The sequence below is a fragment of the Chionomys nivalis genome, chromosome 17 (assembly GCF_950005125.1).
Source record: "Chionomys nivalis chromosome 17, mChiNiv1.1, whole genome shotgun sequence".
NCBI lineage: Eukaryota > Metazoa > Chordata > Mammalia > Rodentia > Cricetidae > Chionomys > Chionomys nivalis.
This window is the reverse complement of record NC_080102.1, coordinates 39,063,301-39,200,820: the sequence shown is the minus strand read 5'-3', so window position 1 is coordinate 39,200,820 and position 137,520 is coordinate 39,063,301. Positions and strand designations below refer to the sequence as shown.

Sequence of the window (137,520 nt, the reverse complement as noted above, 5' to 3'; positions counted from 1 at the left end):
GCATGTAGAAAAAAAGTTGTTGCTTTGATTTGTTTTTCGAGACAGCCCTGACTGTCCTGGAACTCGCTCTGTACACCAGACTGGACTCGAGCTCACAGCCGCCTGTCTCTGCCCCTCGAGTGCTGGGATTAAAGGCCGTGCGCCACCACCACCACCCGGCCATGTGTAGAATTTTTATCCAAGAACAAATATCGGATTATACGTTCAAATCAGGAGAAAAAAAAATATTATCTAAGTCTTTGATGCCATTGCTATGTATGGCAAGGCGAGATCCCGCCGTGGAAACTCGCGAGATCTAGCGGGATTTGGTGCAATGGTGGGTAAACGCTGATGGACATCTTAACCACCAATCATGGAGAAGTGGGCGTAGGAACGGTTAGGTGTAGGTTAAAGGTCGAGCGGAAATTCACTAAGCTTCCGGCCGCCGGCTGGGGAAAGAGTTATGGCTAAACATCATCCAGACTTGATTTTCTGCCGTAAGCAGGCTGGTGTCGGTGAGTTGGTTCCCTGCTCCTTTCTGTTTGAGTGGGATGATATGAGAAACTGGGGGCTGGGAGGATTCACCTCCTCTTCCGGGCTTTGGTTTGGGGGCTCCACGTTTCGCGCCTTACGGTCTCTGTAAGCGCGCTCCGGTTTGTAGTATCTGATGAGAGGGTGGGAGGGCGCTTGTGGGTCTAAAACTGGCGGGAGCATGAGGGCCGTCCCAGGTTGCTTTGGACTTGGTAGGATTCAGGACAACTTTCGGGACAGGGCTTTGGTGCGAAGCAAAATTTAGGAGCATAGGCCGGGCGTGGTAGGTCAAGAAAGTAATCCCATCATCTGGGAGTCTGAAGGCAGGAAGATTGATGTGAGTTCGAGGCAGGCTGGCCTAAACAACATAAGTAGTTCCAGGTTACACAACGGAAATTTACCTCAGAAGGGGGCGGAGGGAGAGGGAGAAAAAGGAGAGTAAGACAGCTATCGTGCATAGCTCATTGTAGCCATTGCTACATGCCCCATCCTCAGCTTGAGGAACAACGTCGTTGATAAATAACAATTCATAAATAGCGATTTTAATTTAACTCTAATTTTACCATCTTTGATCTTGCAGCTATCGGAAGATTGTGTGAAAAATGTAAGCAGAACATGCCCACTCACCCTTTGCCTTCCTTCTTTGCTCTTTGAAGCTCCAACAAGTCATTAGTTCCAGAGGAACAGCAAAGAAACATTGAATAGCTATGCCAAGCTACTGCAAACACTGAATGTCTGACTGCCACCAGAAGCCTCCCCACGACCCTCCCAATTTAGCTTGCACGTTTTTGTTTTTAATATTTATTTATTTATTATGTATACAATGTTCTGTATGTGTGTATGCCTGCAGGCCAGAAGAGGGCACCAGACCTCATTACAGATGGTTGTGAGCCACCATGTGGTTGCTGGCAATTGAACTCAGGACCTTTGGAAGAACAGGCAATGCTCTTAACCGCTGAGCCATCTCTCCAGCCCCTGGCTTGCACGTTTTTAGTACTTCGTGTTTAGGTTTTGAAAAAAGATGTCTACTTTTTGACAGTAAGAACTGTCGGAGTGATGTCAGCCTTCCCAGGCCAGTGTGTGTACAGGATGCATGTAATCAGTTGACGGTAACTACAAAGACTTAGAGCTCCAAATTCTTTCCTTATATGAATTAGCATTTGTTCATGCTGAAGGAAAGTAAGGTCGGTACAGGATAAGATTTGTGCTGTCAAGATAGAGGTCTAAAGTCACTGTCGAAAGGAGACTAGTTATTTCCTCTTAGAACCTAGGAAAGCTCTGTGGGAAGTAATCGCTTGTGCATATAACTCCAATCTCCTTTCTTTGCAGGCGATGGCAAGTGTGTGATTTGTGATTCCTACGTGCGACCCTGCACCCTGGTTCGCATATGTGATGAGTGTAACTATGGGTCTTACCAGGGCCGGTGTGTGATCTGTGGAGGTCCCGGAGTCTCCGATGCCTACTACTGTAAAGAGTGCACCATCCAGGAGAAGGATGTGAGTGTGGATTGAGCTTCCCACCTGGCCTTTCTTCCTTTTACTTTGGACTATTTTGCCATCCATGGCCGTCTCTTTTGGTCTATGGAGATTGCAATATTCAGCTAGTCGTGTAGGTAATTTCTTCAAGCCTGTGCGCCAAACTGGGTGTGGTCTAATAAAGAGCATTTTTTTTGTGTATCAAGGACAGAGTGCAAGAGAAGCAAGTTGGTGTCAGTTTCAGCAGTCTGGAGACCCTTTTCTCTGCTCCTTTGGTGTCTCCCTTGCATGGGCGAATGGGCATGTGTAGAGATCCAAGGACAACCTGTGGAGTCAGTTCTTCCTTTAAAGTCTGGTCCCGCGGGTTGAACTCAAATTGTTGCTCTTGGCAAGTGCATTTACCTGCTGTCTTAGGTGTTTATTGCTGTGGGGAAACACCATGACCAAAAGCAGATTGAGGAGGAAAGGGCTCATTTCTCCTGCCCCTCCAGCTAACAGTCCATCATTGACGGAATTCAAAGCAAGAACCTGCAGACAGGAACTGATGCAAAAACCGTGGAGGATCACTGCTCACTGGCTTGTTCTCTTATGGATTGCTGGGCCTGCTTTCTCAGAGCATCCAGATCACCAGCCCAGAGTAGCGCTGCCCACATAGACTGGGCTCTCTCATATCAGTCATCAATTGAGAAAATGCACCACTGGTCAATTGAGTGGGTTTTCTCAGTTGCGGTGTCCTCTTTCCAAAAGATGCTTGTTTCTGTCAGGTTGACATAAAATTACTCAGCATCCCCACTGAGCCATTTGTCAGCTCATTATTATTCTTTATTTTTTTTTTCCCATACATTGCCTACAGACTGTCTTGTTATTCTTACCCACAATAGCATCCTATGTTTATGAGTAACCGGGAGCGCATAGGTAATGTTTAGTAACACTCAGTACTTCTGTCTCCCTCTTTTTCATGCTAGACATAGGGTTAAGTGTGTGTCCCTAGCTAGCCTGTAACTGAAGATTCTGCTTCCTCAGCTTCCTGACTGTAGAGGTTACAGATTTGTACCCGCACACCCGATCAGTTGTTCTCTTTGCCAGCAGTGGGGGCAGATAGTACTGAGGTGGTCTTGTTCCGTGTCCTAGGCTGGTCTCGTACTCATTACATAGTCCAGATATCCTCAAACTCACAGCAGTCCTTCTGCCTCCGCCTCCTAGGTGCTAGGATTACATGCCCAACTCAGTTCTCTTGAATCTACTGTGATAAAGGGCAGTTTGGGTGACAAATTGAATTAGGGATAGTTCTAGTTGATACCAGCTTAAAGTAAAAACATTGGTGTTGTATAACGGATTGATTGCTGGTCTTCCTTATGTTTTTGTTTCTTGAAGGTGTGTAGTATGGGAAGGAAATGTGTAGTAGCCTTCAGTTCTCTGAGCAAGACTCAGGGTCTTGTAGATCAGGCTACAGGCATGCTTAACCTTATTCTTAGTATAGTAGAAGGTACTAGCAATGAGACATTGTTTCTCTTGTGAAAAAAATGAAAGGAGGTAGGATACAGTCTCACTGAACTATTAGAGGGTGCTAGAGTATCTATAATTAAGGCAAAATGTGTGTCACTCTTTGTAGTGGCATGAGCAAAGTGTAGGTGGTTTGTGGATGTAATCTCTTCCTTATTCCTCACACCACATGACCGTGTAAGTAGAGGTTATCCTTGTCTCTCTACTCTGTCCCAAGCTGTCTGACTAAGCCTTGTGTCCACATGACACCATGTTGTGCTTTTCTACGTTATTTTTGGTGTATACTCATGAAGAGAACCAGCCAAGCCGCCTCAGCACTCCACATTTGGGGGCGGGGTGGGGGGTTCTAGATGGTACGGAAAATGATCTGTGCTAGCTGAGCTTTCAGCTTTGAATGACTTCATGAAGTACATAATTCACAAACGTCAGAGGATAAATATGGAGTAGCAGGTAGACATCAAATCAGGTCTTACCACATGCAGAAGTTGATTGGGAAAGCCACATTTAGGCATTTAGCTCAAGTTCCCAATTGAGAGCTTAGGCACTCTCCGTGGATTAGCTTCAGGCTCTTCGTGCTCCCTGTATGCATGCTAACATCACAGGATAAATGAGTGACTCTTGTGGTATAGTCTGCTCACCGTCCTCACGGCTGCAGGGCTTGCTTTGGTTCGTTTGACTTTCTTTGTTATGTCAGTTTGTCTGTGTGGCCATGTGGTGTTAAGAAGACAGCTTCTCAGAGTTGCTTTTCCCCTCTGGTGAGTGCTTTTGCCCACTGAGCCATCTTTGAAGTCCAAAGCCACAGTAATAATTTTATCTGCTTGCTGTTTTCCCTGTCTTTGTTAGAGAACAGAAGGGCAGCCTGGCCCAAGATGGAGGTTTAGAACAGCTGAAAAGTATTATTTACTCTGTTGAGTCCACTGTTGTTTGGGGAAAGGAGAAAGTTGATGGTGAAGAGTGAAATCATCATTTCACTCGATGATTTGAACACTCTCCTGCCCTAAACTACCGTCTTCTGTCTTCTACAGCTGTAGGTCTTTCCTTTTCTCGGGTCTTGGTAACAGTGCCTAATCTGTAATACAAGAATGATACTCTGCTTCTGGTATTGCGCCTGTGAAGTATTCCTGGGAGACACCCCCACCCTCCGGACATTTGAGTCTTAGGAATTGGGAAGTACTTAATGTAACGGAAAGAGGAGGTACACACAGTTCTTAAGCTAAAGGGCTCATGTAGAGACAACAGTTTGTTGGACTTCAGTTGCAGCTAGAGTCTGTATCTGACTTCATCTTGGAACTAGAGAATGCTTACTAAACGGTAATCACCGTCTCACTTGTCTGTGTGCGCCCTGTGATCTGATACCTGTGGATCTCTGTCCCTCATTCTGCCCCTGAGAATTATTTTAGACGTCACTTCACCTACTTCGCATTATACAGGGCCATTCTGCGGACACTTGAGCTCAAGCTCACATCACCCAGCATTAGTTTCCAAGGAATACAAAGCAGTTCCGTGATATGATCCAGCCTCTCATCCTTACAGACAGATGACCATGTAGATGCAGTGCCTGGGCTTTTTCCTGAGCAGAAATCTTCCTGCATCAGAAGCCACCCCCTTATTGTTCCTCTCTTCCTGCAGCTTCTATAATTTATGAGGTAGCTAATTAGGTCAGTAAGCTGAGCCGAGTATCCTCATTGCTAATTTTTCAAAACCTCAAAAATAACCAAGAATCAGGAGCTGAGCATGGTGGTGCATGCTTTTATTTTATTTTATTTTATTTTATTTTATTTTGATTTTTCGAGACAGGGTTTCTCTGTGGTTTTGGAGCCTGTCCTGGAACTAGCTCTGTAGACCAGGCTAGTCTCGAACTCACAGAGATCCGCCTGCCTCTGCCTCCGAGTGCTGAGATTAAAGGCATGCGCCACCACCGCCCGGCTGGTACATGCTTTTAATCCTAGTACTTGGGAGGCAGAGGCAGGTAAATCTCTGAGTTTGAGGCCAGCCTGGTCTATAAAGAGTTCCAGGTTGGCCAGGGCTACACAAAGAAACCCTGTCTCAAAAAACCAAACATAAACATGAAAACAGTCTGGGATACCTGTCTTACAGAACAGAAACTCCACCAGGATGCACCAGTATCTTCCTACCGTGGTACCAGAGGACTCATTTATATGTTCTCATGATGTGATAGCAAACAAATCCCTTGGCCCCGATCCCAACCAGAGACTAAGAAAAATAATTAACAGTTGTGGAGTTTAAAATATATTTTCATTTATTTACTATTTTGCACATCACAGATTCACTTAGTAACAGCCGCTTCACTGAGACATCTCCTCGGCAGTCGCAGTTTTCTGACGTGGAGTTAGATGTTGACTAGGAAGTTGCGAGTCATTATTCTGTTGGAGATGGAAGACAGTGTGAATTGTCCTGACGCAATGCTTGATCTAATCCATGCACTTCCTCCAACCACCTCACTGTCATTTCTGAGAAATGACAAGCTGAGAAACATTTTTCTTACTTTGTTGTCTTGCTATTTCTACCATTCTTACCTACTTCGTTTTATTTAGGAAAACTGGAAAGGTGACTAGACAGTTGACCCTGAAGCTATAGAATGGTCTTCTAGAGGCTGACAAGTGCTGTGAGACCCCGTGTCCTAGCTGTGCTCGCTCACAGCATGACATGCATATGTACACATACTAAATCCATTTAAAATTTTCTTTAATTTTTGTTTTTCAAGACAGGGTTTCTCTGGCTTTGGAGCCTGTCCTGGAACTAGCTCTTGTAGACCAGACTGGCCTCGAACTCACAGAGATCCATCCGCCTGCCTCTGCCTCCCAAGTGCCGGGATTAAAGGCATGCGCCACCACTGCTTGGCCTTTATTTTAAATTTAAAAGTGGTCTTTAAACTCATAAAAGCTAGGGGAGAGACAGTACTGACTGATCTGAGGGAAGCTCCCCTAGTTCAGTAAATAAAGGTGTCTGTCGCGTTTATGGGCGAAAACACATTGATTATGTGGTTCTTTTTTGGTTTTGAAGATGGGGTTTCTCTGTGTAACAGCCCTGGGTATCCTGGAACTCACTTTGTAGACCACACTGACCTCAAACTTGCAGAAATCCACCTGCCTCTGTCCGAGGACTGAGAGCTCTTGGGGCTGAGGTGAAGACTGATACTTTTCCTATTCCTGGGCTAAATTTGACCTTAAATCTCTTGAGTCAGTTTCAAGGACTTAACAACTCTGTTCTGTTTTTCAGAGAGACGGTTGCCCCAAGATTGTCAATTTGGGGAGCTCTAAGACAGACCTGTTCTATGAACGCAAAAAATACGGCTTCAAGAAGAGGTGATGGGTGGGCGGCTCGTTCCTCCCCCATCAAGCTGCTGCAGCTACCAGAAAAGACGCCTACTACCACCAGCAGAAGGGACCAGAGCCAGTGTGTCGCCAGAACAGCCTGCTAGAGCTAATGTCCTGCCACCTCCCGCCCCCCACCCCTCCTCCCGTCTTTCCCTCATGGTGCTGGTGGGATGGAAGAGGGCTCTTCGCAGAGCACTCTAGCAGACTGTTAGTTTGTAGTTTGTTTTGTTCTAGTTGGAGAAGCAAGGCTCTGCTCTCTATACTGATAGATTCTCTCCACACGAGTCTTCCGTCTGCACCCTTGACAACGAAGCCACCACAGGCGAAAGCATGGCCTTGCAGCAGCTATGCTGGTGGTGGTCTTCCGTGACCCTCGGTGTGGCCGAGATCCATCACAACAGTGATGTGATGTGACACTTCCCTGGTGGCGCTGGTTCGTGTTGTTTTCCTTCTTAGAAATTGGAACGTCTGTTCTAATAAAGGTGGTGTGTATTTTCTGGTAGTTGGTTGCTTCCCCACTAACTTTTGAGTCTACCTCCTAGTCACCCAGGTTTTGGTGAGGGAAACTATAATAGAGGCTGTGGGTTGGTGAAGTGCCTTGTCCTCTTCCTGCCACTGGAAACAGCTTGGGGGATTCTCTCAAGACATACTGTCTTAAAAGACAAAACAGAAACATCTGTTCTAAGCCATAGGGCACACAGGAAGGATCCTTGAGCCATCTTGGAAGGTACCTCCCAAAAGCAGACAAGGTCTTTACCACAGGGATAAAGCTAATCCTGCAGGCTTCCAGGTGCTGTCTTCCTGTGTCACCTGTCCCTTTTGCCCTCTTTGTGCTGTGGCCACTGGGCTCTTCCTCAGTGCCTGAACTTGTGCTTTTGCCTCTGTCTCAGTGTACCTTATTTTTTAACCTGTTGCTCTCCCTCTTGTGTTCCTGCTTCGCTAACTCCTCCTACTCATCACTCAGACCTGTGCCAGATACATCCTCATGTATCTCCCAACCTGCCATCTAATTTCCCCTTGTACTCCTACGTAGCATTTTCTCTGTTCCTGAAGCATTTGGTGATTATTAACTGTTACCTTGTAAGCTATGTTCTTCCCAGTAGAAGACATGTTCAGCGTTGACTAATAATAAGTAACCTTGAAGGCAAACAAAGGTAGGGTATGCTAGGTGTGTTTGTGCTGGGAAACTGGAAAGGTAATCGGTCTGAAACCTAGGGTTGTGTTCACAGAACCTGGGGCAGTTCTACAGTACCAGAAGAAACAGAAAACAATCATTTTCAGATTAGGAGTTGTAATTGATATTTTTGTTGTTGCTGTTTGCCCGTTCCAGAGGCAGGCTCTTGCTCTACCTCTAGCTGGGCTGTGTTCCCCAGGCCTTGGAAATTCTGCCCCATCCTCCCCAATTACTGAGATTAGGCTGCCGCTCCCAGCTTGTAACTTAATCTTTTTTTGTTTTTTTTTTTTTGGTTTTTTTTTTTTTTTGGTTTTTCGAGACAGGGTTTCTCTGTGGTTTTGGAGGCTGTCCTGGTACTAGCTCTTGTAGACCAGGCTGGTCTCGAACTCACAGAGATCTGCCTGCCTCTGCCTCCCAAGTGCTGGGATTAAAGGCGTGCGCCACCACCGCCCGGCTTTTTGTTTGTTTTTTAAGACAGCTTTTCTTTGTAGCTTTGGGTCCTGTCTTAGAACTCGCTTGTAGACTAGGCTGACCTCAAATTTACAGAGGTCCACCTGCCTCTGCCTCCCGAGTGCTGGGATAAAGGCATGTGCCACCACTACTGGACCAAACTTCCTTTTCTCTCTCTCTCTCTCTCTTTCTTTTAATTTTATTATGTATACAGTCTTCTGTCTGCATGTATGCCTGCAGGCCAGAAGAGGGCACCATATATCATTACAGATGGTTGTGAGCCACCATGTGGTTGCTGGGAATTGAACTCTGCACCTCTGGAAGAGCAGTGTTCTTAAGTGCTGAGCCATCTCTTCAGCCCCCAAACTTATTCTTTAGTAACTTTAAAAATATTTACTTTGTTAATCCCAGCACTTGGGAGGCAGAGGCAGGCGGATCTCTGTGAGTTCGAGACCAACCTGGTCTACAAGAGCTAGTTCCAGGACAGGTTCCAAAAACCACAGAGAAACCCTGTCTCGAAAAACCAAAAAAAAAAAAAAAAAATATTTACTTTGGATAGTAAATGGTGTATGTGTGAGAGTGGGTGTTACCTTTGCTTATTTTTCTGTCTGGTGATGTTGGGGATCAAACTAAAGACCTGTGCGTGTGTGCTCTTGCCACTGCGGCATATCCTTGGCCTTTATTGACCATGTGGTTTAGAGCTTTAGTTTGAAGGAAATGTGATCTAAGCCACACTATTCTGCCTCAATGGAACGCCACTGACAGACCATTTGGGAAGCTTACATTCATGTTCAGAAGTATCTCAGAGGGCATGCTCCCTTCACGATGAAGTTCAACTCAGCAACTGAATTTCTCTGTCAGCTAATATTCTAATCCTGATCCCAGTGTTGCTATGTTTTCTTTCTGGTTGATCAGAGACAAAAAAGAAAAAAGGATGCCTTCAGTGTGGTCAGTTAGGGGTAGAGTGCTCTTTGGCATAAGGTTCCTGGGTTCAAACCCAGGCCAGCAAGTGACTAGCAACCTGAGTGACCGGCAACTGGATAAAGTGAAATCGCTTGAAACTTTTTTTTTTTTTTTTAATAGTCATTGGTGTTTTGCCTGCATGTCTGTCTGTGTGAGGTTGTCAGATCTTGGAGTAATGACAGTTCTTGGCTGCCATGTGGGTGATGATAATTGAACCCGGGGCCTCTGGAAGAGCAGTCAGTGCTCTTAGCCACTGAGCCATCTCTCCAAACCCCCCCTTCTTTTTGGGGGGGGGGGCGTCTATCTTGGGTATTAGAGTAATTTCTTTTGGACCAACTGGTGGTAACATACCTTGAATCCCAGCACTTGGGAGGTAGAAGCAGGCAGATCTATCTCTGAGTTCTAGGCCAGCCTGGTCCACAGAGATAGACAACCAAGGATACACAGAGAAACCCTGCCAAAAAAAAAAAAAAAAAAAAAAAAACAGGGAGTACTTAATCTTGTAGAAAATCTGAGTTCATTTCCTAGCATTACAATCAGGCCACTCCCAACCTCCCAGAACTCCAGTTCCAGGGTAACTCACTCCTTTCTCTGGTCTCCATGGGCACCTGTTGGCTGCTCTTTCAGATCAGGGGTCATTTCCTAGCACCTACATAGTGGATCATGACCGTCTGTAAATCCAGTTCCCAGGGGATCTGATGTGCTCTTCTAGCCCCCATGGGCACTGGTTCCGCACCGCACACCTGGACATAAGTTCATACAAAACACAATACACACATAAAAATGAGTAAATTAAAAAGACAACAGGAGACCAGGGCAGGTGACATGGCTCCAGTAAATAAAGCTCTGATCACCACCTGTGGACTATGACAAGTGACCACAAATGTGCACACACAAATATTTGTAATAAAAATGTGTACAAATTTACTGCTATATATGTATATACAGACATGGAGGAAGACATGTATCAACATAAAGCTACAGTACAGTGTGTTAATATATATCAGAAATACACCCACCAGATGTTGGCCTTGACCTTCCAATTAGCGACTTCTTTCAATTTTTTTTTTTTTTTTTTTTTACTTTTTTGAGCGTTTCACACATGTATAGACTATATTTTGATCATATTGCAGCCTTTTAGGGGGCCATGAGGTTCTGGAATTCACTATGAGACCAGGCTGTTCTACATCTTGCAGCAATCCCACCTTTACCTTGTGAGTGCTGGGATGACAACAGGAATGGGCTGTTACCACCACACCCCACGGAGCCATTTGTAAAGTAAAATTCCCAGGGAACCAAATGGAACTGGCTAAATTTCAGACAGGCTAAGTGCTACTGTTTTGGCCTGCAGCTTTTTAATAAGTGTCATGCTAGATGTAAATATGAAAGATTATTTGCCTTGGAGTAACTTTTATGTGTCTCCCAAAAAAAAAAATTAAAAACTCAAATTATTTCCATCTTTTCCTGGATCCGTGATTCCTTATGAATGCTATCCGCAAGTGGCCACCACACCACCAAAGCTAAAACTATTTGTTCCTTTGGAGACCACCTTTTGATGTTTTTACAAAACCGTGGTTTGCGCTCTTCTTTACCAGTTTTCGTCATGGCTGTCCTCGCTTCTGCCCAGCAGCAGTAGATGTTAAGAGTCAGAGGAACTCTTCCTGGGTGACTTCAAAGAAACAAAAAAAATCACCTGTGTGTGTACAAAATTGTGACTCACCTTGGGTTGATTGAGCCAATTACGAGCAGCTTTGCCTGTCGCTAGTAATAGTTACTGGCATGATTTGCTTTGCTCTCAGCAGAGGGGTTCCCACCCTCTGCAGGCCCCAGAGCTGACCCTTGTGAAAGCACAGTGCCTGTCTTTCAACATATGGTGATTTCAATGGGAGGGGACTCCCAAATGCTCCAGCAGTAATTCAGTTTACAATTAAGCCCTGGCAGGGCTGGAGAGATGGCTCAAAGGTTAAGAGCATTGCCTGTTCTACCAAAGGTCCTGAGTTCAATTCCCAGCAACCACATGGTGGCTCACAACCATCTGTAATGGGGTCTGGTGCCCTCTTCTGGCCTACAGAATATTGCATACATAATAAAAATTTAAAAAACAAAAAACAATAAGCAAGCCCTGGCAAGATGAAATTACACATTGGGAAAGTGAAAAATTCCCCCTTACCAAAAAACTTGAGGCAGCAGCAAGTCACAAGGGTCATTACCTCTCTCCCTCCATTTTATCCTTCCTATTTATATGCTCAAACCTTTACTCAAAACTCCCATTTACCAAGGAGACAGGATTTCTCAGGGATTTTTGTTGTGGGCAACGCTGCCCAGGGCTGATTCAAATAAAAGCGCAGAGGCTCAAGGTCCTCTGCCTCTAACTGCTGTTTATCTGCTTAAGCAAATTCTCGAGATATCCTTCGACCGTTCTAACCAGCTCATCCTAAACTTTCTCGTCATTCGGTCTTGGAAGGTTTCTCAGGGGGAAATGCACACCAACTAGTGTTTATAGGCTGCAATTTGGCCAATTTATCATGATGAAAAAACTTTCGCGGATTCAGACATTTTTTGGGAGACAGACCTGTTTGAATAAGGCTTTACATACAGTGTTGTTTAAATCACAAGATCTCCATGTTTTCAGGGATGAAGAAACAAATTTGTCGCTTTAAGGATAATTTAAGTATAGCTTAACGTGGCACACACGTTTAATCCCAGCAACGGGAGGCAGAGGCAGGTGGATCTCTGTGAGTTCAAGGACGCCTAGTCTACAGAGGGAGATGCAGGACAGCCAGAACTGTTACACAGAGAAACCCCGTCTCAAAAAACAAAAAAAAGGAAAGACGCATTAAACCTAGAATACATATTAGATGGCATAACCGGGATATAAACACACCTATTACCATGGTTGCTTTTAGTTACCGACTACAAATACCAGCATCCCTTGCGATATCTTAAACCGATACACGCTTCCCAGAAGCTGTATCCATAACCCAATCAGACGCTGCTTCTCTCTGCTTGGGAGCCAATGGGAGGGCTGTTGCTAACTTGCCTGTGGTATTTTTAGCTTTCATCCTGGTGGGCGGTCTCCCAGCATAGCTGGAACACTCCAGCGGGCAGGGGTGCAGAAAGGGAAGGGTAAAGTGGAGAGGGGCGTATAATGACGCTCTCTGACGCACGAGACAAGTAGTCCCAGGAGGAGTCCCCGGGCCGGCCAGCTGGGGGGGGGGGGATGGTACACATGCGCATAGATTGCCTCCCACCTCCCTGGCACGGCAGTTTGCCCTCCCTCCCGGCGTTTCTCTCCTGTTCAGGATAGAGTATTTAAATCTCGATGCCTCTTGTTGTTCTCTGCCTTTACCAAACTGATCAAGGAAAATAAAATGCACACGATTCACAGTCTGTAACTTCCCGATCTCACCGCCCCACGTGGGTTCGGAAGCTGTAGTTGTACCAGAACTCTCAGTAAAGTGAATAAAGAAACGGGTTGAAGAATTGGAAAACAGGCGACCTAAAGCGGAGAGGGGGGTTGGGGCGGAAGGCTGAACATAAGGCCACCGGTCCTCCGGGCTCGTGTTCTGACTGTCCAGTCCTGTGACTTCAAGCCACCACAGATCCCACCACCCCCATCTCTGAGCGGCTACTGTCACAAAAAAGCAGAGTGGAGTGAGTGACCAAAGTCCGGGCCGGGGGCCCAGGGGCGCCACGCTTCGCTGCCCAGTGCTGTCGGGCTGAACATTCTGCTCACCTTGCCAGGGCTGGCACTTCTACGACTAGTCTATTGCTAGAAGGAACGTGGCTCTCGTGTTCTCCCGTGTGGGAGTAGCCTGCCCGTAAGAGAAAGAGGGCCGCAGCAGAGGGGTCGCGGTCGCGCGTGGCCAAGCGGTATTATCTGGCGTTTGGAGCCCAAATTTCAAGGCTGAGAGTGCATTGGTTAACTGGTGCTCCGCTCCTTTTTCTGGTCTTTGCTCTTCTCGTCCCCCTCCCCTCCCTTCCCTTCGATTTTCCCCGTCCCCATCAGGAAGGCGACTCTAGTAAACCCAGGGCAGCCCTGGTTCAGATCCAGAACCATCTAGAGTTGGCGTCGTGCCCCCATCTCCCCAAATTTAGAACAGATCGGAACCGGGCACGGCGAGCCACAGGGACCGTCAGAGCTGGAGCTTCGCGCCGTAATGGTCTCAGGGGACCGTGGGAGGTGGGGTTGGTGCGGGGCTGACTCGTGCGAGAGTCCTCGGGGGCCCAGTGACGCAGTCTCTCCCCGGGACATCCACTGTATCCCAGACTAGTCCCTGATGGCCTGCTGTGTCCCGGGCTCGTCCCCACCCTCCCTGAGCTTGGTCGACACCGGTAAAAACCGTACATGGCGAGTTCAGACTGCTATGGAGCCTTAAGAGAAGAAATCGCGCGGCGAGGCGATTGGACCACGAGGACGAGGAGCCCCGCTGAGGACATGGCAGGGCAGCCTGCGTCTAGAGGATCCGCCATGAGAAGATCGCTGCTGCACTAAGCGCGCTATCTGGACCCCAACCCACAAATGGGCTGGGAGGGGTTAAGGGCGCCACGGAAAGAAAAGTAGTCCCGGCCTCACGGAAGGAAAAGTAGTCCCCGCCCCGCCCCGGCTGGGCGGAGGGACGCATCACTCAGGGGTGGGGAAAACAGATTCATGCGCAGGGTTGCTGAGGGTGAAACTTTTCATTGACTTTGCTCACTTCGGGCCCGGGCGCGGGAAGGTGCTGGTCGTCTGCGCCCAGTGTCGTGGGAGCCGAGAAGCCAGACGTACAGGACTTGCCCGCCGGCCACGTCCCGGGCCGGCCTCCATCCACTGCGTGACGGGTGCTATCCTCGGGCCCGCCATCCCTGCACCGTCGCCGGCGAGCTCAACCTCCAGAAACAGCGGCAAGAATCACATGAACTCGGTCCTCGTCCCTCTCAACGACGTAAAAGGACACCGTGGCCCTCAGCCTCGCGGCGCCGGGGAGGCTGGGCGAGAGACCTTCGTCCCGCGGCCTGCAGAGCGCCCCTTCGCGGAGACCCGAGTGAGTGCGCGGGTGAGCGGGCGGGGGGCGCCCACACTGGTCCACTCCCCTGCCGCCTCTCTGGAGCGGCCCGTGGGGCTCTCCCTGATATCACTCTTTGATAGTAGGGTACCTAGTTCCGAGTGTGGCCCTCTCCTGGGCGGAGTGCGTTTCCTCCTTGACCTCCTTCCCCATTTCTTTACGCCTCACTCTCTAGGTTTTCCTTGTTCCCCGCAAAGAAACCAAACTCCGGTCTGCGTTAAATATATTAGGGGAAGGAAGGAGATTCGATCCTCGTTTTTTTCTGCCTCCTTCCCATGTGAGGGGAAGCGGGGCGGTGATTATTAACACAGTTGGTTTCTCGCTCTTTGGGACCTCTGAGATGGGAGATTGGACACCCCCTTTGTGGTGACTGGGCCGGTTAGTGAGACTGCCCTTTCGTTGCTGAACAATTTATTGCAGGTTAATCTCTTTATAATCTTGTGTGGGCGGAAAAAAGTACCCAAAGAGCTTGTCCGATAGTGTATTAATTTTGTTGATCTCTCCCTATTTTTAAAACTTCCCCTTCTGTTCAGAGAGGATATACACTGCGCCCTTAGCCAAAATCTAAGGAGGGAAATGGGAGAATGGACTACAAGCTGTCCCCTCCTCTCCCCTCCCCTGGGAGCAACCAGAACCTTACACAGCAGGCAGGCTTAAGGATCAGCAGACAGGGTTTCCTGTGCCAGTTCAGCGCCTAACCCTTTTCTCTCCTCTCCATCCACCCTACTCTGTCTGGGAGTGGGTTTCTCTTTGATTTTCTGACAACAATAAAAACCCGGTTGCTTGCCTGGGCTCCTACCCCCATCCCTCACTTAAGCACTGGGGCAAACAGCTGGTGTGGGAGGAAGGATTAGGGAGCTTTAACACCCTGCAGGGGAGGTTTGTCAAGGAGCTGGTAAGTCTGGTCCTAGGGTAGGCCTTGCTGTGGGAGGAGACTCGCAATTTCTGAGTATTAGAAGATGCCCAGGTTTCAGATGTAGGGGTTTTGCTTGCTTGCCTGGGAACCTCTTCCCATTTCCTTTACCTGGGTCTGGTTTCTCAGACTTGTATTAGAAGTGGGGTGAGGCTTAGACCCCACTGGCGTCAGGCCTTATTGTTGACCGGGCGCTTCCCCATAGCTTAACTAGGAATTCCTTTGGCCGACAGGATTGGAGAATTGGATCTAATTCCAGCCATTCCTTCCTGGCTGTGGGGATGCTGGAGCCGTGCCTACTGGGTATTAAGTGAAAATGGCTCGTTTCTCCTTGAATACACGGTTCCTACAGCTACCCCAGACAGCGACAGTCCATTGAGATCAAGAGGCCGGAGTCAGTGGGGCGGCCTTCTCTATCCCAGCCCACCTGCTTCACCCAGGAAAAGCCCCCTTAGTCGCAGAGCCCTAATTTAGTAGGCTTGGGAGGTCATGAAGGGAAAGCGGAGTTATTGGAGTCTAGCCTGGACATGGACGTGGGGAGAAAGGATAGCCGGTGAATGGCCTTATGGGCAGATCTATGCCAAACGTCTTCGGCGATGGGAGGGGGAGCGCCCACTCCCCGCAGCGCGCATGTGCATCGGAAACTTTTCCTCCGCTTCGGACCCTTGGCCTGGTCCTGGTGCCGGGCATGCGCGGTCTAGCCGGCTGGGCGCTCGCGTAGTGCGCAGGGAAGTGTAGTGTGCTCAAAAAGTAGGTCACGAGTCCCTACCCGCGCCCGGAGGCCTGAGGACTACGGCTCCCACAGTGCTGAGCGTGGCGCCGTCCTGGGTGAGGCGAGCCTTGGGCCCCTGAGCTCCCCAGAGAGCCTTTCCCTAGACAGGACACTTGTGCTATGGCCCAGGTGGACCTGACTGCCCCAGAGGTGGTGTTAGGGTCTAAGTCCGTTGCACCCGGCACATATCCTGGAAGTCCTGCTACCTGTATCGTCGATTGGGCTGAGAGCGGAGGACTGATCCCGGGGGAGCTGCCTGTGCCTGGTTCTCTGTCCACGGTGGCTGTTCTCTGGACCGTGTTAAAGCGCTCTTCTACGCATTAACCTCAATCTTGGGAATTGATTGATTTAGGATGGTGGGCATTTGAGATACCTGAATTTTGGGGAGCGGGCGAGCTAGAGATTCTTCACCATTACCTCTCCCTTTCTAAAATGTGAGTGTCTCTCTCATTATTTAAGTCTTGTTTTTCATTTTCACTCGTTTCTCTGGAATCAGTATTGATGAAACCTTTGTGTAACTCCACAGCTCTTTCCTTGTTCCATTTTGTCTTTCTCCTGAACACTAAAATACACATCAGCACAAGGGTTCTGAGTCGACGTTTAACCCGTGGCTGAAGTAAAAAAAAGGAAGAAAAAAGAATTAGGACAAAAAAAACTTTTTTCATATATCTTGTGGATATAGCACAGGCCGACCTTGAACTTCTGACTCTCCTGTCTCAGCCTCCTAGCTGCTGGAATTACAAGCACTGCACACCTTAGGTTGCTTGCAACTTTATAGTACATTGTCAAAATGAGATTTTACTATTAAACATTTTCTGTTCTTGAGACAGTTTCTCCCTATGTAGCCCTGGCTAGCCTTTTACTTGCTATGTAGGCTGGCCTTCAACTCACAGAGATCCGCCTCTGCCTCCCGACTGACACCACGCTAGGCTACTCAACGTTTCCTTTTTTTATTTTATTTTTTTTTAATTACCTTTCTAGTGTTTTGAAAAAGGTCTGAATCCTCTGCATCTGCTCAACAAATCTGCTTGTTCCTTTTTTGAAGGGTGGTTATTTCTGAGCTTTCTAATCTCATTCTACTTCCATAAATATTTTATAGATAAGCACTAAAACTTGTCCATCGCTTCCTAAGAAACAAACTCAGCCAAATGGTCACTCCTGTCTTTAGCTGAAGACAAGATTGTTCCTGGGCTTTAATCCTCTGCTCCATAAGCTTCTTGAAGTCAAAATTAGAGTCTGGGCTAGTCGAGCAGAGACTGTCCGTCCTCACCTGGCCTTTCTGTAAGGCTCCACACCATCGCCCTCTGGCTGAGGGTGTGTTGTGCTTCCTTGTTTGTGCAGCAGCCCCACCGAGGTGTGAACGGGTGTGTAGCCTTAGTTGCTTGCATTGCAAGTACTGGTTCTCTGGGCAAGGACGATGACAGTGGCTCTGTTGTATTTTGGGGCGAGAGGCTTATTTCTCAACGACTTTGGCCTACATTTAGAACGTTCCCATTTTGAGGCTGTACTGTTCAGGGGTTATAACTTGGAAGGCCATTATACAGCAAAATTTGAGAATGTCTGGAAAGGCATAGAAGCCCTTCTGGGTAGGATAACTAAGAGGCTCTACAGTGCCTTGAGGAAAAATGTCATGCTGACATTGAGTCCGTTTTACTTTCCCAAAAATTCTTTGGAAGCATGACCTTCAACTGTAGGCATCTTCTTGAGACCTGATGCCCTCTTTCTTCACAGATTTAGTCTCCTCATACTATAGTAGACCACCATAGTCTTTTCAGACCTCCACTCTTTTTTTATTAACTTACTGTTTTCAATTACACATAGAGATGTGTATCTTCATGTGGGTATGTGCGTGTAAATGCAGAAGCTTCAGGGACCAGAGGCATCAGATTCCCTGGAGCTAGAGTTACAGAGTATTGTGAGCCATCTGGCATGAGCCCTGGGAGCCAAACTCAGGTCCTCTGGAAGAGCAGCACGTCCTCTTAACTACAGAGTCATTCCTCCAGCCCCTGGAACCTTCTTTCGGAGGCTACCAACTCAGAAGGCAGGAGTTGCGTGAACATAGGAGTTCTTGGTTTAGTTTAGTTGGCCTGCTTTCCCATATGGGAGAAGCCCACAGTATAGGAACTAGCTTTGAACTTCGCATCTGGTAATGGCCCTAATCCTCATCAACTGGGCCCCCTTTATTCTTTTTTGTTTGTTTTTGACAGTGTCTTTCTTTCTATGTAGCTCTGGCTGTCCTGGAACTCATTGTAGACCAGGCTGGCCTCAAACTCAGAGATATACCTGCCTCTGTCTCCCAAATGCTGAGATTAAAGGGATCTAACATCCCCTATTCTAACTAGTCTTTCTTTAAACTGAAAAGGACCCTAGAACCCATCTATCTTAACTATCTTGGTCATGACTATATGAAGAAACCAGGGTACCCTGACTTGTGAGCAGCAGCTCCCTACTTTTTCTCAGTCCTGTACTGAGGGTACTTAGGTGCTGCTGCGGATGGACTCTGGGTGCCTTCTTGGTGTACGCACCCCACAAGTCTTCTGAAGATTTGGTTCTCAGCATGCCCCATAAGAGCCCTGGGCCCAGGCCTGATAATTAATATGAAAACTCAAGATTCTCAAACCTAGAGTTAGACCAAAACCAGGAAGAACATTAATCAAAATCCAGCCCTAAGTTCCACACAGGACAGAAGATGCCCTTGGCGGGTCATTGGTCAACCTTGCCTCTGCTGCGTTCAACAGCCATGGCTTTGCCCAAAGGTCTAGCTAGAGATATGCTCTGCCTTTGCCTGAGGAGGCCAGCCATCAGAGGGGGTCTTTTCACTTCAGCTTCTCCCCAAGCAGGAGTCCAGAAGCCATCCTTTGGGGGGAAATGAGATTAAGAAGGTGGGTCACCTTCCTGAAATGTGAGGCTTGCTCAGATCTAGAGAATAAAACTTTTGACCTCAGTGAATCTGGCTATGAAGGAGTCCCAAAATAACAATCCGAGTGTTTATCCTGGGCTGCCTCCTCGGCGGGATTCTCCACTTGATAAATCTGATCTGGTGCCGAGGACAGGTGGTCAGACAGTCCTCAGGAGGCTGAGTGATGATGGGTCCCCAGCTGGAAGCTGTAGGGTGATGGGAAATTTCCTCCCGCTGCCATCACTCGCAACCTTGCCAGAAACTGTGGAAATTCCCTCAGGCCACACTGCAGCTTCTCTTAATGCCCTGCCAGCCACCAAGGCCCTGCTTCTTGCATGTCCCCTAGGCAGCCCTGGTCCAACAGTTCCCTTGTGAGATGACAGATTGTGCTTTTGACAGATTTTGCCTTTTTCTGGAGGATTGTGGCTTTGTCCCCGTTACCGAGGCTGAGTGGAAATGTAAACTTTGGTCGCACTACCAAGTTTTTAAATTGTTTCTGTAAACTCAGACTGAGCCCAAAGCATACACACCTATGGGGTCCAGGGTGACAGGCGGATGCAACTGAAGCTGAGCCCCAGTGAAAAGTTGGCAGTGCCCTTCATATTCAGTGACCTGTATCGCATTCAGTTTAAGGAGGGCAGCTAAAATTTTGACTTATGCCTTCAAGCATTTGACAGTTTTGGGACACTACTTGATGGAGACGCTGCAGAGACAGCAAGAGCCTTCTTAGATCCAGCTGGATTGGGGGCCTGGTTTTATTCCTTAGTTATTTGAGGCCATTCTGAGAGTGTCCTGAATTCTCAAAACGGAGGAAAGCACAGTGCACTCCCATTTTAAGTGCCTACTAAGTACTTAGTGTAGGGGAGAGCTTTATCCTTGAACCTCAGGTTACTGATGAGGAATCTAAGGTTTAGAGAAATAGGATTTGTCCAAAACCAGGAGTGATCATACGTGCCTGTAATCCCAGCACTTGGGAAACAGAAGCACTCTAAGTTCAAGGCTAGCCTGGTCTATCACAGGTGAGTTGTAAGCCAACCAGAGCTGTATAGACTCAGAAAGGAGTGTAACACTAGATGTGTGTGATCAAAAGCTGGTGTTTTTCAGCCTGTGCTTTGTCATTGGTTACCGCGCTGTCACGGCTTGGGTAGCGTATGCTGGGTGCCTTTCTGCATATGTATTCACCATGATCCTCTCCTTCTCTCTCCTCCCAGAACCCTCTGGATCATCTTCTGCTCCCACTGCTGCTCTTGGCCTGTGCACGTGTCCTGTGCTGATTCTCTGCCCAAGAGAGGATCATGCAGTTGGAGATCAAAGTGGCCCTAAACTTCATCATCTCCTATTTATACAACAAGCTGCCACGGCGCCGGGCAGACCTGTTTGGGGAGGAGCTAGAACGGCTCTTGAAAAAGAAGTATGAAGGCCACTGGTACCCTGAGAAGCCATTGAAGGGTTCTGGCTTCCGCTGTGTCCACATTGGGGAGATGGTAGACCCTGTGGTGGAGCTGGCTGCCAAGCGGAGTGGTCTAGCAGTGGAGGATGTGCGTGCCAACGTGCCCGAAGAGCTGAGTGTCTGGATTGACCCTTTCGAGGTATCCTACCAGATTGGAGAGAAGGGAACTGTGAAAGTCCTGTACCTGGATGACAGTGAGGGTGGTGGTGCCCCAGAGCTGGACAAAGAGATCAAAAGCAGCTTCAACCCTGATGCCCAGGTGTTTGTGCCCATCGGCAGCCAGGACAGTTCCCTGTCCAACTCTCCATCGCCATCCTTTGGCCAGTCACCCAGCCCCACCTTTATTCCCCGGTCTGCCCAGCCTATCACCTTCACTACTGCCTCCTTTGCTGCCACCAAATTTGGCTCCACAAAGATGAAGAAGGGTGGTGGGGCATCGAATGGTGTAAGTGTGGCTGGCAGTGGGGCAAGTGGCCAGCAGCCACCGCAGCAGCAGCCTCGCATGGCCCGCTCGCCCACAAATAACCTGCTGAAGCACAAGAGCCTCTCTTTGTCTCTGCATTCACTGAACCTCATGACAGCCAGTCCGGCCTCTCAGTCCCAGCTCTCACCCAATGCCAAGGAGTTTGTGTACAACGGCGGTGGCTCATCCAGCCTCTTCTTTGATGGGGGGGATGGCCCAGGCAGCAGCACGTCAGTCCCCTTCGGGAGTAGTGGGGCTACCACTTGCAACCACAGCAGCTTTGATGTGTCCCAGGTGTTCGGAGGTGGCACTAACAGCCTCTTCCTGGAGAAAACACCCTTTGTGGAAGGCCTCAGCTACAACCTGAACACCATGCAGTACCCCAGCCAGCCCTTCCAGCCTGTCGTGCTGGCCAACTGACCGTCTTCCTGTCTGCCAGGCCAGGAGCACCCACGACCACAGAAAAGAGAACTGTACAAAAAGATTCCAGTCTTCTCGTTCTCACACTTAGGAAAACGATCCGCCCAGGCACAGAGTAGGAGGGGGCTCCCAAAGCACAAAGTTGTGTCTAACTCAGCCCCTGGCTGTTTTCCTGCCTGCCTCTAATTTCATTTGGTTTGAGTTTTGTAAATTTTTTTTGTTACATGTAGTTTTCTATATGACATCTTTAATTAGTGGTTTCCTACGCTAAGAATGGTCCAGATGTGAACTGCTGCTCCCCACTCCCTCCTTCGTGCTCTTTTGGGATTGGTGTGTGCGAGCTCACAGGGAAGGAAGAGCAGCAGCTGGAACCAGACATACCCTGGAGCAGGGAGAGGCTGGCCCCGTGTCCATGGCCTGTACACTATCTTCTCAGGCCCTGCCACCAAATATGTCTGGCCCTAGGCTCAACTCCCCCTCAGGCTGGGCCACAAGAGCTGTTGACTGACCACTTGACACCCTCCCCCTAAAGCTAAATTCTGTGACTATAGGGAGGTTAGCACTTTTTCTAGTTGGAATCCTTCTCTGTCCTGTGGCCCCATCCCTCACCCCTTCTTGGCCTGGACAAGATATATGTAGCCCCTCTCTCAGGTTCAGCCTTTCCCTGAGGAGGGTGGGGTAGAGTATAGAGGTAGGAGTAAGTGTATGTGTTTTTGTTTGTACATTCATGCCTGTGGGTGTGTGTGGCTTGCTGTTGTGTTCTAGAGGATTCCAAGCCACGTGGACCTTCCCTCTCTGGATGTGATTCTGGGTTGCAACAAGTACTTATTAATGTACAAGGCTGGAGGATGGGCCCAGGGTGGGGTGGTAGTCCATTTGTAAGGTTGTAGGGCAGTGTATGTGGTGGGCTCATGTGGTTAAGCCTAAAAAACTCCAGGGAAAGCACTGTATAAGGGGCTCGTTTCCAGGCTGCAGAGGGGTCTACACTTCTGTTTGTTTCTGACCAAAAAAAAAAATTCTCAGCAGGGTGGGAGGAATACCCAAGCCTGATACCTAAGAGGAGTCCCTAGACTTCAGCAACTGTTGTGTGACCTTAGCCCAGTGTAGGGACAGGGAGAGAATTTAGTCACAGCCTGTGGTGGGCAGTACTGAGCCTTGAATTTGAAACTTTGTGATTTTTGGTTGTAGGTGTAAATGCATTTGCACCCGTCTGAGAACTTGTTGGTTCCTGTCTCTTGCCAGCCTGTGTCTGCCCTCACCTGGCACTACTTGACCTTGATGCTGTGAGATATGGTCTCCTGGGCAGGCAAGAGAAGCCCCTGGTTCCCCGCCTACTGCACTCTCCCCAGGGACTCCACGTGGGAACTGCTGTGGCAGCCAGTTGAGCCCAGACCGACACTGCCGACCCCATCTCCTTGCATTGGGCACTAGCTCTACCTCCCCCTGCAGGCAAGGCCCTGAGTTCTCAGCCCAGCACCATCTGTCCCTAGCCAGCCCATTCTGGGCCCCTGTCCCTTCCTTCATCCTCAGCGCCCATACAGGTGACAGTCCTGGGTGGATAACTTCTCTGGGACAAGTTGGGTGTTGCCTTATCCCCATTTCCAGCCTCCTCCCACGTGCACACAGATACCACCTGCACCTAAGCCAGCTTGTTTTTCACACATGGGGAGACCAGAGCCCAGCCCCTTGTGTCTTTGAAGTAGGAAGAAAAATGAGTGTTCAGGAACATGACTACTGGACTGGGCTTTTGGGCCCAGTTCAGTGTCTCATCGCAAATCTAGGCATTTTTGCTTCAATTTTATTTTTTTTAAGAAAAAATAAAACTCTGCACTAATTTACCTGGTTTCGTAGAAAAACTTTTTTTTATTTTTTACATTTTTTGGTGTCTGTTTGTATTGAATAATTTGCTACATTTGTAAAATGTGAGAGGTATATAATATATGTATATTTCTAATGTAAGAAACATAATTTTTTTCTTTTCAAGATTTTTTCTTAAAAAGAGGAGAGAAACCAATATTTTTTCAGGAAAAACAAACTTTAAAAAATAGGAACATGAAACCTTTTTCCTCCCCTTTCCCATCCTCTCTATCCCTATCATCCAGGAGCAAAACTGAAGGTGGATTGTCTTGTTAAGAATGTCAGCTGTCAGTCCAGAATGCTGTCTTTCTCGATGCTGTAGCATCTCCCCCGGGGTGGAAATAGGCATCGAGGAAGCCATAGAGAGGAACCCGGGAGCAGGGCAATGACCTTTTTTTCTCTAGTGAAGGAAAAATGCAATCAAGACATTTTGTATTCAGAACGTTGTGCAATATTTTGGAATGAGACATTGGTGTGTTTAGAGATTTAGTTTCAAAACAAAGATTGATCAAATCTGTACAGTTTATATTGTTCCAGATTTTTTTAAGTTTGTATTAAAAGCATGATATATAATAGCCTCCTGCTTACTCTTGGCTTGATTTGTTTCTGGGGTCCCTTTGGAATGGAGAGGTGGCCACTGCTGTGGGCCTCAGGAGACTGTTAGTCACCGACACAGTGACTCACCTCTGGTAGACACAGTTGACCTCATGTCCCTGTGGTGTGCCCACTACCACAGTCCTTTCCACACTGCAAACCGCCACCCCACCCTGCCTCCCCTTGTTCCTCAGCCTTGAGTGCCATACAGCCAGGGCTGGGAGGATTTCTTAGGAGCCACCTTGGAGGAAGAAGATAAGGATGGCCCCCACCCTGCTTGCATCTGACGTTTATACTCTCCCCTTCCCTGTGCCACTTGGTCTTTAGTATGGGTCTTTCTAAACAGGCCTACTGCTTGGGTTCTCAGTGCCGCACCCCCACCCCCACCCCCAGCTGGAGTGCTGGCGGAGCTGCCTCAGAGGTGAGGTCGTGTTCATAAGCCAGGGGCTCAAAAGCAGCCACGTCCTTGTCCTGGGACACAGGCTGGCCTGGGCAGGGATCTGTGAAGTTGTCATTGAGTCATTTCATCCTCATGGCAGCTCAGTGGTAAAGACATTCTGTCCATTTTAGAGCCTAGACGTGGGTTCCAAGTTAGGTGGCGTCCCTAAATTCACAAAATTAGTAAGTGGTCAGCCAGGGTTTTGAGTCTGTTCTGACTCTGTTCATCAGAGTGGGCAGTGTCAGGCCCTGTGAAGGAAGAACCGTGGCGTTGAGTACCAGGGAAGAAAAGCTTGGGGCAAGGTGAGCAAGTTCTGTATTGACTCTGTAGCCAAGCCAATACTGCCCTCCCCACCCAAACATGAACCATAGCTAGGAGACGCAAAGCCAGCTGGGTGGTGGTGGTGCACCCAGCATTCAGGAAGCAGAGGCCGACAAATCTCTGAGTTCAAGGCCAACCTGGTCTACAAAGCTCCAAGACAACCAGGACTACACAGAAAAGCCCTGTCTCGAAAAACCAAAAGAAAAAACTCTGAAGCCAAGTATCCACTTCTAAACAAGAGTCCCAGCACCCCTGACATCAGGGCCTCTCTGTTGGTCATTTTCTTTCCACAGAGCCTGTGTAGCAAAAGGAGATCCTGACAGAAGGCCAGCCTATCTCTATGCCCGTGTCCAGATTGCCTGTCAACAGGGGGTCCAGGGCAGGGGTGAGGTGGCCCCTCAGCCACTCATGTTCACACTACTGTAAACACAGGTCCTAACTCAGCAGGTACCATGAGCTGCTCAACTCCCTGACACATGCTTGACAGGAAGGGTGGGCAAGGCCCAGCCCAGGGGCTAAAATCTGGAATAACAAACCATTCCAGTTCAAGGCAGATTTGAATAATCTGCCCCAGCCAACCCCCCATAGCATCCTCACACATTCAGACGGCCATTTAGTCACAGCCAGCTCAGTGGCTCTGAAGAGGTGTGAGGGAAGAGATCTGGAGGGGCCAGAGACTGATGACTCATAGGGTAAGGTCACTTGCCACCAAGCTTATTTATAAAAAAAAATAATAAATAAAAATAAATGTTCTTGGCTGGGCGGTGGTGGCTCACGCCTTTAATCCCAGCACTCGGGAGGCGGAGGCAGGTGGATCTCTGTGAGTTCGAGGCCAGCCTGGTCTACAACAGCTAGTTCCAGGACAGGCTCCAAAGCTACAGAGAAACCCTGTCTTGGAAAAAAAAAAAAATAAGTGTTCTTGTAGATGCAAAGGATCCTTCCTTCCCAAAAGGACCCAATTGTGCACGAGATCCTGTCCTGTCCTGCGCAGGTAGCGGAGCAGGGTCGAGGCATATAAGCACAAGGCTGTGGGGAGCACACCAACCGACACAGGAGGCTTCCTGGGAGCAGTGGAGACAGTACAGGTAAGCTCCAAAAGAGAAAGACAAGGCTCCAGGAGCCGGTCAGGAAGAGTAAACCCTGCCCCTCCACACGGGGTCTGGTCCCACCCTGTCACTCGCCAGCTGGGAGACCATGAGCAAACCACTCCACTGCTTCTGTGCCTCACTCCCTCCTCTCAAAGATGGAGTTACTAACTGCACCTCCTCTGAAGATGAAATGAAGTAATGGGTGGGAAAATGCTGAGCACACTGGCTGGTCCGGATCAAATAGGGCCAGTATCAATTTCGTATGGCTTTATTGTCCATCTTCAGGTGCTCTGGCCAGCCCAGTCCAGTTCTACCTCCCTGCATCAGCAAACAGGCCGAAACCCAAGCTGGGGAGGAAAAGGAAAACTTCTCGGAGCAGAGTTGAGTTGCCTCTGCCCTGCCCTTTACCTAGATGGGAGGCTGCTTGGCTCAGCAAGAGGTGAAGTGTGTTAAGCTTTCCTCTTCTCTTGGGGCCCAGCCTCTTGCCTCAGGATAGGACGAGTCTTTAACGTGTCCCTGAAACCTCCTGGGAGTTTCTCCCTTGAGAGGCAGATAGAAAAATAGGAGTGACTCACAGTGAACCCTGCTCCCTTGTCATGGCCTGCCTGAGTCAGTGTCCTTAGGCCACAGGGATGACATTCTGTGTCCTCTATCATTGCCTTCTCCCTGTGAAGGAGCCACCAAAGAGAGCTGCACCCCTCCTCCTGATCAGCCATGAGAGCCTGATCAGTCTGGCCAAGTCTTGTCAGGTCCTAGCCAGAAAGTCTCCAAGCCCCTGGGTGATATGACTTTGAACCTAGGGAACTTCATTGCCAGTAAGAGAAGTAGGTTCTAGGTCCCGAAAGCTGCCGGTTCACTGTGTGACCTTGAAATTTTCTTGACATTCCTCCCATTTGTACAAAAGCAACAGTAGGGTCAGGCCTCTCTTTAGCTAGGTCATTTGAGCTGTTCCTGGCCAGTGCCTTTCCCTGCTCTAGTGCGGTGCCTGTGACGTCACTCCTGGGTGGAAAGGCTGAAATGATGGCCACGTGCCAAGGCAGGACATGGGACTGCTAAGACACCCACCATACACAAGACCTAACCAAGCTACTTCTGGGCTACCATAGAGCTGAGGAAGGCTGAAAAGGAGGAAAGGGCTGGCCTGCAGCCTGGTCTCTGGGTTCTTCTAGCTCTGCCCTGACCTAATCCATTATATTCCATGCACAATATTCAGCCTTCAACATGGAGCCAGGACTGTAGTTCAGTGGCAGAGCACCTGCCTAACCTAGCATGCCATAGCACCATTGAAAGCAAAAGGCCATGGAGCCTTCGACAGATAACTGCTGATGTTTCTGTAGGCAGGAGGAAAGTACGGGATGAATTGCAGACAAGACTCCTGTCTCCTGAAGTGAGGTCCGCCGGGCTACACGCAAACAAAGAAATGCAGAGATGTAACTCAGTGGGTGGAGTGTTGCCTGGCATTCATGAAGCCCTGAGTGCTAACCCTGGCACTAGTAAACTGGGGCAGCTGGTACAGGCCTCTAGTCCCAGTACCTGAGTACCTGGGGCAGCTGGTACAGGCCTCTAGTCCCAGTACCTGAGTACCTGGGGCAGCTGGTACAGGCCTCTAGTCCCAGTACCTGAGTACCTGGGGCAGCTGGTACAGGCCTCTAGTCCCAGTACCTGAGTACCTGGGGCAGCTGGTACAGGCCTCTAGTCCCAGTACCTGGGGCAGCTGGTACAGGCCTCTAGTCCCAGTACCTAGGAGGTGGAGTTTAAGGTCAGCTAACGTGAGACTTTGTCTGGGGTGAAACAAACAAACAAAAAAGGCTACTACTTTAATATTTATTTATTTATTTATTTAATTTATTTATTTATTTATTTATTTATTTGAGGCAGGGTATATGTAGTCTTAGCTGTCTTGGAATAAAACTCACAGAGATCCACCTGCCTCTGCCTCCCAAGTGCTGGTATTAAAGGCATGTGCCACCACTACCCACGCTTGATAATTTTTTTTCCCCCGAAACAAGTTCCCTCTGTAGCCTTTGGAGCCTGTCCTGGAACTTGCTCTGTAGCCCAGGTTGTCCTCGAACTCACAGCGTCGCACCTGTCTCTGCTTCCCAGTGCCATCACCACTCGTTAACTTTTTTTAAAAAAAGATTTATTTATTTATTATGTATACAACATTCTGCCTCCATGTATGCCTGCACGCCAGAGGAGGATGCTAGATCTCAGTACAGATGGTTGTGAGCCACCATGTGGTTGCTGGGAACTGAACTCAGGACCTCTGGAGGAGCAGCCAGTGCTCCTCAGCAAGCTCAGAGCCTATCATAAAGGAGGGTTCTGGAAAGGTTTGTCAGTTGAATATGTGAAAGAAAAGTTCAGTTATAAAAGAGGCAAGCTGTAGCAGGTCAGTGGTGGTGCACACCTTTAATCCCAGCACTCAGGAGGCAAAGGCAGGTGAAGCTCTGACTTTGAGGCCAGCCTGGTCTACGGAATGAGTTCCAGGACAGCAGAGCTACATAGTGAGATCCTGTCTCAAAAAGATAAATAAATGAAATAAAAAACTCCAAAGCAGAGCCGGGCGATGGTGGCGCACGCCTTTAATCCCAGCACTTGGGAGGCAGAGGCAGGCGGATCTCTGTGAGTTCGAGACCAGCCTGGTCTACAGAGCTAGTTCCAGGACAGGCTCCAAAGCCACAGAGAAACCCTGTCTCGAAAAACCAAAAAAAAAAAAAAAAAAAAAAAACTCCATGCTAGGAACTATTATTCTGTGGTTAAAATATGGATGAATCTCAAAATAAGAACAAAATTGTCAACCAGACTGAATAGGGAAAAACGCATACTGTTTGGTTCCATTTAGGGAAAAAAATTATAGAAAATGTCAACTAATCTAAAAGCAGCAGATTAGTGGGTCCCTGGGGATGGAGCAGGGGCAGCCATAAAAGGGAGATTAAAAGGGACAAGGAAACCTTGACGGCTAACACACAGCTCTGTTACTTTGGTTGTGAGAGGTGATGGATTCATGGGTATGTGTCCAAATGTGTCCAATTAAAGTCAGGCATGGTGGTACACTCCGGCAATCCCAGACTCAGGACAGCAAGAGGACAGCAGGTCAAGGCCCCCTAGGCTACATATTGAGTTTGAGGCCAGTCTGGATTACGTGAGATGGATAGTGTCTCAAAGAGGCAGGCAAACAAACAATAATGAAGTTACAGACTTAAGTATGGGTAACAATTGTCCTGAGGGCCATGCTCCTCAGCCACCATCCTCCTCGACACTGTGGGATCCGTTTGCTGTGTGGCTTTCATAAAGATGGTCTCTCAGCGTTCAACTTTCTTATCTTTCAGTGGAGGGACAAGACCACGCCCATCTCACAGGGCACAGGGCCACACACATACACAGTTGGGTCTCTGTCTAAGAGGGCCTCTCACCTTGAATCAACTGACTGGCATATTGAAACAGGCAAAAAAAAAAAAAAAAGAAAAAAAGAAAAAAGAAAAATCATAAGGCAGAAAAACAGACATCTCAGCAGCCAGCTGGTTTGTCCTGAGAGGCACCCTGGGAGCCTGTTCCATGAGACTGGTCAGGGGTTGGCCTCCAGGGCATGAACAGGGTACCTCTCTTAGGAAAGACTGGAAGCAGAGTAGGCAGAAGGCTAGCTGAACTTCAGTCTCTGGGAGGGCAGCACAGGCCTCCTGTTCATGTCAGGGCTGGGGACAGGCCAGGTTGGCCCAAGGCCCAGAGAGGCGGGCCAGTTCAGCACCATAGGGCTCAGAGGTAGGGAGCCTGCTGGGACCTTTCTCTGGACACAATGTCCTAGACCGCTTCACAGTTTGGCTGACTGACAGGGAACAGTGGCTGGCAGAGGGTATGGGCAGTTGGCCGACTGGGTGGGGGGCAGCCAGCCTGAGCAAAGGGCTTGTTCTTACAACCTGGCCTGCCACCTTGGCCAAGAAGAGGGCCAGCTCTTTGGAGGAAGGAGCCGGACACCCTGTGGGGACCTCAGCAATTCCTCTCTACCTCATGTCTCTGTTTCCCCGTATCACTGACTGCTATCATTTGAGCACAATTCTTTTTGAACAGAACTCCGAAACGCTGGCCTGGATCCCTTACCTTACTTCCTTACTAGCTGTGTGACTCGATTAAGTTACAACCCCTCTAAGACTCTGCTCTTTCCTTTTAAGTTTCAAGAAAGAGTATCACTATACAACATCACAGAGATTCGCCTGCCTCTGCCCCCTGAGTGCTGAGATTAAAGGTGTGCACTGCCATATCTGGCTTAGAAATATAGCTCTTGAGCTGAAAAGTGGCCTCTGCTACTTCAGGTGTGAGTACATGGCAGGCCTTGAGATGGCGACTCTCACAAAGAAAGTACTTAATGGAATAAGCTTCACCATTGTGACCGCATCCATGAACAACAATGACATTTGTTTATTAAAGGCTCCTGTGTGCCAGGGACTTTATGTTCATTGTTGAAAACGCCACAGTCGGCTCTTCACTCTCCTTTTATACATGAGGGACACACAGCAGACAGCAGAGGGAGGAGTGGCTCTGGCTCTCTAGTGGCCTTCCCTGTGGGCCAAAGAGTCAAGGCCGAGTGGACCCTAGAGGGTTCTCAAAGGTGGGGACTGGATCAGAGAAGGGCTAAGGGGCTCCTCGGGACACAACAGATGACCCCAGATGCCTGCCCTTGTTATGAACATTGTTGGGCAGAGTCCCAGGCACATGAGCCAAGGACTCAGGAAAGCTGGGCTGTCGGGGGCAGGGGGTCACAGGCATTCCTTCACTCGTTTGGCAAGCATTCACCAAGGGAAGCAGAGTTTGGTGCTGCCACCTGCGGTGCTGGAGCCCTTGGTGTCCTGCACCTGGCAGTGTCACTTACAAAGTTAGAGCGTCACAAGAAGATGACTGACAGTTTTCCCAGTCTTTTTATTTTTTTAAGATTTTTTAAATTTATGTGTTAAAGTGTGTGTGTACATGTGGCTATATGCATATGTGTGCAGAGGCCCGAAAAGCATGTCAGGTCCTCTGGAGCTGAAGTTATAAGCAGTTGTGAGCTGTCTGGTATGGGTTCTGGGAATGGAACTTGAGTCATCTGTAAGGGTACCAAGCATTTTGAACAGTTGAGCCACCTTTCTGCTCCCTTGAAAAACTTCTCTATTTTCTTCTCCAGTGCTGGGCTACAGACCAGAGGCTGTGATAAGAAAATGCAAGCCAGGATGTCACATGGTGTTGCTTCATCCCTTGGTTTCCTCAACTATAAAAGGACGCTGCTGTCCTCCCTCCCCTTTGTCATTTGAAGGTAAGATGAGCATAAAACCCTGGCTCATATTCCAGGCCACTAAGTGGAGCAGGGACAAAGGTTCTCATCCTGTCTGTCGTGAGCCAGGCTTAGGAGAGAGAAGCAGAAGTGACTGTCTCCGCTTTGTAAATGAGACAAAGCTGCCAGCATCAGAGAAAGCCCAGATGTCTCCCCATCCTGGAAAAAAAAATGACTCTTGGGCTGGAGAGATGGCTCAGTGGTTAAGAGCACTGACTGTTCTTCCAGAAGACCCGGGTTCAATTCCCAGCACCCACATGGCAGCTCACAACTGTCTGAAGATCCAGTTGCAGGGGATCTGACACTTCACACCCATGCACATAAAATAAAGTTAAGTAAACCATAAAATTTTTTTTAAAAAAATGACTCTTATTAGGTGCTCCAAGCAAGTGGAGGAGCCATCTGGGACTGGTTCAATTCTGAGGCCAGTCTGGGCTGCACAGTGAGTCCCAGGCAGCCTTTAATCCTCCTAGCTCCTAGCGATTGGGAGGCTGAGGCAGGAAGATCTTTGCCACTTCCAGATAGATAGGCCTGGTCTTTGTAGTAAACTGTAGTAAATACCAGGACAGCTACAGCTGCAGATGCGCACGCACGCACTTCAGACAAACAATTTACCACACATAGTGGTCCACTGAGGTGGGGTGTGAAGAAGGGGCTGCAGTGACTGTTATATGTTCTGTTCCTGGGGGTCCTATTGGCACTGGACACCAGGTCATGGGCTCCAGCTCCACCTGTGGCCTAGAGCAGACACAAGGTCCACAAGGAATTGACTATCCCAGGTACTCAGGGCCGAGTCCTTGCCCTGTACTATGCCAGGTTCCCTGAGAGGTCATCAGGGGCCACTAAGTTCCCCAGTCATTGGCTGTGTTCACCAGGTGACAAGGCTTTTTTTTTTTTCTTACTATGCTAGAAAGAAAAGGCCATTTTGTAGGTAGGCATACTGAGACTCAGAGGCACAGTCGGCCCAAGGTCATTGAAAAGAGACAAGGCCCAGGCACAGCACCTTTCCCTGACTGGGTGGAACCTTCTTGAGCGGGGGGGGGGGGGGGTGGGGGGTGGGGGGTGGGGAGGAACGGAACACGGGGGTGGCGGGACGGGACCGATCTCCCCCTGCAAGAGAACCGTGGCCCCAGGTGGGGCTGAGCTGTTCACTAACCTCTGCAGACCTAGGCAGCCACGCCCATAAGCACTGGGTGTGCCCAGCCTGGGCGAGCCCTCAGTTTCCCTGTGGGCAGTAAGGGGAAATAGGAGGCTGGACTCCACGAGGCTGCTTACCGCCCCCCCCCCCCTCCCCGTAGAGTACACAGGAGGAAGAAGGAAAGGAAGGTTATGTAAGGCGAGTCGAGGGCCGGGCAGGCGGGGACGTCCTCCTATGAATAGCCTGCTGTTCCCTGCGCGTGACTGCACGGCCCCCACGGCGCCCGCCGTGCTGGCCTCCGCGTCCGGGGCCTGGGGAGGGAGGAGTGTGAGCCGGGATGCAGGGAGGGAGTAGGAGAGTTGGGACCCAGGGAAGGAAGAGCGGAGCCCGGGTGTCAGGAGTACCAACGCAATGGAGCTGAGGCCTCCGCTTCCCGGGGGCAGTTCGGTTCCAGCAGCCGGCTCGCGCTGACACCGTCTTCCGCCTTGGCGATATTTATTTATGTGGGCTCCGCGGCCCAGAACTGATTCTGCAGGTGCCGGGGCTGGTACAGCCCCTCACTCCTGAGAAAAGAGGAAGGGGCACAGGGCCGCTGCATTACCTCTCCTGATCAGGGAATCACCGTCCTCCACTTCGCTGCTGGTGTAGGGAAGCGCCCCTAAAGCAGGGTCACAGTCACTGAGAGGCTGCTTAGCATTGCAGGACCAGGTTTCCACATCAGGGCCCCCCTGCTCTTACACATGGGTCACCTTGGCAATAATTGAACCTCTGCATCCCCAGGGTTTGATTCGAGTTTGCTTTATTTTTCTGTCCCAGAGTCACTATGTATTCCCTGGCTGGCCTCTAAACCCAGAGGGGTCGGTCTGCCTCTACCTCCCCAGTGCCAGGCCCCTCCCCAGCGTTTCTAAGGTTTGGAAACCAAGTAGGGTAAGTAGGAGGGGCAGGCAGGGACTGAGGCCTGCATTGATCTCATGAGCTGGGTGGAAAGTCGGGGCAGCGAGCATGTGACAGCCTCCCTGGAGGATAGATGGGGCCAAGCAGGAACTGCCAAACTTGACCTTGGGTGTCCTCACCCCTTAATGCCTAATAGGAGATACAGCCAACCCCAGCCTCTGTAAACTCCAAAACGTGGACCTTGCCCCCACCTTACGAGGTTTGGAGAGGACATAAGACATGGACAAAGTCCATTCTAGAAAGGGGCAGACTCAAGACCCGACTTAATTCCTTCATCCAGGCATTTGTTAGACACTGGGATTGGAGAAGGTCCCAGCCAGGCGGTGGTGGCACACTCCTTTAATGCCAATACTAGGGGGGCAAAAGCAGGCAGATCTCTGGGAGTTAGGGGGCCAGCCAGGGCTACACAGTGAAACTCTGTCTCGAAAACAAACAAAAAACGATCCAACCATTAAAAATATATTGGTCCAGGGCTGGAGAGATGGCTCAGAGGTTAAGAGCACTAGCTGGTCTTCCAGAGGTCCTGAGTTCAATTCCCAGCAACCACATGGCAGCTCACAACCATCCCTAATGAGATCTGGTACCCTCTTCTGACCTGCAGGGGTAGGTGCAGGCAGAACACTGTGTACATAATAAATAAATCAATCTTTAAAACATATATTGGCCCACGAAGAGGAAAACAGCAACCACAGTTATCATTATGAGATGGTCTGATGGTGCAGTAGACACGAGAAGCACTAGAAGGTTCCTAGGCAGAGACAGATGGGGTCAATCCACACAGCTGGAACAGCTTGTTCAACTACTTAGAGGCCTGAGATAGCAATCACTTTAGGGGTCCGTGAACACCTGGGTGAGGCTGAGGCTTACAGGTTGCAGATTCAAGAGAGAGAAGGCTGCCCCAAGGAGAATCTTGACCTGGCGAAGGGTTGAACTTTACTCTGAGCACAGTAGGGGGAAGAGAGGAGGAGTAAGAGATGAACCCCAGCCTCCCTCCTCAAGCTCCATCTTAGCTCTGCAAGCGGTTCCTTCAAGAGCTACAGAAGGAGACAGGAGGCCGGATCCCATCCTAGCTGACATGCTGTGCTTGGGCATCTGGCTTGGAGCAGGCCACTTTGTCCACCTTGGGTCTCAGTGTCATCTGAAAAATGACAATGCTACTCCCTACCTAGTCCCTCCTGGTGCTGGGAGTGCCGAGCAGAGTCTGGAGCAGAAGCTCTCTCTGACAGCCCCCCCCCCCCCCCCGCCAGCCCTCCTCTGAGAGGAAAGGAGTCTGTCCACCAAATAATGCTCCTCCCACCCATGCCCAGCAGACTTCCAGACAAGCGCTAAACTGGCACTGCTTGCTTGTGTCTAGAGCCCCCCAAATCTCTCAAACTGGGGTCTCAGGAACAAGCTCCCTGATCCCCACATTTTCAGATGCAGACTGAGATCCGTGAGGAAATGTGACTGATGATCCTAGCTTCCAGGTACAAAAAGGGGTAGATTAGGAGCCCCTCTGCCCCTCCCCCTGCCATGTCCCCTCTGCTATTCCCAGCCTCTGCCAGGGACATCCTGTGCCCCTGTGATGTCACTAAGCCTCGGGAGCCCAGGCTGTAGCTGACAGATGTATTTTTAAACCGTCAGGCCTTGGCCAGCTCCCCACCCTCACTCAGCTTACCCCACCTCACAGTCTCGGCTCTCCTTCTCACATCTTAAATTAGTCCTCATGCCTGAGAGGCATCCTTCAGGCTTCCTTCCGAGAGGCCACGGGGAACCCAGGCCAGTGCTAGTGTTTACGGTCAGAACAAAATCCAGCCTGCCCAGGTAAACAGATAGGTCTCTTGAGAAGGCACTGCTTGCACCTCCAGGGGGACCCTAAAACCCAGAGACTACAGAGGGTCCAGGATCCACACCAAGGCTAGCAGTCATCAGGTAGACTCCCTACACAACTGAACGTCCGGGCTGAGTCTCAGAGCAGCCACTAAGGCTAGGTCTGATTTTCTTTTTGTCTTTTAAGGACCTTGCTGTGTAGACCAGGCTGGTCTCGAACTCACAGAGATCCACCTGCCTCTGCCTCCCCAGTGCTCGGATTAAAGGTGTGTGCCAACAGGCCTGACTGGAATCTCCATCTCCGGACAGTTCAGTTAGGAGCGGCAAGAGGGTGAGGTGTAGACTCTGGACCTAGACAGACCACAGTTGGAATCCTTCCCATGGCATTTCTCAGCTGCACTGCTTTGGGCAGATTACTTCACCTCTCTGTGCCTGTTTGCTTACTTGTACGATAGAGTTAACAATACGAAACTCCTGAGAAGGCTGGGAAAGAGTGCTTGGGAACACACCTGCAAAGCACCGAGCGCAAAGCTTGTTATCTAGGAGAGTCCAGCCAGGAGCAACATTGTCGTCCCTCAGAAACGCTGCTGGGACTCTTTAACAGTCCAGCTGTGACTCCAACGTGGTCCTTGTCCCCAGGGCTCATAAGTCTAGAGGTCCAGGGGAGGATGAAGGAGAGCATAGCTCTGACAGGGTCTCCAGGAGATGTCTGGGATGGGGAAGCGTCCGAAGCTAGGCAGGAAGGATGGGATCCTCAACCTTTGCCTATGCCTTAGGACTCCCTTCTGGCAAACAGCTCAGAACTCTTAGAGAACTGCAAAGCCCAATATTTGCTTAGGGTCCCCAAAACTTTGGCAGCCTTTTTATGTTCTGCTAACAGCTCTCTCCTTTTCATCTCCCCAGAGGACATATTGTCCCTTGCACCAAAATAGTGCAAGCGGACAGGCAGACATATACGTTTCCTACCAGGTGGGTAGAAACCAAAGGAGAAGACTCCTAGGCCCCTTCCCTGTCTCCACACTGCAGGGTCAGCAGAAGGCCCCAGAGCTAGGGTTTAAGTTCAGCTCACTGTGTGAGCTCAGCTAAGCCACTAATCTTTCAGATCCTGTTCTTTCTTCATAAAATGTTTAATTAATTAACTAGTTTGTTTGTTTGTTTGTTTGTTTTTCAAGACAGGGTTTCCCTGTGGAGCCCTGGCTGTCCTGGAACTCACTCTGTAGACCAGGCTGACTTCGAACGCACAAAGATCCAGCTGCCTCTGCTTCCCAAGTACTGAAATTAAAGATGTACACCACCACCACCTAGCCAGATGTTTATTACTATTATATTATTATTATTATTATTATTATTATTATTTTGAGACAGGGTTTCTCTGTGTAGCTTTGGAGCCTGTCCTGGAACTTGCTCTGTAGACCATGCTTTTCTCAAACTCACAGAGATCCACCTGGCTCTGCCTCCCAGAGTGCCCCTGGCTAGAGTTACAGGCAATTGTGAGGTGCCTGATATGGATGCTGGGAACCAAATTCAGATCTTCTGCAAGAGCAGTTTGTGCTTTTTTTTTTTTTAATATTTATTTATTTATTATGTATACAATAATCTGTCTGTGTGTATGTCTGCAGGCCAGAAGAGGGCACCAGACCCCATTACAGATAGTTGTGAGCCACCATGTGGTTGCTGGGAATTGAACTCAGGACCTTTGGAAGAGCAGGCAATGCTCTTAACCTCTGAGCCATCTCTCTAGCCCCTGTGCTTTTAACTACTAAGCCATTTCTCTAGCACGGAATTCTCAGTTTTCTTATCTGTAAAACGGGCATAAAGTTCTTTAAAACGGGTTGAATGTGTAGAACACATGCCTATCATGTTCAAAGCCTTGAATTCAATCTCCAGCATGTGCGTGCGCACACACACACACACCTATACCTTAAAGGGTTGTTCGAAGAAGGAAATAAAGGGATATATAAAAATGTACACATGTACACATAAACGTTCAGTGAGTGACTCTAAGCACAGGATAGTTACTTCCCTAAGCCCCCCATCCCCCTTCCACACCCCTACTCCTGCCATCAGGGGCAGGGTTGAGAATCAGATGCTCACTGAGGAGGAAAACCCAGCAAGGGTCTGAATGTAAATGCATGTAAATATCTTGCAAATAAGGAAGAACTGTGGCAAGGAGAGAGATTATCCACCTATCAGGGATGGGGTTGGGGCATTAGAAGTGGGCTGTGTGCCCTCCCTGAGGGTACTGTCATACTGCTGACTGAGCTGGTCCCTAGGCTCTTGGACTCTTGGCATGATCATAAAAGTCCTTCAGTTCCTGCTTCCTGGCCGTCTGCCAAAATGAGAAGGCTCCTGGATGTGGGTATACACTTATTTCTAGGCCTTGATACACATGTGTGCGTACGCGCGCACGTGCACACACACACACACACACACTGAAGACATGTATAGTTCAGGTCACAGGCCTCAGGTCAAGGGAGGCCCCTGAGACATCCTATTTGACAGCAGGACATGAAGGCCCCTGGTTTCTTGTCTTTCTCCTTCTTCCCAAGTCCACATACTGCTTGCCTGCACACAGTACTCACCTGAGCAAGCCCCTCAGCCTCAGTTATAACTTAGCTGGTCAGTTCAACTCCCCAGAGTTTCAATCTTTGTTCATGTAATTCCTTTTGACAGACAGGAAAATCCAGGCTCCAGGCCAGTCTGTCAGTTGTATCCAAAGGACTAGGGAGAGAGGGTTCAGCCCCAGGTGGAATCTCTCATCCTATACCCTGTGCTCTGGCTGCGCTCAGTTCCCCAACCTCACTCTTTGGAGCCTAAGGTCCAGCCCCTCCCTAGAGCCTAGAAGTCCCATTTGTGGCGGTTGGTCCTCCCTCTCTCCAGGGTCCGTGGACATCCTAGACCTTACACTAGAGCCATCGGAAGGCCAGTAGTGCAGAGAGTTAGTCAGCTGGTGTTCCGCAGCTCCATCTGGCAGAAGGTGAGGGAGGCTTTGCTCTAAGGACAACCTCAGAAGCAGGCCCCTAGGTCACTGCCCTGGATGTGCCTGAATCGCCACCTAGTGGTGGCATGGCCATACCACAACAAGGCCTTGTGCCCATGTGGATCCGGCAGGGTTGTCAGAGTCTAAAGAGGTGTGCAGACAGAGCAGGTGACACTGTGACATGGGAGGCATTTGGTCAAAGAACTAGACCTGAGTACCAGGTGGAGCCTGGGAGACAGGAGGCTGGCCATTGTGGGCCTTTGGATGTGAGCTCAGACTTGGCTCCGAGGGTACTGGGAGTCATAGGACATGCTGGGTGGATGCAAGGCTGCTTTGGGAACAGACATCTAGGATGACGAGGATGCTGCAACTCAGGCAGAAAGATGATGCTGGCAGGGGAGGGTGGTGAGATGGCAGGCACTGGCTGGATCTGAGAACTGGGAGGGCTGTTGGACAGGATGGGACTGTGACCGAAATCAGGGTGTCAACAGTGACTCTGTGAAGGGAAATGCGAGGGAAGGCACAGTGCCTGCACATATATGTAGTCCTAGTTGCTGCTTAGGAGGCTGAGGCTGGGGGATTGTTTGAGTCTAGGAGTTCAGGACCAGCCTTAACAAAACAGAAAGACCCTGTCTCAAAACAAAAATGAAAATGACAAAAGAAAGAGAGAGAGGAAGAGAGACAGAGAAAAATATTTTCAAAGTTGGGGAGGCAGAGCGATGGCCTAGTTGGGCGGAGGCTTACTACTAAGCCTGAGAGCCTGAGCTCAGTTCCGGGGACCCACACGGTGGAGGAAGTGGTCTTCTGACCACATGTGCACTGTGATGTGCATGTGTGGGTATGACATGCACACATGCTCACATATACAGAGAGACCATATCAATGTAATGAAAATTTAAGGAAGGAAATGAATGAGCCAGGTAGGGCGGCACACTCCTCTGATCCAATAGGAGGTAGAGGCAGGTGGATGGCTGTAAATTCAAGGCCGGTCTGGTCTACATACAGTTAGTTACAGGCCAGACAGGGTTACACAGTGAGACTCTGTCTCAAAGACATGCATGCGCGCACGTGTGTGTGCGCGTGTGTGTATGTTAAAACAAACAGCTAATCACCAAAAAGTCCCACCCCAGGGATACTGATTTCCATACAGTTGTATAGGTGCCCACTTAGTTAACTGCCCACGTTTATATATTAGCAACTCCCAGGAGATACTAGCCTAATAAGAACGGTTTACTAGAGAGTGAGCCCCAGAACCTGGATTATGGAGCCCAAGTGAGGCGAGCAGGATAGGATCAAGGAGGAGGTTGAATGCAGTGGCATTTCAATTATATTTTAATAAATTTTGCGTGAAGATCAGAGAGTAAAACAGTTTCACTGGTCAGCCTTACAGACCAGGTAATGGCGACAGGCACCTTTAATCCTTTATAAGCCATAGAAACCAGGTGGTGCATGCCTTTAATCCCAGCCCTAGAGAGAATGATAAAATGGGAGGAAACAGCTCTCAACACACAGTCTCATTCTGAGATTCCTGGAGGCAGGATCGCCATTTCAGACTGAGGTCGAGGTCGAGGCAAGAGTCAGTAGTTGGCTGTTTTGCTTTTCAGATCTTCAGGTTGAACCCCTGAGTTTTTATTAATTCGTGCTTCAGTTGAGGGTGAATTGTTTTGCTCTCACGGGATTCATTTTCCTTTTTGGACCTCAGTCCTGTTTGTAAACAATGTCACTGTGACTATCCTGTCCCTTGTGTGGCTAAGGTAGATTTACAACTGGGAGAGGGCACAGGTGCGAGTGGCTGGAACCTCAGGTCTAATGTCCCTCTTCATACCCTCCCAGAAGGGAACATTAAGCCAGAACTTGGTTGAGTGTGGTGGCACAGGTGGATCTCTGGGAGTTCGAGGCTAGCTTGGTCTACATAGTTCCAGGACAGCCGTGCCCCTATCTCAAAAATAAAACAAACTAAAAAAAAAGCTTATCTTGTTTAGTTTTTTATATTTACTGGGGAAGCAATAAATGCAGGTGTGCAGAGGTCCGAGGACAACGCTCAGGAATGCTTTTTTGAATCTTCCACCATGTGTGTCCTGGGGGGGATGGAACTCAGGTTGTCAGATTTAGCAGACATTGCTAGCCCCTTCATTGTCATTTTTTTTATTAGACCAGGCTCCTAGCCCATGAGAAGGTGCTGCCCCCAGCTGAGTCTTCCCATGTCACTCTAATTTAGATTCGCCCTCAAGGCAGGCCCAGGTGCTAACCTAGTCTAGAGGATTGCTCACAGGGGTGCCAGGTTTGCCTTCTAGATCCTGTCAAGTCGGTGGCCCATCTCAGCCGTCATAGTGGAAGAGCCTAGGTTTTGGGGAACAATCTGCGCAGGTGTGGGAAAGGATCAGGCAGTGCCTTCTTGTGTAGACCATAGTTTCTTCCTCGCCACTCCTGCCAGGTAGAGCAGGGCTCTTGCCGTCCATCGGGAAACACCAGATCTGGTCTGGCCACTGTGGCTGACTTCTGCTGGCCAAAGGGAGTGGAGGGGGAGGGCCAGACACTGGCACCTTGGGTAGGAGAGAACACTAGGGAAAGCAGGGAGGGTTTGGAAGCTGACAGGACTCAAGGGATCTGAGGCTGCTTATCTATCCTACGCTGGTTACGATCTCAGCTCTGATAGTATATCGGAGAGACCGTGAGCAATTCTGATTTTCAGTTTCTTCTGTAATGTTTATTTCAGCACCGGGGATTGTTTGAACTCATAGCTTCAAGCACATTAGGCAAGCTCTACCCCCCCCTTTTTTTTTGAGACAGGGTTTCTCTATAGCTTTGGAGTCTGTCCTGAAACTAGTTTTTTTTTTTTTTTAAATATTTATTTATTTATTATATATACAATATTCTGTCTGTGTGTATGCCTGAAGGCCAGAAGAGGGCGCCAGACCTCTTTACAGATGGTTGTGACCCACCATGTGGTTGCTGGGAATTGAACTCAGGACCTTTGGAAGAGCAGGCAATGCTCTTAACCACTGAGCCATCTCTCCAGCCCCTGAAACTAGTTCTTGTAGACCAGGCTGACCTCGAACTCACAGAGCTCCACCTGCCTCTGCCTCCTAAGTGCTGGGATTAAAGGCATGCACCACCATCGCCCCAACCTTTTTTGGGGGGCGGGAGAGACAGGTCTCTATAGTCCTGACTGTCCTGTAGCTCACTCTGTAGACCAGGTTGGTGTCAAACTCAGAGCTAAACCTGTCTCTGCTTCTCAAGTGCTAGGATGAAAGGTGTGGGCCACCATGTAATGCTCGGCTTTTTTCCTCTTTAAACACCAATTCCGTTTTGGAGACTTTTGAGGGTAGAATAGGGCAGTGAGGTACTTGATGTGTTGAGAGGCAGCACACTGGAAGCAGCAGACCAAGGCCTAAAGACTTTTCCCTCTACTAGCCGGGACCCCTGGAAGTCAGCCTGCAGCATACCCACTGGTGGAAGGTAAGCAGAGGCTCACAGGGTGCCCCAGTGCCTGCTGCCTGGATCACAAGTTTTTTAAAAAGGCTCCTGACTGTGATGTTACAAACCTGTAGCTGTGGGGTGGTGGCCAGCCTGAGTTAGACAGTAACACCTGGAGGTTGAAGAGACGCTTCGGTGGTGGTTAGGAGCTCCTACTGTTCTTACAGAACACCCGAGCTCCTTTCCCAGCACCCAGGTCAGGCAGCTCACAACCAACCGTAACTGCAGCTCCAAAGGATCCAATGCCTCTGGTTTCCACAGGCCCATGCACTCAGGCACACATACCCACATACATATATAACTAAAAGTTTTATATTAAAAAAAAAAAACACCAGCACCTATTTTTTTTTTGTTTTGTTTTTTTTTTTTTTTTCGAGACAGGGTTTCTCTGTGGTTTTGGAGCCTGTCCTGGAACTAGCTCTTGTAGACCAGGCTGGCCCCGAACTCACAGAGATCCGCCTGCCTCTGCCTCCCGAGTGCTGGGATTAAAGGCGTGCGCCACCATCGCCCAGCTACACCAGCACCTATTAATTCCAGTATGCAGGAGGATGAGGCAGGGGAACTATGAGTTTCTTAGTATTTATTTGCAGAATGGCCACTTTTTTCCTTTTTTTTTTTTTTTTTTTTATTTTTCAGGACAGGGTTTCTCTGTAGCATTGGAGCCTGTCCTGGAACTTGTTCTGTAGACCAGGTTGGTCTTGAACTCACAGAGATCCGCCTGCCTCTGTCTCCCAAGTGCTAGGACTAAAGGTATGCACTACCACTGCCTGGCTTTTTCAATTTGTTTTTTTGAAACAGGGTTGCTCTGTATAGACCTATCTGACGTGGAATTCACTAGGCCTTGTACATGCAGATCAGCCTGCCTCTGTCTCTTAAGTGTTTGGATTAAAGGTATTTACCATTACCTCCAGGCCAGAATGGCTATTTTAAAAAGCCTATCTGGACAACCATTATCCAATCCTCAGTTTTTTCTTTGACAAATAAAATTAAAAATGGTTTCTGGTCCCCGAAACCACAGGAATCCCAAGTATGAACAACTTTGACTATATAAACGAAGTTGAGGTGGTGGGGTGCACAGGCCTTGCTGAGGAAGCAGGAGCTGCTAAGAATGGAGATAGGGAAGGATTCAGATGGGGCAGAGTGTCTTCCTCTCTTAAGATAAACAGGGTAGAAATTACTTTTTTAAAAAATATTTATTATGTATAAATATTCTGTCTGCGTGTATGCCTGCAGGCCAGAAAAGGGCACCAGACCTCATTACAGATGGTTGTGAGCCACCATGTGGTTGCTGGGAATTGAACTCAGGACCTTTGGAAGAGCAGGCAATGTTCTTAACCTCTGAGCCATCTCTCCAGCCCCTAGAAATTACTTTCATTTGATAGGTGAAGAAACTGAGGCACAGAGAAGTTGGGTGATTAGGTCAAGGATATCTAGCTGGTATTGACAGAGGCACTGCCTGGGACTCCAAAGAGATAAAGTTTTCTGGCTTGGTGCTCATGCTAACATACAGAGAAAGGAGAGAAAGGAGGCAAAGGAGGGGATAACATAAAAGACCATCGCCAAATTCTCATCTCAAAATATTTAATTTTGTTTGAAAAGGATACATTCCCAACTTCCCTCCCTACCACATCACTCCGGCCCACCAGCAGTGACACACTCGCACAGGCACACACACACATAAGGCCAATGGGCTGCTGTCTGCTTCTACCTCTGCAGCTGGGACAAAGGGGTTTTCTCCTGGCCTCTTTCCCCCAACAAAGGTAGGGAGAGGGGCCGCTAGAATGCGGCTCCCGGGGAGGATGCAGAGCCCCACACATTCTACCAATCACATGCACTTAGAAAAATAAAACCAAGTGGTGTTCTGGCATCCTAATACCAAAAGACAGCAATCTCTACCTGGAAATCATCTTTGCCTTTTTCTAGAAAAATTTTATTGCACTTAATTAACAGATGTTAAAGAAGCTGTGGTTGGGGCTTAGCCCTGGAAACCAGGAGCTCCACGCCCCTCCTTACAAGGAGCACACTTCTCAGAGCCACTGGAGAGCTTCACGCGTGTCCCCAGGCTAGAGGACTGGAGGAGCTGCCTGAGTGGAAAGCAGACCACAGCACCCTCTCAGCAGGGAGTGTGGACCAGGGGTCAGGTTCACTGCCTAGTACCATCTCCAACCAAGGGAGTCAGACCCACAAAACTCAGCCTTTGGGCCAAAGATAAGGTGACTCAGGCAGGTACTCCACAGGGCGGAGTTTTCTCCAAACGTGTGTAGTTCTCTTATAAAGACATTTCTTGTATGTACATTCCTGCAGCATTCTAGCTCATTCATGCATCTTTTCTGAGGTCGCAATAGAACAGGACACTTAGGAACTGACAGCACTTCTCATCCAAGGCGAACCCATGGAGAGCCAATAGAAGTTGGCTTCTCAAGCCTGCTACTCTACAAGATGTCAAAGATCTGAGTGCAGGAGACTCAGGCTTCAGTCGTCAGCTCCTAGAGTGAAGCAGGAGACTTTCTTGGCAAGATAAACAGCAGAGATCAACTCTTTCTGCACAGTCTTGGGTCCTAAAGCCAACAGAGGAGCCGAGCTTATGTGAACACTTTTTTCTCCAAGATGTCAGCTTCCAGGCATGCTTGTTCCCGTACCACTGCTTTTCATTCAAAGGCTTCTCCAAGAAGCGAGCGCCATACCATTTCCAAGTAAGCACTTTAGGAGGAGCCAGACCCCCCTGACTTCTGGAAGGAAAGGAGGGCACCACAAGGCAGAAGGTAGGACCAAGGGAGACACATTAAGCCCCAACCCACCCACTGGGGTCAGAACACAGATGGCATCCAGAGCTAAGTATCCATTCCTTAAAAACTAAAACTTAAAAAACACAAACCTTACATTTTCTAGCCAAAGTGAACGAAAAGCCTTTTAGCTCAAGGCTTGTCCACCAGTAAGGAAGTGAGAACTGCCTCTGGGTGAACAGCCGGCTCAGAGTGCCGGGTGGGTGGGAGGCAGGCAGCCAGGGCAGGACACTGACATGCTGGGTGTAACTGCCCTTTGTGGTTACAACAGAGTGACAAGTGTGCACATGGTTCCTACAGAACCACAAAGTCAAAGTCACGGACCTAGTAGAAGGGAGACCTCCCTTGGCCTCAGGGACCTTTGTCAGAGGTGATGTGCAGGTCCCAGGAGGAGCAGGGCATCTCCTGGCTGCAGTCCATGGCCAGTAGACGGTTTGCCCTGGTCTTAAAATTATGAAAAGTCTTGAAAGATTGGGGCCCCAAACAAAGCCACTGTTTAAAATAAAGCCAGTGTTAAGAATAATAAAGCACCCTCGTCACCTCTGTCTCCTTCACACAGGCTGCCCACCCTGAGCAAATAAACACACCCTCCTAGAGGGTGCCCTAACTGACCCACATGAGCAGAGGGTTCCACGATTTCCTTAGCCAATCCTCTGGGCAGAGCAAGAGGACAAGTTCAGTCAAACGTAAGAGAAGGGTGCAGCTGTGAGGCAGAGGAAGCCAAAGCTGCAAGAATCGCTCCAGCCCATGGCCAGACCTGTGTGGTCAGCCCCTGACTCCTGAGACCAAGACTGAGGGACTCCAGGCCAGTGTAAATGTCTCCAGAGCTGCTGTCCTTTGAGATCTGTACTGTGACCTCGGCAAATGCACTTCTATGAGGCTGCACCCTGACACTCACGGAGAGGATTCTGTCTGCGAAGTGAAAGGCCCTCTTCTGCCTTTAGGGAGACTGGATTCTGGCCTGGGACACATCAGTGAGTCAGAGCAAGGAACCGATGGAGCATCACAAGAGATAGTCCCTCACTCTGGTGCCCACAACAAGAGGCTGTGGAGGCCAGTTTCCTAAATATCATGTAGAATTAATTGGTACCCTGGACCAGGAAGCTTAAGTTTCCTAGGTGATGGGGTTTCTTTCTAAATCTAAGTTCTGAGAATGGTTACTGGGTGAGAATAACCAGATGCCAGGCAAGCAGAAGTCAGGAGCCTCCAGACTGGCCTGGAGGTACAAAAGCCTCCATAGGTGCTGGCAACTGGAGCCCAGAGAGCAGCCACCCTGGGAATGTCTCTTCTGTAGCAAGTGGGATGTAGAGGGAGCTGATTCCAGGGCTGCTTCAGGTCTGAGAGCCACAAGTTAAAAGGGATGTGGGAGCTAAGAAGGGTAGGATGCACTTCTGCTGGTAGCCCCAAACTCCACTCCAATTCCAGGCTATGCAGAGACCCCACTCTCGTGGCCCACCACCCTCCACACACTAACAGAGTATTATATTAGTGAGTCCTGGCTCTGAGACAGATGGGAATGATGTTTCTCTCAAAGAATTTTTGGGGACAGTGAGGTGCATGACAGACACACCCCAAGTGGAAATGCACCTGCTACCTGAGACAACATGAGGGTGACAACAATCATGACTCATTCTGTAGACAGCCCTTGTCAGTTCAGACTGAAGACTGAGAGAAGGCTAGGAAAGCCTGAGCACTGTGGAGAGCTCTGAACTCCAGAGGTCCCTTCTGATTCAGCTGGGACATCCAAGAAGAGAAACTTGGGCCGTTTACCCGTCTACGTAGATTCACTCATGTTCCCCCTCAGAGAGGAGCCCGATCCCCTGGGGAAGTCACCACGTGTGCTGGCCATGTTGTAATGAAGCTGAGACGTGAACGCTCCTAGAACAGACCATGTGCCCATGAAGAGTCCTAAGTCTCCACACGAGTGTGGGGTCCTGGGAGCCCCAGGCAGAGGTCTGAAGTGCAGGCAGCGCCCTGCAGGGCAAGGGGCACAGGTTACAAGGGCCCGTACTTGGTCTCATACTTGGACACGATGGTCTTGCACTTGCCCACCTCCTTGCGAAGTTCAGCGACCTCCGTCCGCAGGGCTGTGTTCTCCTTCTCCAGGAAGGCGGCCCGGATGGTGATCTGGTTCTCCTTCAGGCGCCTGGCATCCCGGGAGCGTTTGGCTGCCACATTGTTCTTCTTCCGCCTTGTCCAATACTTTTCATCCTGTGGGAAAGCACCCTTTATGGGTGGTCTGGTGCTCCCCCTGAGGGAACCTCATCTTCCCACCCCCAGAGTTCAGTGCTGTGGTAAGAAGGAATACTGTGGACACTGCCCTGTCTTCAGAGGGGCAGGCTGCAGCGTGTGTCAAGAGTCTGCCTTGACAGGCAGTGTGCTGCTGTGTGCTCTGCCCTTGTCTCCTTCAGGCATACTGGTTAACATCTCTCTCTGAGACAAGGTCTCCGTTATATAGCTCTCGTTGTCTAAGAAATCACTATGTAGACCTCCTGGCCTTGAACTCCCACCAATCTGCCTGCCTCTGCCTTCCAAATGCTGGGATGAAGGACTTGTGCTATTATACCATGCTTAGTGGTGGTAAAGCCATCAAACTAAGTGCAGTCCCCTGAGATCAAACCTGACTCTACAAAACCATGCAAGAAAGAAAGAGTGGGAAGGAAGAGAGGAGGTGCACACCCATGTTCCATGTGTGGATGTTAGAGGAAAACTTTTGGGTGCCAGTCCTCATTGTCTATCATTGTTGTGTTTGGCAAGATAGGTGGCCCAGAGTTTCCAGCAATTCTCCTACCCGCTTCTCTTCTCCCAAAAGGAACACTGGGATTACAGACACACACTGTTAAATCTTTCACATGGGTTCTTATGGCTTTTTTTTTTTTTTTTTGGTGGCAAATGCTTTACCCACTAAGCCAGTGGTTCTCAATCCATGGGTTGCAACTCCTTTTGGGGGGTGGGCAAACAACCCTTACACAGGGGTTGCCTAAGGCCATGGGAAAACACAGATATTTACATTATGATTCATAACAGTAGCAAAATTATTTATAAAGTAGCAATGAAATAATTTAATGGTTGGGGGGGTCACCACACATGAGGAACTGTATTTAAGGGTCACAGCATTAGGAAGGATGAGAACTAAGCCAGCTCCCCAGCCATACAAGGTGTCTTTTGTCCTTTAACTGTTCAACCTTGCTTTCTGTGGTCTAGTGACTTCTCTTCCCCATGGCTGGACTAATGCCAGGGAAGTGGAACACTAACCAGAGGCTCTGGGAAGAAGGGAACTATCTGAGTCATTGGGGCCAAACCTTGCCTAACTCTCTCTTTCTATCAAACTGCTGCTGCTGTGGCTCCAAGCACAGAACTCCTACAGTATCTATGGTAGGAAGAGTTCTCCATATAAAAATCAGGTATGAGGCCAGGCAGTGGTGGCACATGCCTTTAATCCCAGCACTCGGGAGGCAGAGGCAGGTGGATCTCTGTGAGTTTGAGGCCAGCCTGGGCTACAGAGAGAGTTCCAGGACAGGTCCCAAAGCTACAAAGAGAAACCCTGTCTTGAAAAACCAATAAAAATTTAAAAAAAACAAAAAATAAAACCAAAAACCCATCAGTCCCTACTCTAGTTCTCTCTCTCCTCTTTGGTCTTCCAAGACAGGGTTTCTGTATATAACAGTTCTAGCTGTCATGGAACTTACTCTGGAGGCCAGGACAGACTAGCATTCAGAGATCCGCCTGCCTCTGCCTCCTGAGTGCTAGGAGTAAAGGTGTGTGCTGCCACCTTTACTTCTCTTTGAAGTGCTAAAGATGGAGCTCAGGGCCTCTCCTCCCCAGCAAGCGCTGCACTCACTGTACTGCTGAGCTATGCCACAGCTTACCCTACACTCTGAAATCACTGCTGTGCCTTTAATAAAGGATTTTTTTTTTTTTTACCTTCTGTTCATCAGGAACAAAGACTTTCTTGGCTTTTTTGATCATGGGCTGTGGCTTCAGGTCTTCCTCTGCAAATTTGTGCTTCCGGGGGTTGAAAAGCTCCCCACCTGGCACACTGGAGAGGACCAGGTCGGCAGGGTCAGGATTGAAGTTCACATCAACCTCCACACAATTGGGGTCAATGGGACTTGGAGTCTCCCTCTCCTTTTCCAAGGACGATTCTGAAAGACAGAGCCAGAAGATCTAGAAGCATCTCACTGGACAGAGAAAATACACATCACCCACCAGACAACCTCCATAAACTACTGCCATTAAGAAAACCACATCGGGCCGGGCGGTGGTGGCGCACGCCTTTAATCCCAGCACTCGGGAGGCAGAGACAGGCGGATCTTTGTGAGTTAGAGGCCAGCCTGGTCTACAAGAGCTAGTTCCAGGACAGGCTCCAAAGCTACAGAGTAACCCTGTCTCAAAAAACAAAAACAAACAAGCAAACAGAAACCTGTGTGGCTGGGTGGTGGTGGAACACACTTTTAATCCCAGCACTCGGGAGGCAGAGACAGGTGGATCTTTGTGAGTTCGAGGCCAGCTTGGTCTACAAGAGCTAGTTCCAGGCCAGGCTCTGTAGCTACAGAGAAACCCTGTCTCGAAAAGCCAAAAAAAAAAAAAAAAAAAAAAAGAAAACCACATCGGCAGCCCTAAAGGTAGACAGGCACATGTGGTTCAATTCCTGAGATGACCCTGCCCTGTTCTGTGTGCTATGGATCAAAGCCAGGGCTCCACACAGGCTAAGTACGTGCTCAACCACTGGTTACTCCAGCCCAGGAATTCTTCCCCTTTAGGAACAGAACACACCAAAGGACAGGATTTTTTTTTTTTTTTTTTTTTTTTTTTGGTTTTTCGAGGCAGGGTTTCTCTGTAGCTTTGGTGCCTGTCCCGGAACTAGCTCTTGTAGACCAGGCTGGCCTCGAACTCAGAGATCCGCCTGCCTCTGCCTCCCAAGTGCTGGGATTAAAGGCGTGCGCCACCACCGCCCGGCTAAAGGACAGGATTTTTAAATGTTTTGTTTCCCCGAGAAATGGTAAGCAAAACACTAAATCATTACACCCCTCAACCTCCTATGTCTCAGGTTCTCCAAGAATGAAAACCAACTGAATCTCTCCTTGAGCAACATGGGATAAGGACACAGGCTGAGAACCGGCATGGGTTCTGCTTCTGAGTCCACTACGTCAGTTGCTGTGCTCATTCATTTAGCCTTACAATACTGAAAGGAAACAAATGCTAACTGTTATTTTACAGAAAAGGATACCAACGCTCAGATAAATCCAACGGCTTTCCAGAATCTCACAGGTAAATAACTGAAGTAAAATCTGACTCTTGGCCTGGCTGCTTCTGACTCCTTGTTCCTCCTGTTCCATATGGCTAATTGCTTTATAGGTAAACATTGAATTAATGTCAATTTTAGAGGTCAAAGGTTGTGTGTTGAGATAAGAGTGTGTGAGAAGAAAACTGAAGCCCTGGCCTATGTGCTCAATGCTTCCAACAGGACCACACCAAATACTCAGCCAACAGATAGTTGCTAAATGCCAGCTATATCCCTGGTAGTGTCCTGGCAGAGACAGCACAGTATAACATAGAAGTTAAAGCCATCTGTGTAGCCATGGCTGTCTGGGAACTCGCTCTGTAGAACAGACTACCCTTGGAAGTCAGAGATTCACCTGCCTTTGTCTCCCAAATGCTGGGATTAAAGGCGTGCGCCATCACTGCCCTGCAAAGCTATGGTTCTTAACAGGGGACAATTTTGCCCTGCAGGAAAAGATCTGGCCTCATCAAGTCTCCAGGGTGCAACCAGCATGTGTGTAGCAGCCTATGCTGCCAGACACCCTACAACACAAAAGATAACAAAATAGGGCTGGAGAGATGTCTCAGAGGTTAAGAGCACTGACTGTTCTTTCAGAGGTCCTGAGTTCAATTCCCAGAACCCACATGGTGGTTCACTACCATCTGTAGTGACATCTGGGAGCCTTTTTCTAGCCTGCAGGGATACATGCAGGTGGGACACAGTATACATAATAAAATAAATAAAAATCTTTTAAAAAAGGTATCAAAATTAAAACCAAAAAAATCTTTCTACAATTCCCCCACCCCCAATTATCTGGCTTAAATGTCCATGTTGCTAATACAGACATTTCCCTTGAAATGAGGAAGTCACTGGGATATTCATAGCACAAATGCGGCATGGTCAAGTTTAGGTTTCAACTGGATAAGGTTGAATGTGGTGAATTGGAAGCTCTAGGTTATCACTTGCTATATACATAAGCACTCCCCCCATACACACACAAATGTGTGTGTGTGTATGTATGTTATATTTGTCTCTGTGAGTCCTGGAGTTCAGTGGTTAAGAGCACTTACTGCTTTGTTTTATTTAAATAATGTATTTGGTTTTATTTTATGTGCATTGGTGTTTTGTCTACATGTCAGATCTTGGAGTTACAGACAATTGTTAGCTGCTACGGGAGTTCTGGAGATTGAACCCCAGTCCTCTAGAAGAGCAGTCAGTGCTCTTAACCGTTGAGCCATCTCTCTAGCCCACACTTACTGCTCTTGTAGAGGACCTGGGTTCAGTTCTTATCATCTACGATGATAGCTCAACTGCCTGTAACTCAAGTTCTAGGGGATCCAACACCCTCCTTTGACCTCTGTGGACACTTTATATACATGGTACACACACATACAAACAGGCAAACACTCATATACGCAAAATAAATAATGCTGGACATGGTGGCGCATGCCTTTAATCTTAGCACCTAGGAGGCAGAGGCAGATGGATCTCTGTGAGTTTGAGGCCAGCCTATCTATATGGTGAGTTCCAGGACAGCCAGGGATTACCTCTGAGAAGACAACTGCCCAGAGTCATGGATACCAGCATAATTCCGTATCCTGATTTGGGTGGTGCTGAAATGGGTGGGTCACTCTGTGAGAATCCACTGAACTGTACACTTGCAAGCACATACTTCACTGAAACTCCTTTTTAGGGACTGGAGAGATGGCTCAGTGGTTAAGAGCACTGACTGCTCTTTCAGAGGACCTGGGTTCAATTCCCAGCACCCACATGCCAGCTCATAACTACCTGTAACTGCAACTCTAGGAATTCTGACACCTTCACACAGACACACATGCAAGCAAAAACACCAATGCACGTAAAGAAAAAAAATCCTTCCTTAGGGTGGGCATGGTGGCATCATGACAAAGAGGCAGGCAGGTCTGTGATTTACTTGCATGCATGTTATTTACACCATGTGCATGCTTGCTGGGTCCCTTGGAACTGCTCTTATGGATAGCTGCAAGCCATAATGTTGGTGTTGGGAACAAAGCTCATGTCTTCTGCATGAACAATAAGTAAGTGCTCTTAATGGCTGTCACTTCTCCAACCCATTTCCCTATCTTTTTTTTTTTTTTTTTTTTTGGTTTTTCGAGACAGGGTTTCTCTGTGGTTTTGGAGCCTGTCCTGGAACTAGCTCTTGTAGACCAGGCTGGTCTCGAACTCACAGAGATCCGCCTGCCTCTGCCTCCCGAGTGCTGGGATTAAAGGCGTGCGCCACCACCGCCCGGCCTCATTTCCCTATCTTTAATTGACACAATTTATGGGTCAATTCCACATGTAAAATATTTTTAAAAATTTTACTGTGATGTACATACGTGTGACTCTAAGTGTATATGTGTGAATGTACAAGGCCAGAAGTTCATGTTGAGTGGTCTCCATCACTCCACCTTTTTAATTTAACTTTTCAATTGTTTTATTTGTAAGTGTGTGCATCTACATGTCTATCACACTGCATGTTGTGCAGGTCAGAGGACAACTTCCAGGAGTTGATTGTCTCCTTCCACTATATGGATCCTGGGCTCTGTTGTCCTCTGATCTCTACACATTTGGTGAACACAAGTTTGAGTCCCAGCATTCCATTCTGTGCTGAGCCATCTTACCAATCCACTCTATCTTATTTTTGGTGGACAGGGTCTTTCCCTGAACTTGGAGCTTACTGATTTGGCTAGGCAGGTTGGCTGACTGGCCAGTATCTAATTCCCCAGCACTGCAGTGTCCACATTGTGCTAAGAAGCTCATGATTGTGAAACAGACATTTTTACTCTATGTGTAAAAATGCTCTGCTTGCATAAATGTATGTACACCAACATGCCTGTTGGATCCCTTGGAACTGGTGTTATAGATGGTTACGAGCCACGATGTGTGTGACGGGAAGCAAATTCAGGTCCTCTGCATGAACAGTAAGTGTCTTCGGTTTTTTTTTGAGACAAGGTTTCTTTCTCTGTGTAGCTTTGGAGCCTGTTCTGGAACTCACTCTGCAGACCAGGCTGGCCTCGAACTCACAGAGATCCACCAGCCTCTGCTTCCCAAGTGCTGGGACTAAAGGCATGCTCCACCAACCGCCCAGCACAATAAGTCCTCTTAGTGGCTGAGCCATCTTTCCCACCCATTTCCTCTATCTTTAATTTTTATTTAATTAATTAAATTTATTTTGCAATGATGGGAAAGAAACTCAAGGCTCTTAAAAAAATATTTTATGTGGCCGGGCGGTGGTGGCGCGCGCCTTTAATCCCAGCACTTGGGAGGCAGAGGCAAGCGGATCTCTGTGAGTTCGAGACCAGCCTGGTCTAAAGAGCTAGTTCCAGGACAGGCTCCAAAACCACAGAGAAACCCTGTCTCGAAAAACCAAAAAAAAAAAAAAAAAAAAAAAAAAAAAAAATATTTTATGTGTATGCATATTTGTCTACATACAACATTTATACCTGGTATCCACAGACACCAGAAAAGGGTGTCAGATCTCCTGGGACTGGAGTTACAGACAGCTATGAACTGCCATGTGGATGCTGGGAATTAAACCTGAATCCTCTGGAAGAATAGCCAGCACTTTTAACCACTGAACCATCTCTCCAGTCCAGAACCCAAGGTTTCTGCATGCTAAACAAGCACTCCTACTCTGCCGCTATCTTTGGTCAAAGCATCTTTGGCCCCTCTTTTTTATTTTTTAAAATGGGGGGTCTCAGTATGTTATCCAGACTGGTTTTGAACTTGTGATCCTCCTGCTTCAGCCTTCTGAGGAACAAGGATTGCAGGTCTATGACAATGAATCTGATTTTTTCTTTTTGACTCTTGCATTGGGGCCGCAGAGATACAGTGCCTATGACCATGTGCTGCTTTGGAAGCTGACCTGAGCTCAGTTCCCATCATATCAACACAACATACAACATCCTGTAATTCAAGCTCCAAGAAATGCAATGCTCTTTCCTAAGGCCCCACAAGCACTGCACTCATGTGCACATACCTGCCTCCCATAACTAAAGTAATAAATCTAAAAAGAGGACATTAATACTTCAGGTATACAATAAAAGGCTCTAACAGTGATATATATACTCCAACCTCTTACTTTTTAAATTTTATTTGAAAAAAAATTCTTTTTTTTGAAAAGTTAAACAGAAACATACCATGAGAATTTCATGGTGTGGGTCCCAGGAGACATGTGCCATCATGTCTCTGAGGCTACAGGAACTCTGGGTAGCTTCTGAAACAGGACACATCTTTCCTGGTGGATTTATGTTCACACATAAAAACACAAACCAAAAAAATCAACCTCCAGGCCAAAACAGTAAAAGATGTCTTAGATCCTGAAGATAATCGTGGAGCAGCGGGAATGGCGTTTGTGCTAATGCCTATGCAGACAAGCATCCTGGGCTCAAGCGCTACTACTTCAGTCCTATCAGCTTGGTGACTTGGGCAAGTTTCTTACTTTCCCTGTGCCTCAGTTTCCTCATCTACAAAACAGGGATGATAGCACAAATAATCTCATAAGATCATCTCGATGACTTTTGTTAATGTCTGGCATAGAATTAATCCTAGTGCATGTCCGCACTTACAGTCAGAATGTCAATGACAGTGGTGTTTAAAAACACTGCCTAAACTTTGCAAGAATCTGTGCCCAAAACCCCGCTGCCATAAAAGAACTGTATCAAATGCAGAGCAGAATTTCTCTTCTGCAAGTTGCAGCCTGGGAGCTCATTCCACCATCCTGCGCATGTGCAGTGCCCCAGCAGAGGAAGACCAACTCGTCAGGCCTAACTGTTTTATCCCCAGCCTTATAGACAGTACTGAAGACTCTGGAACAGAGGGTCCCTCTAATCTGTAGCCCATCAGGACCTGCTTCAGAAAGAAAGAGCACACAGGGAATGTAGACATAGCAGATCTCAGTGGAAGGGGGCTCCTTAGATGAGACTGTCACCAACCTGTGCTGGACACGGTTTCCGAGGGCTGAAAGACGGCAGTAGAGGAGGACGGTGGAGATGCTGTGGAAGAGCTGGCAGACTCCTTCCCTTCAAGCTCTGCCACAGGCAGCAGCAGGTTCTGGGCCAGATGGGTTGGGCTGGCAGGGATGCCATTCTCCAGGAGGAACTCATCCAGGTCCATGTACTCCAGGTGGAAAGACTCGCCATCATAGGGGATGGTCTTGTCCCAGATGGGCGGCATGAGGGAGGCAGAGACGGCCATGGTACTGGCTGCTGCCGACTCGTCCTCCTCCAGTTTTTCCTTCCCCTTTTCCTTATCTGCAAACAAAGTCTATGATGAGACACACACAAGAGAGTAACTACCTCATCCCAGGAGGGGGCAGTGAGCCTCAGAGAAGCCCCATCTCTCTCAGAGGCCTGTTTAAATCCCCACCCCATATACATGTTTCAAGAGCACGTCCTGTCTTCCCATTATAACCTGGTGTGTGAACCAGGCAGGCTGGTCTCCTTTGGGGGTGGCCTTTCTGGAATGCTAGTGGCATACTCCAGGGCTTGAGGTGGTCTCAGAGTTACTGCAGAGTAGGCTGTGGGCAAGGCATCTGTAGGAGAGGCTACATGGAAGGAAGTGGTGTTTCTGACCTTTCCTGATATCTTAGTGTGGAAAGGGCTGAAGGCCGTCTAGCCAATAACTTCTGGGTTCTCCTGTCCCATACGCTCTAGTTATGTCTCCTGTGTGACATGCGACCTGATCCATGTTATTTAACCTGAGCCTCAGTGTTTTTCACTGTCAATAAATATAAAGCACCTCTTTTTCGAAGATCAGTGGTAACATACAAAGATGATTTCTATTGAGTATGTAGTACCCAGTACACATTGCAGGGAGCTCACCGAGGGTGGAGACTATGTCTGATTCAGCTGTTGATTTCAGGGGCCAACGAAAAGGCTAAGCACACAGTGGCTATGGGAACCTATATAATGACTGGAGAGTACTGGATTTTTAGACACATGGGCTTCAGGTATAGTCACTGAGAGCAACCAGTTCAAAAGGCCTTTACCCCTGAATAGTAGAAAGAGTGGAGGCAGGATTCCTGGGAGGATGGAGAGGGGTGGAGATGGAGAAGGAAAACTGTTCCTATTTAAAGTGACGCTAATCAATTAGTGAAGATCAAATCCCACCTGTCTTAGTCAGAGGTTATGCACATGGATATCCAAGAGAGCTCAATCAAGAAAAAAAGACCAGAGAAACGTGATGAGAAGGAAATCAAAGTGACAAGGAGGGGAATCAGAGATGTGGGGGATAAAATCCTGACAAATTCATGCTGGGTTCTCAAAATTGAGGGAGACAACTTTGAACTCTGGATTCAGAGAGAGAGAGAGAGAGAGAGAGAGAGAGAGAGAGAGAGAGAGAGAGAGAGAGAGAGAGATCAAATATTATTATACTGGAAATAAAGCAGTCATGCTTGGGCCCCATGACCAGACAGCTAGAAGGCAGTCTATTAGCCTATCAGTCCAATAAAAATGACCAGACTCAGTGAGGTGGAGGTTCTCACAAACAGAACTTGTTTGTAGCTTCTAATATGGTTTAACTTGAATTCCTACAACTGCTTTTTTTTTTTAAAAAAAAAAAACAAAACAAAACAGGCTTTGATTTAAAAACAACTGGGAAGCAATAAAATTCCCAGCCTGTGTGCTGGGTGGGCCAGATGGCTTCACTGATTGTCTCTGACTCCACATTCTGTTCAAAAATGACTGGACCAGTTGGGTGGGGTCACCGGGGATTAAAAGAGGTAAAAGAAGGGAGGAGATAAAAAAGTAGCCTTACAGAAGGACAAGCAACAGGAAGTTCCACATTTTGCCCGACCAAAGAATTGAAACTATTTTTTTTTTTTTCCTGGCTTTTCTCAGACAGGGTCCCATGAAACCCAGGGTGACTTCAAAACTGATGTGCGGCAGAGGATGACCTTGAACCAGTGACCCCCACCTCTACTTCTCCAGTGCTGGGATTACAAAGCAGGCACCACTACAATCAGTCAGGCTATTTTAATCAGTGTTTGTAAGGTGAAATTTTAAATTAACTGTAAAAGGTAATGCCTGACGTGCCCAGCGCTTAAATCACAGGGACTGACACCAGTGTTTGTCAGCTTGAGATGGCAGAAAGAGCACCAAATCAAGAGCCAAAGGCCCACCCACGTGACCTTGAGGAAGCAGAGCCACCTCTCAAGAGCCTCAACTTCTTCGCCTGCAAAGTGTAGATAATAAGCTAAACAAGACAAGACTGTGTCAAGATGTTTGCGAGCATGTGCAAATGTCAGGTAAAATCACTAGAAGGACTGCTCATCACTGTAACCTTAACAAGAGCTGCCAGATGTGAGCACCAGCCTGCCCTTAGTCTTCCTCTCAGATCTGGAGCAGAGCATCTCTTCAAACAAACAAAAAGGTTTGCGCACTTGAGGTCCTGAAGCAGGAGGCAAGAACCCAGCCTCACCTGATGAGCGGAAGCTATTTATAACCCAACAGTGACAACCAGAAGCACAGCAGCCCCGGAACACACCCAGGAAAAGAGAAATGGCATTTCAGGAGGGGAAATGAGTTTGTCAGTGCAGGCAATCCATACACCGCCTATCTCTTCCCATATACCCTAATTACACTCAGATCTCGAGAATTCGAAGGTCTCGGCCGGAAAGCATACCTGAAGGCACCCAAAACCCTACAATAGGTTGCAGTCCTACTGCTCTTCCAGGCCAAATACCAGGTCAAGCCTGCCTTCCACACAAAGCCCCAGGGACCCTTGTGGCCTGGGTAATACTATGAAGCCGGTCCTGCCATTGCTAACTAGGTGAAGCACCCTCAGTGGCGGCATTCTAATACTCATCATCCCCTTAAAAACACTGCAGACCGTCACTCCACACCACCTCCTCCGTCTGTACCTCAGCAGCCGCCCAGGGACACATTTCCAGTAAAGCAGCACAGTGGACTTGCTCAATGTCCACTCCCGGAGAGGAAGAATCATTCTCCTCCAGGACGGGCCGAAGACATAAAAGGCCATCTGCTACACTGATCGGTGCTTCTCCAACTTTGGTAGTGGGCTCTGCACCCACTGTGGTGCAGTGGGGTGCTTCTTAAAATACAAGCTTCTGTCCCGGGATCCGCAGGCTGGGAGAGGCCCAGGAACCGGCATTTTAGGAAAGTGGCTCCCTAGGATCTGGATGCAGGCAGCCCCGCTGCAGCCCCAGCTAAGTGGCTGCTTCCTTGCAAAGTTCCATTGACCTGTCCTTTCCAGAGAGCCCCCTGACTTCCTCTCACGTCCACAGGCCTAGCCCGGCAGGTCCCTAGTCATCTCCCGGCCCGCATTAACCCCCCTACACTGGACCACTTCACCCTGACCTCTGACCGGACCCGCCCCGCCCCCACAAGGCCCCGCCCTTGCAGAAACCCCGCCCCCAGACACGCGCGAGCCGCCCCCCCTCACCGAGGCGCGTCTCGCGCGGGGGGTTCTCCATCAGCTTCTTCAGGACCAGCGGGAAGGAGCCCGACAGGCCCCGTTCCCCAGCAGCACGCCCCGGGCCCGGCCCCGCCTGCGGCTCCACAGGCGGCTTCTTCCCGCCGCCCGCGTCGGACATCGTGCCCTGAGCCCCGCTCCTGCGCCTCGCCTCCCCCGCCCGCACCCCGAGATGGGCCGGAGCGGCTCGACCCGCCGCAGCTGCTGACACGGGCAGCACTGCGCAGACGCGCCACCTCACCCCCGCCTCCCTCCGTCCCCGCCCGGCCGGCGGACGGGTCCCGTCTCATTCATTATTCATGAGACCAGGACGGCGGTCCCGGAGCGTGGCTTCCGATTGGTGTGCTCTGCGCGAGGGCGGGCGCAGCTCCTCGAGCCGGGATTGGCTGGGGTAGCCAAACGCGCTCGACACGTGCGGGGCCAGGTGAGGAGCGTCCCCCTCGCCCGCCTGGGAACATTTTGGCCTTCCATGGAGTGCCTCGCTTTGTTTTGGTCAGTCGTGTCCTCTTAGCCACCACTTTCGTGACTCCCAAGTTTCCTCCCAGTCCATCGAGGCTGCCTCTTCCTCCTTCCCTCGGAGAAGCCTCTCCGGAGGGAGGCGGGACTGGGCGCCAAGGCCCAACCCCTAGGGTCACGTGGAGCGGCAGCCGAGGCGTGCGGCGAGGGAAGGCGCACGTCAGCCAATGGGCCGAGGGGGCGGGGCCGAAGCGGTTGCACGAGGCTGTGCACGTGCGGCTGCGGCGCGGAGGGGCGGGGCGGGGCCGGGCCTGGCCTTGCTTGGCCTGGCCTGTTCTGGTCTGTTGTTCGGTGGACTCTGCCCGGGTCCGGGGACTGGGACGTGGGTACCCCGCCAGCTCTCCTCCCACGCGCCCCCGAGGTTGGCGGAGAGCAGGCTGGTTCCAGGCCCGGCCGCTTAAGCGGGTGTCAAGTTCCCGCTGATTTGGGGATTGGGAGCAGGCGTGGCTGCGGGATAAACACTAACGTGGAGAGCGCCTTCTTGAGACCTAGCCACGAACAAGGGTCGGGGCGTACTTCCGTACTGCTAGCTGCTCGCTTGCGACCTTGGGAATACCACTTTTTCCACCTCAGTCTTAACATTCAACATTGAACTAGACAGTCAACACAGTTTCGGACACCCCCAAATTCTCTTTTACAGCTAGGATTTCCCTTTCTTAGCATTAAATTTTAACTTTCTCAGAATCAAAACAAACCAGAAACTACCTGTCTTGCATTTTGTGGGAGACCCACTTCTTAAAAAAAATATCGAGGCTTTCTGGGTTCCTTAGGAACCCTGTAAGTCGGAAAGGGTGAACAGACCTTCAAGGCGGCTCGCGGAACTTTGTGCCTCTTTGCTGTACAAGTCACGCTCGGCTTCAAGCCCAGACAATACTAGACGCTCTGGGATTAAGGTCCCAGAGGGGCAGGGACTTGGCCTGTTTATACTGTGTCCCTCCCGTGGCTCCCTGCCTCTGAGGGAGGAGCCGGCGTCTGGCAGAAAGGCCGCCTGTGGTTCCTGCGGTAGGTGCAGAACCAAAACGCAGCAGCAGACAGCTGAAAGCGCCTGGAATTAGAATTTTGCTGGAACTTGAGGAAAAGGAAATTGAGTAGCTGAGTAGGCCTGAAGGAAAAGACCTGAAGGACTTCAAATCCCAAATTCAAGTTTTTGCTGCCACTCTAGTTAGAGGTCTGATGCCTCCAGACCATTGTTTCGTTTCTCTCCCTATGCCAGAGGGGGATAAGGCAGGATCTGGCCTGTAGTATAAATACTTTGCCTAACTTAATTAAAATTGATGGATATAAATCCAGCGTGGAAAAAGGGAACTGCACAGTAAAGCTATGTTTCGCAGAATTATTAGCGGGAATTATATGTGTGTCTAGATCTTTAGGAGAAACTGACCTAAAAACAAATTTAAAAGAGCAGCTCCACGAAAACGGAACAACATAGGACACACTGGAAAAGAAAAACTCGGGGAGTAAGATGGCTCATGCGGTAAAGGTGATTGCTGCCGAGTGTGACAGCCAGAGTTCACTCCCTGGTGCCGTAACTCTCCCAGACTGTCTTCTGACCTCCCTGAGCACAGTTCCCGTGTGCACACACACAGCAAAATATAGCATAAGATTTGTAAAAAGAAAAACGATCCTCCAGCTCGTTTGGTTATAGAGGAGCTTGCTAGACTAGACTTAAATGTATATTTTCATGACTAAATATTATATTATTGAGAGGGGAAAAATAACAATCCCTAATGTGGTAGAGTGGCAAGTTATCTGTTTATAACAAAGATGACAGGTCGGGAGAAGGAAATATTTCCATTCCTCTTTCTGTCCTCTCTCCCTCCCCCTCCTTTTCCTTATCCACCCCATCTCTTTTTAGCTATGGTTACCCCCCCCCCCACACACCAGATGGATGATGACTGTTGCACCCATCAGCCAGCCAGCCTGGAGCAGCTCACCTAATAGGCCCGTGACTAGAATGCATGAAAGTAACAGGCGGAAGCTTCAGAAACTGATCTAGCATTCAGTCTTCTCTCTACTGACACTTCAGGGAGGCGTTTCCCCCAGATAACCAACTCAGGAACCTTAAGGGCCCTGCAGCGCCTTCTCACAAGCTGTGGGGATTGCAGCAGTCAACACTGTCCTGAAGGCAGAGACATTACTTTGTCTTCCTTCTCCAGCTGACCTCAAGCACCCCAGCTGCATTTCTCTCCTGCCCTCTCCTGTCATTGCTATGGCCGTAACTGTGACCTTGCCTCTTCTCACAGAAGAGGAATAGTGTTGTGCAAAGTAATTTGCTAATTGCCATAGTGTGTGAGCCTTCTAAAGAAATAGACTACCTAAGAAGAACATGTCAGTGCCTGGTTAAACTTTAAAAGTATGTGGCAGCTGGGTGTGGTGGTGCACACCTTTAATCCCAGAATTTGGGAGGCAGAGGCAGGTGGACCTCTGTGAATTCCAAAACAGCCTGGTCTACAGAGTGAGTTTCAGGACAGCCAGAGCTTCATAGTGAGAGTCTTGTCTTAAGAAAGGAAGGAAGAAGGAAGGAAAGAAGGAGGAAGAAAAGAGAGAGAGAGGTATGATGTGTGGCATCACAGTCTCCTGTATCGATAAATGTTTGAGATAGGGTCTCAGGTACTCTAGGCTAACTTCAAACTTGATGTGTAGATGAGGATGACCTTGAATTTATGGTTCTCCTGCCATCACCTCCTGTATCGTGCTACCACCTTTGTGTGGTGTGTGGGATTGTAGGCATGCGCCATCACCAACATTTTATAGAGTATAGGAGATCAAACCCAGGCTGTGTGCATGCTAGGCAAGTATGCTCTAATAATAGCTTATTAATTAGTTAATCACCTATTTATTGTGTCTGTATGTGTGTGTGCACACAAGTGCTATGGCACAGGTTTGGAGGTTAGAGAACAACCTTTGGGAGTTGGTTCTCTCCTTTACTATGGGTTCCAGGGAATAAAAGTCTGGTTGTTAATCCTGGTGGGAAGTGCCTTTTCCCACTGAGCCATCTTGCTGGTCAATTATAGGTTTGTGTTTGAGACAAGATCTTATTGTGTATCTCTGCTCTGGTCTGGAATTCACTATTTGTAGACCAGGCTATCCTCAGACTCACAGATATCCACCTACCTCTGCCTCCCAAGTTCTGGGATTAAAGGTATTTTCCACCACATCTGGCCATCAGTAGGTTTCCAGTCCAGTCCACCTTAGGGTGTCTGGAGCAGCTGTGACTTTGGGCTTGAGAGTCAGACCAGAGGAGACTCTCCTATGAGCCAGTATGACCTGCTTACAGCACTGTGCAAAGGACTTGTAAACCCCAGTGGTTTACTTCCTCTGGGAGTAGGGGGTGGTGTTGATTATTTGTGATAAGCATTGGCAGGTACTCGCTACAAGAGTAGTGTGTGTGATGGGTGCGTGAGCGGAGCCTAGCCCCTTGCCTTCCATTCAGGATGTGTTGGTTCAGGAGTGCTTTGTGTGTGATGATGAGGCTGTGATCATAAGGATAGGTTACAGAGTCTAAACCAGCCCCAGAACAGGATGAGAAATGCTATTTGCCAGGATGGAAATAGTTTTTTTAGATCTGTTCTTTTCAGCCAGAAATCTGCTGACCAACCCAAGTTCTATTGAGTGAAGCATATGCCAAGCATGTGATTTTCATTAGCCTGGACCCCACAGTGGTCTTGACCACTTAGCATCTAGGACTGACAGATGGCACAGGAACCAGGAACGAGCAAAAGCAGACTGATAGTAAGACTTTCACCTAGTTCTAGAAAGTCAAAACTCACTGTCCCAATACTAACTGCTGGCAAGCACAATGCTTTGTTCAGAGTAGTAAGAAATACTTATTGGCTTGCTTTCCTTGCTTGGAGTTGGTAAGAAGGTTAAAACTTCTTAGAGCCAAATCTTATACATTTGTGGTGTGTTATTAATATGAGCTAACAGTCATGTATTTGACTTCCGCTGGAATCTGGAAGAACGAGCATGAGCCATGCTTTCAGCAAGTCCCCAGGATTAGTCCTGCCAGCAACTCTTTTGTAGCCCACATACCTGTGGCCGGGAAAATGTGGGTATGTGCTTTGTACTTTGGTCTCAATGTGCTCTAGGGTAGAAGTGGAGGGTGGGGCCTCTTTGTAAATTCTTGCCTCTCCCCTTCAGTACTCCCAAGAGTCCTAGTTTCCTATTTGGTTTGTGTTTTGCACACTCCCAGGGTTTGGATAACAGATGAGCTGTCCCAAGAGTACCATGACCATGGAGAAGACCTCCTCCCACCACAACTAGCCCATGCAGTGTCTGACCCACCACCGCCTGACAGTCTGCTTTTCCTAGCTGAAGTCCTGTTGCTGATGCAGAAGCCGGTGCGGGCTTCATGGCCCAGCATCTGAAGTGTTGTCCTTGGGATCTTTCCAACCTCACTCGTGTTTCTCTCCCCCGTGGCCCACCTTCTGTGGCTGGCACCAGTGCCCTTTCATTGTGCAAATGGGGGGCCTTTGTGGTGCTTTCCCCACAGCCTGAAAGCTCTTCACATAGTTAGCTCCACCTCACTTTCCAGGTCTTAGCTGAGGTGTTACCCTTGGCAAGGGCAACTGGACCCATGATTGCTGTATTTCCTCACTGGGTTGGCAGCTGGAGTTGGGCAAGGACAATGTTTGTCTCATCTACGCCTGAGCCAAAGCATCGCAAATACTCACTAAGCTAGTAATGAATAACAGAATGACCAAGAAACACCACATGGTTTCAGAGATCGGGGAATTCTATGGCCAGGCATGAGCCTGGAACAGAAGATGAGTGACCTCACTGACAACTGTGTGACCCTCCCATCCTGGATATTCAGTGTTCTCATTGGTAGAATGGAAAACCGGACCCCCTTGCAATGCTGCTGCACACAGTGATGCAGGAGTGGGTGGCACATGCACCAGTCAGTCCTTTAGCAGCCTCACTTGGGGTTGACCAGACTCAAAGCCACCTGGAAAGGGCACCTTATGACACTGCCACCAGTAGCTGAGACTTGATGAAAATGAGTTTTTCATGTTTGTAATGGTGGTAGGAGAACAAGACCCTGGGATTCTCAGGAGGAAGGAAAGGGCCACTCACCTATTTGCCCTGAGGTGGCCAAGCTCTCTGAGTTCATGCTTCACTAAAAGAATGAGAAGATGCATCACTGAGCAGGCTGAAATGAGGAATGATGTCAGAATATATCTAGCACCTAGACAGCCCTGTGCCATCTTCTCCATCCTGAGCGAACACCACACTTTTTCTGGTTCCCCAAGCTGTGTGAGTCCCCATAAAGACCTCTACTAAGACCAAGTTTGGGTCAGTCCAGGCTGCATGTAGTCCACCTGCAGCCTGTTTACTTCAGTTCACCAAGAGGACTGGAGTAAGTCCCTTCCACTGTACCCTTTTGTTGTACTCCAGCAAGTATCTCTAAGATTTCTACCTATTGTCCTGTCCTGTAGGGTGGATGGTATCATGCCTCAGGAGTCTCACCACACACTTCCAAGGAAACAGTTCTGTGTATGCACAATCTCATAACATCCAGTTCTTCAAAGGAAGGTAAAAACAAGGAAATGAGGGTCAGATTGCCAATGTAGGAAGGAAGGGAAGAAGAGTCAGATTATAGGTGGAAAGAGCAAACACCAAGTCAGCCATACTGCTTTTGGCCCTTCAGAGAAAACAGCACGGTGTGTCACAGTTTGAAACACTTCCATGTGGGACAGCACTTTTAGTCCTGGCAACGAGCCTGTGGAATAGGTATTCCTCATCCTTTCTTAAGGCTAGGCTCTTCTGGGCAGCAGAGCCAAGGATCACATCCTGACCCTGATTTCAAGGCTTTGCCTTTTGCTGCCATGTCCAGGAGTATCCCTTCCTGCCCAGCTCAAAGTGAAGAGCTAGTTTGACTTTAAAGCAGGCCAGGCCCCTGTAAATGGAGAAGACAGAAGGTGGGCAAGGGTGCCAGTGAGCACAGCCTAGGCCCTGTGGGTGAGGAAAGGTATGTAGTCAAAAGCTAGCTGGATGATTTAGACTCAGGATCTTTCAAGAGACTGAAGAAGAAAGTAGCAGGAGATGGGGAGAGCCCTGAAAGAGAATCTTTGGGGACAGTACAAGAGCAGAGACAGAAAACATGGTTTTTATAGATTCAGAGGTGAGAAACTGAGTCAGAACTTGGAGAATGGATCCATCCTTTGATCATGGATTTCCTAGTCTGTAGGGAAGCTGGTTGAATTGTGGCTCAGAGTAAGGATCACCAGGCAACCAAGGGAGTCTCAAGTCTGGTCAGTACCGATCAGGAAAGCTTACCTACTTGGGGACCAGGGAGAGGCAGAAGTTTGTGCAGGCTGCAACAGGTCCTGGGGCTGCCAGTGGGGCTCCATGTGAATTTGGGGAGTGTCTTTGAACTAGAAAATTGAGCATGCAGCTGCAGGGAGAACATTCACGAGGACACACCTGGAATTTCTCACGCTCCGCACTGCTCTTGTGGAAATTCCTTCCCACTGGAACGTAACTACACCCTGCATGTGACTTGGCCGTGCTGCAATGTCTGGGCTAGCGGAAGAAAAGGGAAAGGAAGGTCTGCAGGCTCCTCCAGAGAAACCCACCTCTTTCATGGAGGCGAAGGGCAAGCTGCTGGCTCTGCTGACTCCCACAGAGGACAAAGCAGTGATGGGAAATGGGAAGAAAGGACCATAACAGGAACTTGTAAAGCTCGTCACAAGACTGCTGAGCCTCTGGTTCAGCGTGGTGGGCATGCACTTACTTGTTTGCGTGGACATTTAGTGGTTTGAGAAGTCCAGGAGCTTTGGGGTGTAGTGACTATAGGTAGTAATGTGACATAATTGGCTCCCCCACCACTTTCCCCTTAATTTTTCCCCAGTTAGCCACATGCTGCTGTCAGTGCCACATGAGGTAACAAGACTCCAGCCTAAGACAATGCTAAATCGGGCTAACTAGTCCTCAGGCGGAATTTACCAGATCTTGGCAAAGCTCTGCCTAAATCCTTGGACAAGTCTCTGCTAAGTGTGGGCCCTGACTGCCCATGAAGGATGGGGAATTTTCAGCTTTGCCAGGGCTCTACATAACAGTTGGGAGCCAGTGACTAGCAGTTGTTACCACACTTTGGAGGAGGCATTGTTAGTCTCACGCAAAGAACAGTGCCCTGAGTCCACCCTGAGAAATTTCCCTGCCTATCTGTGAGTTGACCCTGTCTGCAGTCCAACAAGCATCTTGGGACAGCTGGGTGGGGTCATGAGGGTACTGCATCATCTTCCCTAATACCAGCAGGCATGGAAATGCTCTGCTCTCACTTCAGAAAGCCTTCCAATTGGGCCTATATACAAAGGCCACCCAGAGATGGCAGAAAGCTATAGATATGGACCTTAGCTAAGGCTCATCTGTCAGGGGGTTCTCCCAGGGGTATGTCGGGATATGGACTTCTGGTGAGCTGCTGATGTCCTTTGCGCAATTGGATGCAGCAACACCTTCTCTGATGCCTGTCTAGGAGTGTGTCTAACTGCCTCAGCATTAGAAACTGCATGGTAGTGCATGCCTTTAATCTCAGCATTTGGGAAGCAGAGTCAGGCAGATCTCTGTGAGTTCAAGGCCAGCCTGGTCTACAGAGGGAGTTCCAGAACAGCCAAGGCAAGGCTGCACAAAGAAACCCTACTCCCCCTCCCCCCCCCAAAAAAAAGGAAAAGGAAAGAAAGAAAGAGAAAGACACCACAGGTTGTAGTCTAAGGAGCCCTCTGAGGACCTTGCCATAAGCTCTGGGGAAACCCTCAACCTCAGATAGCATTTCCCAGCATCAGAGCCTCTGTCCTGCCTCCCCCTAGTTAACAAAATTAAGCCCATTCCTGGCTCCAGCAGGTGAAAGGAACCAGGGGCTGTCCTCTGGTTCCGAAGTTTGGAGAGCACCCAGGAAGAAGTCCTGCAAGGATACCAGGTTGATGACATGTATCAGATGCCAGCACAGAATGAGGCAGATGCCTGACCTCCTGTCCCCCCTGGCAGCAGAGACAGGGTGGTCTTCTCTAAAGGCAGCGAGTGGGGGTTGATTGTACAGCTCTGCAGCAAAGCTTGTCAATCCCCAGCACCACCAGAAAATGTAGTAAGAACCTAGGGTGAACCTGAGAAATTTTGCAACATAAATATCAGGAGAGAGTACCTACGTTGGTTTCCCAACTCTCCAAAGCTAAGCAGTTCGAGCTTTTAACTTTCCCAGGAAAGATGTGTGATATACCTGGTATTGGCTACCCAAACTGCCCCTCTCTGCACTTCCGCCATGCACTCCATTCTTCTGCTTGTCCCTAGCCCTGGGGTTGCCTGTGGTATCCTAGGAACGTGTGGCTTGTGGTTCTGTTACATAACCAGCTCGCATCCCATCCATGAGTTCAGCCCTACAGCAGTGAGCAAGTGGCAGGCGCAGAGAGCCTTCTCCAGACACGGCTGCTGCCCAAATCTACTGGCTCTGCCACTCCTCTGCTCGCCCCCAATGTGCAGAGGGAGGGAGCTTAAGAAGTAATCAGCTTCCAGTTAGATTCCTTCAGGCGCTCTAGTCCTGTCCCTGTCCCATGTGAGCACAGCACCTGTCAGGAGCTGCACGCTGTCCATAGCACCCAAAGCCAGTAGGTATGGGGGGCAGCCCCAGAACTGATGTGGCATACACACACTGGGGGTCCTTCTCTGCATTGCAGCCCTTCCTCACCCATCTTGCTACTGTCCCGGTGCCTGCTCCCACCCCTTGGACACTTAGGTACCTTGCCAGTATAGATCACCTGTGTTCCTACCTGTCCTCTTCTCTGGCCAAGACAAAGAGTGTTCCAGCAGGGACTTGAGGACCTCAGGCATGTCCATGGCAGGGGCCACTCCAATCTGGTTGCAGCTCGACATGGCCCAGCAGGAGGTGCTTGCTCCTGAGTTTAGAAGCAGCTGGAGAGACAGGGGCTGGCTAGGGAGCCACAGGCTAGGGAGGCAGGCGGGGTGTGAGCCTGAGGCAGCCAATGGGCAGCCCCAACCCCAGCCCGCCTGTCCACCCCCAGCTCGGCCACCTGCCAGCTCCGGCTGCAGCCAGGCCTTTCCTTCCCGCTGCTTGGCAGGGCGGGCTTGGCCCTGCGCCAGCTGCAGCACGTGGAGCTACCGCGCCAATCCTCTGACAGAGAACCTGGCCTGTTATCTAACTTTGCAAAGGGAAGTTCTCCCCCAGTCTGGGAGCCATAACCAGGGCTGCCGATGAGAAGGTGAGCAGAGCTCCACGCCCACTGCAAGTGAGCACAGGCACATAGAAGGAGCTGAGGGGTGGGGGAGGTCTGGAGGCCCAGGTTCAGTGGAGAACAGGGCACACTGTAGAAATAGTCCTGGGCTGGGATCAGAGGTGGCAGGAAAAAAGGATGACAGACAAGACCAGCACCCCAGGCACAAAAGATACTGTAGTGACACCATGCCTTCACATGGGAGCTTGTAAGCTTCAAGGAGTTGGGCATGTTTGAATGTATATATGCCATGCACATGAGCCCTGTATAGACATGTACGTTTATTTGGGGCTTTAGACTATCTGTAGAACTTGAAGCCTGTTCTCCAAATCTCTTTGGTCTTTCAAAAAGGAGAGAAGGGGAAGGTAGGTCCCTAGGATGGTTGGCAGCATGGGCACTACTGAAAGGGGGACATCTCTGCCAACTTGGCTCAGGCTTGTCCTGAGTGACTGACTACCTTGCTTCTTTGTCCTTTAAGTGGCAGTTGGCCACCTACCATAGACCCTTTCTTTTCCCACAGGTCCAATATGATCCTCAGGACATTGAATGTGTATGGGTGAAGTCAAGGACTTGTATATATATCCTCATCCTCCCAAGAGTGACACCACAGGGTCAGATTTAGGCAGAGATGCCAGACTGTGTAGTCTTTTTTTTTTTTTTTGGTTTTTCGAGACAGGGTTTCTCTGTGGCTTTGGAGCCTGTCCTGGAACGAGCTCTGTAGACCAGGCTGATCTCGAACTCACAGAGATCCGCCTGCCTCTGCCTCCCGAGTGCTGGGATTAAAGGCGTGCGCCACCATCGCCTGGCCAGACTGTGTAGTCTTGAACAAGCCAGAAAGTGATTCTGGGGCTCAACTCCAAAAGTGAACCAGTAACTCCTCTTCAGGCCTGCTTCCGAGGCTCTTGGTTTCTGTCCTGTGGCTGCTCTCCAGAATCACATTTTATACAGTCGGAAATGCTCCCAGTGCCTCTGCTGGCTTCTGCCCCAAGATTTTAGTGAATTCTTTAACTACCTTTCTTCCTCCCGAGTGATTCTCCCCAATTTACTGAAAAACTCCGTAACCCAGGCAGGCCCTGAACTTGTGATCTGTCTCAACCTTTCAAAGAGCTAGGATTAGACTTCTACCACCAGGTTTGGCCAGCTTCCTTTTTTGTTTTCTTCAAGGTCTGGGGATGGAACTGAGTGCTTTGTGTGTGCTGGGCAAACACTCTAAGCCCTCACTTAAATTCCTTTACAGTTTCATAGATCCCCTCTCATCCTCAGCCCTTACCATTGCCCCCTTTTTATTTTATTTTTATTTTTACTTTTGTTTTTCGAGACAGGGTTTCTCTGTGACTTTGGAGCCTGTCCTGGAACTAGCTCTGTAGACCAGGCTGGTCTCAAACTCACAGAGATCCGCCTGCCTCTGCCTCCCGGGTGCTGGGATTAAAGGCGTGCGCCACCATCACCCGGCTTATTGGCCCTTTTTAAAAAGATTCATTTTTATTACTTTTAATAGTTTGTAGGTGTATGTGTCTGTTTGTGGGTACAGTTATGTGAGTGCAGCTGCCCAATCAGGGCAAAGGCATCAGATCCCCTGGAGCTAGGGTTACAGATGGTTGTGAACTGCCCAATGTACCCATTGAGAACTGAACCCAGGTCCTCTGGAAGAGCAGCAAGTGCTCTCAACCACTAAGCCATCTCTCCAGCCTCTGTTTGTTTCTGTTTTTTTTTAGTTATTTATTTTTATTTTATGTACATTGGTGTTTTGCCTGCATGTATGTCTGTGTAAGGGGGTTCAATCCCCTGGAACTGGAGCTACAGACAGTTGTGAGCTGCCATGTGGGTGCTGGGACTTGAACCTGGGTCTTCTGAAAGAGCCGTCAGTGCTCTTAACTACTGAGCCGTCTCTCCAACCCCGTTTTTTTTTTTTTTTAAGTTATAAACTGATTGGCCCATTAGCTCAGGCTTCGTATTAGCTCTTATAACTTATATTAACCCGGGTCTGGAGAGATGGCTCAGAGGTTAAGAGCATTGCCTGCTCTTCCAAAGGTCCTGAGTTCAATTCCCAGCAACCACATGGTGGCTTACAACCATCTGTAATGGGGTCTGGTGCCCTCTTCTGGCCTGCAGGCATACACACAGACAGAATATTGTATAATGATAAATAAATAAATATATATAAAAAAAAAACTTATATTAACCCATTATTCTTATCTATGTTAGCCACATGGCTCAGTACCCTTTTTAGTGGGTTAGGCCACATCTTACTTCTTCCGTGTCTGGACAGGACTGGGGAGGAATGGGCTTCCTCCTTCCCAGAATTCTCCTGCCTCTATTTCCTGTCTGGTTGTTCTGCCTATACTTCCTGCCTGGCCAATTAGCGTTTATTTAAAACATAATTGACAGAATACAGAATTGTCCCCCACCATTTCCCCCTCTTTTTTTTTAAAAAAAACAAAGGAAAATATCCATAGTCCATTTTTTTGGGAATGTGGGCATAGTATTCCAGAATACTTCCTGCTGGTTGGAGGTGCTGATAATCTTATGGGGACCTAAAGAAAATTTATAATTATGATCAAGTCCTGACTGGAGTATCCTGTGAATCTTGATCATCTCAGGCAGCAGTCTTGAATCTGTTCTGGATGTAGAACTAAGACATCTGGGCCATCTATTCCTACTGGAGATTTCTCAGGTCGTCTTCCTTGATCAAACCTGATTTTTCTTAATTCAGAATGAATCCACAGTCTCTCATTTCCTGTAGAAACAAAAGCAAAATCTCTTCTCCAATGTAACATACCTTTTGACTTCAATTTTGAAGTCAAGGTATTTTCAAAATACCTATCTTTTTCGGCGGGGCAGGTCTCATCTTGCTTCTGCCATGTCTGGATAGGACTGGAGAAGAATGGGCTTCCTCTGTCTTTGTTTCTTGAGACAGGGTTTCTCTGTGTAGCCCTGGCTGTTCTGGAACTCATGCTGTAGACCAGATTGCATGTCCACCTGCCTATGCCTCCTAAGTGCTGGGATTAAAGGCATGTATCACTACTGCCTGTTGTTTTTTTTTTTTTTTTAATTATTATTGCGATTAGAGAGTTAGCTCAACAGTTAGGAGCACTTCTTGCTCTTGCAGAAGACCCAGATTTGGTTTCCAGCACCTACATACATACATGCAGGCAAACCATTCGTACACATGAAATAAGGAAATCTTTTTTTGGAGGGGTGGTTGTTTTGTTTTTCAAGACAAGGTTTCTCTGTGTAACATCTCTGGCTGTCCTGGAACTCATTTTGTAGACCAGGCTGGCCTCGAGCTCGCAGAGATCCTCCTGCCTCTGCCTCCCAAGTGCTGGGATTTAAGGTGTATACCATCATTGCCCTGATTTTTTAAAATTATTACATTTATTTATATTGTGTGTATGTGTAGGTGCACACAATGACACAATGGCATGTGTGTAGGTCAGAGGACAGTTTGCAAGTTGGTTCTTTCCTTCTACCATGTGAATCCCAGAAATGGAACTCAGTTTGTCAGGCTTGGCAGCAAGGTACCTTTACCCCAAGTCAGATCACCAGCTGTAATCTTAACTTTTGATCTTTTTGTGGCCTCCTGAGTGCTAATTACAGGTGTGCATCACTGTGCCTGGTTTAAAATGTGCATCACATTTTAAACATTTATTTATTTGTATATGTATGTGTGTGTGTTTGTATGGTCACTCACATGCCATGGTGCACATGTAAGGTTAGAAGACAACTCGTGAGAATTGGTTCTCTCCTTCTATGTTTGGAAGGAGACTGGACTGAGGTTGTGCAGTTTAGCTGTAAGTGCCTTAACCTGCTGGGCCATCTTGTTCACCTTACTTTTAATTTTTGTATAGAAACCTCAGTACATGAATCAAAGCCTAAAACTTTTGAAAATCTATCTATTTATTTATTTATTTATTTTCATTTCTGTGTAGATGTGTGTATCTGGGTGCTTGTGGGAGCAGAGGCCAGAGTTGGAGCCACTGGAACTGTAGTTACAGGCAGCTGTGAGCTGCCCAATGTAGATGCTAGGAACTGAACTTGGCTGCTCTTCAAGAGCAGTGTATTAGAGTTATCTGGAGGAACACAGCTGATAGAACAAAATATATATGTGATTTATTAGGATGCAGGCTGTGATCTGGGTAGCTCAGCATTGGCTGTCTCATGACAGAAAGACCAAGGATCTGACAGTTGCTCAGTCCTGAGAGACTGGATGTCTCAGCAGTTCAATCTGATGCTGGAAGGATTCCTACAGGGCTGCTGGAATCCGGCCGGAAGAAGTAGGTTCTAATACTCACAGCAACAGGGTAGGTGAACTTGTCAGCACAAGTGAGGACAAGGAGATAAAAAGCCACCAGAAGATGTGGCCCAGATTTAGGGTGGGTCTTCCTACTTCAGAGGATTCAGTCAGTAAAACCGCGCCCAGGTGTGCCCAGCTGCTTGCATTTTAATTGATTCCAGATGTAGTCAAGAAGACAGCCAAGATTAGGCATCCCTCCAGACCCCATAAATTATACTTCAGTACTGTCATTTCTATCCCTGGCCCTTCTCCCCCACCCTGTTCCTTTTCATAATAAATTTAATTTCTTATTTAACTTTCTGCACATGTACACTTATAAAAATGGAGTTACTTTTTTGTTTTGAACAGCTGTATGTTTCAGCCATCAGAGGCTGTCTAGTGGAGCATAAAAGGAACCCTCCCTCCTGCCATTCTCCCTTTGCTCTGTACCCCTGAGGTGAGAATGAGGTGGGGGCTGGCCTTTAGATTTGAGTTGTACTGTAATTGCAGCCAGGGACTGACTCGGGCTGGGTTGATGCATTAACTGGTACTTGGCCTCAGAACTTCTTCTTCTTCTTCTTTTATTTTTTTTAAGATTTATTTATTTATTATGTATACAGTGCTCTGCCTGCATGTGAGAAACAAGGCACCAAATCTCATTACAGATGGTTGTGAGCCACCATGTGGTTGCTGGGAATTGAACTCAGGACTACTGGAAGAGCAGCCAGTGCTCTTAGCCTCTGAGCCATCTCTCCAGTCCCAGAATTTTTTTATTTCTAATACAAAACTGTCTTACCACAGAGATAGAAGCCAACATGGTGGGTAGTATGCACCCTTAATCAGGAGGCCACAGAAGGAGGATCAAATGTTCAAGATTTTGGCTGGTAATCTGGCTTGGGATAAAGGCATTTGCTACCAAGCCTGACAACCTGTCTATGCAGTGAGTTCCAAGACAGCCAGGGTTAGAGAGACCCTATCCTGGGAAGCTTGTATTGCCTCCTTTGCCATGTAGATTCAGCAAGGGGCCCTCACCAGATGTTGCTGCAGACCCATCATGTTCCTTGTACTTTTAGCCCTCAGGGCTGCGGGTCAAGTAACGTCCATTCTTCACAGATGATCTGGTCCCAAGCATCCTGTTACGCAACAGAAGATAGATTAATGCACCAGACTAGAGCCTGCAAATAGTTCAGAGCTAAACGACAGACCTGGTAAGGCCTTAACTCTGGAAAACTGTCCTGTTGCTCAAGGTCCACACTGACACCCTTACTTTGTAATCAGGGGGCTTGCCTGGCAGCGTCACCAGTGATCAGCAGACTGCTGGCCGGGGCGGCTAGGATGGCAGCAGGGGAGAAAGGATGGCTGAATATGTACCTAGAGACATCTGGAGGGGCCGTGGACAGAGTTTGATTGTCCACATGTCCAGGGTTTCTGGACTTGGAGGTCGATGGTCTACATCTGTTTTTAATCAGTGTCCTGACTCCATCCCTGTACTTCACCCTTCATTTTTCACTGACCATATTTGTCCCAGTTCACTAGCAAGATTTTTTTTTTTTCCCAAGACAGGGTTTTTCCATATAGCCCTGGCTGTCCTGGAACTCACTCTGTAGACTAGGCTGGCCTCAAACTCAAGAGATTCACCTGCCTCTGCTTCCCGAGTCCTGGGATTAAAGGTGTGTGCTACCACCACTGCCAGGCTAAGAATTTGTTTTTATGTGACAACAGTTATGTCTATTTGGAGGCAAGCAGTGACCTCCACATGGAGGTCCCTTCCAAGAACTTGGTTAAGGACTTTGATGGTCTTCTGCTCTCTCTTTGGCTAGCAGGGCCTACTTAACTTCCAGGCTCAAAGCCAATGTCAGAGGGGCTGCAAGAATTTACCGCTCATTAGTCAGGTCAGTGTCTTAGGCCCACCCTTTCCTGAGGCATGGGTGTTTCCCAGCTAGCTACACAGGCCCCTAGTTAAGGACTATCCGATGTTTTCACAGAACCCTGCATCTGCCCCAGGAGCAAGCTGGGAGAGAGCACAGGAGCTGGTGCAATGTCAGTGCTTCTCAGTGCAGTGTCAGAAACAGCCCCGTGTTCCATCGGGGTCATCTTCCACCGCGTGACCACCAGACACTCTGAACATCCAGTTTCATTGGTACAGGGAACTACAGATGTGAAAGAAATGAAAAGGAAGAAGGCAGAATAGTAAGTGCCCACTGATTATGATGGAAAAATCAGACTGCAAGCCAGGTGGTGACGGTGCACACCTTTAATCCCAGCACTCAGGAGGCAGAGACAGGTGAATCTTGGAGTTAGAGGCCAGCCTGGTCTACAGAGTGAGTTCCAGGACAGGCTCCAAAGCTACACAGAGAAACCCTGTCTTGAAAAACAAAAACAAAAAGAAAAAAAAAATCAAGACTGCAGACTCAAAGAAAAATAGTCTTTTCGGTAGTTGGTCTTGTATCCCATGGATCTACATGGGGTGCGTGCTCACTTGGGTAGTGCTTCCTTGAGCCAAGTGAACATCAGAAGAGAACTAAAAGGAATTTCAAATTGGGTTCATTCAACCCCTTAGGTTTACTGCTCTCTCTTCAATTTCCTGGGTTTAAGGAATGTCCCATTGCAAACTTATATATCTGCCCTCCAGCCCAAAGACAGGCTTGTGTTTTTAGTTTTTTTTTTTTTTTTTTTTTTTGATTTTCCGAGACAGGGTTTCTCTGTAGCTTTTGGTTCCTGTCCTGGAACTAGCTCTTGTAGACTGGGATGGCCTTGAACTCACAGAGATCCGCCTGCCTCTGCCTGCCTAGTGCTGGGATTAAAGGCATGCGCCACCACTGCCCGGCTGTGTTTTTAGTTTTGAGACAGGGTTTCTCTGTATAGCCCTGACTGTCCTGGAACTCACTCTGTAGACCAGGCTGGCCTCTGCCTGCCTCTGCCTCTCAAGTACTGAGATTAAGTCTTACTTTTCTCATTCCGTCATTTATTAATTTGAGTACCTCCTGCATACCTGGCCAAAAGAACTTCTGTCTTCAGGGAATTCACAGGTCCAGGACCTTTGCTCCCAGGCCACTGTATCCAGTAGATTAAAGTTAACTGGCAAGCCAGGCACGGTGAAGTACACTTATGATCTCAGCACTCGGGATGCAGAAGCAGGATCATCCATGCAGGTTTGAGTCTAGCCTGGTTTACAATAAGAATTCCAGCCAGGCATGGTGGTACATACCTTTAATCCTGGCACTTGGGGAGGCAGAGGCAGGTGGATCTCTGAGTTTGAGGCCAGCCTGAACTAGAGTGAGTTCTAGGACATCCAGGGCTACAAAGAAAACTCCTGTCTTGAGGGGGAAAACGATTCCAGGCCAGCCAGGGCTCTATAGTAAGACTGTCTGGTGAACATTCACATTAGACTGAACATACCTCAGGAGATTTGAAAAACACTTCCGCAAGATCAGAGAGATGCCCAGTCTTTAAAAGTTGAGGAAGCTGTTGGGCATAGTAACACAGGCCTATAATTTCAGCATTTGGTAAAGCAGAGGCAGGGACAAATGTTCAAGGCTGGTGCATCCACTCCTACAAAAATAGGTGATGAGGCCGGGCGGTGGTGGCGCACGCCTTTAATCCCAGCACTTGGGAGGCAGAGGCAGGTGGATCTCTATGAGTTCGAGACCAGCCTGGTCTACAAGAGCTAGTTCCAGGACAGGCTCCAAAACCACAGAGAAACCCTGTCTCGGAAAAAGCAAAAGAACAAAACAACAACAACAACAAAAATAGGTGATGAGCCGGGCGGTGGTGGCGCACACCTTTAATCCCAGCACTCGGGAGGCAGAGGCAGGCGGATCTCTGTGAGTTCGAGGCCAGCCTGGTCTACAAGAGCTAGGTCCAGGACAGGAACCAAAAGCTACAGAGAAACCCTGTCTCAAAAATTCAATAAATAAACAAATAAACAAACAAATAAATAAAAGGTGATGAAACTTTCTCATATAACCTTGGGTCTTCCTTGAGCCAGAGGATCAAGGTTGCAGTCTGGATCACATTGTAAAGCATGGCATGACCCCTCACCTTCCTGGACGCACCCACAGTGGGCACAGAATCTAGAGTGGCACATGATAAAAGCAAGAGGCACAGGCAGTCCCACAGGAAGGGCTGTGAGCAGGCAGGCTGCATGAAAGCTGGCAAAGGGTGGCTCCTAGGACCGACCACTTGTACAGGGCACAGCTTGTCCCTGCTAACAAGGTGCTGCTGAGTTGGGTCAGCTGGGTCTCCATGTGTACACAGAGACACTGCCCCTCACCCCTTGGAATGTTTGCCCCAGGCACAGCCAGCTGGGGCCAGCTCTGTCCCAGCAGTCCTGGGCAGCCCTGGCCCCCTGAGTAGATGCAGTAGGGAGGAACAGGAGCGACACCTGGGGGACAAGAGTCAAAGTGCACACGTATGTTTTCTAGAACAAAGGCTAAAAGAAGCAAGTTTCTCTCTCATTTTATTTTAAGGACAAAAATTGTTATTAAAACATCTACATTATTATCAAGATACTATACCTTATGATATTTAATATTAAAGTGTGGTATTCTTAAATTTTAATACAGACATTTTAAAAGGACCATTAGATTGATTACTGCCCAGCTGATAAATGCAGCATCCCCTTCCACTGCCCCACTCCATGTCTACTGTCCATCTCATTCTTGCCTCCTAGGCCCCATTCAACTCTAGCTTTCCAGCTAGAAGCGATTAACTGCATTCATCATTTAAAATGTTTTGCTGTCTCCCACCCCAGGTCATCCTTGCAAGGGATCGGGTCTAGAATGTAAGGGAGTCCAGATCTTAGAGGGACCCCTGGACAGATGAACAACAGTAAAAGTCTGAACTCACCCTTCTCTGGTGGGAAGCAAACGCTACCCATGTCCTTTTCCTGAGCACACTGGTACTCCCCTCTAGACATGGGTGTGTGGGAAACAAAACTAGCAGCCAGAGCAGGGCCCAGGTGTGGGCCACCCTGCCCTTTCTGCCCAAATCATCTCTGAGCCATGGGTCCAGTCCCCTAAACAGCTAGATGACCTCATCAGTACCTCAAAACTCACAAGGATGCCTGCATTTTTTCCAAATTCTTTATCTTTAGCCCTCATTAGAAGAGATCCCTTGGATACCACACACATATATAATATTATATAGAGCGATATATTTAATACCTGTGTATATATGCATCACAGGGGCGACATATATACACACTAAAAACAAGGCTGGTGACGACAGACTGCAACACCACAGGTCAGGAGAACAAGTATCATCAACATTCATGGCCACAGCCCCCACCTTGGATGTGGTCTCACCTCATCTCCAGCCACACAGCACCCAGACTCTGCCATGCTGGCCAGCTGAGGGTAGGAGAAGGGGGCAGGGGAGAGAAGGTACATGCCATGGTTATTGGGATAAGGTTGGGCAGTGGCAGCATGAGGAACGGGCCCTTATGCGCAGGTGCCTATCATTATGCCATCGAGGACTAGCAACCCTGGCTGCAGGAAAAATAAAGAGTGTCTGTTCCACCTCACTCCTAGCTAGCCTTAGTTTCTGGTTCCTTCTGAGGTGCCCCACTTCTTATAATGATGTGGAACATTCTGGAATGTCTTGGGGAGCCAGGGGATGAAGGGGTGTACACACTTCAGATGATGGAAGAGACCTTGGTAGGTGGAGGCATGGGCTGGGGGTCAGCTAGGGTCCTAGGCAGCTAGCAGGGTTAGGCATAGAGTGGGGCTTGGATAGATTGGTGTAATAGTATATTTGGGTCTTTTGGAGAAACATTTGGGTCTTTATAGTAGGTCCCCAGGAAAGAGAAGCTATGTCACATAGTGGCCCATAGATCCCAGGTTACCTCCCTGCTCTCATTACCTGGACTCTCCCCATGCCTTGTACCTTGTGCAGAACATGAGCTCATGGTGCCTGTATTCTACCATCTCTCTGTGAAAGCTCTTGGAAATAGAACCTCTGGTGCTTACCCCAACAATATCTCCCCACAGGGTTCTAACAAAACCAATTCTTGTCTCAGCAGCCCTTCCCTGGTTCCCAGGAATGCCATATGGGGTTGAGGAGTCCAGCGGCTCCAGTTGCTAATGGATGGGGTCTTTTGACCAATGTTTACATCCCAGATCTGCACCAAATTGAGGGCCAGAGACCCCGGGCAAATCACTCCTCCTGCTAGACCTCAGTTTTCCTTTCTGCAAAACAGGGTTTGGGCTGCATCTTCAATAGTGGCTCACAAGATGGCTGGGTATGGGATGGTTGTTAGGAGCACCTAGACACCTTGGTCTAGTTCCAGAGATCATCTGCCTTCGCCCTTGCCCCTTTCACAGAGCAGGAAACTGAGGCCCCAGGTGACCAGTACAGTGTCTCCAGCTCCACTCACAACTACATTTTAAGCTAATCAGGGCCTCCTGCCCTCTGCTGTGTCCTGATCTTCCCCCAGGGAAAGGGAGGAGAAGGTAGAAAGGTAAAAGGACCCTCCTGCTGCAGATTCAAGTGGGGACCCCAGGCTCCCCAGCCCTTTAGGAGCAGACAGAATTAAAGCTGTAGGCTGAAGCTGGAGAGGTCAGCCAGGCCCCTCCCTCTCCAACCAGGAGAGCTAGACTTAGGGAGGGGCTGCCCCCATTTTGACAGGACAAGGACCCTGGGACCACTTGGGGCTGTAGTACATGACCTGGGTATACACACCTGGGGTGTTGGGGGTGGAAAGGATGGACAGGGACCCAGGGGACTGGAGACTGCCAGATGGGGTAGTCCCCTGCCCCCAACTAACCTGCCCTCCCTGGCCATTCTGTAAGGCTTTCTGTCCCCAACCCACCCCCGACCCCAGGACTTTGCCCACAGCTGGGATCTGGCCCTACTCCCCAGTGGTGGTGGTGGCGGCAGTAGCAGTTGCAGCAATGGGGGCTTCTGGGGTGGCAGCAGTGGTGTCCCCATCCTCTTGCAGCAGGAAGTTATATTTGCCGAAGTCATCATCCCGTGGACACAGAAGCATGTCCTTGCGGGCCTTGGCCAGCTTTTGCTTCAGCACCTCGCGCCGGTCCAGCCACTCATTGAGTTCCTCTTGTCCATGAGCACAGCGACACTTGTCCCCATCTGGGCAGGCCTTGCCCTTCTGGAGCCTGTAGGTGGTAGAAGGCTCACTGCCTGAGCTATATGCCTTCCTACCTGCGGCTAACTCAACCTTTCTAAGATGTACCTCTCCCCAGACAGCTCAGGTCCTAGCTCAGGGAAGCCCTGACACAGAAGCACTCTCTAGGACCTGATCCATGCTGTAAAGGAGAGGTAATAGGACTGAACCCATCCCTCCATCCTGACCACCCCCAGGACTGCACTGTACTCATAGCCAAGATAAACCAAGTCAAGGGAATGGGGCTTGTCACAACATCCCTGTCTTCAGGCCCACCTTCTACCTGCCCCTCTGTGCCGCCCCGTCATGCTGCCATTGGCACCTGTCACAGAGTCGGAACTCGCCCATAGGGAAGCGGTGGGCCCAGCCAGTGGCATCAGTGTCGGAGGTGAAGACCTTCTCCTTGTGTTTCTCCGACTGGATGTGCTGTTGCCACTGCTTCTTGCTGTTGCTGTTCTTGCCGCAGAGCCAGCAGTGGTAGCCCAGCTGGGAGCAGAGTTTTGTGGGTGCCAACTTCCATACCTCCACCCCACACAGCCCCTCCAGGCTGCCCTTCCAACTGGCCCTGGCCCAACATGTGGGCAGGGCTTACCATGATGTCAGCATAGTCTGTGGGCATCTGGATCTGCTTCTCCCCTTCCCGAGAGCTGATGGGTGTCCCTTCTCCAGGCTTCCCTGGGTTGTGTTTCTTCAGCCACATGTCATAGGTCTGTTGCATATCTAGGACTGGGCAGGGGACAGTGTGACTGGTGAGGGGGCTCCCCCATACACTCTACCCATGATCCCTGCTGGACTTGGCACAAACATCTTAGGCCCTGCTGCTATGCTAACCACTCACAGGAAGCCCCTAGTCAACAGGGCCTGCTGGGTCTGGGGAAGGCCCCAGCAGGATTCAGGAGGTATTAGCAATGAAGTGATGCAGGACAAGTCTACCACTTACTCTTGTTCTCCTTCATGAAGGTCCACATGTCCCTCTCCTCAGGGCTGTGTGCGAAGGAGCAGTTCCCCACATACTGGCACTTGCGGCCATTCTGAGCGTGGATGCAGAGCTGTGGGTGGACAAAGGAAAGCCTGCTGAGTCCCACAAGGCTGTGTCATTGTGTTGGCCAGTTAGACGCCTTCCAAGGCCTACAGCCTCTTGCCCACCCCAAAAGTGCTCACATCGTATTGCTGTGGAAAGTTTCGAATGGATGGCAATGGCCTCACCGACACCCATTTCCTCTTGGCTTTGGACATCACCAGAAGGACCCTCCTCTCCTTGGTCCAGCTGTAGATCAAAGATGGGACTCATTGGGGAGAATCAGAGAGAAACCCTCAAAGTTATAAGACCGTCTTTCCTCTCTCAGAGGCCTGGTCTCCCAAGTCTTGGCCTCCTTCCTCATGGTACTCTGGCAGTGCCCCGTCTTGCCCCGTATCTCACCAATGCCGGGCCTTGGCACTGCAGTACTTGAGGTCCTTGTCTGGCTCCACCACCTGCCCGTTCCTCCAGCACTGACCACACACAAACTTCATCTGCAAGTCAAAGGTGCTGGGCCCATATGTCCTTGGGGCACCCTATTGGAAGACGGGGGAGTAGGTTGGTGAAGCTATAGCCACCAGGCCTTAGGCCTCTGGAAGTCCTGGGACCACTAAGTCTTAAATGGGCTAGCATACTCTTCGGTTCTGCTGGCAGACAGTGCCCTCTGATGTGGTAGGGACCCCGAGCCGGGGAGTCTTTCTGCCATCTCCAACTGGGCCTCACTTAGCTTTACTTTCATGGAGGCCTGGCTTATGCAACCACTGAATAGAATAACTCCTCCTTTGAACGACTTATTTTCAATTTATTTATTTATTTTTAGACAGGGTCTCACTATATCACTGGCTATTCTGGAACTTGTGGAGACCAAGTTGGGATTGAACGCACAGAGACCGATCAGTCTGTTTCCTAGAGTTGGGATTCAAGGCACGTGATACCATCCTAGCCTTTTTTTTCCTGAAACTTATTCTGTAGCCCAGGCTGGCCTCAAATTCACAGAAATCGGCCTGCCTCTGCCTCCTGAGTGTTGAGATTAAAGGTATGTGCCACCTTGCCTGGATCCCAGGCTATTTTTAAATTAAGTACATACATGTGGGTTTGTGTACGTGTGTGTGGGTGCTCTTGGAGGTCAGAGGCATTGGTTAGATACCCCTGGAGCTAAAATTACAGGCAGTGTAAGCTGCTGACATGGATGCTAGGAACCAAACTTAAGTCCTTTGCAAGAGCAGTATGTGCTCTTAGTCAGTATAGCTCTTTTTTTTTTTTAAAGATTTTTATTTATTATGTATATAGGTTTCTTCCTTCATGTATCCTGCAGTACAGAAGAGGACACCAGATCTTATTACAGATGGTTGTGAGCCACCATGTGGTTGCTGGGAATTAAACTCAGGACCTCTGGAAGAGCAGCCAGTGCTCTATTCCTCTGAGGCATCTCTCCAGCCACCGTCAGTATAGCTCTTTAACATGTGGTCACAAAGCTATAATCATCTCAGAAGAAGGACCATCAACTGAGAAAATGTCTCCATAAGATTGGGCTGTAGGCAAGCACGTAGGACATTTTCTTAATTACTGATTGATGAGGGAGGGCCTAGCCCATTGTTGGTGGGTTGGTGGTCCTGGGTTCTATTAGAAAGCAGAGCCGGGCGATGGTGGCGCACGCCTTTAATCCCAGCACTTGGGAGGCAGAGGCAGGCGGATCTCTGTGAGTTCGAGACCAGCCTGGTCTACAGAGCTAGTTCCAGGACAGGCTCCAAAGCCACAGTGAAACCCTGTCTTGAAAAACCAAAAAAAAAAAAAAAAAAAAAAAAAAAGAAAGCAGACTGAGCAAGCCATGAGGAGTAGCAGTCCTCTATGGCCTCTGCATCAGCTCTTGCCTCCAGGTTCCTGTCCTTCTTGGCTTTCTGCCTTGGCTTTTCCCAGTGAACTGTGACTCAGGATACCTAAGTCAAATAAACCCTTTCCTCTCCAAGTTGCTTTTGGTTGTGGTGTTTTATCATAGCAATAGAGAGAGAGGGAGGTAGAGAGAGAGAGAGTCAGTTTTAAAATTATTGCTGTTGAGTTGCTCACTCGAGTTTCGTTTTTAAAAGTTGTGTGTGTGTACATGCATGTGCACATTTGGGAGTTTATGTACTTCATGTGCATGCAATGCAGGTGAACTGCTCTTACGGGCAACTGTGAGCTTCTAATGTAGGTATTGGGAACCAAACCTGGGTCTTCTGCAAAAGTTGTTGTTTATTAATGCAGGGTTTCCCTGTGTGTTGTCTGCCCTGTAACTCACTCTGTAAAGCACGCTGGCCTTGAGCAGAGACCCACCTGCCTCTGCTGGGATTAAAGGCGCGTGCTACTACACCTGGTACAGCAAGCATTCTAAACGGCTGAGTCATCTGAGTCTCTAACTCTCATTTGAGATTCTTTTTTTAAATGATTGAATAAATCTTGGTGTGGGTTATCACTGAATCTCCATCAATCTGACATGGTTTTGAACACACTCCTGCTGTTCTGTACTACATACTTATGCACTGTGATGTTCTCAGCATTAACAACTATAAAAACAAAACACTGATCAATTCCAGGATGTGCTGTCTCTATACATTCTGTAGTTTCAACTCTTCAGCCACTGCGTAGTTCTTTATGTAAAATTAAACAAGCACATTCATTAATGTTTTCAACTTAATAAACAATAAAATTATATGTGTACCAAAAAATAATTTTAAAAGACATTTCTTTATGTCCTATCATTAGTAAATGATTAATTTATAGCCAGGTATGGTATCTTATGCTGGTAATCCCATCACTTAGGAAGCTAAGGCAGGGGGGACTACTATAAATTAAGATTTCTAAAAATTAACAGACTTTGCATAGGTTACAAAGTCAGTCCCAGAAAAACAAACAATCAACAAAGTTAGTCCCAGGAAATACTGGACTACATAACGAGAATCTCAAAACAACAAAAATTTTGATTTATATGTCCATTTTTATACACACATATCTGTGCTGCATAAAAACTACTCAGATGAAAACAAACGAAGAAAGAGAAAATGTAGCAGGCCCCGTCCTTGGACACAGCATGCTGTGTCACGTGCTAGTCTCTACCTGGAATGCCCTTCCTCGATTTTTCATGCAACTTATTCTAAAAAATGTCTTTCAAAATTCAGCTCAGGTGCTGGAGAGATGTCTCAGCACATAACAGTGCTTTCCACATAAGCATGAAGACCACAGTCTGATTCCCAGCACCTCAGTAAAATCCAGGTGAGGTTCTGTACATGCCTGGAACCCCCCAGCACTGGTGGTGCGGAGACAGGACATAGCCAAGCAGTGCAAGCCCTAGGGTCAGCAAGAGACTTCGCCTAAAGGAAAAGGCAGAACATAGAGGACACCTGGTACCGCCTCTGGCCTGCACACACTGGTCTCAGCTCAGGCTGCAGGGGGCGCTCCTAGAGCTCTCCTATGACAAGGCTGCCACTCTCAGGGGCTAAACTACCTGTCTGACCAACCAGTTTTAAGTGCCCGGTATGTAGCGGAGGAGGAGTTCAGAGGTCGGAAGTTGGCCTTAGACAGGAGGACAGACAGCCTTAGATTCAGGACCCTTCTTCCCCAGGGCAACGTCCAGCTAGTCTGAGGCTCTTTTCCCACCATTCTTCCAGACCTTTTGTCCCTGCCTTTACTCTGTAGGCAAGAACTGCTTTTCTGTGCCTAGGACACAGTGGGGAGTAAGAGGCGGCCTTGGCTAACTTGTTTTAGCTGTCTTCCGCCCCTTCTGTTCCTAGAGACTCCCTCTCCCTCTCCACCTGCCCAGGGGCTCGGGTGTAGGACTGCCTGTCGGGGCAGCCCTTGGTTTCTTCAGGCTAGCAGGTGCATCTGTCCCCGAGCAGTTCCCTCAGAATAGTGACGGGCACTGCCCAGCACAGGGATCACACATCTCACTGAGCAGAGGCAGCTCAGAGCAATTCCTTACCCCCTCCTTGCCAAGAGCTTTTGTGCTTCTTCAAGGGACAACATGGTAAGTCAGCGGCACTGGGCCCAAGCAGTATCTGCCCTGGTGGCCCCTGGTTTCACAGGCCTACTAACTTTACTCTCTAAGATGTAAGCAGGCAAGCGCCTCATGCCTGGGCCAGTTCCTGAGCTAGGCCTGGGTGGTGTCCTGGTGGGTAGGGAGGAATCTTGGCAGTGGGGGAGGGGTAAAGCACCATCAGCCAGAAACCACCCTTGGCCCTGGGTGGTTCTGGAAGGACTGACCACTGGTTAGGAAGAGAGGACGTGGAAGGATGGAGGGGGGTAGGACTCTGTGCTCTCTTTAGAAGACTACCCAAAAGGACCCACCTGAGCCCACCACAATGTCCCTGCTGGATTCTTGGCCAGGAGCAAAAATGAGAGGGAAGCAGGGAAGAGAAAGAAAACTGGGCAGCTGAGTATAGTACTGCATGTCTGTAATCTCCATATTTGAGAGGCTGAGGCAGTTGGGTACTGAGTCCAGGGTCAGCTCAGACTGTAGCAAGATTTATCTCAAAGAAATAAGAATAAGAGACATAAGAGACAGAGGCAGAGAGAGAGAGAGAGAGAGAGAGAGAGAGAGAGAGAGAGAGAGAGAGAGAGATGGGAGGAGAGGAAGCAGAATGGCAGGGTCACAAGGAGAATGAGCAGCTGGGGGAGGGAAGCCTGTGAGCTGGAGGGAGGGGAGGGGAGGAGGGTTAGTCCACTAGCAGGGACTTTGAAATGTGTGATACTGAAGGAGCCTGGAGGTCAGTACATGCTGATAGGTGCCCCTTTGGTCAGAGGTAAGGGAATGGCTCCTATTGGTAGAGTGGGGAACCAGTTTCATAAGTTCTTGAAGGCTGCTGGCTTTTTGTTTGTTTGTTTGTTTTGTTGTTGTTGTTCTGTTTTTTGTTTTTTTTCCAGATAGGGTTTCTTTGTGTAGCCCTGGCTATCCTAGAACTTGCTCAATATTAACCAGGCTGGCCTTGAATTCAGAGATCCACCTGCCTTTGCCTCCCTAGTACTGTGATTAAAGGAGTGCACCACCACTGCCCAGCCGAATGTTGGCTCTTGGGGGGGGGGGTGGCTAGAGAGGGGCAGTGGTGGCGCACGCCTTTAATCCCAGCACTCAGGAGGCAGAGGCAGGTGGATCTCTGTGAGTTTGAGGCCAGCCTGGTCTATAAGTGCTAGTTCCAGGACAGGTTCCAAAACTAGAGAAACCCTGTCTCGAAAAACCACACACACACACAGAAAGAGAGAGAGACAGAGAGAAAATGAGAAATCTAGAAAGGTCTGGCCTAGGAGACAAGTTCAGCCCTCATGACTGAGCCACAGGGCCATCCCTCAACAGGCTGAAGCTGGGGACAGTTCCTGTGAGCCTCACCCCTGCGGCAGCTGGTGGGCTTTACAATGAAGACTCTAAGGGGAACTGGATGGTGGGAGTGATAGAGACGGGAAGAAACCAGGCACACATTCAGTACTATGTCAGGGGCTCACATAGTCAGCCCACAGTGGAGACAGGAGAGAAGCGACAACACAATCCGTGGGCACCACTTGGAGCTTATAGAGACATTCACTTGGACTCAAGGCATCTCCCCAAGGCTTTTCTGAGGGGCAGGATGGCAGGTTAGATAGTCTCATATAGCCCAAGCTAGCCTCAAACTCACTAAGTAGCTGAGGCTGACCTTTAGTACCTAATTCTGCCTCACCTTCCAAGTGCTGGGATGACAGGCACGCCTTACTGATCCAGAACGTTCTTACTAATTGCAGTAGAGAAAAATAACTACATTGGGGAACTGCAATCAAGCCATCACAGTTACCACCACCAATGGGACAGCTAGAGATGACATGCCTCCTGATGTGTAAGCTGAGCCCATGGCTTTGCCTGTGCAGCAGGAGGAAACAGGCACTCCACCACACAGGGAAGGAGTAAAACCAGAAGCTTTGAAAATGTCAGTCAGGAAGACAAAGACCCATGAAGGAACGTTTGAGACTAAAGTGGATGAAAAAGACATGCCAGCGGAACAGTGTGTCACTTAGAATTTAGGGGACAGAATCTGAATAGTAGTGTTCTAGCAATTAATTTTCTGGTGTTACATGGGTACTGAGGTTATATAAAAGTAGCCTCATTACAAAATTTTCTTAAGTTATTATTTTATGTGTATGGGTATTTTGCTTGTATGTGTGTCTGCACCATTTGTGTGTAGTACCTACAGAGGCCAGGAGAGGGCATTAGATTCCCTGGGACTAGAGTTAAGAGATGTGAGCCAATGTGGGTTCTGGGAATCAAATGTGGGTTTCCTGAAAGAGCAGCAAGTTCTCTTACTTACTCCCAGATGGTTCAAAACGGAAACCCCCCAAAAATAGTGTGCACATATGTATATAAATGTATATATGTATGTGAAAATACATACTTGCACACGGGAAACCTCTCTCCCTTCTCTCTCTCTCTCTCTCTCTCTCTCTCTCTCTCTCTCTCTCTCTCTCTCTCTCACACACACACACTCAGATAACAAAGCAAGTAGTGAAATGTGAACTCCAGGGATACAGGAAGAGTGCTACTCTGGATCACGTCACAGTAGAAGGAAATGGACAGCTCCTGTGATGGCCCCCCTTCCGCCCCCGCCACTCCCAGGGCCTTACCAAGCTGCTGCTGGCCTTCCCTGCATGGGCTTCCATCTGTTGCCAGTATTTCTTGGATTCCTGAACAATGTCTTCGTGGGTCATGCCTGTGGAGGGTGGAAGAAAACACGGGCCTTGGCAAAGGATGAGACACAGCACACTTGGGATGCTGGGATGAGGTCCAAACAGGAGTCCCACCCAGCCAGTCCCAGCCACAGAAAACTCAGGATCGCAGGAAAAAAACTCATCTTCTCTGGACCTGTTTGTTCTGTATCATAGGAAGAAAGCTTCCTGACTCCCAAGCCAGCATCCCGTTCGTAGATCCAGCTGCTCGGCTCTTCCCAAAGCCCTTTCTCACTGGGGGCTCAGACAGAATCCTGCTTGGCAGCCCCAAAGCCACTGTCTTTGGGGCTCACCAAAGGACATGGCTCTTCACTGCCAGTCCCAAAGGGCAATGTCCCCAAATGTCCCAGCATGATGGCTCCAAAGTACCAATCCGCTCCTGCCGTCCTGAATCTTGCCCTCCCTGCAGCTCCTTGGCTCCTAGTGCCTTCCTACAATCAGCTATCTAATCATTTTGTGGCTGTGGCTCTGCTGCAATCATTCTGTTCACTGCTTACCCGGGTTACATACCACACTTGACGTTAGATTCTTGCTGGTAACCCCCAAATGCAAATCGACAGCCCACATCTCCCTTTGGACCTACAGCCTGCCACCTCTAGCTGCCCACTCAACATCACTACTTGAGGTCCAAGAGACAGTTTGGAACCCACATCCCACACAGATCCCTGATATTAGCCCCCCAAGCACGCTCCTGTACACCCCTCTTCTCAGAATATGGAAGGCACCATGACTTCAGCACTGACCTTGATATAACTTTCCGTTTGATACTTCACATCTAGTCCGTCAACAAACCTTGCTGGCTCCACCTCAAAGTCTACCCAGAATCTGAGCACTTCTCTCACCTCTGCTATCACCACCTGGTATGAGCTACATCCTCCCTGGGGTCTCCACTGATGTCCTAGTTCCTCCATTCTCCACCAAGCAGCCAGCATGGCCTGGAAACTGCCGATCAGACTCTGGAACTCCATTGCACCTAAAACCCCTCCTGGCATTGCATAGCAGTTTTAGAGTAATGCCACCTGCAGTCATGTGTTATATCAACGATGGGCTTTTGTTCTGAGATGCTGTAAACAGGACGAGGCTGTGCCAGCATCACAGGGCAGGCTTTTAAAAGCAACCGTCTTACTACATTTATTTAGTTTATGTGGTGCAGGCGGGTGTGTGGGCATCAGAGGACAACTTGCAGGGGTTGGTTTTCTTTTACTGTGGGTCTGGGGATTTCACTCAGGTCATACTGAGTGGCATGCACCTTTATCTTGTGAGTCATCTCTTGGATACATAGTCAGCATTTTAATTTGTTTCTTAATACACTCCAACAATAAAGATATAGTATAGCAAATCCAAGAATGAGCAACAGTGCTGTTCATTTACTACAATTCATTGCAGTTCAGCCCCATCATAATATTGTGAGACCACTGTCCTTTGGCCCGCCATTGACTAAAACATCAATGCAGTATGTGACTATATTTCTATTTATGGCCAAGAGACTCTCAGACACTGGGACCCCTGATGACCTTGAGCTTCCACTCTCTTCAAGCCCTTGCTGCTTGGAGCAGTCCCTGCCCTTCCCTAGACAGGCCAGTTCTCACCGCCTTAGGAATGCTTTCCTCCCTCCCTCTCCCATCGCTGCCTCCACAACCAGCGGTGCACAGCTGAAGTCAAAACACCATTGACTCAGCCAGGCACTATAATCTCAGCACTTGAGAGACAGAGGCAGGTGTGATCTCTGTGTTCAAGGCCAGCTTTGAGTTCCAGCACAGCCAGGGTTACACAGAGAAACCTTTTCCCGTTAAAACAAAAAACAAAACAAAACAAAAAGCCAAACTCAAAAAAACCACACTTGACTCTAAGACATAGCATCTATACTGATTGTCATATATACAAATAAATATATGCTCTATCCTGGCACCAAATAATGCTAATAAAATCATAACAGGTGGTAGAGAATATGCATCCTAGGTCAGATGGAACCTAGGATTTAAATTATTTATTTTTATTTGCATTGGTGTTTTGCCTGCGTGTATGTCTGTGTGAAAGTATCAGATCCCTTGAAACTAGAGTTACAGACAGCTATGAGCTGCCACGTGGGTGCTGGGAATTAAACCCAGTTTCTCTGGAAGAACAGCCAGTGCTCTTAACCACTGAGTCATCTCTCCAGTCCCTGAACCTAGGATTTAGTTTACTTGCTCCATGTAAGTCCTCAAAAGTGAGGGTCTTCGTTAGTTCATGGCTGGATACCCTGACAGAGAGGGTGCTCGGAAGAGTAGTTAGATGGACGGGAATATCTGAGAATCCACTGGCTGACTTGCTGGACCAACAGAAGGAGCACAGGGAGAAATGTTATTGGTCATTACCCAGGCAGCAGGTGGAGTTGCTAGAGCAGGTTAGGCTTTAAGGTCTGAGTCTACCAGGCTCTGAGCCTCACTCATTCTTGCTTTCCCATCTATATCTTGGCAAGGTCTAGACAGGGAGAGACCCCACAGCTCCCTGTGAGCAGAATTCTGTCTCTTCTGTGATGTCCAGGGTTCCTAGCTCCTCCAGGAAGCTCTCAGGAGCCTCCTGCTTTTGAACTCACCTTAGGTTCTCTACGTTGGCCATCAGGCCCTGACCTGTTCACTCCCAGCCAATTCCAAGCCTACTTCCCCTGCTCTGCCTGTCCCTCACCTGAGTACTGCTGCAGCAGCCAGACCTTGAGCTCAATGAAACTATGGGCGAAGTGGCAGCTGTCCTCGCGCAGGCAACCATAGCGCACCTCATGGCGGCACACGTCAAACTGGAAGTGCTCTTGGAACTGACGGATCTTGGAGTACTTGAGAGAGGTGGAACGGACGATGTGCACCAGGCACCTGGCGAGCATATGGGACGTGCATGATGCTGACTATGGTCCCCACCACCCTCTGCCCTCCATCTACCTTTCCAGTACCAAGCAAATCTGAGGAGAGAGCCTTCTCAGAGCCTGCTCCTGGGCACCTCCTGCCCTCGTAGCCCATCTCAGAATGTGGATGGCACAGGAGGTAAAGGGATCCTACACTCAAGACTTTAGTCCCAGCTCTGTTATACTTGCGCCCCATCACAGACCTCTGGGGCCAGCTCAGCTTGCAACTGTCTACTGACAGAGGTGTCAGACCCCATCTATTGACAGGTTGGGAGAAGGCAGAGCCCATGAATAGGAGGCACTGCCCCAGAGCTGGTCTTATACCCAGGAGGATGATAATGAGGCACTTCCTCTGGGTGGGGAAACTCAGGGGCCTTCAATGAACCCAACAAGATGGAAACAGCGTTACATCAGGGAAGAGGAAACACAAGGCTGCAGGAGCTACTGCTCCAACCTACAAGCAACCCTGGCCAGGCTGGGCTATAAACCCAGGACTGCATATCTCCAGGGCCTGACTCCACCCTAATGGTGGAGCAGAACAGAGAACCAGAAAGAGCAAAGGCAATGGAGTCCTCCTGACCCAGCTCCTCCCATCCCATTTGACACTGAAACCATGACAACGGAAGGTGCTGGTTGGCCACATTTGTCTGCTGACCAAGCTCTTCCCAAGCCTCAGCTTTCTTTTCTGTACAAGGGGAGCAGGAACCCCTCCCCAAATGGCTGTGGAGACCATTAAATACCCAAGACAACAAGACAATGATTGGACAGTAAGTGCTCAACAAATGTGGTCCCTGTCCTTACGGGTGGACGTGTCACCATTCTGTCCTTTTTGGCCGAGGCCTTTTCTTATCAGTCAAGGAACCGCCCCACCCTTGTCTGGCCCGCGGCCCAGCTGCAGGACTCACTTGTTATTGTAAAAGCTGTGCTTGGCAGCCAGGTTGGAGCACACAGATGGACAGTCCTTGGTGCCTTTGCTGATGATCCGGGGCTTACTGTCGAAGCAGATCTGTCCGGGGAGGGCATGGGCTGGGACCTTCACAAGGCCACTTAGGGAGGGGATGAGTTAGAACTCCACAGTGGCCATCTAGGCAAGGACAACTGGTTTCTGTAAGCCCTGCCCTAGGTAGGGGGAGTGTGGAAGAGAACCCAGGCTCTGCGAACCGAACCTCGGGTCTCCTCATCACACAACTCCAGTGCCTGGGGCAGGAGTTACTCCATGCCCTTGGGCCTCAGTTTTCTCAACTGTAAGCTGTGAATAATTAACCTGCTTTATCCCATTGGTTCACTGTGCAGGCCACAGAATGGTGGAAATGAGTTCAGTAGCTCCTGTCTTATGGCTATAAGCTATGATTCCCAAGCCAACTCTTCCCTAAAGAAAGACAGCACAAGTTTATCTGCTCTAAAAGTCAGCAGATTGGCATGGGCGGGGCCCCATCAAACCCCTCCGCCTAGGCCCTTACTCCTCAGAGATGAAAATGACACTGTCTCCACTTTTAATGAACTACAGAGCCAAGACTAGGAAAAGCTGGTGGTCATGGTGGTGCACACCTTTAATCCCAGTGCTCAGAAGTAGAGACAGGTGGGTCTCTGTGAGTTCAATACTAACTTGGTCTACATAGCAAATTTCAGGACAGCCAGGGCCAAATAGGGAGTCTTTGTTTCAGTATCCCCTCAAAACAAACAAACAAACAAAAAACCCTAACATTTGGAAAGCTCAGTGGAGCTACTAGGATCACAGCTGGCCTGGGAGAAAATGAAGAAATTTGGGAGCTGGGTCACTGACAGGAAGCCAGCCTGGAACACAGGTGGAGGGCAGAGGGAGAAGCGGAAAGGCAGGCCGAGGACACCTTGCTCTAGACAGCTAAGGTAGGCTAAATTCACTATACCCATTTGGGGACGACACTGGACAAGCTTCTAGGTCTACCTGGCCCCAGAAAGCGTGGGGGCTTGTCCTGGGATCTGGGCCTAGGCTCTGGGGCTTGGAGTGCAAGTTGACTCGGCCATATGGCCCTCAGGCTCCACCTCACCTCAAACCCCAGCATCGCCAGTAAATGAGAACAGTATCTGTGTGCTGGAGCTACCCAGGAAGTATGGATAAAGATCTATTTCCTGGCTCATTACGGCATCCCAGGAAGAACAGATAGGGTCATTATTATTTTCTTCCTGGCCTCGGTTTTCATCTTTGTAGAATGAGAAGCCAGACAGGATCTAGGTTCTAATAGGATCCCCAGGCCTAACTTTCCGACAGTCTCTGGCTCTAGTGATTTTAGAGTCACGCCTCACCACGCTCACAGGCTCCAGGGCCAACAGTTCCTACAACGACCAATTGACCAGAGGCACAGCCCAGCCTTCAGCGTGCCTGGGACTACTGGGAACTGGTGAAATGGTTGGGCAGGTGGGTACCTCACAGAGGAAGGTGAAGATGCCCTGGTGCTCCTTGAGGAGCTTGGCAATGGTGAGGCTGCCTCGCTTGACACCCCCTAGAGGGTCGAAGAGCAGGTCACGGTTGAGGGTGCCCTTCCGCTCCTCTGTCCACACGTCAATCTCCTCCTGATGGTAGGCGAAGGTGCAGTTATCCCCATATTTACAATCTTGCTTGTTAATCATGTCTGCAAAGAGACAAGAGGACACATGTTCTGCCAGGTGGGGGAGGCAGTCCACAGCACCTGGGATTCACTGTGGGCAGCAGGACTCGGAGGCACCAAGACAGAGCACTGGAGGGTGCTGACCTCCCAGGAGAATGCTTTCCCCAATACCAGACCCCAGTACCTCTGTGCTTAGCACCTCCACATACCCCCACTGTGTCTGTGCAGGTCAAGCAAGATAAAGTGTGCCAAGGGATTTGTAGAATACGCACATCTCCATAAAGAGGAGGGGTTTTAGGATTATTCGCCAGGAAAGTGACTAACTGCATGACTAGGGTCAGGAACACGGGCCACAGGTCTTGAAGGAGTGGGTTGCATCCTCAGCTGCAGAGGGAGAGGGAAGTGGTACAGGGAATGGCTTCCAAGACCTGGGCCATCAGGCTCGAAGGGCAGAGCATGTACCACGGGTGGGGAATGTGGATGTGGGCATGCACTGGCCTTCATTCCAGCTCCAGCCATGGGCAGGGCTTCAGGGACGGGATGGTCTAGGAGGCCTGTGTGTGCAGCTGCAATGAGCAGGGTGAGAGCACAAGGCCAGAGCCGTGGTGGACTCTCAAAACTTCTGTTTCTTTCCTACAGTTATCCTGATATCTGGTGTTGAGAGCAGAAGGTTTTGTTTGTTTGAGACAGGGTTTCTCTGTAGCTTAGGAGCCTGTCCTGGAATTCGCTCTGTAGGCTGGCCTCGAACTCACGGAGATCCACCTGCCTCTGCCTCCCAAGTACTGGGATTAAAGGCGTGTGCCACCACACACCGGCAGAGAGCAGAAGGGTTTTATGCAGATGTCTGGTGTTGAGGTCAAAAGTGCTGCAATACAGATGTGCTTAATCTCATAGCTGTTCAGAGAAACTGATAAAAAACAAATAAGGTCTATTCATTGCTGACCCAATTTCTAGGAGCTGGAAGTGAGGACAAGGAAAATAGTGTGATCATTAAAAAACCGATAGTTGGGCTGGAGAGATGGCTCAGAGGTTAAGAGCACTGACTGTTCTCCCAGAGGTTCTGAGTTCAAGTCCCAGCAACCACATGGTGGCTCACAACCATCTGTAATGAGATCTGGTGCCCTCTTCTGGCCTGCAGGGACACATGCAGGTAGAATGCTGTATACATAACTAAATAAATCTTTAAAAAAAAAAAAACAAAAACCTGATAGTTGCAAGCCTTTCCTATGTTTTCTATGGACTCTTCCCATCCCTTTGGGAACACTGTGGAGTAAGAACCTGGCTGTCTCTGGGCTGTGGGAATCTCACATGGGATGGTACAGGCTGTCACATGGCTCCACGTCCATAGGACATCCTGAGTGATCTCTGTCTTTGGACAAGGCCGAGAGAGGAGAGGCTGACTCTCAGGTGGGCCCCGGGCTTTATCTGAGCTCCCTCATCTTCTCCTATGGCCATTATGCTGTAGGCCTGGGAGGAGCTAGACCTGGCTGGCACCAGCCCCACTACAGTCCACTCACCTTTGCACAGGTAGTAGGAGCCTACAAAACTGGTTTTGGTGGGCCGGGGCCGGATGCGCTTCCAGATCTGGTCCTCTGAGCTCCGAAGTCGCCCGAGAAGGACGTCCCTTTTGCACTTGTGTTCAAGGCCCTCGCGGTAGGTGTAGTCACCGGCCCTGGGGCCTGTGGACAGGGCACACAGGGATGCAACTCCAGGACAACCCAACGCCCTTATCTGGGTTGCTGTGGCTCCCACTGTGTCTCCCCTGGCATGTTCTTGCTGGGAAGAGAGAGGACTTGGGAAGCCCTCCAAGGAACCCACCGCATGACGGCCCCAACAGGTCTGGGCCTAATACTGAGTCTGCTCTGGATTTGTGAAGGTGGTGCTTGGCGGAGGGCGGGTCCTAATCAGGGCCCACCCCTTCCTTTCCTTCAGGGGAAGGCCCTGTTTTCCTACATGAATCTCCCACTGATAGACAGGTACTTTTGGTCCTGGCTTCCACATTCCTGAGATTCCCAGCATCTCTAGGGCAGAGGGGTGCTGCTCCATATGCAAGATTACCTGTTTTGGGGTAGCATAGCTGACAGGCCTGCTTGAACTCATGGGTGGCAGCCAGAGGGTTCTTGATGAGCAAGGCGGTGTTGGGCATGGAGGGCTCCGGCTATAATGGGAGGATGTTGGCCATCTTGGGCCCTGAGTGGTACCTGGACCACCAGGGCCAGCCAACGCAATGGAAATAGGTATGTTTTTGACCCCCTCCTCCAATCTGTCCTACCCAGTATCAGAACTGAGGCCTAGGACCCTCTATCACATCTTCCCAGGCCTTGTATTTGTGGTACAAGGGGACTCTTGTACCACTAACATCAGAGCCTGCCTCTGAGGCCTCTGGGCTAAGGCAGGACAATGAGTAGAAGCCAGCTTGGCCCCAGAATGCTTCCTTGAATCAAAGGTCAACTTGAAGGCAGAGAAACGCCAGTAGGCTTGTATAAGGGCTCTACCCACGCTGTCCCTGCAGGGTCCCAGAAATCAAGACAGGAAAAGTAGACCCAAGGAAAGCCAGTGATTTTCCTAGGGCCACTCAGCTAGCATCTAAGCCGAAGTTGACATACACGCTGCTCATTCGTGGTTTATTTGAATCCAGAGCAGGCTGAGCCCAGCGATGAGAGACATGATAATACCAGGGCCATGACTTACGGCTGCTCAGCCTCCCCCTCACACAAGAGGGTAAGGATGCCCAATGTGTGCTCTCTGCATAAGGCATGGAGGAAGGGCCAGGAGATCACTTGGGGCTGGTCTATTCTGAGGGTGTCCCTCTTGGAGAATGTAGCATCTCACCAATGCAGAGGGCTCACCTTACCCCCAATCTGGGGCTCATAACCCCAGGATGAGTAAGAAGCCTGATCTGGGATCCCCACTCAAGTTACTCACTGAGGGGGCTGGCTTCTGAGTACTGCTTGGAGGACGGTGGTCCTGTGAGCTGGTCTCTTCTAGGAAAAAAGACACAGGAGTCATGTGCCCTAACACTGAGGACATAAGGGGCCTTTCTGGGATGCCCCGTACATATATTTCTACCTCAGAGAAGCTTCATGGGCCCACCCTCCTACTTTCATGGTCACAGCCCTGGAGCAAAGAGGCTCCAACATGTCCACCCTTGCTTATGCCTTCTGAGGCTTCCTGCTGCCCATGGGAGAAAGTCCAGACTTGTAGCTTGGCTCACAGTGAGACTCACCCACATTTCCCCCAGGACCCCTGCTCTGGCCCTCAGCCATCCGTGATCCTCCACCATACAGACCCTATGCCTCCAAGCCATTAGGTCTCTCCAGAAGGAATCCCTGGCTCCTCTCTACCCCTGCCATCCCATGGGTCCCTCAGTCTTGAGTGCCCTAGACGATCTCTGACCTCCATAAGCCAGCCCTATAGAGGCCTGCTCAATTTCCTATGTTTCTGGCTCCCAGCCCAGAGAAGAGTCAAGGGAGCTCAGAACCTTGCATCAGAATCATGTCCATGGGACCTGAGTCTGGAGGTTCAGGGCTCAGGAGGCCTGGGGAGAGCAGCAGATGGAGTCACTATCACAGCTCTACTGTTTGATCTAGAATGAAGTCACCAGTCTGAGACTCAGGCTCCAACAGTGCTGAGCACAGGAGAGATAAGACAGTTTGGACTGCTCTGGACTGTGATGGGGATGAGGGCATGTGCTTTGGAGGCACAGAGCTGCAGAGCTCTGAGACATGGAAGCACTGTCAAGGGAGTAGAGCGAGAGAGTGTACCCACCAAGGCCTCACCTATGAAGGAGTCAGGCTTGTCCAGGGAGCCTCGGGCTGAGCCAAAGCTGTCAAGGGCATCTAGTTGAGCCTCAGAGTATGGTAACAGATCCAGGGGGTCCAGCGTGGGCCCTGGAGAGTCAAGGGCATCCAGCACAGAAGCAGCCAGCTTCCTGGAGGGGTCCATGACAAGGCCAAAGGAGGCAGGAGGCAGTGGGCTGGACACGGGGATGGAGCCACCCACTACAGGTGGCAGCAGTGGGGTCCCACCAGGAAACACAGGGATCAGCTGAGGCAACTCACTAGGCACACCACTGCCAGGCAGGCCGCCCTGGACCAGAGACTGCAAAGTGGGGACAGAGTCAGGGGTCAGAAGAGAACATGACCATCCAACCTGCGGGGTGAGGCATTCTAGGAACTAGCTATTCCTCCATAGCCTGCCTTAAATGCTCAAGAAGAGGGAGGCCCTGGCTCTCTCCTCAGTCCTCCTGGGGTCTGCTCTGAAGACTCCAGCAAGACCCTTTATCCTCCCAACTGTGATGTGAAGCTGGGGCCTTCCCTTGCCTCTTCGTGAGCGACGGGCTTAGAGGCACAGAACAAGTTAGCAACATGGCTCACCAGAGAGTCCAGGAGCGTGTCCAGCTCCGGACCAAACACATCCGCATCTGAGAAGTCATCGAGGCCCTCAGTGCTGGGGAGTGTCCTGCTGCTGCCGTCCAGGGGGGCCAGTAAGTCCAGAACGTGAGGGAACAGGGGCATTGTGGGAGTGGAGGGGAGTAGGGCCGGGGAGTCCCGTAGGTCCACGTAGCAGTCTGTGGAGGGGGTGGGCTCAGTAGCTGAAAGGGCCCTGTGTGGTGGGGGTGTTGCCTAGTCACTAAGCCAACACCTTCCCTTCTTCCCCAGTTCCCGGGGACCTGCTTTCCCTATTCCCTGCCCCAGGCTCAGAGCTAGTCAAAGAAGGAAGATAGCCTGGAGCTGGCGGGGGTGGGGGGGTCCTCATGGCCCTGACTCCACTCCAGTACCCTCCAGTGTCCCTTCTCTCGGGCTAGCAGTGTCCTCTTTGAGCACTTATTAGCTATAACCTGGAATCCCATGAACAGAGCAAAGAAGCCAGGACTCTGAACTGTGGTACTCAACAGGGGCAGGCAGGGGTGAAGGAAAGGACAAGCTGTCCCCTCCTGTCCTGCATTAGGTGTCCCACTCGACAGAGATGAGACAGTCAGTACCTGTCTCGATGTCATCTATGGATCCCAATCCGTTAGACGTTCCCTGTGGAGAGGAAGGTCAGGTGACAGATGGAGGATGGGATGCCACAGGGCCCACATGACTAAGCCCATGGCCACCCACTGAGGAACGAACGCCTACCACAAAGGCCTGGCTTTTCAGTCAGGGCCTGGGCAGGCTTGGGTTAGGAGAGGTGTAATGGAACTAGCCTAGCAGTTGTACTGGAGGGCGCAGCGGTCCCAGGGAAGGGCTATACCTCTGGGTCACAGTTTCCTTACCTGAAGTCCTAGCCATATCCTCAGACAAGGGTTTTGGGTTATTTTGTTTTTGTTTTTGAGACAGGGTCTCACTGTGTAGCCCTGGCTGTTCTAAAATTCACTATGTAGACAAGGCTATCCTTGAACTCAGAGATCCACCTGCTGGGATTATAGGCTGTGACAAGGGTTTTACCGAGCCCCTCACCTTACAGATGGTTTCTAATTGGAAGACAAAGGCGTACCCCCTCCCAGGCTCAGCCCCCAGCCTCACAGGAAGCTTCCCTCCCTCCAAGGAGAATGTCATCTGAGGTGGAAGCCAATTCCATTGCGTAGATGAAATAGAATTCAGAGGACAAGGAGCGACCTGGCCAGTAATCACAAGAGCCATTCCCTAGGCCCCAGGAACTCTGCAGCTGTATGTGTTGGGGTCACAGTCTGAGAGCATCCTCTGGGCTGGGGAAAGGCTGGAGCTTGCTCTCTGGTTTGGCCAAGTCACGCACCCTATCTGGACTAGTTTCCTTGTTTGTAAAGGACACAGAGCCACACTGTCCGGAACTGTTACGGAGATGGAGCGCAGAGGAGGCCGGCTGCACAAGCAGCTCTCTGTACTCATCACGAGTGTAGCGTGTGCTGTCAGGAGGTCGGCTTTGAGAAGTCAGCTCTCCAGCCTCCCTTTCTGGGCCCCAGTAAACTCCTCTGCCTTGTTTCAGCCACAAGAGATGCAAGTCACTCCTCAACCCTGAACACACCCCCTCTTTTCCCTGATCCCTTCACCATCCAGCAGAACCTTGTGTGCCTAGGATGACCCTGTCTCCTTCCTGCTCTGTGGAGAAGGCCCAGACTCTCAGCATTAGCCCCTCCCTAAGGGCAGCAGCAGAAGTCATCCAGCACCCTGCCTCACCTACTGTTTTAGCCAACACTCTGCCGCTCTTGGGTCAGTGTAGGGCTGTCTAACTAAGGCTTGCCTTGAGCCTGTTTGGTCTGTTGGTTCTCTGGGACCAGGCATTCTCCCAGCCCCACCCCTGAGCCTGTCCTCAGATCACACAGTGAATACGTGCACATCTGTTCCCTGGGGTGTTTGTACACCACAGATAAGTTGCTCAGATCAAGGCTGCCGTGCTGACCGGGGAGCTGCTTTTCCCACAGCGCGTACAGACAGGAGTTGAGGGGAAAACAAAGGAGGCCAGGGAGGAACACCTCTACGGACAGTTGTCATTCGCCCCATCAGCGCTGCCTAGGCCCTGCAGGACAAGAGTGGCCGCCCAGCCCTCCTGTCCTGGCTTTTCTCTCCCTGCCCTTTTGCACAGAGCCCCTACTACTAATAGTCACTTTGCAATAATGGCCTAAGATACCCAAAGGCCCGAGGGAAGGAGAGGAGTAGCCACCTCAGAGATGAGCCCCTGGTGCCCAGTAGAAATGACATGGGAGTCATTTCTCAGGATGCCCTCAGAATCTGACCCCCAACACGTGCTTAAACTCTCCCAAACCCTGAGGAACTATACTAGTGGAGGGAGCCCCTTCCTCTCCTGACTATAGGGCCTCTGCTCAGGCTGCTCTCTTTGGACTGTGAATCCCATTCCCTCTCTACGAGGCTGAACCGCTTCCCAACAAGGAGCCCACACAGCCTTCCTTCAGCTTCTTTCTCAGCTCTGGCGCCTTGTAGACTCTGAGATCTGCTTGTGAGCACAGCCCAGGCCACCCACTTGTAGGCACACAGGTGGAGTGACCAGCTGGTCAGAGAAGTGACTCCCGTGCTGGAGAAGCCCACAGGGCACGCAGCACCAAATCTCCCATGTGACTGTCCTGTAGATCTACGGGACGCCAGGGGCTCAGCCCAGACACCACTTGCTGCTGGCTTCTACCCTCTCAGGTGTTTCTTGTACTGAGGTAGGCCTCGCCTTATCCTCTTCATGGGGAGTTCCACTCTGCTTGGGCTTCTCACAGACCTCAATAACTGTGACCAGTCCTGACCTTTGTGGATGAGGTTCGATGTATTGATAAGGAAATGGGTTGGTGAAAGACACGGTGCTGTTTGGGGCCTTTGTAGTCCACTGCCTGAGCTCTTGGAATGGATGGAGAGAGACAGACTGGTATGAAGTTGGGGAAGCATTTGGGGTCCTGGATCATGCCTACCTGATCTGTCACGCCAGTCGGGGTGCCATTACTAAGCAGAGAAAATGTTTCCAATTCCTGCCAGAGATTGGAGAGAGATGGACAGAGATCAAGAATGTGGAAACAGGCAAAACATCCCACACAGTCAGGACAACACAGAGACCCTGACACTGGCTGTGGGGTCTTCGGTGCCACCCAAGACTCCCTACCTGCAGACTGCTGCTGCCACCTGCTCTGGCTCCCAGGGTCACATTGGGATTTATTTATTTATTTATTTATTTATTTATTTATTTATTTATTTATTTATTTATTTATTTCCAAGTGTGACCTGGACTGAGGATCTAAACATACACATTCCTATGACGTGCCAGGTGCCATCTCGTATTTTCCCATGAGCCTCCTGAGGTGGGCGTAATTATCTGTCTTCTAGATGTGGAAACAGGCAGTAACGTGTGCAAGGTCAGGCCAGAAAAACTTAAGCCATATGTTCTGGGACACGCAGATTCCAGACACACGGCAGGTGACACATGTGGACATGAAGGAGTCCAGCAGACACTAACATTCAGACAGGTACCACGAGGGGAGCATTTGAGAACACAAAACTGAAGGGTGCCAGTGTCAACTTGGGCCATCTCCAGGGTGGTTAAAGTCGTCCAGGGCAGTGGAGGGAGGTGTTTTAACAGCTGGTGTCTAAGGGAAGCTGGGAGCTTTGGCCGTTCTTTCCGCTTCCCCAAGGTCCTGCTACTTTCAGGGCTTTCAGCCAACAGGGAGGAAGGTCACCTGCTGTCATCCCCTCTGTCCTTACCAGGCTCTGGCTACCTCACTCGGGATCCCTACAGTGCCTAGTCCCTCCTTCGCACCCCACTTCTTTATGCCCACCCTAGCTCCCACCTACCTGGGGTCTCTTATACGCCTTCCGCACCCGCAGCCCAAGCTTCTGAGCCAGCTCCTGACCCAGCTGAGTGACATTTTCATCCTGCGGAAGGAAGGACATAGGGTTAGGTGGGTTAGGTAGCCCCAGTGCACACGGCTGTGCTCCTGGACATCTCATGTGGCCCTGGGAGGTGACACTGGCTTTCCAAGTCACTGCTGGGAACAGTGGGGGAGGCAAAGGAATACATTTTCTTTTGTCTTTTTCCATCTTATCTCTAAGACAGGGACTTGCTACCTTTGCTGGGGCTGGCCTTGAACTCCTGGGATTATGGGTACAACCCACTGTGCCAGACTGTGATTTTCATTTTCTAGTAGTGCTAGGAATCGGTCTCTGTGTGGACCTGGCTGTCTGAGCTCTGTTTGTAGACCATGTTGGCCTCCAGCTCACAGAAATCTGCCTGCCTCTGCCTCCTAAATGCTGGGATTAAAGTTTCTTTATTATTAATCTCTTTTTCTTTGTGGAGTTGGGGGAGAAACCCAGAGTCTTGCACATCCTAGGCAAGTGCTCTACTACGGGTTACACCCTCAGCCCTTAACTATTTTTTTTTTTTTTAAAGATTTATTTATTGTATACACAGTGTTCAGCCTCCATGTATGCCCTCAGGCCAGAAGAGGGCACCAGATCTCATTACAGATGGTTGTGAGCCATCATGTGGTTGCTGGGAATTGAACTCAGGACTTCTGGAAGAGCAGTCAGTGCTCTTAACCTCTGAGCCATCTCTCCAGCCCCCAGCCCTTAACTATTTTATTTCTAGAATTCAGCGAGTGACAGTGAGTGCGAGAGCCCCCAAGGGCTCACTCACTCCAGCCTCAGTCTCTCCCCGGGGGAGCCATGCTGCTGGTCTGACTTTTCCCTCCATATCTTTTCTAGAAAGACCGGTAAAGAAGGGGACAGGAGTCCCTGTACAGCCCCTAGGCCAGAGACAAAGTTTCCAGGAAGGACATTTTGTGGATTCTATACTGTAGTTACACCTGATAAACATAAGTGCTAGCCAGGTGGTGATAGCGCACGCTTTTAACCCCAGCGCTTGGGAGGCAGAGGCAGGTGAATCTCTGTGAGGTCGAGGTCAGTCAGCTTGGTCTACGGAGTGAGTTCCAGCACAGCCAGGACTACACAGAGAAACCCATCTCAGGGATGGGGGTGGGGGGGGGAGAAGTGCTTGGGAGTTTGGGAAGGTAACAGACCTGGATCCCAGGACTGTTTCAGTTAGTCACCAAAGGGCAGTGGGCCTTTTATTTAATTAGTTAGTTAGTTATTTAGTTAGTTTGTTTGTTTTTTCGAGACTGTGTTTCTCTGTGTAGCTTTGGTGCCTGTCCTGAAACTCACTCTGTAGACCAGGCTGGCTTCAGACTCACAGAGATCCACCTGCCTCTGCTTCCCGAGTGCTGGGATTAAAGGCGTGTGCCACCACTACCATCCAAGTGGGTCTTGATGTGTGCTTGCGTGGACACTATATAGTAAATACTTATAAAGTGACCAAAGGGCAGAGTGAGGCACATACCAGCTTCAGTGAACAAATGACGAGGGGCAATATACATGTGAGTGTCCAGCAAAGCTCTCTCTTGGTCATTTCTCTTTGTCACTTCCCCACCCAGTGACAGCCCAACACCGACATCTCTTCATCTCGAAAACGAGGACGAGAGCATCAGTTTGGCAGCACAGGGCTGTTGGAGGCTGAGGGATGGTATTTATACTACACTGCAGTTTTACCAATGGCGACACACAATCCCAGCTCATCAACCTCCTACAACTCAGAAGTATGTGGTGGCATGGAGCACTGGAGGGCCAGCACGCACGCTTGGGAGACAGGACTCACGTGGGGAAGGGCGAGGGAGCACCGGCTGCTGCATTCATAGGCCTCTTTGTGGCGCCCCAGCTCATTGAGGGCACGCGCCTTGCGGAACAGTGCCCGGATACTCTCGCTGTCCAAGCCCAGCGCCTTCTCACTGTCCTCCAGCGCCTTCTCATACAGGCCCTACGGGAGACAACCAGGGAGCCCGCTGGTCAGCATCTCTGACCCTAGGCACGGAAAGCAACCTCACTTCCCTGCGGAGGAACTGCAAAGGGGATGGCCTCGGGGACTGGGCTGAAGAGTTTCAGGGCAGAGGTCGGAGAGAGAGGGCAGCGTTGACTCTGATGGTGTAAAGATGACTGATAGACTGATGTAGGTACTAGCAGGACCCTGTGGGTACAGCCTCAGCAGTGAGCCTGCTGGGTGACACAGCTGTTGACCCGTCTGTCCTTGGCTTGGAACGTCTGGACTAAGAATGACAGTAGCCCCTCCTCACAGTGATGCAATCAGGGAGAAAGGTCACTCCTGAAATTCTAACTCAGTTCATCTGGGGTGGGACTATGGCTGAGGATGCTTTCTGATGTTTTGTTGTGGTTATGACTGTGTTTGCGGGTGTCTGTGCCCAGGGGTACACAGGGAGGAGCCAGAGGCCTCCATCTTATTTTTTCAGACAGGATGTTTCATTGGACCTGGTTTCACTGATTGAAGAAACTGGTTAGACCAGTGATTCTCAGAATGTGGATCACGACCCCCAGGTTGAATAATCTTTTTACAGGGGTTGCTTAAGACCATCACAAAACACAGATATTTGCATTATTATTCATAACAGTAGCAAAATTACAGTTATGAAGTAGCAACAAAAATAACTTTATAGGGGCTGAAGAGAGGGCTCAGAGGTTAAGAGCACTGGCTGCCCTTCCAGAGGACCTGGGTTCAATTCCCAGCAACCACATCGTGGCTCACAGCCATCTGTAATGAGATCTGATGCCCTTCTCTGGCATGCAGGCATACATGGAGACAGTGCACTCATACATATAAATAAGTAAATTAATTAGTTAATTAAAAAATAATTTTATATTTGAGGGCTACTACAGCATGAAGAACTGTATTAAAGGGTCACAGCATTAGGAAGGTTGAGAACCACTGGCCTAGACAGCGAGCTCCAACTGATGTTATATATAAGGAGAAGGCAGTGAGGGGGTGAATGTATGTGTGTGTAAATATGTAAGTACATATGTGTCTATATATAGGTACCTGTGTCTGTGTGTGTATATATATATGAGTATATTTCTATGTATATGTGAGCATATGTACATATGTATGTGTTCTGAGAATCAAACATCAAACTCAGGTCCCTTGTGCTTCTAAAGCAACAAGGCAAGTGCTTCACCAACAGACAGAGCTCCCTCAGCAGGCAGCAGGCACCTACATGGTGCACAGATATACATGCAGGCAAAACACCCATACACGTAGAACTAAAATATAAAATCTTTTTTAACCAGGTGGTGGTGGCACACGCCTTACATCCTACCTCTTAGAAGGCAAAAGCAGGTGGATCTCTGAGTTTGAGGCCAGTCTTGTTTACAGAGTGAGTTCCAGGACAGCCAGGGCTACACAGAGATACCATGTCTCAAAAACAAAAACAATTATTAAAAAAAAAAAAAAAAAAAAAACAAAAAAAAAAACAAAAAACATGCTGGAGAGAGATGGCTCAGAGGTTAAGCGTACCGGCTGCTCTTCCAGAGGTCCCAGCAACCTCATGGTGGCTCACAACCATCTAAAATGAGATCTGGTGCCCTCCTCTGTCCTGCAGGCATACATGTATACATATAAATAAAAATAAATAAAAAACAGTCATGGTGGCACACACCTTTAATCTTAAAGGGGCGGGGAGAGGAAAGGAGGCAGGCTCACCATGGTGAAGTAGCAGGCCGCTCTGTTGACATGCAGCTTGCACAGCAGTTCCCGGGGCAGAGCCACCTGGTCAGAGGCAGCGTAGTCAGCCACGTTCAGCCCTTCCATATACTGCACCAGCGCCTGCTTGTAGTCTTCCTCCCGGAACAGGTCGTTGCCCTCGGCAAACAGGTTCTGAACAAGCTTGAGCAGGAAGGCCTAAGCAAGGCAGGTACACGGGACCTCAGCAGGTCTCCATCCAGACTAGCTCAGTTACAACCTTCTGCCCTGAACACGAACAACACCCACCCACCAAGGTGACACTTACCTCATACTCTTCTTGCTTTAGGGGTAGTGTTGACCTGGTAGGAAAAAGAGACGTAGGTCGGTGTGAGCCCATGGGTCCAATGCGGAGCCCCAGGGCTGGCACTGAAGAGGTTGTGCCAGGAACAGGCTTCTCCCACTTAGACTGAGGTCAGCTGTGGCTGAGGTACGAGGTGAGAGGGCTGCACGAGACCCCTCAGTTCTGATGGAAGGACTTGCATTTTCCCCAGGCTCGCCCAGCCAGCAGCTGGGCTCTGCCAGCGAGCTCAGCCCTCTCCTTAGGAAAGCGAGACTCCAGGGGTCTCTAACTCCCAAAGGCAGAGTAGCCCTGGCCAGGTCTAGAAAGCCCCCAGGCCTGGGAAAGGACAAGAGGAGAATAATCGGATTCCGGTCACGGCAGAGACAAGGGTGGCTGATACGGGGACAGAGATGCTGCTAGGAAATTAACGGCTACTCTGCCACCATGACCGCACCGAACCAAATCTGTACCTCAGCCCAAGGGAGAGTCAGAGTCCAGCTCAGGTGCCCTTGGTCTGGGAGGCTTTGCCCGCCCTTCTCCTGACCTAACTCAGATTGTCGACGCCTGAGCCACTGACAGCCATCAACCCATCAGGTCAGACACCAACAAGTCACTCAGGGCCAATAGCTACACTTCCTCGCCTGTGGTTAAAACTCCAAAGCTACAGCTCCGTGTGGAAGAGGCTCTGGAGAGCTTGTGCCTGCCAGGCTGGAGGAAGGGCGGGGCTTGTCTCCTGGTCCCTTACAGAGGGGAAAACTGATGCTCCGTGGGATAGAAGATGCAGAGGGTGAGGGGAGGATGATATACTGGATAAGACCCAGGGACAGGCAGGCCAGGCAGGAATCCATGACCTCTGCCTTGCTGGCCCTGTCCCAGCTCACCCCACCTCTCCACATCCCAGTACACACTGAGCAGGGCTCAGCCAGGAGGAAAAGGAGAGCCGGCCCCACTGCCCACTTACTGGATGAACTGTAGCCCCTTCTCGATGTCCGCCTTCCGTTTCTGCCTCTCCATCAGTGTCTGCAGGGAGAGCACAGTTCATCAACCAGACAGCAGGGGCGGAGTGGACCGGGGGCGGCTGGTGTTCCTACCCTACCTGCCCTCCCACTCATCCCACTGGAGAGGTCTGAAGGGTTTTTTGTTTGCTTTTCATTTTTTCAAGAAAGGGTTTTCCCTGTGTAGCCTTGGCTGTCCTGGAACTCGGTCTGTAGACCAGGCTGGCCTTGAACTTAGAGATTCCCCTGCCTCTGCCTTCTGAGTGGTGGAATTAAAGGCGTGCGCCGCCACCACCTGGCTGAAGGGGTCTTTAGAGTGAGAGTCCATCGGGACTACACAGACCACAGACCATGCTGCTATCTTGCAGACCCAGGACCCACTGGCCTCATTTGTGTGATGAACTTGAAGGGCACAGGTGAGGGAGGGCCCCCTGTCCTTCACCACACGATGGCTTGGGCAAAAGCAGTGACTGGGACCACCTCAAGTTCAAAGGAAAAACCTTGTTTCCCCATTGAATGCAGTCATCTGTGCTCCCAAGGACAAAGGGCACAGGACCGCCAAGGAGAAGGAACACAGAAGTACGAAGGACAGCCAGCGACTGTGTCTGTAAGGGCACCTGGCAGTCAGGGTCCCAGTCATGCAGCTGCGAGAGGCCAGAGCCCATTCACCCTGACACGTGAAGGGAAACTCAGCTGTGGTCCTGAGGTGGCAGGGAGCCAAGGCCACACTTGAACACAGCGTGTGCTTTCTTTCATGTCCACCGGCAGTCCCTTCAGTCCCCTAGTGAGTCCTAGTGATGGCTGCCTAGGAAGAATGATGGTGTGAGCACCTCCTGCCTGGGGCTGGGCCAGGGCATGGAGCTCAGCACAGGAGGGCACTGGGATGCGGGCGTCTATTCCTTCCGTCCTCTCGATGGCACATCTGTAGCTATCGGTCTTCACCAGGCAATGAGGGAATTTGGGGATGTCTCAGCTGATGGGGACATAATTGCCATCCCTGGGAGTCCCAGTGTGTGTGTTTATGGAACACTGACACGCGCCCACTACCAATCTGGTTGGACTCAGACCTGGGTGTGAGCTCAACATTCACACTTACTATGACTCTGGCCCTCAGCGCCCCAAGGGGGTAACAGGGCCGATGACAAATTCTGCCACATTGACTAGCATGAGGGTCTGGAAGGTGACAGGTGCTGAGTCCCTGATACAGATAATAGTCAAACACCATAGGAAAATGTGTCACCACACACGGCCCCTCCCTCTGGCAGGACACTCTACATCATGGTTCTTGGGTCAGATTCCTGGCTGCAATCCAATGCCATGGCAGGAGGCCAGTCATGATAGCTCTGGCTTCTCAAGCAATCTTTATCCTCCATTTCTGTCTGCAGAATGAGCCCCTGAACCCCACTCTGCCCTTTGTCACACAACCCTGCATCCTGCTTTCATGGTTCCCTCAACCCTCCCGGCCTCCGTGCAAAGGCTTTTCTCCTGCACCAGTCTCTCTGGGGTCCCTGAAACAGCCCCACCACCCCTCACTCATCTAGTGTTGGCCAGGAACCTGGGTAGCTTAGGAGGTCAAGGCTTGTTCTGGACTACAACTGAGCAGGGAAGGCAAGGCCATGCCGGTTACCATGCAATGGGGCCCAGTCCCACGCAGGGGAAGCCTCTGTGGATCTGACCACAGGCACCGCATGGCAATGGCATGGTCTCAACTCACGTCTGCTGAGCCCCCAGTGTTTGGACCTTGTTCACCATCTGACCTCTACCCCTCCTCACCCCCTAACCTGTACTGTTCCCAGATACTGGGCAAATCTCATTGTCCCTCAATCTTCTCAAGTATGCCCTGGGGAGGGTTTTTCAAATTCAGACACTTGATCCTGTCTGACCCCCGCCTGTTTCCAGGGCTGTCCCACAGTTTCCCCTTTCTTCGACCAATCAAGATGTCCTACACTGAGCCAGGTGTAGTGCCTCATGCCTGTAATCCCAGCACTCGGAGGCTGAGACAGGAAGATGATGAGTTGGAGGCCAGCCTGACCAACATTCCTGAGTCCATGGCTTCCGGGAAACCCCCAGCAGGCAGAAACACTTCCATGTCAGGCTTAGCCTTGACATCCCAGCAGACACAATTACACAGTGCCAACAGGTAAAGAATCCCCGCTTCAGCGCTAAGAGCAGTCTTCTCTGTTGACTGACTTTGACTTCGATGCCTCTTACTCTTTCCTCTATCCTTGGGAAACAAAAACCTGATACTGGCAGAAGCTGGGAGGATCTCTGTGAGTTCCGAGGTCAGCCTGGTCTACAAGGAGCTAGTTTCAGGACAGGCTCGAAAGCTACAGAGAAACCCTGTCTCGAAAAAGCAAACAAACAAACAAACACCAGATACTGGCAGAAGCAGCACTCAGGCGATCCTAAATTGTAGGGTTGGTTTGCAGCCAGCGCTTCATCAGCAGACCACTGGCAGGTCTGAGTTCCTCTGCTGGGAATGAGAAAGCTGGCATTTCTGTACCCCAAGCCTGCTTCACAGCTTAGTTAGAGGCATGGCCAGACAGCCCCCAAGCGTCACCTGAAGCTAGACTTCTGCGGTGAACAGACTAGGTGACACAAAGGGACAGCTCATGCCCTGGGAAAGGGGGGTTGCACAGCCTTTTACTTTGGTTGCTTGCTTTGGGTTTATTTGTCTGGGTTTTGTTTGTTTGTTTGTTTTTAGGATGAGTCTCACTACGTAGCTCTGGCTTCCATAGACCATCCTGGTCTCCAGCTTTGGGTGATCCTCCTGCCTCTGTTTTCCGAGTGCTGAGATTATAGGTATCTACCACTACAAACAGCTGAATTTGAAGGATAAACAGAAAGAAGTAGGCTTGTCAGTGTCGTGCAGAAGCCTTCTGGGTGACCACCTGCTCTTGGGTTTTCCTCTCATCACGAGCTCCTGGCTGCCTTTCATTCAACCTCGGAGGGTGTGGAGTCATAAGTGACGGATCCGTATTTGAGAGCTAGACACTGAGGCTCAAATGGTTCATAAGATATGCAGCCAGCAAGTGCAGGCCCTTCTGGAGCACCAGATCTCAGGTCAGCAGACCCCTCCTCAAGCATGTCGGAGGCAGAGGCAGGCAGATCTTTAAGTTCAAGGCCAGCCTGGTCTATAAAGCAGGTTCCAGGACAGCCAGAACTATACAGAGAAACCAAAAAACAACCAAATAAAAACAAATTACAAAATTAGAGACAGACCCTTTCAGCTTTGGGAGTGTATTTGGGGCCTGCCACTAGCCCCCCAATGTGGATGTTTGGCATCATTCCATGTAGGTAAACATCATGTTTCTCCACAGTTTAGGCCTCGGGGTCTACATGGATCACTGAGGTCCTCCTGCTGTGTATAAAGGCCTCAGAGCAAGACCAGTCAATAGATTTCAGCTTGGAGAGCAACAAGGCAGAGAGAGCCTGCTGGGGACACCTAGGGGTGCTGGCTAAGGCGGACCCCTGGGTTCTCAAAATGCTTTCAAGAAAGAACGTGCCAAACATGATGACTGACTGCCACTCACCAGGCCCGCAACTGCTCCTCCCCGTCAGTGCCACTACTGCTGAGAGCCACATGAATGCAAAGGGGCGTGCAGTCAGAGACCCAGGTCTGTGGTGGTCTAGGGAAACCGTGGGGAGAAGCCGGGCTGTAACAAAGCTACCCTTTCTGCCCCCAACCTGAGCCCAGACAAAGCGAGGGGTGACACCCTTAATCCTAGCATTTAGGAGGCTGAGGCAGGCACATCTCTGTGAGTCTGAGGCCAGCCTGGTCTACAGAGTGAGTTCTAAGACGGCTAAGACTTCACTGAGAGACACTCCCACCCCAAGTCTAAAAACACAACAAAACAACAAAAAGCATGCGTAAACCCAGACAGAACTGCATTCAGTTCCAGCAATGACTGTTACAATTCCATACTTGGTGCTGTTGGGGACAGGATGGGGCCCTCTCAGGCCACTTGCTGCCCTTGGAGAACTCCTGGGCCAGCGGAAGAGCTGTGGCGCAGCCCTCGAAACAGCCAGGTGTCAGAGGGGGATGGATCCTCGAGGGAGGATGGGGGTGATGCAGGAAGAAGTGACTGGGCTGTGAGTCCCAATAGGAAGTCTGCTAAGAAGGATGCAAATTTGCCCGACACCCCAATATCTGTGTCACCCCAGAACTTGTATAACCATGCTATCAGAAAAGCCTGGGTTCCCTTCTTCTCTAGAGCTGCAGTGTGCGTGGGGCACCCCCATCCCATGACCAGGAGAAAACTCGAGGGGAAATATAGACATCTACTCTATATCATGAACTCCACACTTCCAACTGAGAGGCCTCCTGCCTCCTGCTGGCATTGTCCCATGATTCCTGCTGAGAACAAGACCACGAAAATAATCTATTCATGCCCCACAGACACAGACAGCACACCACTAATCACACAGGGAGCAGCAGACTGCATAGAGGGACAGCTCCCGGACAATAACACTCTGCAAGCCAGACAAAGAAGGGGAAACCAAGCCTGGTGTAGGGGTGCACACCTGCCATCCCAGAACTTGGGAGGGAGAGGCAGGATGATCAGGGGTTTCAAGGCCAGCTCTGGCTTCATAAGGACTTTGAGGCCAGCTGGACTATAAGTGACGTATCTCTCTGTCTCATATCCTCCCCCCACAAAAAACCCCAAAATAACAACAGCGAAACATGCCCTCAAAGGGTTCACTGCCCAGTGAGAAGCCTAACAACAGAGACAGAAGATGACAAACAGGTGCTCACCATCCACACATCCATCTGAACAGCCATCCGGGAATGCAGTGAGCACTTCAGGAGTGTCTTCTGGTGGGGACCGGAAGAGATGGCTCAGCGGTTTAGAACACTTGATGGCGCTAGTGGAAGACCTGTGTTTGATTCCCAGCACCCACATGATGGCTTGCAACCATCAGTAACATCAATTCCTGGGATCTGATACCCTCTTCTGACCTCTGCAGGCACCAGGGATGCCCATGACAGACATACACACATGCAGGCAAACAGTCATACCATCTTTGGGGGAGGTGAGACAGCTCAGGTGGTCAAGGGCACTTGACCCCAAACTTAATGACTTGAATTCAATCTCTGGAACCTGAAGACAAAACAGATGCCCAGACTTGTCCTCTGACCACCAGACATGAACCGTGGTATAATGGCACTTACACACACATATCTGCATATATCACAGACAAACACACACACACACACACACACACACACACACACACACTTCCCCAGCAGAAATATCTTTAATGTTCTTGGGCAAGCAGGATCTAGCCAGGGGCAAAGTTATTAGTGTCTTTTTTAGAGGTAACGCAACACAAGAAGGACATGTGACAAAAAATGAGAATGACAGAAGGTGCATTTTGGAGTCAGAGAAAGCAGCTATAACACCTGAGCAGAAATCTCAGTGACGAGAAGAAATGAGCACTGTGAATAGCGTGTGTGTGTGTGTGTGTGTGTGTGTGTGTGTGCTTGCGCGTGCGCATGCATGGGTGTGTATGCAGGTGTGTGCGCGTAGGTGTGTTCGTGTGTGCCTCTGATGCTAAACAAACAAACAAATACAAAGACCCTACCTTGAGGGTTTGTAGGTACAGCAAGGGCTATCTGTGGCTTCCACTCTAAGGTGCATTTTGAACAAAAAGAGCAGCTCCATGTCAGGCTTTGCTCTATGAAAAAAAGTTGGCATTAAATATCTGAGACTTATTTCATCTCATTACTAGCTAAGCAGACAGGAAGACAATACTCCCTGAGGCTAGGAAGGTTGGCAAGGCCATGTGGTTAAAAAGACCAGAGAGACGGGCAGCAGAGAGCTTCAGTGGTGTGTCAGGAGAGCACCTCCCAACCTACCCTTGAGCCCACACCTACCCTTCCCCCTCCTCAGGGAAGAAAATTCTCGTAGGCAGTTATTATGCACCAAATGTTTGAGTCTCCTCCAAGTTTCTTTAAAAAAAATATTTATTTGTTTATTATGTATACAATATTCTGTCTGTGTGTATGCCTGCAGGCCAGAAGAGGGCACCAGATCTTATTACAGATGGTTGTGAGCCACCATGTGGTTGCCGGGAATTGAACTCAGGACCTTTGGAAGAGCAGGCAATGCTCTTAAACACTAAGCCATCTCTCCAGCCCCTCCTCCAAGTTTCTATGCAGAGCTATTGGCTCCTATTTACATCTGAGGACCAGGCCTATGGGGGAGCGGGAGTGAAATGTCACGAAGGTGGGGACCTAACGGGCAACTTGTCATGGCAGCCTGGGTAGTCTAGCTCAGATTTTGGTAACAGAAGCGGGTACTGCTTTAAAAGATACCTGGACACATAGAGCCAGAGGTAGAGACTGGAGGTGTTTGAACTGCATGCTAGAAAAAGCCTAGGGGTGGAGGCTGCTGACATGCCTCAGTGGGTAAAGGCACTTGCTGCCAACCCCCCCAGGACCCACATGGTGGAAGGAGAAAAATCAACTCCCACAAGTGTGCTGTAGCAGACACACACACACACACACACACACAGAGAGAGAGAGAGAGAGAGAGAGAGAGAGAGAGAGAGAGAGAGAGAGTACAAATAAGTAAATAAACAAACTTAAAAAACCCAGACTGCTGGTACAGGGACTAGAGGCAGAAATACGAATATTAACGGTGATTCAAGCGAGGACTGAAAATGGCAGAGGAGAGCGAAGGCGAAGGGCTCTGCCGTTCTCCTCCAGCACATGGCCACCATCACAGACAGAGGGCTCAGAACATGTCCACATTCACAATGGTTCCGGGCTGGAGAGATGGCTCAGCAGGTAAGAGCACTGGCCGCTCTTCCAGATGATCTGGTTTCAGTTTCCAGTATCCCTGTGGTGGCTCACAACTGTCTCTACGGCCAGCTCCAGGGAATATGTATGATACCTCTTCTGTCTTGCCTGCATTTGTGTGTGCAGTGCCCTCAAAGGCCAGAAGAGGGCGTCGGATTCTGCTGGAACTGGAGTTGTAGACAGTTGTGAACTGCAAATGGATGCTGGGAATCGAATCTGGGTCCCTCCATTGCCAAACCATCTCTCCAGCCCTCAGCCCCATGTTGCTACTGGTGGTTTTGTTTGTTTTGTTTTAGACAAGTTTACCAATCAAAGCCCAGTCTAGGCTCAAACTCACTATATAGTTGAGCCTGGCCTTAAACTCCTGATTTTCCTCCTCTACTTCCCAAGTGCTGGGATTATAGGCATGTGCTGCACACCTGGCATGGAATATATTGCTTTCAAATTTTTATTTGTTACTATTGTATGTGTATGATGTGTGCATGGACGTGTATAAGTGCAAGATGCATGTGCCACAGCTGTTATGCGGAGGTCAGAGGACAACTTTCAGGAGCCAGTTCTCCCTTCCCACCATGGGATTCAGGGATCAAACTCAGATACTCAAGCTTAGCAAGTGCGCTACCCACTGAGCCATCTTGTCGATGAATGTATTATTTTTTAAATAAGCATTATGATAACAAAAAACAACTATCACACACCAAATAAATAGATCCAAAGTCCAATACAACTTAGAACTTATATACAGCTAGCATGGGCCAATTCTAACTGAATCTATTATATTAGTCTTAATAAAATGGATGACAGATGCCAGGAGGTGGTGGCGCATGCCTTTAATCCCAGCACTCGGGAGGCAGAGGCAGCGGATCTCTGTGAGTTCAAGGCCAGCCTGGTCTACAAGAGCTGGTTCCAGGACAGCTAGGGCTGTTACACAGAGAAACCCTGCCTTGAAAAACAAACAAACATAAATAAATAAATAAATAATAAAAAAAGAAAAGAAAAACTTGAAGCAGCCTTACTGCTTGCCCATAAAGGATCCACCTAAGTAATTAAATACAACACATCTACTAAATCTATACCTACAATGACGGCAGTGCCTCCATGTGTAGCTACAGAACAGAAGATCCCAGAATGCTTTGGGTGTTGTGTGTTTACACGCAGGGGAGGAGTTCGAAAGATGCTCCAGCATCTCTCATTTTCTCTAGGGGCTGGAATCTGCTCGACAGCAGGGGGCCAGAACAGTTTCCACAGCAAAGTTTGGATTTTTTTTTTTCCACAGGCAAAATCTGAGTCACAAAACAGAACTAACTTGGGACCAACTCAGTAGGGCAGGTACCAGCTGGGACCAGCAGCCTGAGAACTCCGGTGTTCAAAGTCCTAGGTTCCCATCCTAGTACCAAGATGAGGGAGAGGGGGGAAGAGCTGAGAAAGAAGGAGAGATGAGCATGACACGTCCACATTGGTCCCGGAGGAACTATGCTGGCCTCCTGAACATCTCAACGGTCCTGTGCTGGCCACAGAGTAAATTAATGATAGCAGAAGGAATGGATGGACATCAGCTCATTCAACCCAGTTATTTCCCAGATAAGAATGAGTGGATACTGAATAAATGAAAGAAAACTCAGCCGGGCGGTGGTGGCGCACGCCTTTAATCCCAGCACTCGGGAGGCAGAGGCAGGCGGATCTCTGTGAGTTCGAAACCAGCCTGGTCTACAAGAGCTAGTGCCAGGACAGGCTCCAAAGCTACAGAGAAACCCTGCCTCGAAAAAACAAAAAAAAAAAAAGAAAAAAGAAAAAAAAGAAATGAACACTCACAGAGCACTCGCACCTGCTGGCTGAGTGGTTACCACGTGGCAGGGGAAGTCATCACTTCCTCAAAGCTCCACACGGCTTAGTGGGATAGACACTAGGAACATTCCCCATTTTGCAGAGGACAAGAGGACACTGTGGGTACACAATAGTGAACTGCCTCATCCACAGTGACAGAGTTGACATACGCATGAAATTCCCACCCTGGAAGCGTGGCCCCAGAGCCTACATACATCACCATCGCCTTTGCTGTCAATCAAGCAGACCCTGCTCCAGGCCCCGGCCATCTCCCATCATGCTCAAAGTCTTCCCTGGCTCACAGTAACTCCTGCTTCTGATCCCCTTAGGCACAATACACTATGCCCCGCCCCCAGCCTTGACTGCAGTTACAGCCAGAGTTGATTACACACCTCTCCACCCCCACTCAACTCCCTAACACAGAGACCAGCTCTCACCCTGCCATTCCAATGGGCCATTAGCCAAGTGGCCCCCAGCCCCAGGAACCTCCTTGCTGCTTAGGTAGCAGCTTTTGACTCGCCTCTTCCTGGATCCTTCCTGCTGTCTCTGGTGGTGACTCTTCTTTACCCAGGCCTCAAAATCTACGTTCCTGAGATTCCACGGAAAGGACAGTGCCCCTGCTCCTGTGCTGTCCCCAGATGAGCTCCTGCATTTCATGATCTCATGAGTCATGCTGATGACTCATGAATCCGCCCTTCTGCCAAGCGTGCCCCCTCCTCAGCATGCCAAATTTTCAGCTCTCACCTTCTGGAGAGTGGTACCTGGATGCCCACTGCCCGGGCTGTCTATGACTTCCACCCTTTTCCTAATCTTGAGCCCTCTAACTAGAACCCCACACTCCCCCTACCCAGACAATTCCTATGCATCTTTTAAGACCCATGCCTGGGGCTGGAGAGATGGCTCAGTGGTTAAGAGCACTGGCTGTTCTTCCAGGAGCCGGGTTCAATTCCCAGCACCCACAAGGCAGCTCACAACTGTCTGTAACTCCAGTTTCAGGGGTCCCGACATACGCGCAAGCAAACACAAATGCAATGCACAAGAAATAAAAATAGGGGCTGGAGAGATGGCTCAGCGGTTAAGAGTATTGCTTGCTCTTCCAAAGGTCCTGAGTTCAATTCCCAGCAACCACATAGTGGCTCACAACCATCTGTAATAACGTCTGGTGCTCTCTTCTGACCTGCAGGCATACACACAGATAGAATATTGTATACATAACAAATAAATAAATATTAAAAAAAAAAAAGAAATAAAAATAGTTAAAAAAAGAAAAAGACGCATGCCTGTGGGCTGCAGAGATAACGTAGCAGATAAGAGCACGGGCAGCTCTTCCAACGGACAAGGGTTCAATTCCCAGCACATACACAGCGGCTCGTAATTACCTGTAATTCCAGTTCCAGGTGACCCAACCTCAGGGCACAGCACAGGAGTGCACAGAATTACACACAGGAAAAACTCTCATACACATAAAATTAGATTAAAATGCAAAGACTTACTTCTATGTCCACCACGCCGTCTCGGATGCCCTTCTCAGCTGCACTGGGCCTCCTCCCACTGAACACATTCCAAACTGAACTTAGCCTCTCCTCCCCTCACCTCTCTGCCTTCTCCATCCTCGCCCTCTGCCCTAGCCAGAGCTCTGACCGTCATCTGGTCTCAGCTCCCAGTTCCTGCCACCTTTAGCCTGACTCCGCAGCTTCTCTCTCTACAACCACAGGCCGCCATCACCTTTCACCAACAACCTCCAGTGAGACCCCTCCAATGTGCTCCCATTCCGGGGGCCTAGGGACATCTGATTAATACATATGCCAATGTCATTCTCCTTCTCAAAACATGTGGTGTACACACTAACAAACACATACTAAAAAACAAAACAAAAAAAACAGTAGAACCTGAATAAACTGTCTAGTCTAGTAATGTTCCAGTGCCAAGTCTCTGGTTTTAATACTATACATCAGCTACACAAGATGCCACTGTTAGGGGAAGCTGAGTGAAGGGGATTCTTTGTACAGTTTTTGCAACTTCTTGTGAATGAGGAGTTAAAGCTGGGCGGTGGTGGCGCACGCCTTTAACCCTAGCACTTGGGAGGCAGAGGCAGGCGGATCTCTGTGAGTTTGAGGTCAGCCTGGTCTACAGAGTGAGTTCCAGGACAGCCAGGACTACACGAAGAAACCCTGTCTTGAAAAACAACAACAACAACAACAACAAAAAGTTCAAATAAACAAGACTCCTGTGACACCAGCACCGAAAGGACAAAGCCCACATTCTTTAGCTGGTGTCCGGCAAGGCCTGGAATGGTAGAGCATCGGGCTGTCTCCCCGGCAGGGGGCGTCCTCCATACCACGGTGTGTCCTCCACTAGGAAGCTTTTCTCCCAACCCCACCCAAGCTCATCAGAACCACTGTGCTGTCCCTGAGTCCCAGCTATGAGCTCCCGTAGGCATCTGATTCATCTCTGAGCAGCCCAGAGAAACAGTGCTTAGGAACCCATCAGGAACCAGCGGTAGTGGCGCACGCCTTTCATCCTAGCACTGGGGAGGCAGTGGCAGTCAGATCTCTGTGAGTTCGAGGCCAGCTTGGTCTACAGAGGTAGTTCCAGGACAGTCAGGGCTACACAAAGAAACCCCTGCTTGAAAAACAAAACCACAAGGGAACCCCTCAGGAGGAGCCCAAGGAACCTGAGGACAACAGGAGGCTTCCTCCTACCACAGAAAGCCTGAAACCTCACCTTAGCCTTTAAGGTACTCTGTAAAAAGGAACAGTTATATCCCCATGAGGAATGAGAGGCACAGGGCGGAGCCTGCCCAAGTCGCACTGTGAGAAATGATAAGCGCTGGGACTTGCACCCTGGCAGTTGGCTCTGGGGCCCCATCCTATCTATCACTTTCGCCACGGCACGGCTCTCCCTACACTGTCTTCACTCTGTCCTCGTGTACACGTGGCCTCAGGTTCCACTACAGAGCAGCAGACCCCAGAAGGCAGGGGGGCTACATACCGTGTACTCACCACCCCAGCTCCCGTCTCTCTTCCTCAGTCAGAGCAGGAAGGTTTCACCGCGCCATCCTCAGCCCTACAGGCCACATCCTGGGTCTGCCCTTCTCTCTCTCCCACAGCCCTCACAAGCATGTCTGCCCACTCCTGGACTCCTGCTTCGTGGCCGCCAGGGAGGGTCATACTTAATTTCCACAGATCACCTGAACATGTTACCTGTGGCAGGGCTGTAAGGGTAGACGAGAAAACCCCCTCCCTAGAGCTAGCATTCCCTCCAACAGCGCTGTAGTCTTGCCCTTGAGTTACTCAGAACGGCTGCATTCTTATGGCATTTCGGTGGCCGCAGATAATGAAGCGTTCTGCTTCTCACACCTTCGAAATTACAGTAGCCGCATTAGACACACTGGTAAATCTTGTTGAATGAACTAATAAAGAGCTCTAGGGCTGGGAAGACAGCTCGGTCAGTAAAGTGCTTGCCTTACCTGCACAAGGACCCGGACCCGAGCTCGATCCCCGGAACTATGCAAAAAGAGAAGTTGGACATACGGGCAGACGCTTATAATCCCAATGATGGGGAAGTGGAGACAGGCAGGTTCCTGGGATTCCCTGGCCAGCCAGCCTAGCCTGCTCGCTGAGCTCCGGGGTAATGAGAGAGACCCTATCTCAAAAGCCAGTGTGGAGATAGAGCTCAGCAGAGAAGAGCACTTGCCACTCCGGCAGAGGGTCCAGGCTCAGCCCTGCACCCACATGGCAGCTCACAACGATCTGGAACTCCCTTTCTGGGGGAATCTGATATCCTTTTCTGGCCTCTGCAGTCACCAGGCACACACATGGGACATACACTCACATACATGCAGGCAAACATGCATACACATAAAATAAAAACAAATCTTGAAAAAAATAGAAAAGCCGGGCGGTGGTGGCGCACACCTTTAATTCCAGCACTTGGGAGGCAGAGGCAGGCGGATCTCTGTGAGTTCGAGACCAGCCTGGTCTACAAGAGATAGTTCCAGGACAGGCTCCAAAACCACAGAGAAACCCTGTCTCGAAAAACCAAAGGAAAAAAAAAAAAGAAAAAGAAAAGTAGACAGCTCCTGAGGAATGTTACCCGAGGCTGTCCCCGGCCTCCACACACACACACACACACACACACACACACACACACACACACACAATTTATCAGTAGAACAGAGCTACTTTCCCTTGCAATCCTGTAGATTTTACTTGATGCATTTAAATACTGAGATCTGAGAAGGACCTTAAATGAAGGACTTGATCCTAAAGAATCACGTGTGTCCATAATCATCTCAAAAGCAGGATTTATCATCCCGTGTTCACCGAACAGTAAGGCTCAGACTGGATGGGGGCTGGCCCAAGGCCACACAATTGCTGAGGAAAGCCAAGCTGCTGGCACCGCCCCAGGCTCCACCAGGAAAGTAGGTTAAGAAAGGAATGCGACAAAGTAGCCACAGGCTGCAGCAGCCTACAGTTTGCTTTCTTTGAAATTGGCCATTTTTTTTTTTTTTTTGAGACAGGGTCTCTATGTAGTTCACTATGTAGATCAGGCTAGCCTCAAACTCATGGGGATCCACCGCCCAAGCGCTGGGATTAAGGGAGCGTGCTGCGTGCCTGTTTAAGATTTATTTTTGTGATTTCTAGCTACCATAGCTGTGTGTCAGCACGTGGGTGTGTGCAAGTGAGGTCAGCTGCCTGGGGTGGCTGGAGGCAGCAGATCCCCTGAAGCTGCTGTTACAGATCGTTTGGAGCCACCAGATTGACCTGGCTGCTAGGAACCAAACTTGGGTACTCTAGAAAAATCAGCAAGTGCTCTTGACCACAGAGTCGGCTCTCCAGCCTCTGACAATTTTCGATAAAGCCATAATTAAGCTTAAAAAGGAAGTGAAGGAAGAGGAGAGTAGCAGAAGGTCACCCTTGGGAATTGTAAGCAAGCATAAGGAGCAAAATAAACAGACGTCACCACTCGGAGGACACAGTCCAACACCACCTCCGGTGTCTTCTCATGCCCTGAGCGGTGGTTACTGCTCCTGCTGGGGTGGGGGTGGGGGATTCCTGTGCATTGGAGTGCATCGCCTACTCTGGTGCCCAGTGACAAGAGGAAGGCAGGCTCTGGTGGTGGCCATCAGCCCTGGGAGCAACTCCCATCACCGTCTCATACTGCTTTCTGAGACCTCTCTGAGCTTCAGTTTTGCTATCTGCAAGACGGAGCTGGCCGTACCCACCTGGCAAGACTAGCGTGTCCTTCCCTGAGCAGGTCAGACCGTATTTTCTACTTCGCTGAGTGCCTCAGTCCACACTGATTTTGCAGTTTTTGTCTGGGCCACGCCTTTCTGGTAAGTTTTTGTCTGTGGCCAACTCGGCTGTTTTTATGCGACACATAAACATGGCTGTCTCCAGTTCTGGGGACACAGTTAACAAACCCCTGCCCTCATAGCTTGTTTTTAAAGTTTTATTTTACTTTATGTGTATGAAACTTTACATGTATACATGTATGTGCACCACATGCGTGTCTGTTGGGTCACCTGGATGGCTGTGAGCCACCATGTGGGTCATGGGAATCCAGCCCAGGTCCTCTTAACCACTGAGACATCTCTCCAGCACCCCAGCCCTCACAGATCTTGATCATGGGTGAGCAGGCACAAAAAAAGGTCACATGTTGGTCTGGGAAGATAGCTCAGCACATAAAAGAGACAAGGACCAGAGCTTGATTTCCAGAACCCACATTAAAAGGCCATAGCCTTTAGGTGGTGCACATATTTAATCCCCACACTTGGGAGGCAGAGGCAGGTGGATCTCTTTGAGTTCAAGGCCTGCCTGGTCTACAGAGGGAGTTCCAGGACAGCCAGGGATATATGGAGACACCCATTCTCAGGGAAAAAAGGAAAAAGAAGGAAGGAAGGAAGGAAGGAAGGAAGGAAGGAAGGAAGGAAGGAAGGAAGAAAGAAAGGTTGGTCACAGGCTCTGAAGAGCCCAGCAGTTACGAAACCCTGCTGATCTTGTAGAGAACCAAGTTCAATTCCCAGCACCACATACATGGTGGCTCACAGCAGTCTGTAACTACAGTCCCAGGGGTCTGATGCATGCACGTGACGATGCACTTACATACATGTAAGCAAAACATTCATACACATAAAATAAATTTAAAAAAAAAGCCAGGCACAGCGATGAATGCTTATAATCCCGGTGCTGGGCAGGCAGACACTGGGTTCCTGGGATTCGCTGGCCAGCCACTCTGGCCTCCTAAGGGGGCTCCAGGCCAACGATAGATCTGTCTCAACAGAAGAATGGCTCCTGAGGAGTAACACATGTACAAGCACACATATGTACACACATCTGCAAACACATGAACACACATGCTCACATGATAGGTCAGAGTTAAACATACAAGACAAGGACGGCAGCAATAGGTGTGAGGCACAAACAGGAGATGTTTCGTGGTGGTGGAGCAGCAGTAAGTGAAGGCCCCTTCAGAAGATGTGGCATCTGAGCCACGGGGGAGAGGACAAGTGTGCACCCAGCAGAAGGCGAAGACCTGAGATGGGAACAAGCTGAGCAGGTTCAAAGAAAACACAGGTCAAGGGGAAAATGAGGTACGGGGGCAGGCTGAGGCTTGAACAGAGAGCTAAGAACACCCACTGGAGAAACAGGCCTCGGTTGTGCCTACATCCAGAAAATTCTAGGTTTCCAGCAGGAATGACAGGGTCATTCAAATCTCAAGAAGCTCCCTCCGGCTGTTGCATGAAAGACAGACGAGAAGAATGTCAGAACATAAGGAGGCTTACATACAATAGTCCAGGCTACATGGAGGCAGAGAAGGGAGGAGAGTCAGAAACATTCCGGAGCTTTCAAAACCCATCGCTGAACCTTCACACCAAACACAGGCCAAATGCTAACAAACCAAAGAAAAGGAGACAGAGGGGCTGGAGAGATGGCTCAGAGGTTAAGAGCACTGCCTGCTCTTCCAGAGGACCAGGGTTCAATTCCCAGCAACCACATGGCAGCTCACAACTGTCTGTAACTCCAGTTTCAGGGGACACAACATCCATGGCAAAACACCAATTAAAAAAAGAGACAGAGGCCAAGAATGGTGACATACTGTGTTCACGGTGACATACCTACTGTGTGTGCTGCCAGCATGCCCATTGCGAGAACAGGGGATGAAAGGTAAGACCCTGAATGTTCCGCCCTGCTCTGTGCCCTCCACCTGGGGCGGGGCAGGGCGTTGTGGGGTGGACCAAGAGAACAGCTGCTCCAGAGCAGCTTCTGAAAACCCCAGCAGGGTTGGTCACCGCCTGGACTGTCACTGCAGCTCACAGGCAGGGAATGGTTCCTGACTGACACTGGTACTTCAGAAACTCAAGCTGACAGGAGGATGCATCTATTGACCTCAGAGAACCAGGTACCCCGATCCCTTTCAGAGCCACAGTTTAGGCACAAGAGCCTCAGAAGGTGGAGGAAGAGTAACCTGGTGTACAACCTTTTGAAGGGCGTCCGTGAAATTATTGACTGTGGCACAAGCATGATACCGTCAGTAGCATCAGACTCTGTTGAAAATAAATTAATAATTGACTAAATAAATGTTGGTGATAGAAAAAATTAGGAATTCCAGTCTAACCTTAGCTACACAGTGAGTTTGAGACCTGCCTGGTTTAGAAAACACTTTGGGTTCTGGAGTCTACAGGCTTGCCTCTGACTCCCACTCTAGAGCTATAGGTTGTGGAGGACTCAGATCCCTCACTGCAAAATGAGCTGGCAGTAACAGCTGCTGTGCTTCGGGGAGTGGCAAGTGGAAGGGCAGAGAAGTGCCAGGCACCGCGCACATCTGTAGCAGCGGCTACCCTTGTTTCCATCTCAGCTTCCGAGACAAGGCTGGGGGACTGTTCCTGAAGAAGTCACTTAGGTGGTTCTGAAGAGCAGATGGGTTTGGAAGACAGAGATGCTGTATTCGATCCCCAGGGCGCCCGCAGCTTGGTAGGGCAGCAGAGCTAACAGACACCTGCAGAAGCCATCACAGGAAGCATCGCGATGCCTGCACAGGAAGACTCACCAGGGAGATACATAAGGTGGGAAGGAGTTGTGTGGCTGGTGCTGACAGAGGAGGGAAGATGAGCCTCTTTGTTATGGGCCATTAAATACTGTGGTGAAGGGAGCTGGCTTCTGTGCTGGCTCCCGGAGCTGACATAGTAGCCTCCAGCTGCAAGCTGCAGCCAGCCTTCCTCAGCGGACACCCCCGCCCCGTAGTCTCAGGCCTGCACTGCTGGCCCCACCAGCTTCTTCCTCACCCTTTCTGTTCCCTTACTGGAGTCAGGCTGGGCTTCGTTTGCAGCATGCCCCCACCCCACTCTACCCCCCTTTTTTCTAACAGAGTCATCTAAACTATAACTGACCTCTCTTCTCTGAGTAAGATGGGGATAATCATGGTGCATAACTATACAATGATGGGGGGTTGGCCACAGGGGAATTACTGGGTGGGATTGCTAAATTAGTACAAGGTTTTAAAGTCCCTCTAGATCCATTTTTTTTTTTTTTTAAGTTTTTTCGAGGCAGGGTTTCTCTCTAGCTTTGGAGCCTGTCCGGGAACTAGCTCCTGTAGACCAGGCTGGCCTCGAACTCACAGGGATCTGCCTGCCTCTGCCTCCCGAGTGCTGGGATTAAAGGCGTGCGCCACTACCGCCCGGCCCAGCATGACCTTTAATCCTAGTATTAAACTACAAGAGCTAGTTCCAGGACAGGCTCCAAAGCTACAGAGAAACCCTGTCTCGAAAAACCAAAAAACAAAACAAAACAAACAAACAAACAAAAAACCAAAGGTCATGCTGATACCTTTTCTCTCTTTTTTATAGTTTTATTTTAAATTGTGCATATATGTGTCTGTCTGTGTGGGGGTATGTGCCCATGGATCTCCCGGAACTCGAGTTACATGCCATTGGAGGGGTGGGACTCAAACTTTGGTCCTCTAGAAGGGCAGTAAACACTCTAACAAGTGAGCCATCTCGCCAGCCCTGACCTAGCGTCTTTCATTGACCTCTCTTGGATTACTGTCAAACACCATCAAACCTCAGGACTCATCACAACATGCTGGTGCATGCCTGCAATCCCAGCACTTGAGAGGCAGGGGCAGAAGGTCAATACAAGACTGACATCAACTAGATCTCTAGAGCCAGTTCCAGAGCGATGCAGTGAGACCCTGTCTCCAAATTCACAAAAGAATAAGGGCAATCACAATAAAATCGATTTAAAAGTTTAGAAGAAAAGAAAACAAACAACCTCAGGGCTCATTTCCAGAAAGGGAAACTCGAGTGCAGAGACTCAAAGGGCCAACAGCAACAGCGCAGGATTTCAGCTGGAACTTACGGCTGCCCCTGCCCGGTGACCTGGTGACTTACTCCTCAGGCTTCATCCGTCCCTTTTTCTGCCCATTGCTGCCTCTGCTCGGAATGGCCTCTCTCCGGCCTCTCTTCTCCGATCTTTCAAGCATTCTTCTAGGAAGACCTTCCACCCCAGGCGCAATAAGCCTGCCTCCTCCACACTGGGGCATAATTCAATTTGACTGCATAATGGCTGCATATGTCCTCCTGGCACGTCCACAGAGCTGGAGGCAGGAGCTGAAGCAGAGCCAGTTCCTGTCCACAGAGAGCGCAGGCTAATGGTCCTATCTGTCTTGTGCCCGAGCTCCAGGGTGGTAAGCCCCCATGGAATGGAACTACTCAGATTTCCACCCTCAGGACTCTGCTTCCTCTACAGCCCTGCTGCCTTTTCTGCGCGGTATGTGAACTCAAATACTTCATTAAACTCCGGCCTTGAGGAGCCTGCTAACCTTTCCTGGTGAGCCCTTATGGCTGTGGCATTTGCCAGCTCCTGCTTCCCCGGCCTTTACTCTCACCTCCGTGGCGGTGGAGAGGAAGGCGGCAACAGTGGGCGGGAGCTCACCCAAGGCCACAAAGGCTTGGGTTCAAATACAGTGCGGTAGCTTTGGGGTGAGCACACAAATCCTGAGTCGCCCCAACTTCTTCAGTAAAATGCAAACACAAGTACCAACCCTCCGTGAACTACAAGTAGATAAAATTAAGTTTAAAAAAAATTAATGTTTAAAAAAAGCCGGCCGTGGTGGCACACGGCTTTAATCCCAGCACTTGGGAGGAGGATCTCTGAGTTCCAGCCTGGTCTAGGATTTCCAGAACAACAAGGGCTACCCAGAGAAGCCCTGTCTCCAAAATCAAACAAACAAACAAACAAAAAGTTGAAGAAATTTTAAAAAGATACACTACATCAGCCTCCCAGCACAGAAATAATAGATGTTAGCCCAAGATCTCCTTCCTTGTCCTCCTCCACTGTGGCCGAGCATCACCTCTTTCACCCGAGCTCTCTCCTCCTCCAGGAAGCCTTCCGGTGCATTTCCAGGTTGCTGCCTTGTCTTCTCCCGGTGTGCTGACACCAGAGTCCTTTCCTTTCTTTCTAAGTTCTCAAGTTTCTTCTTTTTTGTTTTGTTTGTTTATCATGAAAAGGTTTCTCTGTGTAGCCCTGGCTGTCCCAGAATTGTTCTGGAACTGGCACTGTAGACCAGGCTATCCTTAAACTCACAAGAATCTGCCCCCCACTGCCTCCCAAGTGCTGGGATTAAAGGTGTGTGTCACCACCACCCGGTTCAGTTTCATTCTTAAAAGACTTATTTTGTACCAGGCCATGGCGCACGCTTTTAATCCCAACACTCGGGAGGCAGAGACAGGCAGATCTCTGTGAGTTTGGGGCCAGCCTGGTCTACAGAGTGAGTTCCATGACATCCAGGACTGTTACACAAAGAGACCCTGACTCGAAAAACAAACAAACAAATAAAGACTTATCGTGTGTGTACACGGATGCACACAGGACGCCCACACCTGTGAGCAAGCACAGACTCCAGAAGAGAGTGCCAAGTGCCCCCCCCCCCTCACTCTCCACCATTGCCTTTGAGGCAGGGCCTCTCCCTGGATCTGGCACTCATATATTCTAGGCTCTTAACCACTTTCCAGCCCATTTTCTTAATGAATTTACTTTTCCATTTCCAGCCAGACTACAAGGTGCTCAATCCCTGACCTGCCTCACAGTAGCTTAACCAGAGGGGCTTTTGTTCCCTCGTTAGGTTGCACAGGACTCTGGGAAAGGACGACTATCCGGAGGCAGAGAACTCCCCAGGAGTCCGGACTCTACTCTAAACCTCTACCAAGTCATCCAGTTCTCCGGGCCTCCGATCCCCCATCTGGAAAAGATGTATTGAAATGTCCACCCCGTGACAGGCAAGACAGTTCGGTGGGTAAAGAGGTGCTTGCCACCAATTCTGACAGCCTGAGTCTGACACCTAGGAGTCCCACAAGCGGTCTTCAGATTGCCACACACACACCACGATACACGCACGCCCCCTCCCGGTAAGTAAATAAGCAGGGATGACATTTTCATTTTTAAATTTTATGTGTATGGGTGTTTTTGCTTGCATATATATTTGGGTACCATGTGTGTGCCTTCAGAGGCCAGAAGAGGGTTTAGATGCCCTGAAACTGGAGGTAAGGACTGTTGTGAGTCACCATGTGAGTGCTGGGAATCGAACTTCGGTATTCTGGAAGAGCAACAGTGTTCTTAATCGCTGAGCCATCTCCCCAGACTGATATATATATATATATATATATATATATATATATATATATATGTAAAGAAAATCTGCTGTAATTGCTAGGAAGGACAGATGAGCCCACATATGTGAAAGGCCTTTTGTTATGAACTAAATAAAAAGCACTGAACATATTTTTCCTTTTTTTCTCCTTTTTTTTTTTTTTTTTTTTTTGGGTTTTTTGAGACAGGGTTTCTCTGCGTTACAGCCCTGGCTGTCCTGGAACTCCTTTTGTGGACCAGGCTAACCTCAAATGCACAGATCCACCTGCCTCTGCCTCCCGAGTGCTGGGATTAAAGGCATGTGCTACCATGCCCAGCTTATTTTGTTTTGTTTTTTAGACAGTTCCTCTGTGTAGCCCTGGCTGTCCTGGAACTTGCTCTATAGACCAGGCTGGTCTTAAACTCAGAGATCTATCTGACTGCCTCTGCCTCTCAAATGCTGGGATTAAAGGCGTGCAAGATTTTTTTATTTTTTATTTTTTTTCGAGACAGGGTTTCTCTGTAACTTTGGAGCCTGTCCTGGAACTAGCTCTTGTAGACCAGGCTGGCCTCGAACTCACAGAGATCCACCTGCCTCTGCCTCCCGAGTGTTGGGATTAAAAGCGTGCGCCACCACCGCCCAGCTAAGATTTTATTTTTTAACTATGTGTTTGTATATGTGGGTGTGGACACGTGAATGGAAGTGTAGGTGGAGGCAGAAGAGGATGTCAGACCCTTCAGCTGGAGTCACAGACTGTTATCAGCTGCATGATATAGATGCTGGGAACTCAACTGAGGTCCTCTGCAACAGCATTTAACCACTGAGTCACCTCAACAGCCACTACCACCCCTCTTTTGCTAAAGACAAGGGCTCCAGTTGGGCGTGGCTGGCAGATCTCCGAATTCAAGGCCAGCCTGGTCTACAAAGCGAGTTCCAGAACATCCAGGGCTACAAAGAGAAACCCTGAACCAAATGAGAGAGAGAAGGTCTCGGTGTGTAGCCCAACCTGTCCCGTAAGTCACAGTTCTCTTGCCTCTAACTCCTGAGTGCTGGGAGGTTTGTATCAGAAACCCTGGTGCTTGTGTGCACACACACATGCACATACACACAGACATACACGTACCAAATGCTATAAACAGACTATTATTTATAGAGTCTCGAACCCACTGACAATTGCACTGTCAAACCTAAGAATTAAGAATCGGGCTCATCCCACTGAACTCCACCTCCAAAAAGATTCAACAAGCCACATTCTAAACTACTATACCCAGATTAGGTTAAAGCTCACAGTAACCATTAAACAGTCATTATGGCAACCTAGGAAATACAAAGCCCCTCTCTCATCCTCAGATCTCCGCCCTCCTGAAAGTGGAGATTCAGGGTCAGATAACCAGTTACGAATCCTAGCTGGAAATTTCCAGCAAGATACCCAAGATATTCTAAGCCCTCAGTTCCTCAAAAGGAAAAGAAGGATGGAAAAATGTCTACCGGGCATAAGTTCCATGAGGGGCAGATGAGCCCACGTATGTCCAGCTCAGGACACATACACAAGACACACACTATCTAGAACCTGTTTCACCCAGTTTGGGCCTGGCAGCATTTCTAGCTTGCAGCAGACTTCTATGGAAGAAAGAAGTCTGAAGATACGAGGGAGGGTACGGTTGAAGCTGTGCTCGGGTAAGTCTTGGTAGTAGAAGGAAAGAATCTGCTGGAATTTCATGTCCAACACAGTTGCTAAATGTACTATAATTATCGCATTTGTGTAAAAACTCAAGGATCTGCATTCTGCTATTTTCATCAAATTGGATGAACTGCAGACACTAGAGAAAATGGCAAGAAGTTGGGGGTTCTGATTCTTGTGCCCGAGCACCGATGTCTTGGCTAACAACCGAAAACCGACACCCCCCCCCATCACTTTGCTGTGGGCCCCCAGCATCCCGGACTCTTCAGCTCCCAACCTTCCCCATTAATGTCTTGTTGGCACCTCAGCCATCCTGTTCTGTCAAGAGCGAACTCTTTTCTACCGGATTCCCACTCTTGGGGCATGGGGGGTGGGGCTTTGTCTCTGCAAAGGACCCCCCCACACACACACACACACAACCCAGGCACTTTACAAATACCAGAACCCAAGGGTTTCTAAGCGGGAAAGAAAAACAGTTATGAGTGGCAGAGGGGACCTTCTGCCCGCTGAGGGTAGTGTGTGTGGGGGGGAGGGGTCGGCTCTGCTTCCAGACCTGCAAAGGCGCCCCTCAGTTGCCAGAGTACCAGCACCCAGCAGTCCCCGTAAATTCCCTGCCTGGTTACTGCCCACCCGGGAGGCCTGAGGCCAGTGATGGATGCCACGACCGGAAATGCCCTCCTGCTCAGCCGACCCAGACCGCGCCCCCCCTTTCCTGCCGCCCCCTCCCCCAGGGCTAGGCCCACAGGCCCCGGATCCCCGGACTCGCGTGGCCGCTGTAACCGACTGGGGCGACCCATCAGCCGGCCATTGTCCTTGGCCCTCGCCGCGGCCCCTCCACATCTAGGCACTGCGAATACAAAAGAAACGGGGGACCCCACTACCAAGCTCGGACCACCCCCTTTCGGTGGCATCCGCAAAGCATCCGTGCACCCCTAAAGCTCCATACCCAGGGGAGACTGCTACCCACCACCACCACGGAAGATAATCCCAAGACATCCCCTGGGGGCTGCAGTGGAGACTCAATCTCCCAGGCGGCAGGTGCCCGGCCACACAATAACTTTGAAACTTTGGGGCAGGGGTACAGGGATCTGCACAGGGATCCCCAAAAATAGTTCATGGTAATGGGGTGCTACTGCTTTATTCTTGCAAAGCCGCCTTTCCAGGTGGCTGGGCCCCGACTTCCCGCGCCTCCTCCGCGCGCGGCCCTGCCCGGCCCTGCCCGGACGCCCCAACCTCGCGCGCCCCAACCTTGCGCGCCACCGGCGACGCGGTGGCTCGGCCTCTGCCCCACGGGGCTCCACCGCGCCAAAGCACTCACCTCGGCCGGGCTGCGCTCCCCGCGGGCCTGCGCCGAGCCCGATAAATGGTATGCTATGACTAGAGGTATGATTACGTTATTATTATTAGTAATAATAAGAGTAAATGCTATTTAATTACGGGCGGCCGCATCCTGCTCCCGGCGCCGCCGCCCGGGCAGCTCGGTCCATGTGGCTCCGGAGCGCTTTACTTTCATTTCCAGCCCCCTTGGCCGGCCGCTCGCGGCAGCACCCGCTGGAGGCTCCGTCTCCCTGCAGCTCTCCCTCCTCGGGTCCTAGAGAGCGCAGCTCCTCCTCGCCTAGTCGCGCCCGGGGTGGGCGGCGCGGGCTGCGCACCTTGGGGGGAAGGGGTGGAGAGTCGGGAAGCCCCCCTTCCCAATGGACGGTTCATGCCTGGAATTCACCTTGATTTTCTTTTAAAAGTGCCCTTCCTTGTCCGGGCTTTTCTTCTGACAGTTCTGCATTTCTGGGAGGATGCTGGACCAACCCAGCGCCTCTGTTATCCAATACCCCCCCACCATCCGAGCTAAAAGCCACACTTGACTTTCCAGGTGCTTCTCCAAGCCCCTGGTGGGTTTGTGCCCTTTTCGTTGATAATCAGAACTCAGTCGGTCTCATTTGGCTGAGGTTTCATGTATGGAAAGTTAAAGAAAAAAAAAATTAAGAGCACTTGTTTAAGAAAGCCAGACTGATTTTATTCAAGGAAGGGCCATCATGGTGGGTTTAAGGACCACTGCAGTGGATGCAGAGACGTAGGGCTCATCTCAGAATTCAGCATGAACAATTAGGAATTCCTAAGAGCAAGGCAGGGTCAGCGGACAGAAAACTAAGAAGGATAAGATGTGATTACGACTAGCCCTACCTAACAGGATTCCTTTTAAATATTTTTAAATTCAAATCTTGGATTTTTTTTGTTTGTTTTAAAATGTTTTTAATTTTGTGTGTATGCGTGTTTTGCTGTAGGTATGTGTATGTATCATGCGTGTCCCTGGTGCTTGGCAGAGGCCAGAAGAGGGCGTTGGATCTCCTGAGACTGGAGTTAGAGAGGTTGTGAGCCAGTGTGTAGGTGCCAGGAATATAAGTTGGGCCCTCTGGAAGAGCAGCCAGAGCTCACAGCTGCGGAGTTGTCTTTTCTTGGAGATAGGTCAGGTACCGGAACATCACCTTGAGGACTGGTAGAGGATGAGGATGAGTGCTCATGGTATTCAGAGATGGATTCTAGTTAAACCCCTGTTCTAGTTTAGCAGGATTCTTGCTAAAATGTGGACAACTGGGCCAGGCAGGGTAGTACAGGCCTTCGATTCCAGCACCGAGGAAGCAAAGGCAGGCCAGATCTCTGTGAGGTTGAGGCCAGTCTGGTCTAAATAGCAAATTCCAGGATAGTCAGGACTACATAGAGAGATGCTATCTCAAAAAATAATGATAATAATTTCTTTAGAAAAAATCTAAAAAGTAAAACAAAATTCAGACGATTCAGAGATAAATACAGAAGCCCAGAAGTCCAGACCCAGTTGAAAAGTTCAGGGGAGCCTAAGTAGAATTCTATCATAAAAGGTCTCTTTGTTGGGTGGGGATCTCTCTAGAAGCGACTTAAGGTGACTAAGAGGACCGAGGTAAAAGAGAGGTTAGCCAAACAGATCTTCTGTAAGTATATGAGGTCCTGCCTTAGAACTGGTAACAGGCAGGCTGGACTTGAATCCAGATCTTTTGATTCCAAACCATGTTTCTTCTACACTGTAAGTAGCTGCCCTCTTGATTGCTAAAGGACCCACCCCCAGTCAGCTGCCTCCCTTTCCTCCTCTGCATCTTATGCACATGCGTGTGTATGTATATTTAATTTATTGCAGATCAGCTGTGAGCCTGGCAGACTTCATCTTTACAAATGTTATCTCTTCGACAAACACTTGTGCCAGACATACCCTTGGGAACTATAGCTTTTTTTTTTTTTTTTGAGGGAGACAAATTTTAAACATTGAAATATACTATGGCATGTGCCCAAGAGGGACAAGAACCTAGGGCTGTGTTTTCTTATTCAGTTCATGTGGGTTTTAGCCCATCTCAAGGATGGATAACTAAAGATCAGAAGTTAAGCTGTCTGAGGGGGCAGCTCTCACTCCAGACTTTGTACATCACACATGACCTGGAGGTTTCTAAGAACTGTCTCTTCAGGGAAAATTGTTTTTTTTTTGTTTTTTTTTTTTTTTTTTCGAAACAGGGTTTCTCTGTAGCTTTGGAGCCTGTCCTGGAACTAGCTCTTGTAGACCAGGCTGACCTCGAACTCCCAGAGATCCGCCTGCCTCTGCCTCCCGAGTGCTGGGACTAAAGGTGTGCGCCACCACCGCCCGGCTTCTTCAGGGCAAATTGGAAAGGGAACAAATGCTTATACGCTTTCTTTTTCTTTTCTTTTCTCTTTCTTTCTTTTTTTTTTTTTTTTTTTTTTGTTTGTTTTTTCGAGACAGGGTTTTTCTGTGTAGCTTTTGGAGCCTGTCCTGGAACTTGCTTTGTAGACCAGGCTGACCTCGAACTCACAGAGATCCACCTGCCTCTGTCTCCCAAGTGCTGAGATTGAAGGCATGTGCCATCACCACCCGGCTCTTTTCCTTTCTTTATGAGACAAGGTTTCCTCTCTGTAACTCTGGCTGTCTTGGGATTTGCTATATAGAGCAGGCTGGCTTTCAGTTGACAGAGGTCCACCAGCTTCTGCCTCCCATGTGCTAGGATTAAAGGCGCGTCACCATGCCCTGCCTGCTTCTGAATTTTAGCAGGTTCTTCAGCTCTTATATCAGCTGCTACAGGGAAGTGGCTGCCTTCTCCTGCCTCACTGCCTTGAGATTAGCAAGCAAAAATCAAACAAAAAAACAGACTTTGGTACGACGAGGAGAGACAATCTCAGAAGCAAAGGCATAGTCCAATGGCTCTCAGATGTTACTGATGAGAAAACAAACCTTGGGTCTCTTGGATAGACTCGCGATTATGGGCTCAAAGTAGTAACACTCTGACCCTGGCACCCTATGTGTGTGTGGGGGGGGAAGTGGGGGATTCTGGGTAATGTGATGAGAATCACCTGGTCAACTTTAGGAAGAGTAAGATTTTCTTCTCTGCCGTTTGTTGACTATCTGACCCCAAGCAGTCTTGCAGTGTCAGTTACCTCCTATCTAAAACCAAGATTTTAAAAAAACTGAACCAGCCAGGCAGTGTGGCATACATTTGTCATGGAGGCAGGAAGCAAGAGAATCAGGCATTTAAGGTCAGCCTCGGCTAGCCCAAATTCTAACCGGCAATAAAGACTGAACAATGTCATTTTCCAAGCCTCCTGTGCGATGTACACTGGCGGGTTCCTGACAGCTTACCACATCAGGCACCATCGTTAATAGCGCTCTCATTTCAGGGACAAAGATGCTGAAGCCAGTTGGATTGCTACATCCTGTCACAGATGAATTAGCTGGCAAAAGGCCTGAAGAGTCTGCCACCCCAAGCTGCTGGTGGAATACCAGATAGCCTTTAAGGAGACATGTCTGTCAATTAAGGGAGATCTGGTTGGATGCTAGCTTCTCAGGTTTTCAATAGGACCTCAGTTTGAGTTTGTTTTTTTTGTTTTTTTTTTTTTTTTTTTTTCGAGACAGGGTTTCTCTGTAGCTTTGGAGCCTGTCCTGGAACTAGCTCTGTAGACCAGGCTGGCCTCGAATGCACAGAGATTCAGTTTGATCTGGACTGCCAGAGACACCCCAACAGAAGGTGGGGTGCTTTGAAGACGAGTGACAGGAATTTTGCACCAATACATTGTCCAGTTGTTCAGCTGTGAGCCTATGTCCTCATTTCAAAGCCGAAGTAGCATTGACAGCCTCTGCCTGTTTATCCTGAGCAAAGGGATGCATATGCGGAGTCTCTTACCAGCTTAAAAGCCCTAGAAGGTAGGGATTGGTTTTACCCACATTCGGACCAGGAATAGACACAACTGGTTAATGACTAGATCAAGGTCACTCGCATCTAAGGAAGAGGCAGGACGTGATACTGTCACAGACTGATTACCTGTCCTATAAGCCCTAACCACTGTACCATGACGGGGCATCTCAATTCTGGATCCGTCACTCATTACTCTCAAGGACTTGAGTGAGCCTCTGGAGATAGGACTCCAAGGCTCATGCTCTCGGCCATGAGGAATTGACAAGTATACTATCCATGTATTCTTTTTTTTTTTTTTAGTTTTTCGAGACAGGGTTTCTCTGTGGCTTTGGAGCCTGTCCTGGAACTAGCTCTGTAGACCAGGCTGGTCTCGAACTCACAGAGATCTGCCTGCCTCTGCCTCCCGAGTGCTGGGATTAAAGGCGTACGCCACTACCGCCCAGCTCTTTTTTTTTTTTTATAAAGATTTTTATTTATTAATTATGTATACAGCATTTTTCCCACATATAAGCTGCAGACCAGAAGAGGGCACCAGATCTCATTACAGATGGTTGTGGGCCACCATGTGGTTGCTGGGAATTGAACTCAGGACCTCTGGAAGAGCAGTCAGTGCTCTTAACCTCTGAGCCATCTCTCCAGCCCCATCCATGTATTCTTTTCACCTTCTGCATCGGGCTTAGACCCTGCTGCTTCCTAGGAGAGCGTGAGCTCATGACAACTATTGTCGAAGTCATGTCCAGGATCGTTCACTCGTTCAACAAGCCTTCGTGGCCAGGTCCCAGGTCTTAGACCTCCCACTAAAGACCTTGACTTTGTGCCACTTAGGGAAGGATCCAGGATATATTCATAAATTTAACCTTCAGTTCCTTCTTCCTCATCTGTAAATTGGGCGTGTGGGTGGGCTGAATGTGTCCATGTATTGAAACCTCAGTGTGGTGTGAGGTTAGACCTTTGGACCATAACCAAGCCATGTGGGTGGAGTCCTCGTGAGCCCTTACAAGAAAAGACACCAGAGGGCTGGAGAGATGGTTCAGGTGGGGGTGCATCGGGGAGTGGTCATCTGTCAGTCAAGAAGAGGGCTGTCTGTCTGTCTACACCAAAAACCTGACCCTGTGGCACCTGATCCCTCACCTTGAACATTCTGGAGCTAAATAAATGCTTTATATCACTAAAACGTCCCCCTACCTATGGTACTTGTTAATACAACCTGTGTTAACATGGGTAGTGGGTGGGTGGGGGTCATGAGAAATACATTGCTGGATGATTTTTATCATCATGCAAACATTATGGAGTGTACTTACACAAACCTAGATGACAGAGCCTACAGCATACCGAGGCGACATGTTATATGCGGTCATGTGTGTTATTCATTGTTATTCGAAACCTTGTTGTGACTGGTCTTATCCTATAGGCTCTATAATGGTTAATTTTTTTTTGAGACAGAGTCACACTATATGGCCTTGGCTAGCCTTGAACTCAGAGACCTAAGTGCTACAATTAGAGGCTTGTACCACCACACCCAGCTTGACGATTACTTTTATATATTTTTATTTATTGATTTATTTTGGTTTTTCGAGACAGGGTTTCTCTGTGGCTTTGGAGCCTGTCCTGGAACTAGCTCTTGTAGACCAGGCTGGTCTCGAACTCACAGAGATCCGCCTGCCTCTGCCTCCCGAGTGCTGGGATTAAAGGTGTGTGCCACTACCACCAGGCTATATTTTTATATTTTTATTGTGGTTTGGGGGGATTAAAAACAGAACGAAGCAGGGCCTTATGCACGTTAGTCTTACCCTGTCACACAACTCAACTCTCAGTCCCTGTGACGGCGAATTTTCTGTGTGACATGAATGGGCTGCAGCGTGCCAGACAGTAGACAAGCAAATGATGCCAAACATTATTCTGGGCATTTCTGTGAGGATGTTTTCTAGATGAGGTTAGCTTTTCAGTTGACAGCCTGAGGAAAGCAGATTGCCCTGTGAAGGGGGATGGGCTGCAGCCAATCAGTGGGAGGTCTAAACCTTACGTTAAAGGCTCTTCTCTGTCTTCAAGCTGGGACATTGGATTTTGTCTTCTGCCTTTGTCCAGTCAAAACGTGACCTCTCCCCTGAACCTCCTCACCGCACTGGAAGGACGCCATCCACTTTCTTGAGTCTCCAAGCTGCTAAATGCAAATCCTAGTGCTTGCCATGGGGCTTAGTTTAGAATATTTGCAAGGTCCTGGACTTGATCCCATCAGAGCACGGAGGGTACAGTGGGGATTGTGCGTCCCTATACTCATGTGAACCAGTTCCTTGCAAGCGAATCTATCCATCCATCCCTGCAATTAGTTCTGTTTCCCCTGAGAACCCTGATGCATGGTCACTGTAAGGATAAGTAAAGCAAGGAAAGTGTTGATGTCTGTGTAATTGCTAATTTACAAAATTAAAAACAAAATGGAGCCAGGCATAGTGGTACCTGTCTTTAGCCCTAGCACTAGGAAGGCAGAGGCAGATCACTATGAGTTCCAGGCCAGCGAGAGTTACAGGGTGAGTAGTGCTTTGAACAAGATGTCCCTCATAGTCTCAGGCATTTGACAACTTGATTTCCTCTTGGTGGAGGGGCTATGCTATGTGGGAAGGCCTAGGAGGTGGGGCCTTGCTGAAGGATGTATGTCACTGGGGTGGGCTATGAGAGTTTTAAGGCTCCTGTGACTTGTGGTTTGCTCTCCTTGTTTCACGCTTGTGGCTCAAGATGTGAGCTGCCATTACCTTCACTTGCTGACATGCTTCCCTGCCATGACAGACTCATGTCCTTCCTTCTCAAACCGTAGGTCCAAGAAGTCCAAATAGAGTCCTTTTCTTGGTGCTTTATCACAATAAAAGTAATGAGTACAGAAGATGATACCGGAAAGTCGGCTATCGCTGTAAAGAACTTGGCCGCGCTGTTTCTGAGAGGAATAGGGAAGACTTTGGATCTGGATTAGGAGAATGGTTGAATGCTGTAAGCATGGCTAATTGGTATGCTGTGGAAGAGGCCTGGAAGACCAGTGTTGAGAGCAGTGTGGACGGTGGAGGGCGAGCTCAAGAGGTTTCCGAAGAGAAAACTCCTAGCAACAGGCCTAGAGGTCGTTCCTTTGTTATTCTGGCTGCTCTTTGCCCTTGACCTAAGAATTTGCTTAAAAAGTAATGGACTAATTCTTTGGGCAGAGATGGTTTCAAGACGACAAAAATTAATCCGTAGCAGTTTGGGTTTTGTTGAGACAGGGTCTCATCGTGTGGCTCTTGCTGGCCTGGAACTTGCTAGGTAGTGGAGGCTCTTCTTAAACTCAGAGAGATCCTTCTGCCTCTGCCTCCTGGGTACCAGGATCAAAGGTAAACATAAACACCATGCCTGACATATGGTTCTTATTAATGACTTGTTCTACAGGTCACAGTGAAAAAGAACAAGTTAGCTGGGCGGTGGTGGCGCACGCCTTTAATCCCAGCACTCGGGAGGCAGAGGTAGGCGGATCTCTGTGAGTTCGAGACCAGCCTGGTCTACAAGAGCTAGTTCTAGGACAGGCTCCAAAACTACAGAGAAACCCTGTCTCGAAAAAAGAAAAAAAAAAAAAAAAAACAAGCTGGGAAGAAAAAATACAAACTACAAATAAAAGAAAAAGAACCCCACTAAATATGTTTCAGCCAAGGTTGGTGCTGAAAGAGATGGATCAACATGGCTAAGCAGAGGCCTACTGCTCTAAAGTGGAGTAGAGGGAAGAGTGTCCTCAGGGTCCTCCCTCAGCAGGCTAAACTTCCAGTTTGTAAAGGGAAAAGCCAGAAGAGGGTTTTCGCCCCTAGAAAGCTGCTGCTAATGGCACTCAAGGGGGTCGGTCCTAAAGTGTCCACAGCTAAAGAGGGTCAGTCCTAAACTGTCCTCAGCTCAAGGGGGTCCATCCTAAACTGTCCTCACTTCAAGGGGATCCATCCTAAACTGTCTGCGGCTCAAAGGGGTCTGTCCTAAACTGTCCGCGGCTCATAGGGGTCCGTCCTAAACTGTCCTCAGACCTTGGCAGTTCACAGGGCACCGGGTTTAGAGGCAGGAAGGAAGCAAGAGTAAAGGTGTTGCAGACCTTCCTCTGGTTTTGGAGAGCCCTTGAAGCGAGGCACACGAGACAGAGGAGTCTCTGCAAGAAGGCCTGAGAACGCAGGGAGTCCTGAAAGCCCATTGAACGAAGCCATGAAAGTGAAGCCTGGGTTGCATTGGAGACTAGAAGATGTTGCTGATGCTAGAGCCATGGAATATCTGTCCAGAAGAGATGCACCACACAGGAAGTGGAACCAGGAAAGAGGGAGAGAGAGAGAGAGAGAGAGAGAGAGAGAGAGAGAGAGAGAGAGAGAGAGAGAGAGAGAGGTGTTGCAGGTAGCAAAACTGGAAGGGCAGAGCCATCTAAGTCCTTTGGAAGTTAGGTATCAGATGTTAGGTCTGGAAAGATGGTCCAGCAGTTTATAGTGATTACTGCTCTTCCAGAGGACCCTGGTTCAATTCCCAGCTTCCACATGGTGGCTCACCATTGTTAACTTCATTTCCAGGGAATCTGAAACCCTGTTTTGACCTCTGTTGGCACCAGGCATGCACATGGTACACATACAAACATTCAGGCAAAATACTCTTACACATAAAATAAAAATAAAATAAATGAAATAAAATTCTTTTTTTTAAATTTTGTTTTGCTTTTCTTTGGTTTTTCAAGACCGGGTTTCTCTATAGCTTTGGAGCCTGTTCTGGAACTAGCTCTTGTAGACCAGCCTGGCCTCGAACACTCAGAGATCCACCTACCTCTGCTTCTCGAGTGCTGGGATTAAAGGTGTGCACCTTTACCCGGTTAAAAAAAACTTCAGCCGGGCGGTGGTGGCGCACGCCTTTAATCCCAGCACT

General features: G+C 49.4%; 4 protein-coding genes across 7 annotated transcripts; 2 read left to right on the top strand and 2 right to left on the bottom strand.

Annotated features, from left to right (window-relative positions):
* The first annotated feature begins 363 nt into the window (after positions 1–363).
* Phf5a (PHD finger protein 5A) lies at positions 364–7,328 on the top strand. The gene is made up of 4 exons (XM_057791892.1): positions 364–494; positions 1,091–1,114; positions 1,840–2,006; positions 6,729–7,328. Exons 1-4 carry the CDS (start codon positions 443–445, stop codon positions 6,816–6,818), a joined length of 333 nt encoding a protein of 110 aa, XP_057647875.1. The 5' UTR covers positions 364–442; the 3' UTR covers positions 6,819–7,328.
* Positions 7,329–13,620: 6,292 nt separating this feature from the next.
* Tob2 (transducer of ERBB2, 2) lies at positions 13,621–23,809 on the top strand. The gene is made up of 2 exons (XM_057792344.1): positions 13,621–14,437; positions 20,254–23,809. The coding sequence occupies exon 2, from the start codon at positions 20,338–20,340 to the stop codon at positions 21,373–21,375; it is 1,038 nt and encodes a 345-aa protein (XP_057648327.1). The 5' UTR covers positions 13,621–14,437; positions 20,254–20,337; the 3' UTR covers positions 21,376–23,809.
* Positions 23,810–42,898: 19,089 nt separating this feature from the next.
* On the bottom strand, positions 42,899–67,355 carry Tef (TEF transcription factor, PAR bZIP family member). Of its 3 annotated transcripts, none has more exons than XM_057791641.1 (4): positions 67,113–67,355; positions 54,336–54,653; positions 48,042–48,262; positions 42,899–46,328 (listed from the first exon to the last, which is right to left on the bottom strand). In XM_057791641.1, exons 1-4 carry the CDS (start codon positions 67,213–67,215, stop codon positions 46,113–46,115), a joined length of 858 nt encoding a protein of 285 aa, XP_057647624.1. In that variant the 5' UTR covers positions 67,216–67,355; the 3' UTR covers positions 42,899–46,112. The 3 variants fall into 3 exon arrangements, with proteins under 3 accessions (XP_057647624.1, XP_057647623.1, XP_057647625.1); XM_057791640.1 differs by lacking the exon at positions 67,113–67,355 and adding an exon at positions 57,805–58,056; XM_057791642.1 differs by lacking the exon at positions 67,113–67,355 and adding an exon at positions 57,263–57,664.
* An 8,934-nt stretch (positions 67,356–76,289) lies between these two features.
* Positions 76,290–129,025, bottom strand: Zc3h7b (zinc finger CCCH-type containing 7B). 2 transcript variants are annotated; one of them, XM_057791676.1, is made up of 24 exons: positions 128,727–129,025; positions 111,057–111,149; positions 105,437–105,495; positions 104,461–104,494; positions 104,154–104,351; positions 102,264–102,422; positions 100,409–100,489; positions 99,535–99,591; positions 97,147–97,189; positions 96,539–96,732; positions 95,942–96,263; positions 95,088–95,146; positions 94,221–94,320; positions 93,680–93,841; positions 91,981–92,186; positions 90,483–90,583; positions 89,367–89,548; positions 86,601–86,686; positions 80,391–80,524; positions 80,132–80,237; positions 79,911–80,019; positions 79,563–79,696; positions 79,293–79,456; positions 76,290–78,962 (listed from the first exon to the last, which is right to left on the bottom strand). In XM_057791676.1, the coding sequence occupies exons 3-24, from the start codon at positions 105,487–105,489 to the stop codon at positions 78,698–78,700; spliced, it is 2,949 nt and encodes a 982-aa protein (XP_057647659.1). In that variant the 5' UTR covers positions 105,490–105,495; positions 111,057–111,149; positions 128,727–129,025; the 3' UTR covers positions 76,290–78,697. The 2 variants fall into 2 exon arrangements, with proteins under 2 accessions (XP_057647659.1, XP_057647658.1); XM_057791675.1 differs by lacking the exon at positions 111,057–111,149 and having other exon boundaries at positions 128,727–129,024.
* Between the last annotated feature and the right edge of the window lie 8,495 nt (positions 129,026–137,520).

Excerpts from the sequence above, each read along its gene's own strand:
- Phf5a (XM_057791892.1), top strand. The coding sequence starts at position 443 with ATGGCTAAACATCATCCAGACTTGATTTTCTGCCGTAAGCAGGCTGGT. Across the intron at positions 495-1,090 it reads CCGTAAGCAGGCTGGTGTCG|CTATCGGAAGATTGTGTGAA; the intron begins GTGAGTTGGTTC and ends TTGATCTTGCAG. Across the intron at positions 1,115-1,839 it reads CGGAAGATTGTGTGAAAAAT|GCGATGGCAAGTGTGTGATT; the intron begins GTAAGCAGAACA and ends CTTTCTTTGCAG.
- Tob2 (XM_057792344.1), top strand. The coding sequence starts at position 20,338 with ATGCAGTTGGAGATCAAAGTGGCCCTAAACTTCATCATCTCCTATTTA.
- Tef (XM_057791640.1), bottom strand. The coding sequence starts at position 57,955 with ATGTCCGACGCGGGCGGCGGGAAGAAGCCGCCTGTGGAGCCGCAGGCG. Across the intron at positions 48,263-54,335 it reads GGAAACCGTGTCCAGCACAG|AATCGTCCTTGGAAAAGGAG; the intron begins GTTGGTGACAGT and ends TCTGTCTTTCAG. Across the intron at positions 46,329-48,041 it reads TTGTTCCTGATGAACAGAAG|GATGAAAAGTATTGGACAAG; the intron begins GTAAAAAAAAAA and ends GCTTTCCCACAG.
- Zc3h7b (XM_057791676.1), bottom strand. The coding sequence starts at position 105,489 with ATGGAGAGGCAGAAACGGAAGGCGGACATCGAGAAGGGGCTACAGTTC. Across the intron at positions 96,733-97,146 it reads CATAGATGACATCGAGACAG|ACTGCTACGTGGACCTACGG; the intron begins GTACTGACTGTC and ends CCCCCTCCACAG. Across the intron at positions 94,321-95,087 it reads CTCAGAAGCCAGCCCCCTCA|CCGGAGCCCTCCATGCCCAA; the intron begins GTGAGTAACTTG and ends CTCCCATTATAG.